Below are 132,127 nucleotides of genomic sequence, written 5' to 3' on the forward strand. Positions count from 1 at the left end.
GCTATCTCCAGGCATGCAGCTCTGGCTCTGGAGGAAAAAGTGAAGCTGATAACTCAGTACAGCCCCTCTTCACTCAAATTCAATTCATGTGTTTGTCATGGCATCACCTCCCTGTTGTCGAGGTCTTCTTTGAAAATGAAGCACAAAATTTCGTTACAGAGTCATACTACAATTTGTTCGGTCATCCCCAGTTGATGGGCATCTTATCAATTTCTAATTCTTTGTCACCAGGAAAAGAATTGCTTTAACTATTGTTGTACAAATAGGTTCCTTCCCCCCACCCCTCTTTAAAATTCTCTTTGGGATACAGAGTTAGTAGTGGTAGTGCTGGAGCAAAGGGTATGTTCAATTTTATAACCCTCTCTAGGCCTAGTTCCAAACTGACCTTCAGAATGGTGGAATCAATTCACAATTCCATCAATAGTGCATTAGTGTCCCAATTTTCCCATATCTCTTCCAACATTTATCATTTTCATTTTCTGTTATACTAGCCAATATGATAGATATAAAGTGGGTATCTCAAAGTTGTTTTAATTAACTTTTTTCAATCAAAAGTGATTTGGAGTATTATTATTTTCATATGACAATAGCTTTGATTTCTTCATCTGAAAACTGCCTGTTCATATCCTTTGACTATTATCATTTGGGGAATAATTTGTTTTCCTATAAATTTGATTGTTTTTTTTACATTTGAGAAAATGAGATCTTTATTTATTTTCTTTTAGGTTTTTGCAAGGCAAATGGGGTTAAGTGGCTTGACCAAGGCCACACAGCTAGGTAATTATTAAGTGTCTGAGACCAGATTTGAACCCAGGTACTCCTGACTCCAGGGCCAGTGTTTTATCCACTGTGCCACCTAGCCTCCCCAAATAAGATCTTTATTAAATACACTAACTATAAATATTTTCCCTAGTTTTTTGCTCTCCTTCTAATCTTGGTTGCATTGATTTTGTTTATGCAAAAACTTTTAAATTTAATATAAATCACAATTATCTTTTTTAAATTTCATAATGCTCTCTATCTCTTGTTTTGTCATAAGTTCTTCCCTTTTTCTAAGATCTAACAAGTAAGTTATTCCATGCTTCTCTAATTTGTTTTTGGTATCACCCTTTGTGTCTAAATCACATACCCATTTTGACCTTATCTTGGAATAGAATGTGAGATGTTGGTCAATGCCTAAGTTTTTGCCTTGTCATTTTCTAGTTTTCCTAGCAGTTTTTGTCCCAAAAGTTTGGATCTCTGGGTTTATCAAACCCTTAGATTGCTATGATCATATATTACAGTATATACTATATTTCTTAGACAGTTCCAGAATGTTTTTTATGATTACCATTGCTTGAGATCTGGTATGGCTAGGCCATTTTCCTTCATTTTTTTCCACTAATCCCCTTGATATTCTTGACTATTTATTCTTCTGGATTAATTCTGTTAACATTTCTTTTACTTCTATAAAATAATTATTTGGTAATTTTATTGACATTAAACTGAATAAGTAAATTAATTTAGGTAGAATTTTCATTTTTATTACAGTAGCTTAGATTACCTATGAGCAATTTATATTTTCCCAGTTGTTTAGCTCTATTCATTTTTTCACATTACTACAATAATCTTATTGTAAAAGTAAACGTAATCTACCCTCCCCCCACAAAGATAGAAAAACCTCAAGGAGAAATAAAGTGAGAGAGAAAAAAAACCCAGTCTACTTCTGTGTTCAGATACCATCAGCTTTGGGATGGATTGCATTACTTATCATAAGTCCTTCAGAAAAGTTGATTTAATATTTTTTTCTTGCAGTTGCTATTGCTAGCTGTATTTCCCTCCATTCTTTTCCTCCCCACCCCCATTTATTCTTTTCTCTCTCTCTCCTTTCACCCTATCCTTCCTCAAAAGTTTGAGTATGTTGTATCTGACTGATCTTCCCTCTCTTCTATGACCTACATCCTTCCTCTCCCCTTGTTCCCTTTCTCCCATCCCTTTCCTCTCTTTTTTCCTCTAGGGTAAGATAGGTGTCTATACCCAATTGAGTGTGTATATTACTTCCTGTCTGAATCACTTTTTTTTTTGCAAGGCAAATGGGGTTAAGTGGCTTGCACAAGGCCACACAGCTAGGTAATTATTAAGTGTCTGAGACTGGATTTGAACCCAGATACTCCTGACTCCAGGGCCGGTGCTTATCCACTGCACCACCTAGCCGCCCCTCTGAATCATTTCTGATGAGAATTAAAGTTCACTCATACCCCCCTCACCGCCTACCCCTCACTTCATTGCAAAAGTTTTTTCTTGTTTCTTTTATGTGAAATCTCTTAGCCCATTCTACCTCCCCTTTCCCTTTCTCCCAGTACATTCCTTTCTCATCCATTAACTACATCTTTAGTATGTTATACCCTCATATTCAGCTCCCTTCTCTGCCTTGTCCATATATGCTCCTTCTAACTGCCCTAATAAATGAGAAGTTCATATCAGAATGATATCAGTATCATCTTCTCATGCAGGAATATACACAGTTCAATATCATTAAATCCCTCATCATTTGACCTTCCTGCTCACCTTCTCTATGCTACACCTGAGTCCTATACTTGAAGATCAAACTTTTTGTTCAGCTCTGGCCATTTCAACAGGAAAGTTGAAAGTCCCCTATTTCGTTGAATGTCCATCTTTTCCCCTGAAAAGGATATTCAGTTTTGCTGGGTAGTTGATTATAGGTTGTAATCCAAGCTCTTTTACCTTCTGGAATATCATATTCTAAGCCCTACAAGCCCTTAATGTAGACACTGCTAAATCCTATTTAATCCTGACTGTAGCTCAGTGATATTTGACTTGCTGCTTTCTGACTGCTTGTAATATTTGCTCCTTGATTTGGGAGTTCTGGAATTTGGCTATAAATACTCCTGGGAGTTTTATTTTGGGATATCTTTCAGGAGGTGATTGGTGGATTCCCTCAATTTCTGATTTATCCTCTGCTTCTAGGATATCAGGGAAATTTTCCTGGAGAATTTCTTGAAAAATAAAGTCTAGACTCTTTTCCTGGCCAGGACTTTCAGATAGTCCAATAATTTTCTCTCCTGGTTCTGTTTTCTAGGTCAGTCGTTTTCCAATGAGATTTTTCACATTTTTCTCTAATTTTATTAATGTGAAAAATGTTTTGCAATTGTGTTCATTTAGTTCCTGAGTCCAAAGAACTCTTGAATGAAACTTGTTCTCCACCTCCAGATAGTGAGTTGATGGTCTCAGAGTGCAAATTGAAACATATTTCTTTTCTTTCTTTCTTTTTTGACATAGATAATACAAGAATTTATTTTTCATTACTAATATACATTTATAATAGGTTTGGGTTCTCTTGTTTCTCAATGGATGAGGGAAAGGAATGGGGTAGGAGAGATTTTGGAACTGAAAAATATAAAATTGAATTTTAAAAATAACAAATTAAAATAGTTAAACAAAAACAACTAATACAATGATTATCTGACAATGCAACATTTTACTCTAGTCTCCTGTCACTCTGCCCAAAGGAGATAACTTAGTATCTTTTCTTTTAGACCATTATTAATTTTTCAATTGCTCAAAGTTCAACCTCCTTTCAGTAACCTTTCTTTCATATGTATTATATATAATATTATATATATACCTTTATTTATGCATGCATTTATTTCCAATTACATGTAAAAACAATTTTAACATTTTTTTTATGTTTGAGTTCCACATTCCTTCTTTCCCTCTCTCCTCTCCCCCCTCACTAAGAAGGCAAGCAATTTGATAAAGGTTATACATGTGCAATAATGCGAAAAATATTTCCATATTAGTCATGTTGTGAAAAAAAACAGACCAAAAGAATCCAATAATCCAAGAATAATAAAGTTAAAAAGAACCCACAAATCAGTATGTTTTCATTTGCATTCAGAGTCCATCAGTTCTTTCTTTGGAGGTGGATAGCTTTTTTTCATCATAGGTCTTCCAAAATTGTCTTGGATATCAGTGATCTTTCATTTACATAGCTAAAGCAATTTTATACATATAACCTTTTATGTATATTGTGTGTGACCTTTGGGGTGCTCCAGTAGTGGCAGAAATCCAAATTGACTTTTTTGCTTGTTTGTTTTTTTGTTTTTGCAAGGCAATGGCATTGTGACTTGCCAAGGTCACACAGGTAATTATTAAATGTCTGAGGCTGGATTTGAACTCTGGTCCTCCTGATTTCAAGTCAAGTGCTCTATCTGCTGCACTACCTAATTGCCTCCATCCAAATTGATTTTTGAATTGGTTTCCTTAAGTTTACAGAAAGGTAGCATGCCACCATATTATCTATCCCTGTATTATAATACTTGAATTACTCACCAGGTAGTACCATCTATTTAAAGTTCTAGCATTATAGCTACCTCAATGTGTTTCAGGGATATGAGTGGCTAAAAGACTGTGGTATTACCAGAGGGTAACAACCTGAAACCACTTAAACCACTTCCACATCCCCATTCACTCCATCCCCACCCTCCCATCCCTCCCCCATCTATATGATCATAGTGGTTTCAAAGCAGTGACACTGCACTGAATAATTTAAATCCAAGGCAGCTGGGTTCATCTTTTTGCTAGGGGATCATCCTGATTGTTGTACAAAACATGGCTCTAAAAGTCTGCTGGTTCTAGAGACTTTCATCCTCTACTTCATATTTGGAACCTCCTCTCTTAGTCAACCCTCCCCCACATTTACAGGACACAAGTACTAAACTTCCCATGGTCACATAGCTTATTGAAAATAGCAAAAAGGAAAGGAGAGAGAGGTTAAATTCTCTTACATAATAATGATAGCCAAAGCTAACATATGGAGCTTTAAGGCTAGCAGAGAACTACATGGAGCAAACTACTTCTAGCCATCTCCTCAAATCTCCTTCAACTTGTCCTCTCAGTTGTTTGGGATGTGGGGAAGTTTCTGAAGCTCCTGGCCTATAAAGGTCATGGAAAAGGGAGATAAGGTATCAAGAGTATGTATCTTGGACCCAGCTCCAGATTTCAGATTATACCAAGGCAAAACAGAACTCAAGAAAGAGAGAGAAAGAGGGAGCACTGTGTTCTCTAGCTCATCAGTTAAATTTATTTTTAATAGTTTACTCCTGACCACTTTAATTTTATCTCAACTCTTGGCTATGTGATCTTTGCCACCCTGGTCCCTGGTCACTCATTTGAATTTCTGCCCATACCCATTGGCATGAGCTGCTAGAGTAACCCAGGTCATCCCCTCATCTCATGGAAATTTACAGTCCTAGTATGAGCAATGACTACAACTGTTGCTCCCTGTGCCTTGCATCTTGGGTAACAAGAGCAGCAGAAGAAAATGGAGGGAGCCAATTCTGGATGACAGTCTAAACCACATTTCCTTTATCCTGATGAATGACTTCCTGCCCATTACAGAATCACATCCCTTTTCCCCAATTTCCCTTTGAAGGAGTTAAGAGGTGAGATCTCTAGGCTTACTTTCTTCCCAAATCATCATGACCCCAGAATACACCTTAAGTTAAAAGAGATCAGTGTGGGCATATATATGAAATAAAGACTAGAAAGATAAAGAGATATAAGAAGATGAAAAAGGGTAAAAACATCACTTGCACAAAAATATTCATAGCAGCCCTGTTTGTGGTGGCAAAGAATTGGAAATCAAGGAAATGACCTTCAATTGGGGAATGGCTTAGCAAATTGTGGTATATGTATGTCATAGAGCACTATTGTTCTATTAGAAACCAGGAGGGTCGGTAATTCAGGGAAGCCTGGAGGGATTTGCATGAACTGATGCTGAGTGAGATGAGCAGAACCAGAAAAACACTGTTCACCCTAACAGCAACATGGAGGTAATAACCAACCTTGATGGCCTCGCTCATGCCATCAGTGCAACAACCAGGGACAATTTTGGGCTGTCTGCAATGGAGAATACCATCTGTATCCAGAGAAAGAACTGTGGAGTTTGAACAAAGTCCAAGGACTATTATTCCCTTTAATTTAGAAAAAAAAAATTGATATCTTATTGTCTGATCCTGCTATCTCTTATACACTGTTTCTTAAGGACATGATTTCTCTCTCATCACACTCAATTTGGATCAATGTACAACATGGAAACACTGTAAAGAATGACAAATTGCTTTCTGTGGGGAGTGGGGAGAGGGAAGTAAGATGGGGGGAAATTGTAAAACTCAAAATAAAGAAAATATTCAATAAAGAAAAAGATAAAGAGATATATGGCTATATATTTCACCATTCAGCATTTCCTATAAATCTTATGTTTCTCTGAATGATTCATTTCTGTCATTGATTATTGTAGGATAGAATTCTAAATTCTAAACCACAGTTTTTTAGCCATTTCCCCAATACATGGGCATCCTCTTTGCTTCTAGCTCTTTGCTACACAAAACATATAGTTGATATTTTGGAATACATATGGAAATTTGTTTCTGTCTTTAACCTCTGGGGTAGGAAGTGGGAAACATGCCCAGGAGTTCTTATTCACATTTATCATATCTGAATTTGTATTATGTTTGGGTAGGTATCCTGGTTTTCCTAATAGACTTTGAGTATCCCAAGGTTAAGGGTCACATCTTATTTCTCTTTGCATTTTTCTACCATGCCTACCATGGAGTAATAAATGTTTGTGTTTAATTCCTAGTTCCCCTCTAGGCATCCTTTGTAGGCTCATCAAAAAAACAAAAATATGAAAATAAAATCTATAGATGAACATTCCTGACAGGAGCTCTGATGTCAAAGTTTTATCTTTATCATTTCCTGGGAATATTATCTGAATTAGCCAATTAACTGGAGCTCAGCAGAAAAAATGGGGGGGGGTGAGAAGTGGAGCCAGACTTTGTCCCAAACTCACAGGGTGGCCTTAGATCTTTGTTGGGATCCCCAGTACCTAGGTCAGGCGCTTGGCACATATGCGTCATGGATTAGATGCTTGTTGACTGACTGGGACAAGACATTGTCAGGTCCTCTCTGGGCCTTCATTTCCTCCAATGTAAAATTAATGGGTTGATAGTTAACATTTCTTTGAGTACAAAGCACAGTGCTTGGTGATAGGTGCTTGATATTAAATGCTGTCATTCCTGGCATCAAAATGACAGATTTACAATTCCTGCACTAGGAAGAACCTCAGAGACCATCTTGTTAGTCATCCTCTCTTGGAGACCTCTCCCATCATAATCTCAAGTAGCCTATGTTTACAGCCCCCTAATCCCACCCCAGTCCACTTTTGGCAAACTCTAATCATAAGAAAATTTCCCCCAATCAGAACTAAATTTGCCCCTTTGCAATTGACACACATTACTCCAGATTTTTTAATCTTGGGGCAAGTTTACATGACAGGCCTTCAGTTATTTGGCCATACTTCTTTGTGAATTGCTGAAGAACCAAATCTTTGGTATTTTGGGTTTGCAATGTAAATTTTTCTCATCTAATTTGTGCTTATTTTGGGTTTACCTATTTGTTGATTTTTGAATTTTTTAAATGCATTTTTGGTTTGTCTAATTTGTTAATATATAGTTTGGAATAAGACTTTTCCCCTGAGAACTACTTTATTGCACAAGTAAGAGGATTGGGGCAGCTAGGTAGTGCAGTAGATAGAGCACTGACCCTGGAATCAGGAGGAACCTGAATTCAAATTTGGCCTCAGGCAGTTAATTACCTAGCTGTGTGACCTTGGGCAAGTCACTTAACCCCACTGCCTTGCCAAAAAAAACCCCCAAAACAAACAAAAAAAGTGAGAAGATCCAGAATATGAATTCAGGCAGCCAACAAACATATATTACTATTTATTCATCTGCAAGAGTCCAAGGTTTTTTGTTTGTTTTTGCAAGGTCACACAGTTCATAAGAGTCAAATGTCTGAGGCCCTATTTGAACTCAGGTCTTCCTGACTCCGGGGCCAGTCAGGGCTCTTTCCAATGTGTTACCAGATGGCATCTCCAGGCATCCTAATTCATGCCTGACCACTGGACCCAGCTGGCTCTGGAGGAGAAAGCGAGGCTGGGGGCTTTGCACAACACCCCTTCACTCCGATGCGATTCACGCGCTTATCATGGCATCGCCTCCCGGATGTCCTGGTCTTCTAAAATGAGGGACAAAAACATTATTGCATCGCCTCAGAAGTTCTGAAATGCATCCTTCTTCTCTTCCACGGGAATCGCTCCTTGGCTCTGCCGTTGGGCCGCGCATCAGTCGGGGTGTCATCCGGTCTCCATCAGGCTTCTCCCTGTGCCCCGCAGGCATTACTTTCCCTGCGTGACGCCGCTTTCCAGACTCTGGAGTGAAGCTTCCCTGCGCTTTGGTCCCCGCCCCGCTCCCGCTGCGCAGCTTACAGCGTCTGCCCTCGGCCTCCGCGCCGCTTCAGGACTGATCTGTCCGGCTTGGTCCTTCCAGGCCGGACCGCCCCCCGGGCGCCTCCGGGCCAGGCTGTCCCAACCGGACTCAGCCCGACTGCGGATGGGCGCCGGGGCGCCGGGCAGAGGGGCCTCCCCTCCCCGGCCGCTGGGCTTCCCCTCGCCTTCAGCTCCCGGGCCCTGGCCCTCCCTGCGCGGGGGACCTTCCTACCGGGGCGCCCCGAGTCTGGATGGGGGAGGGAGGGAGGAGCCCCGAGGGGGCGCCCGGCTGGGAGGGCCGCGCGCCGGGGCCCCTTGGGAGGCGGGCCCCTGCCCGGGGGGGCCCCCGCTCCCGTCCCCCCGGGACGCCCCCGAGGCGGAGGAGCGGGGTGCGCCGAGGGAGGGGCGGAGGGGCGGGGGCGCGCGGCCGGGGCGGAGCCGCCGGGAGGTCGCTGCCGCCCAGCTCCTGCCCCGCTTCGCCTCGGCTCCTGGGGACCAAGCCGGGGCTCGGGCCGGGGCTCGCGCCGCCGCCGGGGCCGCCTCTGCCGGCGTGGGAGCTCTCCGCGCACCGCCCGAAGGGCCCGCAGCCGGGTGAGGCGGCCCGGGGGAGCCGGAGGGAGGCGCGGGGCCGGGGCCCGGGGCCGGGGGGCCACAGCGCACGGAGCCCGGCCCGGCCCGGCCCCGGGAGCGAGTGGGGGGGCCGGGACCTTAAGAGCTGGGGGAGGGGGAGAGACGGAGGGACGGGGGGGGGGGGTCGGGACCTTAAGAGAGCTGGGAAAGTGAGGGGGGAGAAAGACAGTGACAGACAGAGAGACAGAGAGACAGAGACAGACAGGAGGGAGACACTGACCCACAGAACTGGCCCCGGCCGCTACCGGCCCGCAGGGATAGACCAGCCCTCGGTCCCGGAGCTCCACTCCTTCCAAGGCACGGGGAGACGGAGGCCCAGAGACGTAGACCCTCAATATTCATATATTGAGAGACATCTGTCAGAGCCGGGGGCCCCTTAGCACAGAGGGGCTAGGACCCCGAACCCAAAGACCGCCTTTTGTGGATGAGAAAGTGGAAAGCCAGAGCCAGGACGCTAGTTAATCCGACTGAGACTTTGGTCCAAGAGCCTTGGAGGAGCCACTCTCGGAAGTCTGGGTGAGCCGCTTGCCTGCCCCTAAGGGACCAGGAAAACGCAGAGAATGCTTACAGGAGAAAAAGCTCTCATGCTTCTAGAAGGCCCGGCCATCTTTTCCCTAAAATAAGAAGAACTTCTGGGTGGGTTGAGAAGTGTGGGGGCTGGGCTGGAGGATGGAAAATATTACTGGGGAGTGAATGTGGCTAGAGAAGAGATGATAGTCTTGAGGTTCTTAGTGTAGGACATGTTTCGCTTCCTTAAAACCTTGTTTCTTTGAGCCCTTTGTGGTTTGGCTCAGAACACTGTGTCCTGGCTCACAGAGATAGGGGACAGAGCATCCCTTCTTCCCTGGGACTGATGCCAACTTGATACCCTGGCCAAGGATGCTGCTTCTCTCTAGACCTCTATTTCTTTCATCTGTTTTCTCCTCTTTGGCTCTGTTGTGTATGTCTTGTGTCCCTACAGGAGACTGAATTTTGGGGAGCTCTTGTGAGCTAGTCAGGAACTCACTGGAGGAAAAGACTTGCTTCTGTTTTTGTCCCTCATGCTGTGGTGAACCTGAACAGTTCTGTCATCCTCCCCTATCTGAGCTTCCTTATCTTTGAAATGAGAGTAATTCACTTCCTGGAGCATTCTGTAATTAGGAATTGAATTATCTGACTTTCAGCTACTTGAATTATTAGAAGAGTAATATTTCACATTTATATGCATTCGTAACAGCAGGAATTTTTTTTAAAAAGTCATTTCTATTTGGTTTTAGAATACATTGTGGGATTTACTTTTTTTTTTGTTTTAGTTTTTGCCAGGCAAATGGGGTTAAGTGGCTTGCTCAAGGCCACACAGCTAGGTAATTATTATTAAGTGTCTGAGGTCAAATTTGAACTCAGGTACTCTTGACTTCAGGGCCGGTGCTGTATCCACTGCGCCACCTAGCTGCCCCCTGGGATTTACTTTTTTAAAAATAACAGACTAAAGTTCAGCATGGAGTTGAGCCAGATGTTAGGTAGCAGTAGAAAGCTAGATAGGCATCAAATTTTCTTTGCCATTTATAATCCACAGTGTCTAATCATAATGCAGATAATGGAGAATTGACTACATAACTAGTTCTTTTCTATCTCCCACAAAACACATCTTACCCATTAACCATAAATACCCTCACTGGAGCCTTGGACACCCCCTTCTATAGACTCTACCCTCTTATTGTATTCCCATGTGCAGAAGTCATATTTCCAACTGCCTCCTAAGGACTTTCCTCACCAGAAGCCTCTATTCGGGATCCTGGTGCCTTTTGCCAGTGCCTGGTGAATCTACATCAGAGGCCCCTTGTAGGCTCTAGGTAGACTGCAGACAGAGATTACAAGACAAGAGCAGGTGTTGGGATGAAGAAAAAAGACATGAGTCAGTTATAAAATTTATGAGGGACAGTTGGAAATCCAGAGATGTCAGTAGGAGAGCAGTGGTGGCTCAGTGAGTGGAGGCTCAGTGAGTGGAGGGAGGATTTGAAAGTAACTAAGAACAGAGAGTATGTCAACTTTTCCTCTTTGTTCTGGATGTGAGGAGGTATGACAGCAGCCAGCATTGGAGAGGGTGCCTAGAGATGGCATGTTTTCTGGAAATAACTAGGCCTTTGTGAGTGCCAGGAGATGAAAGGAATGTAAGAGGAAGGGGTTCTGTCTGAAGGGGAATTTGTTAACAATAGAGGATGATTCCATAGAGCATAGTTGAAAGGGAAGGGAGAGCAGTGGCTAGGTGGTACAATAGATAGAGTACTGGCCCTGGAGTCAGGAGGACCTGAGTTCAAACCTGACCTCAGACACTTACTAATTACTTAGCTGTGTGACCTTGGGCAAGTCACAACCCCATTGCTTTGCAAAGCCCCCCCCCCCCAAAGAAAGAAAAGGGCAGGGATTGTGGAAAGCTAGGATGGAGTTTACTATTAGGGATCCCCAGAACGGGTAATACATTTTGAGACAGCAGGTTCCACTTCTGGGAGAAGGACATGATGGCTGTTGAACTAGGGCCCAGTCAGGGGGCTGGGCTAGGGAGGGAGCGCAAGAGTTTCCTCTTCCATGTTTGCATGTGGGTCAAAGTTCTGGTTGCCCCATGCATATGTGCCCCATGTGTACCCATAATGCCAATATTGGAACCTTCCTATAGATAGCCACCCATTATCAGAATATGCTAATGTTATTGTTAAACTTTGATTTAAAGGATAGAACATTTGGGACCTTAAAAAACAACAAAAAGTTTTCCAGGGAGAGAAATAATTAACTCAAGGTAAGATAAGGTTTGTCTGTCTGCCCGAGTTGAACTGAAAGGTGCCCAGGACAAGGTCCTAGTCAGGTCACCTGACACTTCACTTGATAACTTGGGATGAACTTTAGCACAGTCCTCAAATCACAAAGTCAAAGGCATTTCCCCAGCTAGCCAAGTGAATAGAAATGATCTCCAAGAGTCTAGATTTTAGAGTTTGGAGAGAACTGAAGAGGCCATCAAAGTAAATCTTCCTTTTGTTTAGTTGTGTCCACCTGTGATCCCATTTGTTATTTTCTTGGCAGAGAGTGGTTTGCTGTTTCCTTCTCCAACTCATTTTATAGATGAAAAAACCAAGGCACATAGATTAAATGGTTTGCTCTTAAGAATCTTGAGGCTGGATTTAAACTCAGGTCTTCTTGACTCCAAGCCTGGTGCTCTGTTCATGGTACCCTTTATTTTACAGAACTAGCAAGTATCTGAGGGCAGTTTTGAAGCTGAGTCTTCCTGATTTCCAAGTCCCTGTGCTCTCTCTACTGTACCAAGCTGACCACCACCATATAAGAAATGGTGAGAGTATTAGATCTGGAGTCAAGGGACTTGCCTTTGAATCCTGGTTTTGCCATTTTATTGTAGTTATAGAATTACTTTATTGACAAATATTTGATTAAAAACAAAAACACTTTCCATCCTCAGGGTCGACAAGGGTGTGTGACACAGTGGTTAGAGTTCTATGAGGAGCTGAGTTTGCCACCTATGTTATTTTAGACAAAGTCACTTCCCTTCTCTGGATCTCTGTGTCTCCATTTGTAAAACAAAGGGGGCCAAACAAGATGACCTCTAAGTTCCCTTTTAACATCTAAGTCTATGGTTCTATAATTTATTCAGAGATGTTGACAAACATGATAGAAGCTTCAAACCCATTGGTCACAGTGTGTTTAGGTGATGCAGAATGAATTTTACATCAGCCCCTGCCCAACTGGAATGGTAAACTCTCATCTGGCAACTTTCCTATAACATCTTTGCCTATAAAATTTCTGCTGATTTTCAAGGCTGTAGGAATCTGATGGCTTTTTGAATAGACTCAGTGAGTTCTAGACAGTGAACAGTGTAATTATTTGCCAATTGAGAGATGCACTTAACTGTGTATTTAGGAAGTCCAAGCCTTGGCAACATATTGGGCAAACTTCTGCCCTTACCCTCCCCTATATCCCCAAGGGTTTCCATTGGACCAAGGTAAGGCTCTCCAAGAAATCAGTTGTTGGTATTCTTTGAGGCCACAAGACCCTAGGGAATCATTTGGTGCTCCAAGGATTACCAGTGACTAGAGTCCTCAGGGAGAATTGAATCCCTTAAGATAACTCCATCACAACACTCTCTAGGCTTTTGGTATTGATATTTGATTCCTATCCCATCCGGAAGACTATAGGGTCTAAGAGAAAAGATGCTCTGGTAATAAGCACAGGGCCCAAGTTCATATTATGGCTGAGCATGTCTGAAATGAGGTTAACACAATATGGAAAATAAGGGGTTTTGTTTGATTGAAAAAAAATTGGACAGGATCTCTTTAGTTCTGCTTTTGTTACATTTTTATTCTCATTTGCATTGAGTAGATTGGAGAACACTTGTTTTCCTAATATCCTGTGAAAAGAGTTTTGAACTGAGAACCTGGAGGTCTGAGACCTGAGATTGTCTTTGCTTTTGACTGCTGGGTGTTTTGGGGTAAGTACTTCTTTGGGCCTGAGTTTTTTTCTGCAGTACTTTAAGACAATGACTTCTGCCTATCCTGACCTCCCCGGATGTGAAGAGGGAACTTTTTAGGGAATCCCCAGAGATTAGTAGATTGGGGATAGGAACCCATAGGCTGATCCCTCCTAAAGATGAATGATGGTGGGCAGCTAGTAGAGCCATCCTCAGCCCCACCCTTCAGTGACATCACACAGGACATCTCCGATCCCTGGAAACCCTATTCCTAGCAGTCTTACCTGACTTGTAGAAGTGGAGCATACCGGGAAGTTGCCCATTCCCCTGGCAGAGATCGCTTTGCCCTGAGCTTGAGAGAACCCTCCCCTTATCCCCAGGTGACCTTAGCATGCTTTGGAAGTTTCATCCGGATCAAAGGGTAGGATATCCTGGGAAGGAAACCATTCCTCTGGCAGTGATTCCCTTGCCCTGGGTTTGAGAGTACCTTCCCCTTATCCCCAGGTGACCTTAGCATGCTTTGGAAGTTTTATTAGGATTGAAGGGTGGGACATTGGACTGGTATGTTTTAATATATTAATTGCATGGCCCAGATGGGCAAGGGCAGTCAGGACTCTGGTTAGACTTGTCAGAGCAGGTTCCAGAGACACATCCCCCATCACCCCATGCCAGGTGATCATCCCTTATGACTTCCTTTCTACTAAGTCAGTGTTTTATTCCACCGGCATCTAGAGGCATGATTTTGAAAAACAGATTCTGGTTGGAATGGGACATTCACTGTGAAATGGAGCCCCAATAAAGATCTGAAAGTTTTCCATGGGGGACTCTCCTTCCTGAACAGCCACTCTTTTGTTTTCTTGGGCTTTTTCCTGGGAGAGAAGAGGGGAGGGAGGAGATCCCAAATGTTTATTGGAAGCCCTGGGAGATGGGAGTCTAAGGAGGTGGGTGTGCCTTGAAAGGAAGGGCTGGTGGGGTAGAAGGCTGCCAGGAAATTGTATGATGGGAGGGAGATTCTGTAACTTGTAGTATAAATTCATAGTCTTGAGAGCTATAATCTAGCCTACCTACCTCATTTTACAGAAAAGAAAATCTAGGTCCCAAGGGTTCTGCTGCCCAAGGTTCCACATTTAGTAAGAATGTGTAAGTAGAGTTGAATTGAAAACAGGGTAGATGGAAAATAAATGATTTCAGAGAATAAATATACCAACATGCAATTATATTGCATCAGTAATAGGAACAGATAGTGTAGTTAAAGACAGGGCCTTGCTCTGGGGACTGAGCCCACCTTGGGGGTAAACAGAGGAATGAGCAAAATTCAGACCTTCATTGACTCTCTTGCTTGGGGATAGCCCGATGCTCCAGAAATGGCTTAATAAAGGAACAGCTGAAAGTCATCCAAAGTAGTAAGAGCAAACTAGGCCCTTCAGGGCTTAGAATGAAGAAGCCAAGTTTTCTAGAGGGAGGGACTAGAGCATGGAGAAGCAGGATGTTGAAATGCAAAGAAAAGGGTGTGGAGTCAGGGGATTTTTGGTTTTGCATTTTAGTTGTGACCCCTGCTGTCTGAGTCACCGGTAGGTTGGTAGCCTTAACCTGTTAATCAGTTTATTTGTAAAATAGGGGTCATTGTTTATAGTACTCATGCATCTCAGAATTGTAGTGAGGAAAAGACTTTGGTCATTTGGCAGGGCTTTAGAAATATAAGTTGTGGTTTTACCACCACCATCTTGATTCTGGGGTCTGCTTTGTCTTTGACTCTGCTGTCTTCTCTAGGATTTGGACCTCAGTTTCTTCAGTAAAATGAAAGGGTTAGCTAGATGATATTTTAGATAGCTGAAAAGAATGTTATCTCTGTAGACTATTTTTAATTTGTAAAAATGAAGGTTGGACTAGTTGGTTGCAAAGATTCCTTTCAGTTCCTACTTTCTGTTTTCTAACACTCCATGTCCCAAGATCCCTTCCAGGTCTGAATTGTTCCAAAGACCCTTATAGCTCTGTCTGCATTCTATGGCCCCTTTCATCTTTGACTTCCCCTTGTTCAAATGTTCTTTTCTGCTCAGACATTGTGTGCTCCAAGATCTATTCCAAATATATTTTCTATGGTCACTTCCAGTTCTGAGATTCTAAGGTCTGTTCCATCTCTGACATCCCATGATTTGAGGTCTCGTATAGTTCCAACACTTTTTCTGAAGGGCTGCCACACAATTAATTTTCTATGATTGGAGGAAAGTAGAAGGGATATTTCAGTGAAAGAATGAAACTGAGAAGACAAAGTGGTGGGTTGAGTTTGAGTTAGTAGGTAACAAATTGTAATACTTTTAGGAAATTAGTTGCTAGAAGGTCCTTTCCTAATGGCTGAATTAAAAGAATGGGGATGCATAATAACAGCCAAGAATAGTTTCTTTGATGTAAAATGACTCAATCCAAAGACAGTGTCCCCAGTTTTAAGTACCATATTATGGGCCTAAATTGAGAGAGGTTCTTAGTCTCGATGACTGCAAGACAGTATCTCAGTGATCTAAAATAGGAATGTGGGAGGGGGAATACACTGATTTGGAGAGGACCCTAATTTAATTTTGGACATATTACCTCTAAGGTTAATAGAAATAATGGAAGTGTTGTAGGGCTGGGATAGATTACTTCAGAGGTAGTGATAAAAAATTACTGGAGGGGCGGCTAGGTGGCACAGTGAATAGAACACCGGCCTTGGAGTCAGGAGTACCTGGGTTCAAATCCGGTCTCAGACACTTAATAATTACCTAGCTGTGTGGCCTTGGGCAAGCCACTTAACCCCGTTGCCTTGAAAAATCTAAAAAAAAACAAAACAAAAAACAAAACGAAACAAAAAAATTGCTGGAGACACAGAAGAGTGGAGGTCAGAGGAGTCTTGAAGAGAGTTCACGTGGGGGATGGGAGGAGGAGCAAAAAGGGAAGTCAAGGGGAGGAAGCAGAAGTGACAATAGAGAGGCAGCAGAAATAGGATAGTGTGAATTTAAGGAATGGTGATTATTGACAAGAGTCAGATGCAGAGGATGGATAGAGATGAGTTCTTCCTCCAAGCATTTGTGTTTGCTGGCTTTGTGTGCCCAGACCATTCTGCTTTCCTCATCTTTTGAGATCTCTAATTCCTTTCAAGTTCAGGTGTACTTTCTTTGAAACCTTTTCACCAAGTTCTTTTCCTAATCCCCAAAATGACATCATTGGAGTTAGAGGATCTCAGTTTGAAACATACCTTTGCTTACTACCCTTGTGACTTTTGATGTCTCTTAACCTCTTTGGCTTTTAACTCGCTTTGTAAGGTTGGATCAGATGGCCTCTTCAGGTCCCTTATTTGCTAGTTCTATGACCCATGCTGTATCATTCCTCCAATAGAATATCAGCTTTTTGAGGGCAGGAACTAATTCCTTTTTGTCTGTGTGTCCCGAGAATGTAGCATGTGTTTTTTGAATTGACTGTGTACTGGTTTTCAGATAGAATGGATTCTCCTCAAGGGCAGACTATTTCCCTTTTGTCTTTGTGTATACACCCCTGACTGGCAAGTACTAAGCACTCCTAAAATTTTATTGGCTAGGGCAGCTAGGTGGTACAGTGAATAGAACACTGGCCCTGGAGTCAGGACAATTACTTAGCTGTGTGACCTTGGGCAAGTCTATTGCCTTGTAAACAAAACAAAAAAAGTGCTTATTGGTCATTGGATTATTCATTGGGTTTGACCTTTGGAGCCTTGATCTTTGAAAGAGCTATTTGTCCAACAGATAAGCTTCTTTTTGTCTTTGAATCACCAAGACCAAGCAAGGTGTCTGGTGGACCTGACCAGTAATGGACATTTATCAAGTGTTTGTTGGCCATTTGAAGAAGCCTTAGGATTGGGAGATGAGAGATCCTTGGTATTTAAAAGACCCATTTCAGTAAAATGGTCAGGTTGACCTGACCTAAGGTATGACGAAGGGAATGACCAGAGAGGAAATGAACTTTTCTTCATTATAAACTTAGGTTAATGTTGACATTGAGCACTTCTGGTCTATTGTGAGTTATAAACCTTGAAGCCACAGAGAAACAAGAGGCTATTTTCATGATTATTCTGTCTGTTCATTTTCTACAGCTCTCTGCTCTCAGCCCCCACCATGGCCACAGCCGTAGCCCAGAAGCTCAGCCGCTTCTTCCCCAGTGTCCGGCAGCTGGGACAGATGCCCAGGCTCCTGGGGGAACTGGCATCTCCCCTGCCAGACAGCACTGTGGGTCGGGCTGAGGTACCTCGCCTCTTCTGGAAGCCATATATCTACTCAGGCTACCGGCCCCTGCACCGCACCTGGCGTTTCTACTTCCTGAGCCTTTTCCAAAAGCACAATGAGGCCGTTAATGTCTGGACCCACCTGGTGGCTGCGTTGGTGCTGCTGCTGCGCTTGGCCTGCTTTGCGGGCACTGTGGATTTTATGGGAGACCCGCATGCTCGGCCCCTCTTCCTTATTGTCCTTGCCTCCATCACCTACCTGCTCTTCAGCGCTCTGGCCCACCTCCTTCAGGCCAAGTCTGAGTTCTGGCATTATAGCTTCTTCTTCTTGGACTATGTGGGTGTGGCTGTGTATCAGTTTGGCAGTGCCCTGGCCCACTTCTACTATGCCATCGAGCCTGCTTGGCATGCTCAAGTGGCGGCCATCTTCCTGCCCGCTGCTGCCTTTCTCGCCTGGTTGTCTTGCGCCGGCTCCTGTTATACAAAATATCGCCAGCTGCCGGGGCTTATGGGTCGCGTCTGCCAGGAGATGCCCTCGGGCTTAGCCTATGCCTTGGACATCAGCCCGGTGGTGCACCGCATCTACGTGGCCCAGGTGCTGGGCCAGGAGGACCCGGCCGTGCTCTACCACAAGTGCCAAGTGGCATTCTTTCTTCTGGCGGCCGCCTTCTTCTCGGCCTGCTCCCCCGAGAGGTGGTTCCCCGGCAAGTGTCACATATTTGGACAAGGCCACCAGCTGTTCCACGTCTTCCTGGTGCTGTGCACGCTGGCCCAGCTTAAAGCTGTGGCCCTGGACTATGAGGCCCGGCGGTCCATCTATGAAGGCCTCCACCGCCATGCCCCCCACGATTTCTCTGCTTTCTTCCTCCTCACTGTAGTCTGTAGCGTCCTCACTGCCCTCTTCCTCAGCCACCGTGTGAGGCGGGAGCTGAGCTGCAAAGAGGATTGAAGGGCAGTGAGAAGGGTGCTGGGTTGGGAAGGAGGAAGGGCCGGAGCCCAGTGCCCGCTCGGGAAGGAGGGCAATCCAGCAACTGTAGAGACCCCAGTAAAGTTGTGTCTGACCGCGGTAACTCTAGTGCCCTCCCCTCCCCCATCCCCTTCTTTTCCAGTTCAGAGGTAGGAAGATGGAGCCTTGGGATGCTAGGATGTTTCTTGTCTCTAGCCTTGCTAGGCCTGGCAGACCCCTCACCCTCTGTACCTTGTTCTATCTACATTCCTGCTCATCTCACTTTCCATGGATCTGAAAGAAATAGATCTGTAGGAGAGGAGGTATGGTCGCCCCCCTTTCTTCTGTTGCTTTGGGTGAAATGGCTGTGCGAGCATCTGGGTGGCAAAGCCCAGGGCTCTGAGCTTGTCTGAGGGAGTCAGACAGATCTGAGAGTGCGAGAGGCACCTTCAGCAGCGGCCTGCAGTGGCAGAGCTTTCGGGAGACTCTTGGGAACCGAGTCTTATCCTCCTCGGGGCACTGTCGGCGCAGGCGCCCGGGGTAGTTTGAAGCTGCCCAGCTGGAGGGCCTCGTGTTGGCACATCCGGCTTCCTCCCTGCGGACTTTCTTCCCCAAGCTCCGCCATCTCAAAGGCTGTTTTCTGCCAGGACAGGGCATGGAACCTTCCGCAGCCTTCTTCCCCGTCCCACTCGGGGCCTCTCCTTTGGATGCCAGTGTTTTCCTTTGGGCTCTAGGCCAAAACCCAGATGGTCACCGTGGGGTAGGTCTGGCAGGCCTGGCCCCTCTCCCGGAGCCCCGGGTGACCTTGGGAAGGGCCGGAGAGAAGCCCCGGGGCCCCGAGGTTCTGCGCCCTTCCCCCCGCGCTGCCAGCCAGCTTCCTGCCCTCCGGAGGGCTGGGGGAGGAAGCCCAGGGCCCCCCCGAGGCGGCGCGGGGGCAGCCTGGGGGCAGGGCCGCGCTGCGGGCCGGGACGCCCCGGGCCTTAATAAATATTCACTGGATTTGAACTTGTGGCCCGGCTGACCGAGTCTTTGCCTGGGGGTCGGAGTTCAGGCCCAGCGCGGGGTCTGTGTTGGCGGCGGGGACTGGGGGGTCCTGCTCGGGCCGGGCCTGGGCCAGCCTCAGCCACAGGCCCGCGGGGTGCAGGCCCGAGGCTCGGGGCGGGGCTTGAGCTGGGGAGGCTGCGCGGGGGCGGGGCCCGGCGGGGGGCGGAGCCCGAGGGCGGGAGGCGGGGCCCGAGCTAGGGGGCGGGGCCCGGCGGGAGGCGGAGCCCGAGGGCGGGAGGCGGGGCCCGAGGGCGGGAGGCGGGGCCCGAGGGCGGGAGGCGGGGCCCGAGCGAGGGGGCGGGGCCGGCTGTCTGCGGCCGTCCAGCGCGCGCTCTTCCCATTGGGCGCTGGGCGCAGCCCCGCCCACCGCGCCGGCGCGAGATCCAAAGGGCCGTTGGCGCGCGGGTTGCGGTGGCTGGATCTGTCCGGATCTGTCCCTGCCCGGCCCGGGCGGCCTGCTCTCGGTGACCATGAGGAGAAGAGCCCCCGTCACGGCCGAGGCCTGCGGCGTGTGGCTGGACGCGGCGGCGCTGAAGAGACGGAAAGTTCAGGTGGGCGCAGTGGGCGGGAGCCGGGCGGGGAGGTGCTCGGATGTAGAGGTGAGTGTGAGGGGCGGGGTGTCGGGATGTAGGGCTGAGGAAACCGGGGCTCCGGAGGTGGGGGGAAGGCTGAGGGGACCGGGGTGAGAGGCAGGAGAGCCCGGATGTAGGGGTCAGACTGAGGGGACCGGGCTGAGAGGTAGGATTGCCTGGATGTGGGGGACAGGCTGAGGGGACGGGGTCCCCGGATGTAGGGGTCAGACTGAGGGGACCGGGGTGAGAGGTAGGAGTGCCCGGATGTAGGGGTCAGACTGAGGGGACCGGGGTGAGAGGTAGGATTGCCTGGATGTGGGGGACAGGCTGAGGGGACAGGGGTGAGAGGTAGGAGTGCCCGGATGTAGGGGTCAGACTGAGGGGACCGGGGTGAGAGGTAGGATTGCCTGGATGTGGGGGACAGGCTGAGGGGACAGGGGTGAGAGGTAGGAGTGCCCGGATGTAGGGGTCAGACTGAGGGGACCGAGGTGTGTAGAGACGAAGGGGACCCATTGCTGGAAATGATCCGTGGCTGAGACTTGACCAGGCCTAAGAGACGATAAAGAGGGATTCAGAAGGGAGGGCAGTAGAGAATTGGTTCATCAGATGCAGAAAAAAGAGTGTCTAGTGCAGAAGAGAATTGGGGGGTCAAGGGTTGAAGGTCGCAATGTAGACGAAGAGTAGGGTTTTGTAAAGGAAACAGGGAGAAGTGAAAAGATTATGGTGGGATAAGAAGTTTTGGGAATTCTGGAAGGGGGAGGTGGTGCATTGGTGGATGACAGGGTTTGAGCATCTTAAGGGCATGACTGACCTGGGGGGGGCAAGTCTGAGGTATTTGAGAATCGAAATATATGTTAAGTCCCCTAAGTGCAAGGGCAGGAATTGGGAAGAGGGAAAAATTGTGAGCAGGTGTCAGACTCCTTGAATGAGGTCCTGACCTGGGGAGTCTGTAGATCAGAATTTTGATGGGGGTGGGGGTGGGGAGATAGATAGGAATAGCAAGAGCCTCAAAAGAAGAGGTTAGCAGTGAGGAGGGAAGGGGGAAGAACCTGGTCATGGTAACGGGGATCACCTCCTCTGAACCCCTCCCCCACCTCCACCTGTGAATAATGATTTCCGCAGACCTTAGTGTGCCCCTTATCCTTGGTTCTTTTTTTTTTTTAAGGGTTTATTTTTGCAACGCAATGGGGTTGAGTGACAGCTAGGTAATTATTAAGTGTCTGAGGTTAGATTTGAACTCAGGTCCTCCTGACTCCAGGGCTGGTGCTTTATCCACTGCACTGCCTAGCTGCCCCTATCCTTGGTTCTTTGTGTCTTCTTGTTACTGCTGTGCACTTTGGGGAAAAGAAAATTGGGATTAGAGAGAATAAATAAGGGTAATATACATATACAGTAGAGAATAGGCATGTTTCTAGATGATGTGGGAGGATGTGACAATAACAGTTTATGCTTAGAGTACTGTAAAGATTATTATATATTTATTTGATTTGATTCTCACTCCATCCCTGTGAAGTCAGGTAGTTCATATATTAATGGGTATTATGTTTTGAAGAAAAATTGACTTTAAGTTTGACTTTTGGCTTTGTGGGAGGAATTTGGTAATAAAATTGAGATTTGAAACCGGTGTTTACTTCTACCAATTCATTGCTAAAACTTTCCCACTTTTAGAACAGTTTTATTTAAAAAGCTTTGTTTTCAAAGGAGTTAATCACCTTCAGGTTAGTAAAGTGCTTTCTTATAAATGACCCTGAGGTAGGTAGTGGTAAGCTTTATTATCCCTATTTTACAAATGAGAAAACTGAAACTTATTACAGCTTTTAGAGATCTTTTGTTGGTATAACAACAAAAAAATAGTACTTTAGTCTTCTCTGGAGAGATAGTATAATCAAATAAGTGTAAGAGCTAGAATTTTATTTTTTTATTAATATTTTGTTTTCCAATTATATGTAATAGTAGTCTCTACCTATCATTTTTTGCAAGGTTTTGAATTTTACAATTTCCCCCCACCCCCCCCAGAAGGCCATCTGATAATCTTTACATTGTTTCCATGCTATACATTGATTGAAATTGAATGTGTTGGGAGAGAACTCATATCCTTGAGGAGAAAATAAAATATTAGAGATAGCAAAATTATGTAGTACATAAGACACTTTTTAAAAAAAATTGAAGGTAATAGATTTCGGTCTTTGTTTAAACTTCACAATTCTTTCTCTGGATACAGATGGTATTCTCTGATGCAGGTACTCTAAAATTGTCCCTGATTATTGTATTGATGGAATGAGCAAGTCCATTAAGATTGGTCATCACCCCCATGTTGTTGTTAGGGTGTACAATGTTCTTCCTGGATCTGCTCATCTCACTCAGCATCAGTTCATGCAAGTCTTTCCAGGCTTCTCTGAAATCCCATCCTTGGTTTCTAATAGAACAATAGTGTTTCATAACAAACATATACCACAATTTGTTCAGCCATTCCTTAATTGATGGACATTCACTCCATTTTCAATTCTTTGCTACCTCAAACAGAGCTGCTATGAATATTTTTGTACAAGTGATGTTTTTACCCTTTTTCATCATCTCTTCAGGGTATAGACCCAGTAGTGGTATTGCTGAATCAAAGTATGCACATTTTTTTTGGAGGGCTACAATTTTAGTTCAGATCTTTTGACTAATTGTATCCTGAATTTTTCCCTATACTTTTCTGTTTTGGAGGCATTTTCTAAATTTATGTTAACATAACAAAAGGAAATTAACTACCCTCTTGGGCTGAAAAAGATATATACATATACATATACATATATCCATAGTATATTAGTTGAGAGGGAGATTACCAACTCACTCAAGCCACAGGCATAGACAGGTAAAACCTTTATTAAATGCCCATTTCATACTAGCATTGTGCTGTTTAGCACTGGATATATCCTCTATGACCTTATATTCCAATGGGGCAAAGTAACTCTTTGGAATGCTAAGGTGGGGAGGAGGGAATATCCAAAGGGTCCTTTTGAGTAGCTTGACTTCATGTGGAGTAAAGACCTCAGTTTTGACCAGATAAAGTAAAAAGCACATTCTCCACTCTTTGAACCATGGTAAGAAGATGAACAGGAAGTGGTGTAAGAAACCTGGATATTGGCACAAACTCACTTTTCAGAGCCAAGGGTTCTAGTGAGGAAATGATAGATTACAGATGGTGGTTGGAGTGGAGAAAGATGGTGTGGAAATGGTCAGGAATTGACTGGGATGTGGTTAGGGCAGTTCAGTACAGTCAGTTATAACTGTAAAACATGAGAGAATTGCTGGCTGGCCCTGGATCCTGTAGATAATAATTGTATTAGATAAAGCTCTATAGCCTATGGTCTGCTTGATGGCCTCAAAAAAGTACTTGCATTCTCTCCCTTGTTTGATCTTTGGGATCTGTTTTTTTAATGCATAGCCTCTTATCACCTTAACTAATGAAAGTCAAAGTGATATGAGGGAAAAGTACCTATCTGGTTAAAATTTAAATCTCTACTATAGTACTCACATGCTATTTCTTTCCTTTTTTTAATTTTTTTAATTTTTTGCAAGGCAGTGGGGTTAAGTGGCTTGCCCAAATTCACACAGCTAGATAATTATTAAGTGTCTGAGGCCGGAATTGAACTCAGCTACTCCTGACTACAGGGCTGGTGCTCTGTCCACTGAGCCAAGTAACTGCCACATACTGTTTCTTAAGGAGCATATTTATGACTTCCTCAGTGACCCTACCACTTAATAAATAGACCTTTCTATCCTTGGAGGTTCCTAATGTGCCAGAAGTATGGGTCAATGGTGTACTGTAAACCATCTTCTGAGTGACAAATACTGGACAGAACTCTTTGTTGACATTAAGGAAGTATCCTTGACAAACCCCAAAACATAAATTACTTTTTTCCTTTTTTTTTCTTTTATTAAAGATTTTATTTATTTTCAGTTTTACAATTTTTCTCCCAATTTTACTTCCCTCCCCCCACCCCTCTACAGAAAGCAATCTGTCAGTCTTTACTTTGTTTCCATGTTGTGCATTGATCCAAATTGAGTGTGATGAGAGAGAAATCATATCCTTAAGGAAGAAACAAGAAGTATAAGAGATAGCACAATCAGACAATAAGATATCAGGTTTTTTTTTCTCCCTAAATTGTTCAAACTCCATAGTTCTTTCTCTGGATACAGATGGTATTCTCCATTGCAGACAGCCCCAAATTGCCCCTGATTGTTGCACTGATGGAATGAGCAAGTCCATCAAGGTTGATCATCACCCCCATGTTGCTGTTAGGGTGTACAGTGTTTTTCTGGTTCTGCTCATCTCGCTAAGCATCAGTTCATGAAAATCCCTCCAGGCTTCCCTGAATTCCCAACCCTCCTGGTTTCTAATAGAACAGTAGTAAAACATAAATTACTTAAGAAAGAACTCCTTATTTGAAAAAAATTTCTGAGAAAACTGGAAAGCAATTTGGCAGAAATTAGATTGAGAGCATCATTATTCTCTGGGTCATCTAGGTTCTTAATCCTTTGCTCCAACCAATGTTCACTCTCACTCATTCCAAACATAGGAAGAAAATTGCATTTATCCAGCACTTACTAATTGCAAAGCATTGAGTTACTTTACAAATATTATCTCATTTGATCCTCACAACAACTTTGGAAGGTAGGGCTATTATTATTCCTATTTTATAGTTGGGGAAAGTGAGGTAGTTAGAGATTTAGAGATTTTTTAAATAACTTGCCCAAGGTCACATAGCTAGTAAATATCTGAGATTAGAGTTGAGCTCAGGTCTTCCTGCCTTCAGGCCCAGTGCTTTGTCCACTAAGCTAACTAGTAGCCAACTAGGTGGTGCAGCTGATGAAGCACCAGCCCTAAAGTCAGGGTGGACCTGAGTTCAAATCCAGCCTCAAAAACCGAGGTTTTTCTACAGCATAGATCTGCCTATGTCATTACTCTCTCCCCCTCCCCCCCAGTTCTCAGTTAGCTTTAGGATCAAATATAAAGTCCTTTATTAAGAATTTAAAGTCTAAAAAAAAAATTTAAAGCTCTTCACAACTGGACCCCATGTTTCAACTCTTCTTACATTTTACTCCTACATGTTCTGTGATCTAATCAAACTGACCTACTTGTTATTCCTCTCTTGATTCCATATCTCCTATCTCTGAGCCTTTATTTTGTCTCTCGATCATGTTTCAAATGGTCTGTTTTTCCATCTGCCTCTTAAAATCCCTGACTTCCTTAAAGGTATGCCATTTTCTATAGGTGGCCTTCCCCTCTTAAGATTACCTGCTATGGTCTCAGGCATATTCTGTATGGACCTAATTATTTATATGTTATCTCAATTAAAATGCTATTTTTGCCATTGTGTTCCCAGTTCTTAGAATGCCTGGCCCATGTTTAAAGGTTTAATAAATGCTTATTAATGATATTTCATAATAAATTAAATGGATTTGTGATCTATATATTAAAATTCATACCATAAAAAATTAGAAGCAAATCAGATCAGATACCTTTCACAACAATGGCTCAGGGATGAATTCTTAACCAAAGGAGAGAGATGATTACAAAAAATAAACTCATTAATTTCAGCTATATGAAACTGAAAAGCTTTTGCATTAATAAAATTTATGCAACTAAAAAGAGAAACTGTTGATTAGGAAAAAACTATGCATCAGGTATCTCTGATGAGAATCAAATATCTGAGATACATAAACAATAGAAATAAATGATCAGAAAAGGATATAAAAAATTTCTTTTTTTTTTTTTTGCAAGGCAATGGGGTTTAAGTGACTTGCTCAAGATCACACAATTGGGTAATTTAGTGTCTGAGGCTGGATTTGAATTCAGGCCCTCCTAACTCCAGGACCAATGCTCTATCCACTGCTCCACTTAGTTGCTCCATAAACAAAATTTTTTGAAAAGAATTGCAGACTATCAATAGCCATATGAAATACTATTGTGACATTAATAAGTACAAATCAAAAGAACTCATCAAATTGGCAAAGGTAACAAAATATGGGAATGGTTAATGTTGGAGGGGTTATGAAAGACAGGAACACTATTGCTTTATTTGTGAAGTCACCATTTGATCTATTTATTCTAGAAATCAATTTGGAATTGTGCTAAGAAATCACAAAAATTTCCATATCCTTTGACCCAGAGATCCCACTGGCTAAGCATATAATCTTAAGAGGTCAGTGATAAAAGGCCCCATACACAGTCACACATGCAAAATTATATATGTATGATATGTATATGTAAAACAGTACTTTTTTGTAATAGCTAAGAACTGGAGACAAAATGTATGCCCAGCATTTGGAGAAATGGATACAATTGTGGTATTTTAGGTAAGGGGATATTATAACTCTGTAAGAAGTGAGGACTTTGCTGAATATAGGGAGAAACTTGGGAAAATTTATATGCAGAATGAAGTAAGCAGAACCAGAAAAACTTTCTGCTCAGTGGGGATGAAGAGGTAGAAGGAAAGGAATATATAGCTGTGTACCAGATTTACAAATGTCTCATTTGATCCTCATAATGATTATGGAAGGTAGGTTCTATTCTTATTGAGGAAACTGAGGCATATAGCAATTAAATGACTTGGCCAGAGTCTGAAAAAGAATTTAAACTGAGGTTTCCCTGACTCTGGGCCCAGTGCTCTAACCATTGTACCATCTAGTTGCCTACAATAATGTAAATAAAAACAAAACAATTGAAACTTAATGTTGTAAAATTTTATGAATAAGCTTGAACCCAAAGAAGATAAATGAAAAGGCATATCCCTGTCTTCTTTTTTGAGGTAGAGGACTATGGGTGTGGAATACTTACGTCATTTCAGACTTTTTTTGCAAATGTTGGTTGCTTTTAATGAACTGGTTTCCTTTACTCCCCATCCCCTTATCCCCCCCCCCCCTTTTAAATTAAAGAATAGCTCTTTGGGAAGGGGAAAGGAGGTGGGAGGGCAAATATTGAGAAATATAATTGATGTAAAACAAAAGATGGAAATAATTTTTTTTTGGAAAAGTGTTCTTAAATATGATCTTATAGGTGATCACATAGCTAGTGGGTAGTGGAAAAGGGTGTGTAACCTAGATCTTTTCACTCCCTCTTTTTATTCCTTTTAAAAAATTATTAACACCAAATAAAATTTAAAAAAACACCAAATAAACCAAAATAAAAATTATACAAAACTATTAGGTGTACCTTTCTTTTCTTTTTAAGTATATAATAAATTCAGTGTGTAATTTTCAAAGTAGTACTGCTTGTCTGTTTTTCTTTCCGACTTTCCTTGTTTCTTGTTTTTTTTTTCCTTCTAGGAAAGTCTTTCTAATACATTATACCAACTTGGGAAGTGGAGGGATAAGATACTTTGTGGACCATGCAGGTGGTTAGATATTAGAACTAGGACCTTTAGTTCAGAAGTATTGCTTCAGTATTCAGCAAGTATGCTTGCTTTTCCTAGTAGTATTTTCAAGAACTCCAGCCAGCATCTTACAAATTCACTTTGCTAAGGATAAGCATTATTAGGTCAGAGGGAGTAGGTATTGACCCATCATTACTGTTGGAAAAATAACTCAAAACATGGTTTTTAATGAGAATTGTTTCATACCTAAAAATCCTTATAAAATCAGTGTGCTCTCTAGTAAACTTGCTGTGTATAAGGTTGTGCTTGAAGCAGAAAGCCCAGAGAATACAATAAAGTCAGCTAAGTCAGGAGGAACCATTTCACTAGACTGGAACAAAGTGATATCCTAATGAATGTCTCCTTTCCAGCTGATGTTTTATATCTTAAGTCTGATGAGCTTAATCTCCCTGTATTCCCCCTTTTCTTTTTAGACTCGATTATCCAATCCCATCATCAGAATGCTGCCTCCACCTCGAGATGAGAAAGAAACTAGTGTTGGTTTTACTCAAAGAAGAACTCAACCTGTGGGTACGAGGCAGACTGTCATTGCTTCATTTTTCACTTCAAAGTCAGGTACTGATCACTGGGGCGGGGGGGGGGAAGACCTCTTAGAGTTCACTTTATTAAGTTCTAGAATTTAAGAAATGAAAATGTATAGGTAACTGTTCTTTAATGGAAGGAACACATGCTTGAGTTCAGGAGCTGGCTCTTTACTTTTACTAGCTATGTGACCTTAAGTAAGCTACTAAAGATCTCTAAGCTTCGGTTTTTCCATCTGTAAAATAGCGGTAATTTCATACTGTCTTTTGCATTGATTTGTATTACCTTACATTGTGTTAGATATGGGAATCAAGATGTTTATAAAATCACTTTGTAACCATTATGAATTTTATAAATTAGTATTATTAACATTGTTATTAGTATTGTAATTAACACAATTCTTTTAAGAAATGTTTGAGAGCCATTAACCATTAGCATTAGCTGAATGAAGATGTCTAATATTTTGAAAAGACAACATCATAACAGTGGAAAAAAGGAAGTCAGGAAACCAGGGCTTTAGTCACTTGTGTCATTTTGATTAGTCACATTTCCTCTCTGAACACAATTTCTCCCTCTGTAAACTGTAGGGTTTAGCCTAGATGATGGCTAATGTTACTTTGAGCTATTAAATCATTATTTTTATCAATCATATCTAAATTATAATGTCACCAGAGGAGATGAAGTTTGGAAAAATTTGTAGTGGTGACTTTCCTAGCCAGAAAACCTGAGTATGTTATTAAACCCCTGGAGTCCAAGGCTCTTCCTGTTATGTATCCAAATGTAGGAGAATCTCAGACACCATCTTGGTCTATCTGGGGCAGCCTGAATATAGATCATTCATTGCCTTTTGTCATTGATTAGCTGTCTTAACACTTATAATACTTAGTTGGGCTGTATTTGAAGTCTCTTCCCATGAAGCCTTCAAGGACAAAGGGGAGTTGGTACTTTCCATGCAGGACTGCCCCAAATAGGAAAGTTAATATGATCTGTGAGACCTGATATCATGGTTGGGTGTGCTTGCCATTTCCTAAGAGCACTAAGTAAATATGTAGTCACATTCATCATTTAGCAAGTTTTTGACCAATAAAGTAATGTTTACATTTTTATTTTTATTTATTTTGATTTTGTGAGGCAATAGGATTAAGTGACTTGCCCTTGGAACTAGAAGAGATCATCTAGCTCAAAGAACCATGAAGCTTAAGAGGGGCTCTTGTGACTTGCCTAAGACCTCACAGTCAATAATAACAAAATCTGGACAAATAAATCAGTGTATAATAATGGCTTTTGGGGCAGAATCTGTTGTTTGAAGTTCATATGCATTCTTTGCAGAAATTTAGCTGTTTGCAGGCTGACCCTGAGTAGGCTTTAGGAATCCAAAGACTTCCTGTAAAATGACTTTTTTATGGTGACTTGTTTTCAAATGTCAGGCATCAGAGGCCATGAAGTGGTCTAAATATTCCTGCAATGATTAGTGATTAGGATGTGTAACTGCATTTCAGTTAGGTCACTAGATTTTTTTTCAGATATATTATCTTTCAGGAAAGGCAAATGATGGTGGGCAGGGAAGGCCTTCACCTGGTACAGCAAGTCAGAGAAAGGAGCAGAAAAGAGATGTGATGTGCTTGGATCCTCCTCCATTGGTCCCTGGGGATGAATATGCCCAATGTCCTGATGAAACTGCAGCTCCTTCCATCACTGAGGAACTTCAGGAGCTCATCTGCCCCTCTCAATTTCCCAAGGAGGAATCTGACTTCTGCAGAGAGTCCAGACCACCTGTACTCAGCAGCCAAGACCAGAAACCGCCTCTGCCTCAGTTGAACTCAGGTTCTACTGAGGTGGGTTTTGCCTTCACTCAGAACTCCAAAGTTCTTTGTGTGCTAGCCCATAGAAGAGAGGGTGAGAAAATACATTATAGACAAGAGCAAGAGACCAAGTGCCTAGCAGACAGGTCAGAGTGGGAAAGGACAGTATTTTCCAAAGAAAATAAACAAGGCCACCAAAATGGCAAAGCAAGGAAGGGAGACAATAGGGATCCCTGGAGGAAAGAGGACACGGAATTAGGGGAACAAAGTCCCTCCTCCAGTCAAGTCTTTTCTTGGGATAGTGAGAGACAGGACATGGATTTGAGAAGCTGGTTGTTCACAGAGGATTCCCAGGGCCAGAGGGTCATTGCTCACCCTTCTCGAGTTGCTCTCCAAGATGTAGCCAACCTTCCAAGAAAGCCCTTGCATACATCCCTCACTACTCAGTTTCATTGCCAGGGCAGGTCTGTCCTGGGCACCTCTCAGTTAAATTCCCAACCTGATATGCTCTTTACCCAGGACTCTCAAGGTAACAGAGTTATCAAGCACTGCTTTTGAATTTTTTGTTTTGGTGACGGTATTAGAAGACCCTCAAGGATCTAGAACACTATGAGCCATGTGTTGTGTAGTCATTTGGTGAAGGTGGGCGATGGTCTTGATATGGGCCTTAGTTCTAGATTTGAGGGAATGGAGGCAGTCTGGTGTTTTAGCTTTGTAAGAGACAGGTTAGCCCCACCATTTCTGAGAATTGTTGGTCTCACTTTTTCTTGAATTAAACCACTCTATTGATCTGAATAGAGGTCACATCTCCTAAATCTTGCTAATATTGATGTTATTTTTCAGGGTATGCCTATTTGCCATTTCATCTCAGAGATCTGTAGTGTGACCATGACAATTATTCAAAGCAAAACATTTCAGTGTAGATAGTTTTAGAAGTGCTTTATGTCCAGCTTGTGGCTTAGTTACCATTTGGCTTCACCTTTGTAATTCCATCAGTAGTTCCCTCATCCTAGTGTTTGAGGATGTTGAAACTCAGGTGGAAGTGGATTATGTTAGCCCTGGGGGGAGATTTCAGAAATGTGTACAAGACTTATCACTTATATTTCCTAGCCCCACTATCACATCTTCTGTTCTTCTAGAAGGTTGTTGTTCAATTCAATTCCATCTTGTTGAATGTTAAACTTGTAATAAAATTTAAAAAAAACCAAGTAGACTGCACTATTAACTCCATCTAAATGGATCCCCTTCTTTCTTGAGCTCTGTGCATGTGGGGAGAGGGTGCACTAGTGAGATGCAACTCCATTGGATATTTGGCTGCATGTCATTCTCCATTGTCCACAGTCAAGTCACCGCTACTGACTTGAGGTTAGATTGCTAGAGTTTAAATTTAAATTTCTCCAACCAAGAAGCTGAAGAGAACGGTATAACAATGTGCAGAATACACAGTAACCACTCTCAAACTTTCTTTAATGCCACGTAGTGCTTCAACCCAAACACCACACACAAGGGCACACACCTTTACTCAAGAGGTCCCAAGGAAGGCTGGGTCATGCATTAAGTGTGTTGGGTGAGGACTTTGGCATGACCTAACGGGTTCAGGTATGAGAAAAAGTGGCCCCAAGTAAAAGCACGGCCCCCTCCCCTCTTCCTCACCGAGATCCCTCAGTAGCATTAGATTAAGACATCAATGCCAGGAGGCCACAAGGATCCTGGGGGGTAATGAAAAGATTTGGTTTCTTTACAGTATTACAAAATGTTTTTAAGAAAAAAAAAAGCCCTGGCCTGCCAGCAACAGTCTATTTGTGAGTTGAAGCCACAGAACCTGCAGGAGACCTGAGCAAAGCTGGCTGCTGTTACATGAGGGTAGGGGGCAAGTGTTGGTTTATGATTGGTATTAAGAAGACCTCAGGGCCCCCAACACCCCGATCCCCTGCAAGGAAGCAGCTGAGTCTGAGAGACATATTGCATGTGCCCAGTGAGACCAGGTGCTGGGTAGATAGTGCAGTTTTAAAGCTAGCCATCAGTCTGGGGCCTATTTTCACATGAGGAGAAAACAAAAACTCCCATCTTGTTTCAATGTAAAAACAACCAAAGCACACAATGTGAATACCTGCAAACCCTCAACTCAAAACTATTTTTAGAGCACTGTCCTTAAAAGTTTGACTAGGGTTTGAAGTGTGGGGAAGCAGTTCAGCTTTTGTCTCTTCTCCCCATTTCTAGCCTGACAGTGTTTTCCATTGTGGAAGGACATTTTTAACTGCAAGGCAGAAGTATCTGTTGTGAGACAGCTGATAGAGAAAGGGCCATATATAGGGCAACACAGAAAGAGTCATCAGTTTCCTTTCATGCTGATATCCTCTTCCTTCAGAGCAAACTTTCTCCTCAACACCTCTGAAATGAGGACAGCAGGATCTTCTTCCTTCATTAAGCTTCGATTCCTAGAGATACAAAGAGTCACTGATTAGTCTGGATTAAGATTCATAGGCCCAACGGATGGAGGTGGCAGTAGGGTGTAAATCCATGCAGGGAGATACTGCTCACAAGGTTTGCTGGTCTTTTGTTAATTTTCTCAGCTTTTGGCTATCTCATTTGGTGAAGGTGGGTGGGTGATGGTCTTGCCTTCCTAGAGGGCAAACACAGGGCACTCCCCCCCCCCCCCCCTTCAAGGTATTATTTTACTTCTCAGCAATTCTGGGAATGGCTGGGCTGAGGGCTTATTCCAGGGGGAACCAGGGAGCTAAAAGGCTTGACAGAAAGGAGAATGCAGAGACAAATAAATTTCAGATCATGAGACCAAGGGAAACTAAGGGGCACTGCAGTGGAAAGAAAAAGAGTCCTAGTAATTAGAGTTGGCTGATTAGCAAGATCATCTAAGTCCAAACCATCAGTTTTACAGATGAGGATAAGGTGACTTGCCCAAGATAATGCAGAGAGTAAGTAGCAGAGATGGGACTGGAACTCAGGTCCTCTAAATTCAAATTATTAAAAGACCTGGGTTTAAATCCTGGCTCTACTGCCTATTAGGAGAGTTGTCTTGGTTAAGTCACTTCTTCCTCAACAGTCTCCAATTCACATGTGTATATATAAAATGAGGATAACAATAATAATACCATTTACATGAGATATGACATACGTGTTCGCTAAATGTGAGCTATTAACAAGCAGACATCCAGACCCCTATGAAATAGATACTTCAACTAAATATAACCTGCAGAAGTACAATACTCAGTTATAGCCTTAAACCTATTCTGTTGCCCATTGCAGAGTATTTAACAAATAAAATACAAAACAAAGCAAAAAATTTTAGAGCCTCAGCAATTGGCCTTTGTGGACATAAAAGAAAAACTGGGGGAAGCTCATTGTATTGAGTGTCTTAAGAGTTGGGCCATCAAGATAGGAAAGTAAACAGAATAAATACTGATAGAAGAAGTCTCAGAATAGAGCTACAGATCACAAGGTGTTCATATAGTCTAAGACATGGGAATGAAATGATCGAGGGAGAGGTATTAAGAATCAGAATCTGACTTTAGAGCTGGGAGGTCCCTTAGAGGTGAGGACAAGAGCTAAGAGAAGTGCTAAGGTTCAGATAATAGCAGAGCCTAGACTGGAACACCAGTTTCCTGACTCTCAGGCTAGTGATCTGGCTATCTTAGTCTTTCATGAAAATACATGAGGAGTAGTGATGTCACCCTAATTATAGTTTGTGGTAGTTATTTCCTGAATGTTAAATTGGAGAACTGAGGGAAGCAGGTGGCCCAGAATCTCAAAGCCGAAAACAGTCCAATTTATCAGGATCAAGAAGGCGAATTCTAGAGTAACAGTAAATCCAGTAATAGTTCTGGAGATCTCCCACCTCATAACAAAGAGGCAGGGAGACTGTAAAGGCACAATCTATTCAAGATGTGGTCACCAGAGCTGATAATTTTGGTTGAGTGTTTTTCTTTTGTTACAATCTGGATAGAGGACTGATAGAAATGAGTGATGGAAAAACAAAATGCATCAATGAAACATTGAAACATAAAGGCTATTAGAGTCAAATAAATGCTCTGGAAAATTACTCCCATTTGAAACTAGTTTGGTAAAGAAATAGAGACTGAAGACCCATAAACTGCTTACAGAATAGCAATCTCTTCAGAAAAGTTCTATTAAACAAAGTAAGAAGTGTCTCCCTTTTAGCCCCAAAACAAAGTTTTTAGCATAGGACATTCCACATAAGTAGGTATTACTGAACTAAAATAAAATAATTTTGAAATCTACTAATGATGGTGATTTCTTGAGGCTCCATGGCTCCTTGGTTAGGTGGCTACCCCTAGTTTCCTTTGCTTAAAGGTACAGTACCTTATAAACTTTTCTAGTCCAGAGGATCTACACTGCATTGTCCAAAGAATAGAATTTCCAACTTTGATTTTAAAGAATGATGGAGACTGGGATTGCCTAAATATGAAAGAGAAGGGGAGTGGGAGAGGGGAGGAGGGGAGGGAGGGATGGATGAAGAGATATATCTGTATATTCATGGATACATAATGTGTTAGATAAATGTGAGCAGAAATAGGATGGAGATGGAGAAAGAGAAACAAGGGGGGAACACAAGCATCTGAAAGGATAAGGAAGATGCAGAACAAGTTTCTCCATCAATGAATATTTAAGCATAGACTGGATAACTACCCGTCAGGAATGCCATTGAGGTTATGTAACAGCTCTTTAAAGCCTGAGCCTTCCAGGTCTGAGATTTGCTTCTATGGCTACTGCAATAAGAGGCAATTTTGTGCCAAGAAATCAATATCCTAGAGATTTCTGGAGCCTATGGGCACAGTAGGTAGCTGACAGTACCAACCTCTGGCTGCCAAATGATGGCTAAATGGCATCAAGGAGGACAAGCAAGATTGATTTTCCCACCAAAGCCACTTACAGGTCTTGGCTCTGCTTCATCCGGTGAATATCCTTCAGGATGCCCATCATGTCTGCAAAGCTGCTAGCCTTTGAGAGAGACACACAGTCCTCATCTTCAACCAAGCTGCAGGCAGCTTTGGAGTCAGTTTTGCAACATTCAGAGCTGGCAGAACAAAGCATGGGAACCGATGAAAGTTCAGGGCCTTCTAACTCAGCCTCCTCTGTGATGTCACTAATGACAAAGGAAGTTGTAGAGTGGAATGAGGATCCAAAACAAGGTAAAGGAGAAGAGACATTTGAGCTTCCTGAAGATAAGAAATCTGGCGTTAATGAAGCCGAAGCTGTAAAAGAAAACAATACGAATTGGTGGGCACTGGAGCCAAGACACAACAGCTTTTTATTACCACAGGAAAGTCAACTGAGCAATAGTTGGGTCGTCACCATGACAACAAGATGCCATGGATTCTTCCACAGCCCAGCAATCTATGGAAGCATTTTTCCCAGTTATTAAGATGTGATTTTTAACTAACACTCCTAGACTGTTCAAGGTGGAAGGGACTTCACAGATCACCACTTTAAAGAAGTGGTCCAGTGAGAGGAAGTAACTTGCCTAGGTGCAAAGTGGTAAAGCTTGAATGCATGCCTACAAGAAAAATTCAATATTATTTCAGTACTCTATGTTCCTTGTGGAGATGGCAAAGCCATTCCTTGCATACTTTCCTCAGACGTCTCTGCTTTCAAATTCTCTAAGCCCAGCCCAACATATTAATGGGCAAGTAGTCTTATTTTCAGGTCTGCTAGGGAGTTCCTGTCTTAAGGGCCAGATCATATCCTGGCCATTTCCCTCAAACTAATACTCCCTTCTCTTAATGATTGGAAATTCTTCCATTAGTTTCAATTTAGAGCTTAATCTCTTCTAATTTCTCAGAATAGAAATAACATGAGATTTGGAGAGTAAGAGAGGAGAATGTGACCAGGATAGGGGAAGGAAAAGGCAAAATATAGTGACTGGAGAGACTCCCAAAAGTGTTGCTGGCTATTGTGACTTCCTGATATCCATCCTTTCCTTTTTTGGGGGGGGTGCGCAAGGCAATGGGGTTAAGTGACTTGCCCAAGGTCACACAGCTAGGCAATTAATATTAAGTGTATGAGGCTGGATTTGAACTCAGGTCCTCCTAACTCCAGGGCCGGTGCTCTATCCACTGCACCACCTAGTTTCCCCCTTCCTTTCCTTTCTTGACCCAATTCTTGTGCCCAATCTCTCTATATGAACCCACCTCTTTAGGTGTGAAGCAACTACAGAAATGGTGTGATGGGGGAGAAGGAAAGAAGCAGTAATTCTTAGGAAAAATCTCATTCTTAAAGGGTAGGAAGAACCTTTATTTTTTAGAAAAAAAAATGAAAACTTAAGGGGGAGGACAGAGTTGAATATAGATATCTAAATGGCAGCACTGACAGAGCACTAGTCTCAAACCCCAGGTTTTGGGTTGGTTATTTAAGATTTCAGCTTTTATATATGTATTTCTGACTGGGACAAAAGTCTGCAAAGAATGAGATGCACTTCAAACTTGTTTGCTTGTCATTAGAGCTACAAAGATGGGTCCTACATCCAGGCTTCAAGAAATCCTTGAGACTATCTGTCCTGTTACTACTACTGCTGAAAGGCACTGGCTTCCTTTTGGAACTTAATAATCTGATTGTTCTTTGCTTCCTGGATTTGGTATTTGGGTTCTTGGCAGCTTTGGAGGTGCCTACCTGCATCTGCTGCCACAATCTTGGCAATCTGGCTGCGTAGGTGACTTAGCTCATCTTGTAGTTCAGTGGTTCGGCTCAGGGCTGGTAGACCTGGTTTCTTTAAGGCCAGGAGCTTCTCCTCTGGCCCTCGAAGGTTGGGCACTGAGGCATTGCGCTGCATGACAAACAGTGGGCTGGGCTTCCATTTATGCCGCAAGGGCCGGGTATCACTCCTGAAAATTGGGGAAAAGGGCCCATGTTAGCTAGATAATGATCAGCTTTTGGCAATGATAATAATGTGCTAGCACTGATGAAAATTTAGAAAAATGTTCTCTAAAATGTATTTATGATCCATGAAGGGCTACATTTATGTCTAAGCTGAAAATGAATTAAATTTCTCAAACATTGTTATTCCACCACTTAAAATTCTTCCAAGGTTCCTCACTGAAGACTGAAAAAAGTATGATCTTCACAAAAGTCTTTGTTTCAAACATCCCAATTCCAACTGCTGGTTCCAGATTTCTCATTTTACTCTTCACGTATTCAGTATCTCAGCCAAACTCTAATAATATTTTTCTCTATTCCTATGCTTTTGCTCACAAGCCCTGATGTGTGAAATGTCCCACCTCAATTTCTACTTGCTTGAGATGACTTCCAAGACTTCCTCCCTTCCCTACACCCAGTGAAAGTAATCTGGTCCTTTGTGGAAATGGAAGGTTCACAGATATTAAACATCAAACATGTTTTCAGACTTTTTCAATGAATAGATTAGTTATGTTTTTTTGCCCCTTTTAAATACTATTGTCATATGGGATGACTCTGTGGGAAGGGGTGGAGGGAAAGATGCTTGACATCACTATGATAATGTAAGAGACAAAAGACATCAGTAAATGTAAAAAAAATACATACAGCAGTTTCTTTCAAATTTCTCATAGCACTTTGCCCATGCCTTTTATGTATTTTTCATTCACTTCTGTATCAAAGTTGTGTGTGTGTGTGTGTATATATATATATACACATATATATGTATATATTTCCCCTATTTAAATGTAAACTCTTTTATTTCTAACAATGAGGGCCTAGATCTTTATATATGGCTCTAGAGCAGCAAATCTACAGTTCTCATACCTTTATCAAATTCTAGGCTCTGCTACACCTAGGCCTGGTTCCCATACTTTACCTGACTCGAGCATAGGTTTCCTCTTCATCCGCTGCTATCCAGGCAATATCAGCCAAAGTAGGGACAGGGGGCACATCGCTTAGATATAAGTCAGAAATGTTGGGCAGTGTCTATGGAAAGAAGCAAAGAAGCTCTTTGGAGGGGGCTTGACTAAATCATCTTATCACAGAAGAAACAATCAAGGTCATCCCAGTGACCTTTTAGCCAGGATAGAAATCTGGTGATAGCACACATGTTCAAAAGTACAACATTGTTATTTTCACCATTAATGAACAGCAACAGCTTGTCACCTCAACAAACACTTCAATCATTATGATGTTTGGTCAACTGAATCTACCTGCCACTGATGAATGTTTTTACTATTTCCTCCAATGATGCAGATCATAGCTCAATTGCGACTCTCTCCTGTCCCTGTGCTCATGTATCTTTTACAAAGGTCCACTTATGATACTCTGGAGCCACCTTTTACATATCTCAACATTGCCAGGACACCATGAGAACAGCCCAGTTTCCTATTCATTATACTTGGAGCTCATTACATAGCTGACCCACCTTCTTGGTCAAACATACTTTTCTCTGGGGCATCCATGAAATTCACCTGACAAAAAGTCACAAGATTCTTTAAAAATAAGAGATTTCTTGTTAATCACACTTTCTGTTCTATTCATAAACTATTCTCTGTAAATCATAGGATGCAGCCTATTTAGCAAAGACAGATGCACGAGTTCTACAGAATCATGGCAATGTTTGATAGTCACATCTCAGTGACTTTCAAACATCAGGTGGGCCCTGGACATTAAGAAACATACAACAGAACATGAGTTTTTCTAAAAGAGACAGACAGTACCCCATCCCTTAAGCAGCCCTCCAAGCTCTCATTGATTTCTCCAATCTTTCTTACCAACCCTCCAAAAACAAAGAATCTGCTCTCCATTCCATTTCTAAGGCTAAGGGGAGAATCCAAGTCACCTGACTCTGACCTAGGCTTTTCCCCTAGTCATATGAGGCAAGGAAAGTGGAACAGCAGACTGGATTAGTCAGCCTGGCTCCAGGGCCAAATGCTGTGGAGATTCGGGGTTTGGATAATTCTTCATTTGCTGAAAACACTACCCACCTCCCTGGTTTCCTTCCTAAGATCATTCTCTACTTAAAAGTTGTTAATGACTTCTAGAGAATTTGGGAATGGAGAAGAGTAAGAGCAGCTTTAGAACTAGCAAGATAGGAGCAGGGAACAGTTCAACAAAACCTAAATACTGCAGACCCAACTCAAATGAGCCTTTTACACCCTTACCCTTTGCACTTTTCAAAAACAATAAAAACAATCAGGTTCATTGAGTTATACAGACTCTTGTCCAGAGAAACCCCACTTCAGGGACGGGAGTTCAACAGCAGTTCATTTAATAACAAGTTCTAAAGCTTAGCTTAAAAATGAGCTCCTCCAAGGAATCTTTATTAGTCCATTCTTGAACAGTTAAGTTTATTTTGAGACCACATTTGAAGAAGTTCCTGATATTTGTCTTTCATGACTTCAAGGAAGGTGATGCCATAACAAGTACATGAATTGGATTTTAGTGAGAGGATGCAGTTAGAGTCACCAACTTCACTTTCTCCTCCAGAGCCAGCTGAGTTCAGCTGCCAGATATAAATCAGGATGACTGAAGATGACCCTGGATTTGAAGCAATCAGGGTGAAGTGACTTGCCCAAGGTCACATGGCTTGTAATGTCTGGGGCTGGATCTGAACTCCCATCCTCCTTAATCCAAAATCAGTGCTCTGGTCACTGCACCACCTAGTTGAATGGATCTAATCTTATCAGTAGGAGCAGAAACATCCCTGAGATGGGAGACTGAATAAGTTTTTCCCTAGTCCTGTCTTGTATAAGTCACTTACCCTTCTATAAAATGAAGATGCCTGCATCTCACAGGGTGTGAAGAAAATACTTTCTAAACCTCAAAGCATAATAATTCTCATTTCAGTTGCTTTTCAGTTGTATCTGATTCTTTTTTTTTTAGATTTTTTTGCAAGGCAATGGGGTTAAGTGGCTTGCTCAAGGCCACACAGCTAGGTAATTATTAAGTGTCTGAGACTGGATTTGAACTCAGGTACTCTTGACTCCAGGCCTGGTGCTTTATCCACTATGCCACCTAGCTGCCCCTGGGTGTCTGATTCTTAATGACACCATTTGGAGTTCTTTCTCCAGCTCATTTGACTGTCAGATGAGGAAACTGAGGCAAACAGGGCTAAGTGACTTGCCCAGTTCAAACAGTTACTAAGTATATGAGGCTGGATTTTAAGATAAGACCTTAAAGCTGCTGTCTCAGCATGGTTCCTTTATCACCAACTAACCTTGATCAGTCTCCTTAATTTCCAAACTGGGCTATCAGTAAAATGAATCAAGAAGTTTAAGCATAGGTTTAAAGGAAAGAGGGTCCTACAACAGCATAAAATACAAAGTTTAAGCTAATTAGGCTTCCACAAGCTATAAGTTTTCTAACCTTAACGCCATCAAAGAGGTCTGATCAAGTCTCCACTGACCCTTGCTTCTTCCAACCATGAGGGCATGGTGGTGATGGTGGTTGCCAATCTTTCTTCTCATTTGCTTTGTTATTGATGCCTTGTTTTACATTAGTAATTTTTAGATATACTGCTCTACCCTGCTCTCATTTTTATACTAAGCATTCTTTTGAAACAAAGAAAAACAGCTAAGCAAAACCAACCAAGACGGTGTCTACATCTGACATCATGGACAGCATGCCTCTCCCATGTTTACCCCCTGCTTAAATCTGAGAGGACACACTTTTCACATTTCTTAATGGTGCTTTGCCTGTATCACACTTTCTTTTGCATCATATTTATTTTTGTATCCCATCTCCCTGCCCCACTTAGGTCATGAACACATTTGGAGGATTGTGTCCTTTTTCACTTGTGCATCCCTTTGCAATGAGCACTGGGTCTTGTATGATGTTTGCCAAACTTAATTGTGAATCCTTCAATTCTTCGATTAAGTACATGTGTTCTTTAACTTCTCTGGGTTATGTGGGGACTGGCATAGCCAGCCCTAGTTATACTCCCTCATCTAGTCAGCAGGAAGGAGATGGAATGTCCTCCCTTGGTGGCTCCTCATTCTTATCTTCTCAGTGGGATGTCTGCTCTCTGAGAGCAAGAACTTTCTTTGCAGTCGTGCACTCCTATACTCGTGTATAGTAGTGACTTAATTAAGAGGTAGGTTGGAGTGGGATTCTGGGGGGCTTGAATACTGACTTGAGTTGTACCATCCCCAGAGGCCCTGAAGTTTCACAAAGGGTAGGAAATGGAAATACCCTATGGTCATTCCTGTAATTAGGAGGCAGAAATTTGGCAGCTGTGTGGATGAGGGATCAGAGAAGGAAGATAATGGAGTCTGGGAGACCAGGTAGGTCTCCACTTGTACAGCTTACTCATACTTCCCCCATAACCAAGGCAATATCAAAGCCTACTAATTTCACTTTTGTAGTCTCTGCAATTTGCCTTCTCTCCTTTGACCCTATCACCTCTCTGGTGCAGGCCCTTGATACCTCACACTTGGACTACTGCAGTAGCTTGCTGGTGGGCCAGTCTGTTCAGTTCTCTCCCCATCCAATCCAGCCTCCATTTGGCCACTAAAGTGATCGTCCTAGAGTGAAGGTTGGATCATGTCACCCCCCCCCCCAAATGCAAGGGTTCCCTATTCTCTCTAGAAGCAAATAAAAAATGCTCTGTATAATGTTCAAAGCTGTTCATAACCATGTCCCTACTAACTTTTCAATCTCCTTATACCTCACTCCCCAACATTTAAATTTTGCAATACCAGATTCCTGGCTGTGCCAGACTCTTTAACTCTAGGCTTGGGACTCTCCTCCATGCCTGCAACCCTTGACTTCTCAAGTCTCAACCAAAATCCTACCCTTTTCAGGAAGCTTTCCCCAATCCCTTTATTTCTTTTAATTATTTCTATTTATCCTATGTCTCGATGGATTTGTATATATTTATTTGCATGTTGTCTGCCTCACTGGATTATAAGCTCCTTGAGGCAAGGACTATCTTTCATCTCCTTCTGTATCTCTTCCCCTTGGCTTAGCAGAGCCTAGCATTCAGTAAGCACTTAATGTTTACTGAATTGAATGAAAGATTTCACTGGTTGTGAACAATGTTCTGGGGCTATGTAGGCCTGACCCAATTTGACAAATGGGGGATGGGGGGGGAGAAAAATTAAAAATGGCTCACTCATGGCTCCAACAAGGGATTGAAGGTAGTTTGGTGTCAGGAAGACCCAAGTTCCAATCTGACCCCCAAACTTGACTGTGTAGTCAAATCAATCTGTGCCTGGCACTACTTCCTCCCCCATTCCTTCAGAGTGTGTTTGTCTCCCATATGTTCTCTCCAACACAGACTATTTCAGTCTTTTTTCATCACTGGCCAGTCTGCTGTGTGAGTTACAACTTTATTTTCTGAATTTGTACTTTTCTTACTAGAATGATTTGGATTCTTGAGGACTGTCTGTCCACATCTTTTGACTACTTTTCTATTTAGGAAAAGGCCCTGGATCTTAAATATTCAGGTCAGAAGATCAGACCTTCATCAGAACTTTCTGACAAGATATTCTCCACAGTCTTTCAAAGATCACTGACAGTGGCTCAAAAATCTCACCTGCCAGTTCTTTCAAGACTAATAAGCAATAGTTCTGGGCATCTTCCTTATCTTAGGTGTGACTCCATACATTCTCTTTACCAGTCTGAAGATGACAGGCTGCAAGCTTGGCTAACTGTAAGGATCTTGGTGCCCATGATAGGAATAGGAATAGGGAAGTTTGGAAGGAGGGAAGGTTTTGAAGAAAAGAAAATAAATCCATGTTAAGCTTAGAGGTCTACAGGATTTCCAATTTGAGATGTCTATGGGCAAGTGCAAGTGCAACCCCAGAGGTCTGCATGGAACAAAATCATCACTGTTTTGCATTACATGGTGATCAGAATACCCTGAATTTCCTTCATGTATTCTGACTGTTCATGTTTTAGACAAATTTGCATTTTGAAAATTCCAGAGTCTTACCCTTCAACACATCAAAACCAGTCTGGCTGGGTTACAGAGCTGCAGAGGGGAAGATTAGCAGAGTGGTCCCTTTGTGGTAAGGGAGAATTGGCTATGTTCTTAAGTTAGATAGAGCAGAAATTCATTATTTTAGAAACAGGGAAAATGAGAGGCAGAAACAGTCTTTTCCAAGTCACACCTCATAAAGGACCAAGAACAAATAACAGCTGATGTTTGCACAGTCCCTTAAAATTTATAAAGTGCTTTATAAACATCACCCCTTAATTTTCATAATGCTGCTGTGAAGTAAGTTCTACAAGTATTCTCTGTTTTACAGAGGAAGAAACTAGGTCTTTGCTCATGATCAGGTAGCCCTAAATGAATGTAAGTTTCTCCAGGTTTCAAGTTACTTTTCCACTATACATGCTGCACTTCTCGGTTTAATGGACAGACACTGGAAGGAGATCAGATGGGAATCCATGGGTAAAAAAACACTAACCAAAAGAGATTTAAAAACTCTTTATCAATCAATCTTTCTAAATTTTTTTCTTATTTTTCTATTTTAAAAAATTGTTTTACTATTTTGACATAGGATGGAAAATTTTTTAAAAAATAGTTTCATCTCAGGGAGGGAGGAAATGTAGGTAATAAAAGGGAAAAATATCAATAAAAATAAATTTTTTAAAAAAATGAAAAGGGGCAGCTAGGTGGCGCAGTGGCCCTGGAGTCAGGAGGACCTGAGTTCAAATCCAGCCTTAGACGCTTATTAATTACCTAGCTGTGTGGCCTTGGGCAAGCCACTTAGCCCCACTGCCTTGCAAAAACCTAAAAAAAAAAAAAAAAAAGTGGTGAGATCATTTGGACTTTTCCCCTTAGACCCAAGGAAGTATGATGACTTGCCTGAAACTAATAGGCTAAATAACAGGCAGGGGCAGGACTAAGAGCCAGGCCTTTAGTTCCCTTGCCCACTGCTCTTTTTTATATTATGTTGCTTTACTCAGTTTTGAGACAAACTTGATTTCTTCCCAGCCTATCCCTGTCAGATTTCATGCCCCTTTACCTGAAAGGATGCCCGAGGACATGGCTTCAAGGGCAGGTTAGTCCCAATCCTTCTCACTACACTTCGAGCTGCTCCATGTGGTTTGTTCTGCCAGATTGGTATAGTCTACAGAAAAGGAAAACCACAACTTACTTACTCTCCACAGAGCCTGGCAGCAAGATCAATTTATAGGAGTCAATCCTATCTTTTTTTTAATATTTATTTTACTTTTTTCCCCAATTACATGTAAAGATAGTTTTCAACATTCATTTTCTGTAAGATTTTGAGTTCCACATTTTTCTATGTCCTTCTGATATAGATAATACATGTATAATCATATTAAACATATTTCCACATTAGTCATATTGTGAAAGAACAATCAGAAAAAAATACACGAGGAAGAAAAAAGGGAAACAAAATTTTAAAAAGTGAAAATATGTTTTGGTTTGTATTCAGAATTCAGAATTTTTTTTTGAATGAAGATGACATTTAGAAGTCAATTCTCATTCATGTTTGCATATGATTAAGCATAGACATATTGAACTTTAGCATTTGAAATCATTATTTTCTTATGCTTCAATTCTATCCTATAACACAATGTTTGTAGGTATAAGTAAGTCAGTTTGGCTAGAGTCTGTGAGGAGTATTTATGTAACCTTTCCTGCAGAAAGAGGTTATAAACAACTGTGAAAGCTTTTAAATGCCAGGTAAGAGATGCTTATATTCTATCTTAAGGGGAATAGGGAACTACTCAAAGTCCCATTCAGGAGAAGGGAAATGATATGGCCAGACCTGGCTTTAGAAATATCAGTTTGAAGGCTGTGAAAGATCCTAGGGAGATCCTAGGCAAGTTAAGATGCTGGGTAATGGGGGGAATGGTGATATCCTCAAGAGAAAGAAGAAAAAAGTTGAGAGTTAGGCTTAAGGAAGCTTAAATTTAAGCTAGGCTTTAGACATAGATGTTCAGTAGGCAGTTAGAAATGCAGTCTTAGAATTAGAACTTAGGGAAAAAAAGAGGTGTAAACTAAAGGACCTGGAATCTATCTTAAGAACAGAGGTGGGATATGGATGATTTTCTACAAAGAAAACCCAAGAGAGATCAGTAAAACATGTACAAAAGAATCAGAGCACAGAAATGTCAGTAAACCCAAGGAGAACTATTCAGAAGAAAAGGTTGGCCAACAGTGACAAAAATGCAGAGGTCAAAGAGGAAAAAAGGTTCAGGAAAAGTGATAGATTTTAGCAATAAAGATACATCACTGATCATTTTAGAATTATTTGAATGGGAGATAAAGTAGCAAAAATACTTAGTTTTTTTTTTTATGAGTTGGACTGTAAAAGGGAAGAGACCTGTAGGATGGACAATGAAGGTGTAAGGGAGAGAGAAAGGGTCTGAGCAGATTCTAAGGCGGCAGGAGGACAAGTCATTGGACAGGGGCAGTTGGCTGCTGGTGAAGACAAGAGAGACCAAAGACCGGTAAAGGAATTGATGTCAGCAATTAGGGCCACCTCTTCCTCTAAAAATTGGTGAAAAGGAGAGAAGGCTGGAATGTGCTGCTGCTGGGATGTGAAGTCTGGCATTAGGGGGCAGGGAGGGCTCAGTGTGGGGAGGTGCCCCGCGGACGTCCGCCCCACTTACGGAGTCCGCTTCCATCTCGGGTCTCACCGCCGGCTCCCGCCCCTGCGGCAGGGCTGCTTCGCGTTAGGCCATCCTGGGCCAGTCTCCGTCCCTGAAACGCAAGAGCCCCCGGAGGAGCTTAGTGGAGAGGAGCGGGGCCGGGCCGGGCCCCGGGGCCCCGCGGAGCCGCTAAGGCGAAGCCCTTCAGGCTGGCCCCGGCGGCGGCTCTGGGGCCCGCAGCCCCTCTCGGCCTTGCCTCGGATGTTGCTGGGGTGAGGAGAGCGGCCCCGGCCCCGCAGCCCGGGCCGGCCCGGGCCCCTCCTTGTCGGGCTGCCAGCCTCTCAGGCCCCGCCGGGGCCCTGCAGCCCACCCGCGGCCTCCGCCGCCCCCCGCCGCCTCGGGTCACTCCCCGCGCCGGGCCCCAGCCCGCAAGGTCGCGCAGCACCCGGGGGTCCCGGGGGTCGCGCGGGCCCCGGCCGAGCCGCGGAGGGGCGGCGCCGGGGGCGCGTCTGCGGGGGCTCCGGCCGGGTGGCCCCACTCACCTCGCGGCTCCTCCCCGACTCGCCCGGACGCGGCCGGCCCGGCCCAGCCGCCCGCTTCTCCCTCCGCGCGCCGCCGTCCCGCGGAAGTGGCCTGCGCGCCTGCGCACGGCGCCGTGCTGCCCCCGCTGCCGGGCGCTCCGCGGGGCCGGGCCCAGGCTCCCGCGCGCCGCCGCCGAGGGCCGCCCTCTGGGGAGCCGCGCCGCGCCCGGGCCCAGCCTCGGCTCCCGGGGCTTCGCGCCCCTTCCCGGACTTCGGGGACGAGCGGCGGCGCGTGAGGAGACGAGCCCGGGGAGCCCCGGGACCCCACGCCCCAGGCGGGGCCGCCGTGGCCCCGAGGGCGCGCACCCGCCCCTCGCGCTGCCCTCCCAGCCGCCCCCCCTGCCCTTTGCCCACCTAGGGTGTGCCACCCTCCCGGAGTGGGTTCTGCCCGAAGGAAGCCAGTATGGACCGGTGCGGCCTCCCGGGACATTTGGGGTTTTCCTCTAAGGACCGGGCCTTAAACCCAAATCACTCGGGCTCTCTTGGATTGGCCCCAAATAGGTCCCGGACCAATCCCCATTTGGTTTGGGTCCTGATTGGCTCAGAATGAATGTAAATAGGAGTTGTTTCTGTTTTGGCTAGAAACCGGGAGGGTCTTCTCCAGCCAGGTTGATTTTTTTTTGACTAAGCAAGAGGTCATGATTTGCTCCATTTCTTTCTTACCCGCCTTAATCACTGAATGAGCATTGTAAACAGAGTTGTAATAGACAGTAGATTTAAAAGGTCTCCCACAGCCTCGGGGCCATCTTTACTTGTTCTGACCCGGATCTGCTTACTGGACCCAGATGGCTCCAGAGGAGAAAGTGAGGTTGGTGATTTTGCATAGCCCTCCCTCACTTAAATCCAGTTCATTCACATGTCTTGGAGGAATGAAGAACAAAGAAGCAACAATAAATCAATAATTCTGATTTCAAAGAATGGCCAAAAATGATAGATCCCAATCCAAACTTCACTTGCCCAATTGTTTGAGAGTGGATGGCTCAGAGTGAGTGTAATAGCAATTGTTTCTGTTCCAATCAGAAACCAGGAGAGTCTTCCCTTTCCAGGTTGATTCTTTTGAGAAGGCAAACTAGGCCATCTTTTGCCTCAGTTCTCACCTAGCTTTTAATCACCAAATCGGTATTGCCTCAGACAAATTGAGACCTGGAAAAAATCGTAGCTTAAAAAGGCCAAGGCCTTCCACTACCTATTGCCAGTCATTTTGACCTCTTTCTTGACGCTGAACTTCAAATGATTCCAATGACTTTGTACAGTCCTGCCCTACTTAAAATCCAATTCAGTTGTAAGCCAAGACATCACTCCCAATCATTGGTCCTCTTAAGATAATGAAGTAGAACAATAGTTCTCTTTCTGTTATATCAATTCTCACTTCATTCTATTGTCACAATGAATCTTTTTTTTTTTTAGATTTCACAAGGCAGTGGGGTTAAGTGACTTGCCCAAGGCCACACAGCTAGGTGATGCTGAAGTGTCTGAGGTCGGATTTGAACTGGCGTCCCCCTGGCTCCAGGGCCGGGCTCTATCCGCTGAGCCACCTAGCTGCCCCTGTCACAATGAATCTTAATGGCCCAGTAGATAAATAGAACATTGGACGCCCAAGTTCTAATTTGATCTCAGACATTTAATAGTTATGTAACCCCAGGCAAATCAACCTGTTTGTCTCAATTTCCCTCATTGATAGAAATGTGGATGATACTTATTTTTTTCACAGGGATATAAGGAAAGAGTTTTGTAAGGCTCAAAAGAATCTTTGTGAGATCTTTTCAGGCCTACTCTTCACATACCTTAGAGAATGCTTTTTTTCAAATTGGCCCAGTTGGATTAAACCCAGAACAGTGCCATCTACATAGGGGGTGTTCAATAAATGATCCTTGTTGACTTAGATGAATCTGAATGAATTTTACTCCTCTTTGGTCCAAGATAAGAGGTCAGGGTTATGCTTTTACACCATATCTTGAGTTAAATATTTTAGATTCTACAACATAATTGTAAGCATATCCCTATCCTTTTACTTTTTTTTTTTTTTCCACTAGTCTAGAAGCTGTCAAAGCTCCCAGATTCTTTAACTCATTTCAGGTGTCCTAAATGCACTAAGACCTACTCTACCCAAAAACCTTTATGACTTAGCATCTCTTGTTCTTTTTTCACGAATGCCATCTTGTCCATTTTGTGCCCCAAGCATATTTTCCTGTCTCTTTCATTCTGACTCAGTGAACTTAGGTCTACTCCCTACTCCCAGGCATATCCTCAGCCTCTGAATTCCAAACCAACCTTAAGATTCAATCATGAATTGACTGAGTATAACCTCTTCATTTTACAGATGACATGGAAACCCAAAGAAAGGAATATTATTTATATGGCATTTTAAGGCTTGCAAAGTGCTTTAAATATTTCATTTTTATCCTTACAATAATCCTGTGAAGTAGCTGCTATTATTACTCCTATTAACCCATGAAGAAACTGAAGCTGAGAGAGGGCAAATACTTGCCTAGGGTCACTTAGGTAGTAAGGCCTGAGGCAAAATTAAAACTCAGGTCTTCTTGACTTCAGAGTTCAGTGCTCTATCCACTGGAGGATCCTAGCAGTCCAGGAAATACAGTGACTTTCCCGAGGTCACAATAAATCAGTGGCAAAGTCAGACCTGAAGTCTCCTGCTTCTCGATACATTCTCTATATTGAAGTTTCTGGGTTGTTGTGGTTTTGTTGTTGCTTTGTTTTAGAACCTAGAACAAGAACATGCCTGGAGAAGATTTAGCCCTATTTGGACTGGTGAGAAGTGGGCAGTGAATGCAGCCCAGAAGACTAAAAGTTGAAGACACAAAGGAAAATTTAGTTTTGAACATTTGAAGCAATGCTGAGGAAAAGGGGGAAGTTATGTCAAAAGAGTGGTGTGGAAAGTAGAAGAAATCTTAGATCCTAAGAGGAGAAAGCAGCAAGGTCAGAGAGCAGAGGGAGACTGTAGAAGGGTGACATGTAGGAATGTCTGGAGTACCAAAGTGAAAAAAAGGGAGCCAAGCAATGGGCCCATCCTCTGGATGGAGGGGAAGAGAGTTGATTATAACATTTATATAGCATTTCACATACATCATCTCATTTGAACTTCACAACTGTCCTGTCTTCAGGTGGGATGGTCATGCGTTTTCTAGATGAGAAATGTAAAACAGAGGTGAATTAACTCACCCATGGTCAACCGGTCAGTATCAGGGCTAGGTAAGGGCACTGGTTTTCCTGACTCTAATCACTACAGTGTGTTCAGAAGAAGATAATTAAATCAGTTTTTCTCATTTTGTCTCGTCTCTGCCAAGGAAAATTATAACTGGACTGGAAAAGGCAGAATAAAATGGTTAGGGAATTGAAACCCAAGATAAACAATGAGAAAAGACTCAGCAACTCTTGTCAGTTCAAATTGCCAGGGCCCAAGGGACTCCACTTTATTCTGGTTAGCCCTGAAGGGCCAGATGTAGGGTTAGATCTCAACTTGAGAGACTGAACAATTTGCAGCAATGAGAACTCTCCCAAATCTAGTTGTGGGTTCCAACTCCTTTGAGGGCTCTTGGTAAGGGCTGTATGGGCACATCAGGTGTTTTGTAGATATTAGGTAGAGGCTGGACTAGGTGACCTGTGAGTTCTGACAATAAATACATGGGAAAAGAGACCAGCTAATTAGCCCATTATTCTTCAGTACAATACCCTCCATGAATGCTATTTAAAATGTTTTATCTCCCTCCAGAAGTAAAATGTCCTGCCCTTCCTCTCCAAGGAGATGGAGTCACAACTGGTAAGAACTTAATGTTCTCTTGTTATAACAATAAAAATTTCAAGTCAGAAGACTTATGTCCCACCCTCCTTCATTTGTAAAATGAAAGGGGTCTGATTAGAGGATCTTGAAGGATCTTTTGAGCCTATCAAAGTTCCTCATTTCATAGGGTACAAAATTGAGACCCAAATAACTGGGCCAAGATCTAAAGGAAAAGATAGAATCCAAAGGAGTATTTTTGCTGTTGTAAACAAGTTACTTGTCAGAGGGTTTTTCTTTGAAAGTCCTTCCCCTTTCAAGAAATTCTCAAGGCATCTCTCCTGAAGGCTATGCTATCAATTGGTCTTTCAGGATGAGATGTGAAATATTCTTTTCCTTCTGACCTTTTTTTCTTTTACCAATTACAAGAGGCAGGAAACTGGCTCAGCATCAGAGGAATAGCATACTGACCTGTGAACATATCCATGACTTTATTAGAACACATAAGGACATCTTGGTATACAACAGAGGGAAAGGGCAAAAGGGGAAGATGAAATGGAAGCTCACCCACTGATCCTTCAGTTAAGGCTCCAGGCCCCATATGCAGTATTCAGTAACCACAGAGACTTGATTAAAAGTAGCAAGATTACTCAAAAGGCCAATACTTTAATCAAATGGAACTAATTTTTCAATTCATTGATATGTAAACCCTCTATGGTCAACTCTTAATTACTTCCAACAACACTGAATGGGGGCCTATACAGAGTTAATTCTATGTAATCTTTTTTTAGCACTAACACTTTGGACATCCTTCCAACTGTACTGAGATACAACTCAGGAAAAACTGGGAGGAGTACCTAGCTTCTGTTTCTTAGACTACATCCCATGCTGTTGAAAGCATCACCTCTCAAAACTGCAAAGCAAGAATCAGAGACCAGCTGTTTGGTCTCATACTTTTCCTAGAAGGGAGGTGTCAAGGAGGGATTCAACACTTTAGTGTACAAATAACCTTGCTTTTCAATTGTTGCTGGGTTGCAGACCATGAGTGAAGAGAATAAGTGTAACATTAATATTGATTAATGCCATAAAGGATTAGATGGGTTGATCCTGGTGACTTCAAGAATATAACTTGGCATCCAGTATCGTACTAACCCTTTCCTGGGGCCCTGGAGTCTGGGGAGAGCTTGGAGGACTTTTGTTAGTGTGTCCAAAGCAATTAAGGGAGTGTTCAGCTATTACCCCTAGTTAGGACTGCCTGCAGACCTCAAGGACTGGATACTAAGCATGTCCTCAGCTGGATGGGGGACCCTGAGGGAAAGGACATAGGAGGCAGATAGGTATTCTGTTCCCCCTAAAGGAATGTTTAAAAATATGAAGAGGGAGTTTTCTTTTCCCTTCCAGTTACTGTCAAGAAGACATCAAGCTTGACCCATCTGAGATTTAGGATCAAGCCATCATAAATAACAGCTGCAGGCAGAGAACAGAAGTCTCTCTTCTTACTCAATGGAGTTATCAAAAATATCTACAAACTGTGGACTAAAAAGTACAAATAGGAAAAATACTTTATGCATATAAAAAAGGTGCTCCAGCACCATGACCTTGACTAACAATTCAGGAGGTGATGGTCTGACTTGGATTTTGGGAAGGGGGCCCAAAGGGAGGTTGGGGGGTAAGGTGTGGCTCCAAGAGCAGAGGATAGCTTGCTTTCCTGTTTTCTCTAATAGTTATGGCTTTTTTAATACTCATTTTTCTATTGGTTTCCTAAAGTCAGATTTTTGGCTGGATTCTTTTTAAAAGACTGGTGCTGGGTTGATGGAGACTCCTTCACAAAGGCTTCCTGAACTGTGACTTAAAAATTCCACTGGAATCACTTGCAAAAAACCCTTCTGCTGCAAGATGGGGCCTAAGCTATAATTGAGAGGGTTTTGAGGGGCTAGTCAGCCCACTAGGACTAGCTAAATCCATTTTCCTGGTGTCTAGCAAGCCTTCTAACAGAATCATAAGAAATATCATAGATGATCTCATTTTTCAGATAGGCCTGAAGTGCTTGATGGCAGATTGCTTATCCTCAGTAAGCTCCAAATATCTGGCTGAGCTGTGTCAAATCCAATGCCTGAGGGGGATTAGATGATGGAAGAAGGATCAGATTTACCCTGCCTAGCCCCAAGAGGTAGAACTGGGAGCAGTAGGGAGAAACTGCAAAGAGCTGGGCCTGGCATAAGAAAAAACACCTTATTGTCCAGGATGAAAAGAGCAGGTAATGGGCTTTCCTCCATTAGGGGCTGGATGACTGCAAAGTGTACTGTACTTTTTTTGGTATGTGTGGGCCCAGGAGGCTAATGAGATCCTTTCCTACTCAGAAATCTGGATTCTGATTCATGCAAATCAAAATAGGAGACTCAGAATTTGAACCCAGATCTTTGGCCTTTACTTCGAGGCTCTTTTCACTTTACCAAGTGCCTTGAAGGTTGCATTCAGGTGAGCAACCAAGAACTGAACTGGAATGGAAAGGGAAGCATCCTGGTTTCCACTTCTCAAGGCTAGAGCCACAGTGCTTGGCTCTGCATGAACAGGTTAAAAGAGGTTAGTTCCTGCATACATGGTAGTGTGGTACGTGTGTGTGTGTGTGTGTGTGTGCATGTGCTGATTGTAAAGCAATGCTCTACTCGATGGGCTAGCCCAGGGCCAGCTCTCCTTGCTTTACCAGGCCATCAGGTCCTAAGTCTACAAAAGACTGCTGAACTCATTAGAGCATGAAACAAGCAGAGGAGGTCAATCAGTATCTCGGATGACAGCAATCTGTCCTTGAGATCCCCATCCTTTTAAGACCAAGGTGGGGGGGGGCTGGGATGGGGTCCAGCTGCCCACATCTTGGATTTGCTTCTACCTTGGTCCTCTTGTGATTTCTTCCCCCCAAATCTGGTTTCTTGTTGAAAAGCAGAGGCCAGACCATGTGAACCTTTAGGGATGTTCCTGGTGATATAGCTGTGTCTAGCTTCAATTTCCCTTTCTCTTCTGACCTGAACCAGAGGGCAGGCTGGCTTAGGTCAATTCCTCCAGATCTTGGAGAAGATGATGATAATACAGTCAGGGCAAACTTCGTGGAGCAGAAAAGCTGCTCAGGATGGACAACAGAGTCTCCCTTGGCCTAAGGGTGAGGCAGTTGTGCAATAAGTAGATAGCTTGGGGCCTTCCAGAACAAATTTCAGTTTTCTTTCCCCAGTGATGTTCTTCATCCCAAATGGAAAAGTAGATTCTTGTCTTGTTGGCTTTTGAAAAACTAGAGGCAACAGGATAGCCCTAATGGAGATAAAAGAAAAGGGTCCCAGGGTGCCAAGTCCTCAGGTGCCAGTGCTTCTTTCCCCACAGGAAACCCTGGAAGTCAATCCAATTTATTTTCTAAATTAACAATGAGAATTCAAAGCAGAAGCAGCTGAAGGAAACAGTGAAGAAATGGAACCTGCAACAGGGAGCCCTACACCCATCACTAGGGACTTCCAAAGAGGTCAAAGCCAGTAGCTTCATTTTGGGGAGACAGTTCTGTGGGCCTGAAACGCATGAAGGACAATTCTGGCTTTAGGATCAGATCCATCCTTTGGGCTGATGGGACATTTCAGTCACACTAGGTACTGAAAGAAGTCAGCCTGGAATATGAAAGTTCATCTAGCTCTGTGCTCCTTTGGTTGGGGGTCCTAGGGCTGAAGGAAGGGCTGGGCTCGGCGAAGTCCCTCCTTCAGGAATTGTGCATAGGTGGTTGTGGATGGATCTTCAAAAGTAGATGAGAAGCTGAAGACACCAGTCTCAATATCTTCTGGCTTCATAGAAGTGATGTCCAGGAAATAATTGGCATTAATATGATGGACCTGGGGAAGAAACAAGAGGCAAAAAAGGGTTCAGCAGAGGATCCACAAGTTTTTGTGTCTAGATCCTACACTTAGCCAATCAGAACAGGGGAAACCATGTTCTTGCTCTGGTCTGCCTGGCTAAAAAGAACAAAAAGCTACGGTTTTAGCCTAAGCCCTGCAGTGAAAGGTGCTCCTGGAGGACAGAGCCAAGATTGTGGAGAAAAGGCAGGAACATGACTGAGTCTTCCCCAATTTTCCTCCAAACAATTTTAAATAACATCTCAAAAGAAATTATGGAGCAGCAGAATCCACAAAAGGATGGGGTGAAACAATTTACCAGTCTAATTCAACTTAAAAAGTCAGTAGGACAAGTCTGCTGCACTGGGATGAAAATGGTGTATTCCAGTGCAGACCATGCCTTGGCATGCCAGCAGGTTTTGGGGGTAACTGAACTGGCAGCAGCAGCTTTTGGACCTCTTGGTCCACAGACAGTAAGGGGGTGAGACAACTGGTCAGAAGGAGATTTTACAGGTCCTTTTACTGCCACTGGGGTCAAGACTGCTGCATTACCCGTTCTCGATCAAGTTCACAGTCCTGTGCTGTAGTTTCAGGGTGACAACTAGCACACCAGAGCTTGTAGCTATGGGAGCAGGGACCCTGGTCACAGTTCCAAGACAGAGAAGAACACTTAGGGTCTCCCACTGAACAGATCACAGATAGGAAGGTACTAAACTTATGTCATACACCTTGGCAAAACGGAAAACTCAGACATCCCTAGAACTAGCTCTGAAAACAACTGCCCAAAAAAACTGAAGCTGGGGCAGTGGCCCCTCCCAGCCTGGGAGTCCAACTTTAACACAAAGTTAAAAGTCAAGAAATAGACTGAAAAAGTGAGCAAACAACAAAAAAGGACCTGACCATAACAAGTCACCATGATGACAAGAAACAATAAAATACACACTCATAATAAAAGAACAAAGTCAAAACTTCTACATCCAAAGCCTCTAAGAAAAATATGAATTGGTCTTACATTCAAAAAAGAATTCCTGAGAGAGCTCAAAATGGATTTTAAAAATCAAATAGGAGAGGTAGAAGGAAAAGTTGGAAAAGAAATGAGGGTAATTAAAGAAAATAGTTAAAAAGTCAACAGATTAGAAAGAGAAAAAAATACTGAAGAAAATAATACCTTAAAAAAACAAAATAGGGCAAAATGGTAAAAGCAGCATAAAAGAGAAGAACTCTTGGGGTGGCTAGGTGGTGCAGTGGATAGAGCACCAGCCCTGGAGTCAGGAATACCTGAGTTCAAATCTGGTCAGACACTTAATAATTACCTAGCTGTGTGGCCTTGGGCAAGCACTTAACCTGATTGCATTGCAAAAACTAAAAACAAAAAAAACCCTAAAAAAAAAGGGGGGAGAACTCCTTAAAAAGTAGGATTTCTCAAATGGAAAAGGAGGTACAAAAGCTCTCTGAGGGAAATAATTTCTGAAAAAATTAAAACTGGACAAGTGGAAGCAAATAAAAAAAGGAAGAAACTGAAATATCTCATTGGAAAAAACAACTGACCTGGAAGTTAGAACAAAGCAAAACATTCTCAAAAAATAAAACTGAGAGGAAAAGAGCTGTAGAATGGGATAAATTACCTCGCAAAAAAAGAGGCACAACAGAGTTATTATAGTGGAAGGGAAAATGGGGGAAGGAGGTGGGCTTAAAGCTTACTCTCATCAGAGCTGGCTCAAAGAGGGGATAACAGACTCAGTTGGGTATATAGAAATCTTTTATTCTAGAGGAAAGTAGGGAGAGAAGGAATAAGAGAAAGGAGAAGGAGTTGATAGAAGGGAAGGGAGTTGGGGAGGTGGTAGTAAGAAGGAAAACACTTTTGAGGATGGACAGGGTGAAAGAATTGAGAGTAGGATAAACAAGAAGAAAAACAGGATGCAGGGAAATATATAATGCAGCAAAAAGAGTACTGGGCCTGGAGTTAAGGAGACTCAAGTTCAAATACAGCCTCAGACACTTAAGAATTGTGTGACCCTACTCTCTGTTTGCTTATTTCCTCAGCTGTTGAAAGGGGGACAATAACAGCTCCAATCTCCCAAGGTTGTTGTGAAGATAAAATGAAATAACATTTTTAAAGTGCTTAGCACATTGTGCTCAGTGTGCAGTAAGCACTGTATCAAAGTTGGCTATTACTGTTGTTATTCTATGTAGTGCAAAGGCATGACTGAGGAACATGAAGCTCCTCCCAAGGTCTTCCGCTTGCTCTTTGAGCTCACCCAAGGTTAGTGTGTTTTGCCACAGTCACTTATGACAGTGCCCCAGCAGGCATCAACTGATGTTGGAGGCAGAGAGAATAGAGTGAGGAGGGGGCACGTACCACAGTCCCATTGGGTAAGCAGATCATCATCTCCACAGGGAAGCTGTACTTCTCCAGGTGCAGGTTGGCCAGCTGCTTGTGGAATTCATTTTCTTTGTTGTTCTAAGGAATTAACAGTTGGACAGTAAAGAGTTTGGCAGCTCATTCCTGAACCCCCATACTCCCACCCCTACTTCTATCCCCCCATGGAGAGCTATAGAGCTCAGGGGTAGAAAGAAGGGTTTCTTCTGGCCTTGCTCACCTGAAGCTCCTCCAACTCCTTTACAAGGGACCAGCTGCTGATGAAGTTGTCATTGAGGAGAGTGAGGATGGGCGAACTTTCCAGGACAGTTTCCCGGAGAGTCCGCCCTGAACCTGCTCCAGGAGAAAGTAGGACATTAGTCTATCACCATTCTACCCTGTAAATCTGTTGCCTTCTCTGATACCCCAAGGGTCCCTCTTCTTCCCCAAACCCCTCCCAATTCTCTCCTAGCCAAGCCCAGTACTTCACCTCAGCAGGACTGGTCATCTAGGGCCCCCCATAGCAGGATGGAGTGTACTAGTTTGTTTTCGGCCTTGGCTCGGTCAAATGCTTCGGTAAATGGTAGGTAGGTGACCTAGGAGAGGACATGGAGATTGGAAACCCTTTGTTGTTGGGGGAATGCTTGGCACCTCTCTTCCAAGAGCTCCCTGACCATAATCAGGATTATCCTCTCTTTTTATTTTTATTTTATATTTAATATTTATTCTCATTTTGTACAAATAATATTTATACATTAATATTCTTGTTTAAGAGTAAATGAAATACCCCCTCCCCCCAAAAGACTCGCTTGAGCAATAAAGGGAGAAAAATAAATTAAAATTAAAAAAATAATAGTAGTAATTGTAGGTATGGCCAGGTGGCGCAATGGATGGAGCACCAGCCCTGGAGCCAGGAGAACCCGAGCCCACATCTGGCCTTGTACTCCCAACAATCACCCAGCTTTGTGACATGCAAGCCACCCCAACCCCACTGCCCTGAGAAAACCAAAAAAAGAAAAAAAAGACCCAAAATAAAATAAAATAGTAATAATAGTAGGGGTGGCTGGGTGGCAAACAGAGCACTGGCCCTTGAGCCAGGAGCACCTGGGTCCAAATCAGGCCTCAGACACCTAATGATCACCCTGCTATGTGGCCCCAGGTGGGCCACCCAGCCCCATTTGCCCTGCACCCCCCCAAATAATAATAATAAAAAATGTGCTTGAGTCTTTGTTCCAACACCACCAACTCTGTCACGGGTGGATCACATTCTTTATGATAAGTCCATCACAAAAGTTACTTCCATATTTTTCCAACGTTGCCATTGCTGATCGCAACTCCCTCCTTTCTTATTTCTCCACTACCATGTACTATATTTTCTCTCTCCTTTCACTCTGACTCTGCTGTAGGGTAGCTGAGTGGCGCAGCAGACAGATCCCTGGCCCTGGGGCCTAGAGGCCCTAAGCCCCCCTACCATCCCTTAGGCCCAGCATCCACCTGGCCCTATGGTCCCAGACAGGCCTTCCAATCCCAGCCCCTTGCAAGAAGTAAAAAAGAAAATGTGTTATATCTGACCATTCTCCCCTCCATGGCCCATCATTTCCTCCATCACTCACATCCCCACCCCTTTCCCCTGTCCCCCCCTCTCCTTCTTACTCCAGATGCCTATACCCCATTGAGTATATATGCTGTTTCCTCTCCTAGGCACCTCTAATGAGAGCAAAGATTCCCTCATTCCCGCTTGCCTTCCCCCCTTCCATATCATTGGCCTATTCCCCCTCTCCTTTTTCTTTCTTCCTTTACATTTCCCTTTTTTCTATTGACTCCATTTTTACACCATATTTTATCTTCAAATTCAGCTTTCTCCTGTGCTTCATCTATAAAAGCTCCTACCTGCTCTATTAACTGAGAAGGTTCATATGAGTATTATCAGTATCATTTTTCTATACATGCAGTTCATCCTCATTAAGTCCCTCATATTTCCCCCCCTCCTCCAATCTCCATGCTTCACCTGAGTCCTGTATCTGAAGATCAAACCTTCTGTTCAGCTCTGGCCATTCTAACAGGAATATTTGAAATTCCCCTGGTTCACTGAAAGTCCATCTTTTTCCCTGGAAGAGGACATTCAGCTTTGCTGGGTAGTTGATTCTCGGTTGCATTCTAAGCTCTTTTGCCTGCCGGTATATTATATTCCAAGCCCTATGAGCTTCCAGTGTAGTTGCTGCTAAGCCCTGTGTGATCCTGACTGCAGCTCCACGATATTTGAATTGTGTCCTTCTGGCCTCTTGTAATATTTTCTCTTTGACTGGGGAGTTCTGGAACTTGGCTATAATATTCCTAGGGGTTGTTTTTTTGGGATCTCTTTCTCGGGGGGGATCAGTGGATTCTCTCCATTTCTATTTTGCCCTCTGCTTCTAGGATATCAGGGCAATTTTCCTGTAGTAATTCTTTGAAAATGATGTCAAGGCTCTTTTCCTGTTCATGACTTTCAGGTATTACAATAATCTTTAAATTATCTTTCCTAAATCTGTTTTCCATATCAGTTTTTTTCAGTGAGATGTTTCACATTTTCTTCTAATTTTTCATTTTTTTTGGTTTTGAAGTATTGAGTCCTGATTTCTCATAAATTCATCAATCTCCCTGAGTTCTATTCTTTGTTTGAAGGACTTATTTTCCTCAGAGAGTTTTATTATCTCTTTTTCCATCTAGCCAATTCTGCTTTTTAAAGCATTCTTCTCTTCAATAACTTTTTGAACGGTTTTATCCATTTGACCCAAGCTAGTTTTTAGCATGCTATTTTCTTCAGCGTTTTTTTGGATTTCCTTGACTAAGATGCTGACTTCATTTTCTTGTTTTTTCTGCACCTCTCTCATTTCTTTTCCCAGTTTTTCTTCTAACTCCCTCATTTGATTTCAAAGTCTTTTTTGAGCTCTGTCATAGCCTGAGCCCAATTTGTTTTTTCTTGGAGTCTTTAGATGCAGGAGCTTGTGCTTCCTCATCTTCAGACTGAGTGTTTTGATATTTTTTGGGCTCATATGCAAAATATTTCTCAATGGTGTTCCTCTTGTTTCTCTGCTTACTCATTTTCCCAGCCTAAGCCTGTTTTGGGGGTGCTTCCTGAGCTTTTGGGACACTCCCACAAGGGTCTCAGTGTGTGAGGCTCTGTCCTCCTTCCTGGTCTGTAAATGACCATAAGCACACCCTTCTGCCACAGGACTGAGGTAGGGGAAGCCCTGCTGTTCTATGGGGGGCCTAGACTGCGATCAGGATCTGAATGTGGTCAGAGCCCCAGAGTCCTGTTCCAGGGGTAGAGGACAGAGCTCCACAGTCTCTCTCTTCACTCCTCTCCTTAGGTTCAATGTGCTCATGCCCTGGGGGCTCCTGATTACCAGCTCTGCCTGCTTCTCTGTTTCCTAGATCTGGGCAGTGCTGGCCATGCTGCTCCTTGTGTGCCCTGAGGGCTGGACTTCAAGTGCTCGCTCTGGCAGAGGTCAGGAAACTCCCCCGCTGCTGTGAGCCATGGCTCCCAGCGCCCTGGGGCTGCCTCCAGGAGGCTGAAGTTCTTTCGCTTTGGCAGCCGCCCGTCCAACCCTGGGGAGCAGAGCCTTTCTACTCTTTTCCAGGTTACCTTGAGTAGGAGAACTGTCTCACTGGGTCCCTCTGTGGGTTCTGTCTCTCAAAAATTTAGAGTCCTTAGTTTTGAAGATTTTATGAGAGAGCGCCTAAGACACAATCCGTTCTTGTCACCATCTTGGCTCTACCCCTAGGATTATCTTCTCTTCACAGAGACCACATTCTTATTGAATGACTGACCAATGATAAATTGGGGACCAGAGTTGTTCTTTTTCTGGCAAAACTTCCTCTCATTAATCCATGGAACTTCAAATTCTTAGTGGGTAGGAGAAGGCCCAGTTGCTCAACCTCAAATAACAAATCCTCCTCCTCTGAAATAACCATTTCTTTCCAGTCTGTAAGCTCCCCAAACCCATTTGGTCCTATCCTCTCATCTTATTTCTTGTTCTTCCCAGTAAAACCTCCCAACAAAATGTGCTCTGAAGGGCCAAGTTAGGAAGAGGCTTTTGCTGATTCTGTCTTCCATCCCTTGGTCAGGCCTCACCTTCTTGAATGGGTACATGGCAATCTCCAGCTGCTGAGTGGCCTCCTCCCAACTGAGTTCCCGCTGCCACACAATATCCTCAAATACAAACTGAATGGGCTCCCCAGAAGGCAGGCGGCTGTCAATCACATTGCCATTCTCATCTTGGATCACTGATGGCACTGAGGGGCCCTGGGATTCAAGCTCCATCTGGGAGAAAAATGAAGTAGCCATTAAGGAATGAGAGATCCCCAAGGAGTCTATAGTTTGTGGGGAAAGGAGGGAGGCAGCAATGCTGGATCTCTATGGAAGTATGCATGGGCTTCTTTTAAGGAAGCAGCTTCCTGAGCCAGCCCTTTGGTTAGGACCTCAGCTCAAGCAATGTAGGGACACTGCAGAAGAAGCAAGTACCATGGCTTCTATATTCAGTTAGATTAATGGAAGAGAGCTGTGCCTGAAGACAGGGAAATCAGTCTGATTAGATAGCTGTATGGAAGGGGCTAGGTGGGTTAATCAGATTGACTGCGTCTTTGTGCCAAAACTCAGTTTCATATCCTAGACTGCCACTTCTTGCAGAAATGGTCAGTTATGAGAAATGTTGGCTCAGGGCAAACCTGTCCCCATTATAGAAGGAACTAATGAAAAGAGCTCATAGGACTCAAACTTACAGTAAGAAGGGCCCTTCCCATATAACACTGGTGTGCATCACAGAAGTAGGAGGTGCTAGGTGTGCAGTGAAGTATATCTGTCAGTCAGACATGGCCATATAGCAACATTTTAAAGAAGTATCAATAAAACATTACTGTTCTTCCTCAAATATCAGTGATAGTGTGGAAGAGACACTAATTGACCTCCTCTACACTTTTTCTTAAAACAAAGGTTTTATCTTGACACTCATAACTACATTTCAATATAATGTTTCATTTGTAATCCTATTTATTTATTCTTTTTCTTTTTGGAAGGGTTAGGCTTAGGGTTACAGTTAGGGTTTAGGGTTAGGGTTTGGGTTGGAACTAGGGTTAGGGTTATGGTTCCAGTTAGGCTTAGGGTTAGGGTAATCCTATTTATTTTATTTAAGGTATTTTACAACCTTATTCTGAGAAAGGATCCACAGGTTTCATAAGACTGCCCAAGGGGTCTGTTCATGTAACACAAAAGATGAAGAAAAAGATTCCCTTCCTTTCCTTCCTTCCTTTCCCCTGAACTAGAACATCCCTAACCCTGACCTTTGGGGCAGGTATCAAATGAATGATGTTGCCATATTAAAGTCCCCTTTGCCTTGGCCTAGGAATGGCCAGCAGGACACCTGCCTGCCCTCTGAGGAGACGGAGATGAGAAAAATCAGACCTTGGGCCTCCCTTGGACAATGCTTTCTTCAAGGCAAGTATTCATTTCAACCAATATGTATCAAGCATCTAGCGGCTAGATGCTGGGGATACAAAGACAAAATCTAAACAAGTTCCTGCCCTGGAGGAGCTGATTCTTAAAGAATTGGGAAAGTAATAGAAGAGGCAGAAAGCACTGATGAAGAGATGGGGATAGGGGTCAGGTAGGAGTAGGCTCAGGTACAGCTGGACTCTGAAGAAAGCCAGTGAGAGGCCAGTGATGGGGAAGTGGGAGTGCATTCCAGGTGTGTAAGGCCCTGATGCAGGAAATGGAAAATTGTGTGTGGCCCCCCAGATGTGGGCCAGTCTAAGTGGAATGTGGAATGTACTAAAGAGGGGGGGGACTAGAAGTTGAGAGAACAAGATGGTGTGGGTTTCAAATACTAGGCTGAGGAGTTTGTGTTTTATCCTAAAGGCAATAGGGAACCACTGACTAATTTTGAGAAGGGGACCAACCAAATCAGAACTCCCTCCAGCTCTGCCCCTGGGAGGGAAGAAGCATTTGGTCTCTAAAATCTACTGCCCTGGGTGGTCTACTTTTCTAGAAAAGGCTTCTATGGAGTGAAAGGCCTGAGGAACCTTGGGTGATTATTTTGGAATACAAAGGAATCTAAGAGAAAAAGTGTGATTGTAGAATTGCCAAATGGAAGAGAAAAATGCTGGTGAGCACAAAGTCAATAGGAGGTGGTAGAGGAGGCATTGCTCAGAAAGCCAGATATTCAACTTCAGTCACATCAGTATACATGACTACTGTCAAAAGGAGAAAGAGGAGAAACTACTCCTGGGCTGCAGACTGATGGGGGTGGGGGAGCAGAACCAAACAGATACCAAGGGTTGTTCCTTAATTGAGAAATGATCCAAAGATGAGGACAACCAGTTCTTAAAAAAGAATAGCAAGGAGAGTAGGTGGTGCATGGATAGAGCACCAGCCCTGGAGTCAGGAGTACCTGGGTTCAACTCTGGCCTCAGACACTTAATAATCTCCTAGCTGTGTGGCCTTGGGCAAGCCACTTAACCCCATTTGCCTTCAAAAACCTAAAAAAAAAAGAATAGCAAACTATTAATAACTCAGTGAAAAAATATTCCTCTAATAAGAAAAACACTTGGCAAATTGGCAAAGATGAATAGTAAATGTTGAAAGGACTATGGGAAGACATGCACTCCTGATGGTGCTGTGAAGTGACCTAATCACATCAGAAAAAAATTAGGGATTATGCTAAGAGTGACTGTAGGTGTCCATATTCTTTGATGTAGAATTCCCAAGCCTGGCATTAAATCCCATATACAAAGAAAGATTGTACATACACCAATATATTCCAAGAATTTTTTTGTCACAGCAAAGAACTGGAAACAAAGTAGGGACTTGGATATAATGGAATGGAATGTGATTGTGCTGTACACAAGAGGGTTACTAAGAAACATGGAGAAAACTAGGATGAAGCTAAGAAAAGTAAACAATGCACATAAGGATTTCAATAGTATAAACAAAGAGGCCATAAAACCTAAGGGAACCTCATTTAGCTGCACTGGTCAAGCTTGGCCTGGGAAAAGAGAACCTCCCTCTTACAGTTGGACAAGTAGGAGACAATGGGTAATTTCCTTAGACACAGATAGCACATGACTTGGTTGGTTTTGTTTAATGGGCTTTTACTTTGTTTCAAAAGAAAGCTTTCCAGGAAGAGAAAGGTATAGTTCTAAAATGACTGATGTGAATACAAAAGGCATCAAGGAAGCCAGAAGCTCTGGAAAAGAAGAGCTTCACAAATATCTCATTTAGTTTTACTAACAATTCGGTTGAGGAAATGGAGATAAAAAAAGCTTGAGTGACTTGCCCAGAGTCCTACAGCTAGGAAGTGTCTGAGGCTGGACGGGAGCTTGGGCCTTCCTGAGTCCATGCCCAATAGTCTGTCCACAGTGCCATCAGCTGCCTTTAAGATAACTGCGATGATAAAGGGGAAAGACAGAGATGAAGAGAAGGCAGCAGCCAAGTTGTGGCAAGTCAGGTGAAGGCAGCAGGTTTGAGCTCATAGTCAGATTACCTTTGGCAACTCGGAATGGATTCAGTGGCTATTACAGAGGTAGTACTGTATACCAAGGCTCCTTCTTACCAAAGAACCCCTTGCCATTTCTCTCAGAATGCTAATGCTAAGGATATAATTTATTAAGGGAACTGGTTTATACCTGTTCCTCAAACCTCTCCCCCCTATCCAAACCATATAAAATGGTTTTATTTACACAATAAAAGATACAGAGAATTTCCCCTTGCTGGTAGTGGCAATTACCACCTCTCAGGGGACAAGTACAATCCCCATGACTCTTGCATTCTAGTATAGGGGCATATTCCCATTATAGAATTACATTTAAGCTTTGTAAGGTAAGTTATTCATGGTTGTAAATCTCTATCTTTTGTCTTTATGAACTATTCTAAGATTTCCTCTTGTTTATGACAGCAACTGCCAGGTCTGGTATGATTCTCTACCTGTCATTTCTTGGTAACTGACCTTCTTCATGGCCGTTTTCAATATTCTCTGATGTGGAAGCTTTGGATTTTGACTAAGACATTCTTGGGACTTCTGTTAGGGTTTCTTTTAGGAGGTTATTAGTGGACTATTTTTACTTTGCCCTGGGAGTCCAGGAATTCTTAAATTATTGCTCTTTGACCTATTTTCCAGATCATTTGACTTTGCTATCATTTTTATTTTAAAAATCTTTTCATACTTTTCTAATTTTTTTTTTTTTTGCTATCTAATGGGGTCATTTATTTCTGTTGGTCTATTCTAGTTTTCTGGGAGTTTTTGGGTAAAGTTTACCACTTTTTGTTTTAAGTTTTTCTTCTCTTTCTAATTCTGTCCCCAGACGTTTCACCTCTTTATCTCTTACTGAATTTCTTTTAGGTATTAATGAAGTCCATTTACTGCTTTGAATGTCTGTTTTAATTATTATGAAATAACTCTCTCTTTGGTATGACTTTCAGGAGTCTCTGGATTAATGGTAACTTTTATTTTTATAGAGACCGGTATCTTCTTTTGACTCTTCCCTCTAGACTTTAGCTCCTGAATTATGGTTTCTGTGCTAGGGCCAGGCTTTGCCCTCTCTGGGGTATGGCTAAGCTAAGAGCAGTGGTAGCATTGAGGCTCCCAGGTCCAGAGCTCTTCATCTTCAGAACTTTCTATTCCCTCTCAAGACAGAATGCTAGCTACCTTGGAACTTGTGGGTCTAAGAGGCCTTGATGCACTGGTCACTACCATCTGTTTCCAAGGTCAATGCCACAGTTTACAACTATCTTGGAGCTTTCTTATGGAGCTCTTGCTGCCTCCAAGCAGGCTACAAGGATATCTGTTCTGTTTCTGGTCACACTGGGAAGCTTCTGGCTTATTTTTCTGCTTTGCTGGCAGGATACCCTCTCCTATTGCCTCTGGGATTTTGACCATTTGTGTAGTTCTAGGGTAGATGAAATCATTTTATAGAGTTAATTCATTTTTCAAACTGTTACTAAGTCTGTATTACTTTTAGGTTTTTCCTGGAATAACAGTAGGAGCTTGGTTGCCTAATCTCCTTTAGGCAGCTATCTTGGCTGAAAGTCCTTGTGATACTATCCTAGGGAGATGTCAAGGTTTGCTCTTTCAAGCTGTATCTGTACCCTGCACCTCAGTGGGAACCAGGCTTTTTTTTTTTTTTTTTTTTTTTTTTTAGGATTTTGCAAGGCAATGGGGTTAAGTGGCTTGCCCAAGGCCACACAGCTAGGTAATTATTAAGTGTCTGAGGTTGGATTTGAACTCAGGTATTCCTGACTCCAGGGCCGGTAGTCTATCCACTGTGCCACCTAGCCACCCCCAGGCTTACTCTTAAACAGAGAGTGAATATCTCCTCTCATAGCTTACAACACAGGTAAGTGTGTAAAACCCTATGTCTTCCTGATGTCTTTACTGTATAGCTAGGAGAGACATGGGTCAAAAGATGCTATAATCTCATCCTGTCAGACAAGATTTAGGTAGCAGAACTAACCCAAAAGGACAGAGTCAGGAACTGTGGAAATGCTGCAGATAGGTGTGGTCAAGGTAGCAGAGCCACGCATACCTGAGGGAGGTAACCAATGTCGACTTCCATGTTGCTCTTCTCATTAGCTCCATACAACCACTCCATGTCCACATTCAGAGACCTGGTGGGAAGTACATGATGACTAGGGAGTCTGCTAGGGGGAAGACAGAGAAGGGAACTTGTGCCTGACCATGGGCCAAGTCACTTATCTTCTCGGAGCACCACTGTCAGGTCAGCCATGTCACCTGATCGGTGGGGCCAAGACTAAAAAAGGTGGCTAGAAAACAGAACTCTAGGTTTTTGCAAAAGAGAACTAATGTGGGTACAAGGTCCGGCTCTTTGGGTTGACGGTCAGAAGACGTAAGCTATGGGGCAGGGGGTTGGCCAGAAACATCAAGGTCTAAGCAGGAACTCTTTTAATAAGGTGGGATTCCAAAGGGGGAGGAGGGGAAGGCTTCAGGGACCCAGCCTAGGGTTGTGTCTCTATACATAGCTTCAGTTTCCTAAGGATGGGCATCTCAAGGTTGTGCTGTACAGATACCATGGTGGGGAAGCTAACCTATCAATACCAGCTGGCAGTGGGTGACCTCCCTTTCCACACCCTCTCCAGGGTTTTTCCTTTTGTGCCTAAGGATTTCTCTGAGGTGGAAGGATTGGAAGATGCTGAGCTTCTCCTGACCTGAAGCAATTTTTGCATCTATCACTTGGGGGAGTTCTAGGACTTACTTTCTCCCTAAGTGAAGAACAAGCTCAGGTGGTGCCATCTGAGAGCTGGCAAGCCTTTATGGAAGAAATCAACAGAAGGTGCATGACTGCAAAGCTTTAAGATTTACAAGCACTTTCTCCATATCCTCAGGATATAGAGATAGTGAAATTATTTCCATTTCACAGATGAACAGACTGAGGTCATCACATTAGCAATTAAGAGTCATAGCGATACTGTTACCTTATTTTCAGGGCTTATATCAGGACCTAGTCCTTCTGCTGGCCTAGAATCATATTAACTGGAGCCCTGCTGAATACTTGGAAGCTCAGAGGACTTTTACAAATACCGAGCTCCTCTTCTCTCTCAGAATGGGACACCTAGCACAAGTGGGAAACTGGGCAGGATCTCTGAAGACAGTCTGATGGTAGCCCCTGGCACCCTCCCGTTCCCAGCTCCCAGTTTTCTCATTTGACCATAGCCACCTGTGGCCTTTCCTTCTTCCTTACTGGGGAGCAGGGGAGGTGGCCCAGAGGAGTCCCCTGCCCTGCCATGCTCCCTTCCAGGCCTTCCTCACCCTGGCATTGAGTTTCCCTCTCACTCCCTCCCCGGGAGGCAGGTAAGGTATTTTTCAGATGACTAGAGAGGGGAAGTGCCTTGCTGAGGTTACCAGGACAGTTGAGCTGAGACAGTTCCTGGTTTCTGGTTCAGGGTTCTCTCTAGTCCCTTCTCTGTCATAGCTGAGGTGCTCAATGAAAGCGGGTGAGCCAGGCTCAGGGCAGCTGTTTCTGGGCAATTTAGGGCCAGGTGCCAACTGTAAGGTTGAGGATGTGGATGAAGAGCCAGATACCAGAAGGTGGCTAATGTGTGGGGTGCATTTGGTACAATCTTTCCCTAAGCACCCACTCTTTCCTCCAGTTAAAGCAGGATCTTCCCTCCAGCGAGAGAGGAAGGGGAAGCTGAAAGTGATAATGGCAGCAGTACTAGCACATGGGTACAAGACGGAGCCCCAAGGACCTAGAAAATCCCAAAGTTTCCTCAGGATCCTACCTGTGGTTAGGCACAAAGAGCTTGAAATCCCGGACATGGGTGGCATCTTTGGTGAGGATGATGTGCCCAGTGAACTGTCCTGGAGAGAACCAGAAGGGAAAGTGGGGTGGCTCGTTGAGTTGGAACTCAGCGTGGATCCTGTGGCCGGAAGGGAAGGAGGCACAGCTAGGAGGAGGCACTAGTGGCTTTCCACAGTGGGGCTGAGGGAGGGGAGCAGGGTCTCAGCAGGGACGTCAAAATTCCTGTCTGGCTCCCCTCATAGATCCAACACCTTCCACCTGACTACCTTTCACACACAAGGGGTTTTACTGTGGAAAATTATACCTTATGGGACTGGAGAAAGCTATTTTCATATGCCCCCAGAGCTCAGACTCTGACTATGACTCAGACTCTCAGAGTTCTGGTTTGTAAGACCAGAGGGGGAAATGGGAGAGCCTGTTAATTTGGAATTAAGTAAAGATCCCATGGCTGGAGGGAAAGGAAACACAACTAAGATTGGGAACTACCTGAATCTTGGGGATGATTGGGAGAAAAAGCAGGTTTTAGCTACCAAATGTCCCCCTTTGTCCCCTACAAAGGCTGTCTGTCTAGGGGCTAAAACTCTTGACTCAGGTGAAGTTAAACATTCAGAAGAGGTTCAATCCAGTTATATGAGAGAAGAGAATAGAAAATAAACTATGATAACAGCTGGTATTTCTATAGGACTGACATAGCAAAGCACTTTTCATAAGTTATTATCTTAATTGATCCATAGAACAGTCTAGTCACTTGAACTATATCACATAATTAGTGTCCCTGCTGGTTGTGAATTCAGGTCTTCCTGACCCCAAGCACAGTATCCCATCTTCTCTATCAATGGTGTTGGAGGACACTTCATATAGAAGGATTCCTGTTCCTTTTGCATATTGACTTGGTTTTAATTTTTTGGGGGGGGTTGGCAAGGCAACGGGGTAAAGTGACTTGTCCAAGGTCACATAGCTAGGTAATTATTAAGTGTCTGAGGCCAGATTTGAACTCAGGTCCTCCTGACTCCAAGAATGGTGCTCTAACCACTGCGTCACCTACCGTTTAACTTGATTTTAAAATGTAATATTATCTTTGTTGTGTTGTACTTTTATTTTGTTAAATGTTTCCCATTTAATTATAATTTGATCTAGTTTCTGTACTCCATGTGCAGACCTCAGGTTGCCTTGGCACCTGCCTTTCATAGGTGAAGAGTCAAGGCAGAGAATACTCTGTGGAAAGAGGAGGTGGGGCAGGAATGGGGAGGAAAGAAGCAGCTTCCCTGCTGACTTCTACATGGCCAGAGCCTAACCCAGGCCAGCACAGAATGCATGCTTTATAAATGCTGCTTCCATCTACTTGGATGACAGAAGCACTGACCAACTTAGCCCAAAGCAATTCTTGGTGCAGGACCATCTTAAGAACTGAAATCCATGGATAATTTTTCCAGGAACAAGCATCTGAACCTCCTCTGACCTAATCATCACTCCAATTCAACTGATTACCAGAGCCACCTCTACAATGTAGAATGGATGATTTTCAATCCTTCCCCCGACCCTCAGACTCTGGAGGAAGGGCTATGTGAGGAGCAAGAGAATGAAGTCCCTGCAGTCCTTCCCTGTGCAGCTCTGACCCGGGGTGGTCTGATTCCCTGCCCTATAATCTTCTCCTTTTTCTCCTTTCTGCCCCTCTCACTCTACCCCCCATCCCAGAGCACCAGGGGGCTGTGCTCACCTGAAGGCCACAGTATAGTAGGAATCACTGATGGCTGTGAGGCAGGCCACTGCACCCTGAGGCCCAAAGCGGGTCTTCACAAAGGGCCTCGGGTGGAACATGCTCAGCAGTCGGTGGATGATGACCTGAGGGAGACAAGGGTGCAGACCCCTGAGAAGTTGGCTGGCAGAGGACTGGCTTCAATGCCAGTTCATGCTCAGTGGCAAGGCCTTTTTCTTCATTTCAGGTTGGGATAAGGTGTACTTTTTCTGGAAGACTTTGAAACATCTCTCCTTTTGTGCCTGTGCCTCCACCACTGATAACTATATGGAAGCCTACCAGTCTCCTTAGGGTGGCCCAACACCAACAACCCACCTACTGCCCCAGATTTGACCCCCAATCTGACCTTGCATCTGTCCCAGGACTCTCTGCTAACCTACACCTTTAGTTTTAGTTTTTACTTTACTTTTCTTCCTCCCATTCTCAGAGGCTTGGAATGAAATGGAATAGCTTTTAGCACCACTTAGGTTCAAGTTCTAAGCTAGGAGTCAGTAACAGAAATAGGAAATGGAGACAGTCCCTGCTGGAGCCCCCTTCCTTACCTCTTTGCCTTTAGGAGGAGGTGGGTAGAAACGATTGTTAGAGAGGTATCCAGTAAAGATGCTTAACTCACTGGGAATGATCCACCAGGGCTCACCCAGCTCCATGTTGCTTCTGGGGGGCAGGAAAGCCTTGAACTGGTGAGCAGAGAACTCCATGAGCTGGGAGGTGGGGGTCCTCCATTCTCGAAGACCAGACAAGGCAAGATGAGAAACCTAGGAGGCAGCAAAGGGTCAAGTGACTAGACTGTGAGATGGAAGACCTGGGACTAGTCAGTGGCAGGCCACCAGAGGGGTAGTGCCAGCCGAAGGTTCGGAAGCATAACCAGGGCATTCACCAAAGTATTGGGAATTAGCACGAGGGTGGGAGGCAGGAAGTGACTGGTCCTGAGCAGCTGTGTTCCAGCTGTGTATGAGTTCTGACCTCCCAGCCAGCTGACCTCTAACTGCCTGCCATCACCATTTTAGCTTTATCCTCACCCTTCTACTCAGCCTGTTCTGCTACAGCCCAATATTCTGGAGAGGGGAAGATTAAGCTGGGAGGAGAAGGGGAAGGACCATGTGAAGCAGCAAGAACTGCCGGAGGAGCTGACCGAGAGATGAATTTAAAGTTTATTTTTTCAAATCACAGACATACCCTCTTGTGGGGCTTCCTTCTCCTGAATGGCTGGGAGGACAACTGGATTCATTGGGGCTTTAGGGCGACTTGTGGGCTCTATATTAGCATCTTTTATACATGGTAAGTCAGCTCTCAATTCTCTGTATATCCACTTTACAGACAATTTTTAAATGTGGGCTTGGCTGACCCCAAACTCAGCAAAATCTTCAGCCCACCTCCTCAAAATTCTGGGTACTTAGGCTAAGTAAACATTATTATGTAAGTCTACAGTCAATAAAACCATACCATCAAAATACATCCCGGAGTCAGGATCACAAAGGCAGTCAAATGACAGAGGCAGGATTTGAATCTGGTCCTCTAACTCCAAATCCCACATGAAAAAAGTTAGCTTGGGTACAGGATTACTGGTCCATGCACTTCTGGGCAGGCAGCATGACCTTCTGCATATCCCCACTTACCAAGTTAGGCTCATGGGGTGAGAAAGCAAGTGATATCTCAGATCTTTTGGGATGCCCCTAATTACTCACCCCCAGAAAACCATCTTTGCTCTTTGTCATGGTCTCCAGGAGCAGGGGCTGGAATCGGGCTACTATGGACAGCTTCTCCTCTGAGGACACGTTTTCCTCTATGTACAGTGCCTCATTGGGATCGTGTGGCAACTTCTCTTCTTCCTCAAAGTCAATGACAGACATTGACCCTATGGGACACAAATGAAATCAATGTTCTGCTCTTCCCCTGGGAAATCTGTGTGTCTTTGTGCAAGATATTCCCCCCTCTGGGCCTCAAGTCCTATTCTGCTCCCTTCATTCTCCTGGGGAATATTCACATCTGTGAGGCAGTCTTTTAACAGGAACAATATGGTAAAGACTATAGGGAAAGTGCCAGAGTAAGTAAGTAAGTGTGTGTGTGTGTGTGTGTGTGTGTGTGTGTGTGTGAGAGAGAGAGAGAGAGAGAGAGAGAGAGAGAGAGAGAGAGAGAGAGAGTATCCAGACTAGTCCCATCAAAACTATTTTGAAAACAGAACTTTCTAACAACAGAAAACACTCAAATAAGCCAAGGAGGGAAAAAAGGTAATCCTGGCTACAGGTTGAAGAATCCTACAATACCAGAGTAGAGCAAAGCACCAAGAAGATGGAGAAACCATCTGCCAAGAAAGAGCAAAAAAGCCCAAAACTCTAAAAACTGAGGAAATACCAATAGATATGACAGAACAAATAAAAACCACTCTGAAAGAACTAAAGGCAATCACTACTTAAAGGAGTACCAAGAGGGCTAAAAGATGTCAAGAAACTGGTAAACATGATGAAAAGCCTCCTCCACAAAAGAATATACCAGAGCAGATAATCAGAAAATGGGACAGATGGAATACAGATGAGAACAGGATGGAACAGGCAATAAGGCAGAAAAGAAAAACTATAGCTGGAGAATAGTCAGTCTCTGATCAATGAGCATCCTAGGGCAGAAGGAGAGCAGCTCTGGGCCTGAGAAGCAGGATGGCAGCCTGGGATGGGGGTGGAGTGTGGACACAGTTCATTTGAGGTGAGAAGATTCAAGTCTCATTTCTATTACTTTGCTAGCTCTGTGACTGAAGACTTGCCATTTTGTTTGTCTGAACCTCAGTTTTTAATTTGTAAAATGGGAATAACAGCCTCCTTCCTAGGGTTGTAAGGAAAGTGATTTATATGAATGTGAGTGATAACATATGGAGAAAAAAATTGGAGTCAATTTCCTAAACTAAAAAGGATCTTAGTTAGCTTAGAAGGAATTCAGAGGACACTTAAGAACTTCCCTGCAAACAAGACTTCACAACCAAGGCTTGTGAAGCTAAGAATTTCAGGGCTAAGAAAGTTCAAAGATAGGTCACTATCCCCAGTGGGCTTAAAGAAAGTATGTGGAATTGCTGAAAGGAAACCTGTCCAAGCAGAAATGAGAAAGAACAAATCAAAGGGATATGTTCAGGGACTGACCTCAGATTGCTCCAAAAACAATGGAAAACAGGGAGGAAAAAGCTGCACTAAACTCAGTTTTGAAGGCACTTTAATGAATTCCTCCACAAAGGCTGATGGACAAATGCACTCAACCTGGAGACTGGGAATAGTAGCAAAGCAGCTGCAGTAGAAGATAGTAAAACTAGGGAGGACAAAAGCCCCATTTCACTCATCCAATGATTATTCCAGATAACCTTCCTTCATTGGGATATCTGATTGCACATTCATGGGTATCTTCAATCAAGAGAGGGTCAACATAAGTGACCCTGGTAGCCCCTTCTAGCTCCAGATCTATAAGAAGGCTGACCCTATTATTTAAAAAACAAAATTTAAGGCAATGGGGTTAAATGATTTGCCCAAGGCCACACAGCTAGGCAATTATTAATGTGTGAGGTCAATTTGAAGTCAGTTCCTCCCCACTCCAGGGCTGGTGCTCTATTCACTGAGTCACTTAGCTGCCTCCCTGTCAGTTTTCAGACAAGAGGTTAAGTAACTCTGAAGGGCACATATATAATAAGCCTGATTCAAACTCGGTTCCCAAAACTTGACATTTAACCCTCAAAGTTCAATGTTCTTTCCATTGTAACAAATAGTCTTCATGAGTTATTGGGGGTTTGCCTTCTGGCAGGATCCTGAACAAAGTTCAAATTCTTTTGTCTGGTATTCTAAGCCCTCCAAAATCTGTTGTCACCCTAAATTTCTAGTTTTATTTTTGGTTACACCCTCATCCCAAACTTATAGCCTATGCTTTCCTTCTGCTTCTATAGGTGGGGCAAAAAGATCTGTTAGGCTGCTACGATATTTAGGGGAGGGGGGAAATGGGGAATGATATCCTATTCTAGTCACCGGCAATGGAAGTTGTGAATTAAAAAAAAACAACTAGCTTTCAGATATTGCTTTAAGATTTGCAAAGCAATTTGTCTCATTTGATCCTCACCACAATCCTGGGAAATGCTTATTATCCCCCTTTTACAAATGAGAACACTGAGGCAGACCGGTCACATAATTAGTGTCTAAGGCAGGATTGGAACTCAGGATCTTAAGTCTTCCTGGTTCCCAAGTCTGAGACTTGGCCATTGCACTATCTGGTGACCTATTTGCAGAGATGTTGCTCTGTACAATAATTCCTCATCTCTCCCTTAAGCCTCCACCTTCACATCCTCCTCATCCATCCACATTCCTCAACTCCTGCTACCTGTGAATTTCTCAGCAATGGGTTTGAATTCTTCTGGGCTGATAGACAGGTCTTTGTCTAAATCCAGAGAGGAGAACAGGTACAGGCCTTCTGTCCCCAGGGACTTTAGTGCTGCCTCCTGCCAAAGAGCAAAATATGGAGATAATTAGGTTATACAGTTATAAAGGAAGATAATCCGACATTCAAAGAGCCAGCTAACTGGACACACAACCAGACAGACACTGGCAGACAGACCAGGCAGGAAGACGCTGACATTCAGACAGCTACTTGGGTAGGGAGACCCTCAAGAAAGGCAGGCAGCCCCTCAGACACAGAAACATTCGATACAGGCATGTGGAGAGGCGGACACTCCGAGAACTTGGCCCGCAGGTAGGTGGACAGTGAGATGATCCTCAGAGGGACGGGCAAGTGGACAGGCAAGACAAGCAGCCAGGTGGCCACTTCAGAGGCAGGCCAAGTAAGTAAATGGGTAAGACGTGAGAAAGAGAGGAGACAGAAGACAGGAGAGGGGGGAAGAGAAGAGAGGAGGAGATGAGAGGAAGAGGAGACAGAAGGAAAGATTGTGAGAGATGGAGAGATGGAGGGAAAGAGATATGGGGGAGGTGAGAAAGAGTGAGAGGAGATAGAAGACAGGAGAGAGGGGAAGAGAGGAGATGAGAGGAAGAGGAGACAGAAGGAAAGATTGTGAGAGATGGAGAGATGGAGGGAAAGAGATATGGGGGAGGTGAGAAAGAGTGAGAGGAGATAGAAGACATGAGGGGGGAAGAGAGGAGATGAGAGGAAGAGGAGACAGAAGGAAAGATTGTGAGAGATGGGGAGGTGAGAAAGAGTGAGAGGAGATAGAAGACAGGAGAGAGGGGAAGAGAGGAGATGAGAGGAAGAGGAGACAGAAGGAAAGATTGTGAGAGATGGAGAGATGGAGGGAAAGAGATATGGGGGAGGTGAGAAAGAGTGAGAGGAGATAGAAGACATGAGGGGGGAAGAGAGGAGATGAGAGGAAGAGGAGACAGAAGGAAAGATTGTGAGGGAGGGAAAGAGACACGGGGGGAGGTGAGAAAGGAGACATGGGGAGACAGAGGGGAAGAGACCGAGGACAAGGAGAACAGAGGTGCGGAGGGGGGGGGAGGTGCGGGGCGGGGCGCGGGGCACTGGAGCCGGGAGGCCCCGAGTTCGGATCTCACGGCAGCGGCCTCTGCGCCCCTGGTGCCACCTGAGCCCAGAGGGAGGGGAGGTGGAGGGGGTGGGGGGTGGGCAGGGGCCCCAGCCGGCCGCCCCTCCCCCGCCCGCGCCCGCGCCGGGCAGGGCCTGACCCTCAGCGCCGCGGCCTGGGCCTCCCGGTAGCCCGCGTATCCCCGGGCGGCGGCGGCGACGAGGGCTGCGAGGAGCGCCCCGAGCAGGACCAGGCTCCGGCGGCGCTGGCGGCCCGGGGGCTCCGGGGGGCTCCGGGCCCGGACCATGGCGGCGGCGGCGGCGGCGGCTCCCGGGCGCCGGCCCTGGGGCAGCAGGCGGGGCGGGCCCCTCGCAGCCCGGGCGGGGAGGCGGGGCGGGGGCGGGGCCTGGGCGCGCCGGGTCACGTGCTCTGCCATTCATCCCGGAGGCCCCGAGCCCGCGGCGGGGGCGCGCACAGCGCACGGGCCCCGCCCACGGCCGCGCTCCCGCCCGGCGGCTGCGCAGTCTGCGCCCCGGGGGCCGTGCCCGGCGCCCGCGCCAGCCGGGCACGCGCGAGGTGAGCCCGGGACAAAGGAAGGCGCGAGGGCCTGCCCAAGCTGGTCTCCGCGCGGCGCTCACTTGTTTGTTCAGAGTTTGACAGGAGGCAGCCCGGTAGGCCCTACAGGCGCTGAGAAATCTTAGCCGTAAGGAAGAAAAATAAAGTAGAAGCGATAGCAAAATGACATAATCAGAGAACGGGTTTTTGCTTGAAGGTAGGAGTCCTTGGCCTTTGTTTAACCTCCGCAGCTCTTTCTCTGGGTACAGATGGTTTTTTCCATCACAGACAGCCCCAAATTGTCCGATTCCAAACTGTTGTGTTTTAACTGTTTAAAGCAGTTCTTCCTTTCTTCAGGGTCCAGGCCACCCACCCTCCCCGGTCCCATAATTATTTTCCAAAAACGGTTATTGGGAATTCAGCCGCAAACACCAGCTTTGCTGGTTCTCTCCCCGGGGTATTCATCACTGGCCCGCGTCTCCGGCCGGGCCACATGGTGATAGATCTTTTGTATCAGATGGATCACAGTTTCTGGCCCCTCCAAGGCAAGTGTCCTGTGGGTTGTCCATCAGGTTTTCTGTAGATTTTTGCTAGGGTTGTACAGGTAAATATTTAACCACCAGTGTTCTGGGTGGGTAGTGGGCGGGGTGGGGAAGTACACAAAAAACACTTATAAGTTTAATTGGAATTAACATTTTCTTCATCACTTAAATCTAGAAAAAAACATAAAACAATAAATCAAGCTCTGATTTATAATTTTAGCTGGTTCAACACATGATTTTCCAAAACTAAAGAGCTGGGGATTCAGTGAAATCAGAATAGAGAGGATTGGGGTCTCAGATTCAGAAAAGAGACTCATCAACCCTACACTACTGAATGGACTGGATTTATATCCAGACTGTAATTGAAGGAAATTATAGAGGAAAAGGACTTTTTATGATGGCGAAGAATGGGAAAAATGAGATGTCCTTCAGTTCCAGGGAATAGTTAAATAAGTTATGGTTTATGAATGTGATGAAATATTAATGTGGTATAAGAAATAAAGTGAATGGTTTCAGAAAAACCTGGGAAGACTTGTATGACTTGATGCAAACTGAAGTGAACAGAACTAGGAAAACAAGTTATACAAGAACAACAATATTGTAAAGGTAATGAACTCTTATCTAGACATTGACCAACCACTTTTCTAAAAGACTCATGATAAAACATGCTATCCTCCCCAATACAAAGCTGATGAATTTACAAACTAAAACGTATTTTCTCTCTCTCTCTCTCTCTCTCTCTCTCTCTCTCTCATCATGTGTAGATTTGTTTTGCAGAACTATAAATATTTGTAATGGGTTTTTTTCCTTGCTTTAAGTGACTAAAAGTTACTTAAATGGGTGAAAATTTGGGATTGAAAATGAAATTGAAATTTAAAAAATATAGCAAGAGCTGTTGGACTAGTATTAAAGGACATAGGGAAAGACATCTGGTAGAAGGTAGGATTTTAACTGTGACTTGAAGACTTGAAGGAAGCCAGGAAACAGATGAGGAAGGCATGGTTTCCAGACATCCAGTGAAAGAGTGTTATGCCCAAGCAATATCAAAGAGTTACTATCATCTGATGGAAGAGTACATGAGGATGACTGGATGGTAATGCTAAGACTAGTAAGGGGAGGGCAATTGACTTTAGCAAAATATAAGAGCACTATTGGAAACTGTATTAGAAAAAGCTGAACTAAGAATTTCCATTCATAGGGGGTGGGGGGAGGGGTAGACTGTTAGGGCTCTAATTATAGATCATTATTGTATAAACTCTAAGCTGACTCTTCTGAAACAGAATCTGAGCATAAAGATGAGCCGAGTGACTGTTGAGAGAAGATGACAGGTAGAGCCAATATCACTGGGCAAGCAGGAGACACCCCATAGGGAGAGGTGAAAAAAAATCTTAGGGGTTACACGGACACTCTAGTAGAAACTCATTAATAAGCTCTATGCTGTGGAAACAATGTAGAGACTGACATTGCTTTTTGGGGGGGAGTAAGATGGGGGAATATTGTAAAATTATAAAAAAAATTATGTAAAACAAAATAAAATCTTTAATTAAAAAAATAAGCTCCATGCTGCTCTACGACCTGAACGATAACTGTTATAGCTTACTTGATAATATAGATTCTACAAAAATGACAAATATTGATGCTCAAAGTTCCATTACAGGTCTAGCCATTGCAGACTGACTTATAGATGAGTTGCCGGAGATGCTTTTCTTACAGATTCAGAGTCTAATACCACTTGTGTTAAAACAGGCTAGTCGTAATTACAGAGATTTATCCAAAGCTGAGTCTCAGAGCAAAGGACTCTGCCAAGAGAAAATGACTACAACCAAGAAAGCAATGGCAACAGAGGTGATGGAATCAGCTGCTTCTAAAGGAAAAGCATCATCTGCCTATGAATTTTTCCAGCAATGAAGCTTTTAAACTGCAATATAATTTGTGAAGAAGAAAAAAATAAGCATCTTATAAGAGGCTATTCCTGAAGAAGGCTTAGAATCTTGATCAGAAGAAATGATACTTTGATCAGTGGCATAGCCTTTCTCTCATCTGAAAGATGAATTAGAATTAATTGTTCTTTAAATATTTGGTAGGTTCATTTGTAAATCCATCTCATTCTGGGTTTCTTGCCCTTTGGGAATTTGTTTATGACTTTCCTGTTCTGTTAAGGTATGGGAATTTATATTTTTATAATTTTATATATATATTTACATAATTTTATAATCCATTTAATTTAGATTGTCAGTTTTATTTCTTCATTAGTTGTAGATTCACCTTTTTCACTTTTAATACTGGTAATTTTATTTTATTTTTCTTTTTAAAAATGAAATTAATTTCTTGTCTATTATGTCCCCTCCCCATGCAGTAGTTCTTAGTTTATTAGTATAATGGTTTTTAAAATTTAAATTTCATTTATCCTATTTTTAGGATTTCTATTTTGATATTTAATTAACATTTAATTTCATTTAATAATTTCATTTGGTTTTTAATTTGTTGCTTTCTAGTTTGCTTTTTAAAAAAGTTACATGTCTAGTTTGCTCATATGTTCTTTCTCTATTTTAGTGATAAATATCTAGAAATATAAATTTTCCATATTTTGGTATGTTGTTTTATTGTTGCCAATATCAATGATTGATTGTTTCTAAAGTTTGTTCTCTGGTCCATCATTCTTTAAGATTTAAGTTATTTAGCTTTTAATTAACTTTTAATCTTTACTTCAAAGTCCCTTTGCTGAGTAGAATTTTTTCATACACCATTATTAGTAAAAGATGCATTTAATATTTTTATTTTTTCTGTATTCATGAATTTTTATGCCCCCAAATTTGGTCAATTTTTGTGAAAGTACCATGAACAGTTGAGAAATAGACATATTCCTTTTTATTCTCATTCAATATTCTCTAGAGGTCTATCAGGTCTAACCTTTCCTGAAAATCCTATTCAACTCCTTAACTTCTTTACAATTTATTTTTTAAAATTTTTATTTATTTAAGGCACTGGGGTTAAGTGACTTGCCCAAGATCACACAGCTAGGCAATTAATTGAACTCAGGTCCTCCTGATTCCAGGGCTGGTGCTATATCTACTGCACCACCTAACTGGCCTCAATTTATTTTTAAGTTAGATTTATCTAGTCCTGAAAGAAGTAATTTGCAGTATCCCATTCTTTGTTTTATTGTCTGTTTTTCCCCCTATAATTCATTTAACTGTCCCTGTAAGAATTCAGATGACATTTGGTACACATATGTTTAGTATTTATATCCATTGCCTATAATACTGTTTTTTAGTAAAATATAACTCCCATGCTTATATCATTAATTGCTTCTATTTTTGCTTTTGCTGCATTTGAGATCGTGATTTGTACCTTTGCCTTTTTTTTAAACTTCAACTGAAGTATAATGGATTTTGTTCCAGCTTCCTATTTTAACTCTTTAGTCAGTCTTTCTGTTTCAAGCGTGTTTCTTGTAAACATCATAGTTGGATTCTGGTTTTTAAATCCATTCGTCCATTCTCTTCATTTTTATGGATGAATTCATCCTCTTCACATTCCTAGTTTTAGTCTTGTGTATTTACCTTCATCCTATTTTCTCATACTTTTCCTTTTTCCCCCACTGCCCTCTTTGTGATTTTGTTTAGATTCTGGATAATACTTTCCTTAATTTGTGGTCTCTCTTATCCTCACCCCCAATTCCTCTTTTTAACTTTCCCTCATATTTCCCTGGTGGGTAAGATATATTTCTATATTTGACTGTATATATGTATTCTTCCCTCCTTTAACCAGTCTACATGAGAGTGAAGTTCATGTTCACCCATTCCCATCCTCTACTGCCTTCTTCTTGTTATATAAACTCCTCTTTGTGTGCTCCATCTATATGAGCTAATTTTCCTCATTCTTCCTTTCCTGTAACTCTTCTTCCAATGTATTCCTCTTCTCCACCTTTCATTTTTCTTTTGAGATGATCCATACTAGAAGAAGGGTAGGGAAGAAGGATGAGCTACTGAGACAAGGAGTAATTACTAGCAAATTAGATATACTAGGCTAGGAAAAAACTGGAGGCCTTTGGGGACTTCAAAAGACCCCAGACCAGAATTGAATTGAATTGAATTGAATTGAATTTTTTTTATTTATTTTTATTAAAGATATATTTGAGTTTTACATTTTTCCCCCAATCTTGTTTCCCTCCCCCCTCTCCCCCACAGAAAGCACTCTCAGTCTTTACTTTGTTTCCATATTGTACCTTGTTCCAAATTGGGTGTGATGAGAGAGAGATCATATGCTTAGAAGAGAAGTCTAGGAGGTAACAAAATCAGACAATAAGCTATCTGGTTTTTTTTCTAAATTAAAGGGAATAGTCCTTGCACTTTGTTCAAACACCACAGCTCCTTATCTGGATACAGATGGTACTCTCCGTTGCAGACAGCCCGAAATTGTTCCCCATTGTTGCACTGATGGAATGAGCAAGTCCTTCAAGGTTGAACATCACTCCCATGTTGCTGTTAGGGTGTACAGTGTTTTTCTGGTTCTGCTCATTTCACTCAGCATCAGTTCATGCAAATTCCTCCAGGTTTCCCTGAAATCCCATCCCTCCTGGTTTCTAATAGAACAATAGTGTTCCATGACATACATATACCACAGTTTGCTAAACCATTCCCCAATTGAAGGACATTTACTGGATTTCCAATTCTTTGCCACCACAAACAGGGCTGCTATAAATATTTTTGTACAAGTAATGTTTTTACCCTTTTCCTCATCTCTTTAGGGTATAGACCCAATAGTGGCATTGTTGGGTCAAAGGGTATGCACATTTTTGTTGCCCTTTGGGCATAGTTCCAAATAGCTCTCCAGAAGAGTTGGATGAGTTCACAGCTCCACCAGCAGTGTAATAGTGTCCCAGATTTCCCACATCCCTTCCAACAATGATCATCATCCTTCCTGGTCATACTGGCCAATCTGAGAGGTGTGAGGTGGTACTTCAGAGAAGCTTTAATTTGCATTTCTCTAATAATGATTTAGAACATTTTTTCATATGGCTATGGATTGCTTTGATCTCCTCATCTGTGAATTGCCTTTGCATATACTTTGACCATTTGTCAATTGGGGAATGGCTTTTTGTTTTAAAAATATGTCTCAGTTCTCTGTATATTTTAGAAATGAGTCCTTTGTCAGAATCATTAGTTGCAAAGATTGTTTCCCAATTTACTACATTTCTTTTGATCTTGGTTACATTGGTTTTATCTGTGCAAAAGCTTTTTAATTTAATGTAATCGAAATCATCTAATTGGTTTTTGGCGATATTCCCCAACTCTTCCCTAGTCATAAACTGTTCCCCTTTCCATAGATCTGACAGGTAGACTAGTCCTTGATCTTCTAATTTGCTTATAGTATTGTTTTTTATGTCTATATCCTGTAACCATTTGGATCTTATCTTGGTAAAGGGTGTGAGGTGTTGGTCTAATAGGTGTTGGTCTAATCTAAGTTTCTTCCATACTAACTTCCAATTTTCCCAGCAATTTTTATCAAAGAGGGAGTTTTTATCCCAATGGCCTGACTCTTTGAGTTTATCAAACAGCAGATTACTGTAATCATCTCCTGCTTTTACCTAGTCTATTCCACTGGTCCACCACTCTATTTCTTAGCCAATACCAAACAGTTTTCATGACTGATGCTTTATAATATAATTTTAGATCGGGTAGGGCTAAGCCACCTTCTTTTGCACTTATTTTCATTAAGCTCCTGGCAATTCTTGACTTTTATTTCTCCATATGAATTTACTTACAATTTTTTCTAACTCATTAAAGTAGTTTTTTGGAATTTTGATTGGTAGGGTACTAAACAGATAGTTTAGTTTTGGTAGAATTGTCATTTTTATTATATTAGCTCTATCCATGAGCAGTTGATATTTGCCCAGTTATTTAAATCTAATTTAATTTGTGTGAGAAGTGTTTTATAATTGTTTTCAAAAAGATTGTCTGTCTTGGCAAACAGACTCCCAAATATTTTATGTTGTCTGAGGTTACTTTTAATGGGATTTCTCTTTCTAGCTCTTCCTGCTGTTTCTTGCTAGACATATATAGAAAAGTTGAGGATTTATGAGGGTTTATTTTATAACCTGCAACTTTGCTAAAATTGCTAATTGTTTCCAGTAGTTTTTTAGATGATTTTTTGGGATTTTCTAGGTAGAGCATCATGTCATCTGCAAAGAGTGAGAGTTTTGTCTCTTCCTTCCCAATTCTAATTCCTTTAATTTCTTTTTCTTCTCTAATTGCTGATGCTAACATTTCTAATACAATATTGAATAGTAGTGGTGATAATGGGCACCCTTGTTTGACCCCTGATCTTATTGGGAATGCCTCTAGCCTCTCCCCATTGAGTATAATGCTTATTGATGGTTTCAGATAGATACTGCTAATTATTTTAAGGAATAGTCCATTTATTCCTACACTCTCTAGTGTTTTTAATAGGAATGGATGCTGTATTTTGTCAAAAGCTTTTTCAGCATCTATTGATATGATCATATGATTTCTGATAAGTTTGTTGTTGATATAATTAAGTATACTAACACTTTTCCTAATATTGTACCAACCCTGCATTCCTGGAATAAATCCTACTTGATCATAATGTATTATCCTAGTGATGACTTGTTGTAATCGTTTTGCTAAGATTTTATTTAGGATTTTTGCATCTATATTCATCAGGGAGATAGGTCTATAATTTTCTTTCTCTGTTTTAACTCTTCCTGGTTTAGGTAACAGTACCATATTGGTTTCATAGAAAGAGTTAGGCAGAGTTCCATCTTTCCCTATTTTTCCAAAGAGTTTATATAGGATTGGAACCAATTGTTCCTTAAATGTTTGGTAGAATTCACTTGTGAATCCATCAGGCCCTGGAGATTTTTTTTTAGGGAGTTCAGTAATGGCTTGTTGAATTTCTTTCTCTGAGATAGGATTGTTTAGGTATTTAATCTCTTCTTCATTTAACCTGGGCAACTTATATTTTTGTAAATATTCATCCATTTCACTTAGATTATCATATTTATTGGTATAGAGTTGGGCAAAATAATTTCAAATTATTACTTTAATTTCCTCCTCATTGGTGGTGAGTTCACCTTTTTCATTTATGATATTAGCTATTTGGTTTTCTTCTTTCTTTTTTTTAATCAAATTGACCAGAGGTTTATCAATTTTATTGTTTTTTTTTAATAATACCAACTTTTGGTTTTATTTATTAATTCAATAGTTTTTTTACTTTCAATTTTATTAATTTCTCCTTTAATTTTTATAATTTCTAATTTGGTACTTAATTGGGGATTTTTGATTTGTTCTTTCTCTAATTTTTTTAGTTGTATATTTAGTTCATTGATTTCCTCTTTCTCCAATTTATTTATATAAGCATTTAGAGCTATGATATATCCCTTGAGAGTTGCTTTGAATGAATCCCATAGGTTTTGGTATGTTGTTTCATTATTATCATTATCTATGATAAAATGGTTAATTCTTTCTATAATTTGTTTTTTGGTCCACTCATTTTTTAAAATGAGGTTATTCAGTTTCCAATTTATTCTTGGTCTATATCTCCTTGGCCCAGTATTGCATATGACTTTTATTGCATTGTGATCTGAGAAAGATGTATTCACTATTTCTGCCTTTCTGCAGTTGATCATTAGGTTTTTATGTCCTAGTACATGGTCAATTTTTGTATAAGTTCCGTGTACTGCAGAGAAAAAGGTATATTCCTTTCTATCCCCATTCAGTTTCCTCCATAAATATACCATATCTAATTTTTCTAACAATCTATTTACCTCCTTAATTTCTTTCTTGTTTGTTTTATGATTTGATTTATCTAGATCTGATAGTGGGAGGTTGAGGTCTCCCACTAGTAGAGTTTTGCTATCTATGTCTTCCTGTAATTCTTTCAGCTTCTCCTCTAAGTATTTGGATGCTGTCCCACTGGGTGCATATATATTCAATATTGAAATGACTTTATTGTCTATGGTACCTTTTAGGAGGATATAGTTTCCTTCCTTATCTCTTTTAATGCTATCTATTTTTGCTGCTGCTTTGTCTGAGATAAGGAATGCTACCCCTGCTTTTTTTGACTTCAGCTGAAGCAAAATACATTTTGCTCCAACCTTTTACCTTTACTCTATATGTGTCTCTCTGCTTCAAATGAGTTTCTTGTAAGCAGCATATTGTAGGATTCTGGTGCTATTTGCTTACATTTTAAGGGAGAGTTCATCCCATTCACATTTAAGGTTATGATTACTAATTCTTTATTGCCCTCCATGCTATCTTCCCTCTGTTTGTATTTTTCCCCCCTTTCCCCCCTTTTATCCATATTCCCCAGTCTTTTGTTTCTGAAAACCACCCCTTCAGTGTGTTTGCCCTCCTATATCACACCCTCCCCTTTCTTTCCCCTTTCCCTTTTTCCCTTTTTCCCTTTTCCCTTCCCTTCCTTTTATTATTTCCCCTTATTTCCCCCACTCCCCTTCCCTTTCTCTGTCCCCCCTCCCCTTTTCCCCTTTTAATACTTGAAAGGTTAGATGTTTTATAAGTTAACTGAGTATGTGTAGATTGACTTTGAGCCAAGTCTGATGAGAAGAAGATTCAGGTGTTTCTCCTCTGCTCCCTTCTTCCCCACTATTACCATAGGTATTTTGTACCTCTTAGTGTAATGCGATTTACCCCATTCAATCCCCTCCCTCCTCCCATCTCTTTCCTGTCCCCCTTTTTAGGGCAGTAGTGGTTTTTTTTTTTAGATCATTCTAAGTCATAGATAATTCTGAGTGTCTGACCCTTCTAGTTCTGTATATTCTATCGAATAGAGTCTAAATTCCTGAGAGTTATTAGAGTCTTTCTCCCAAATGGGGTTAAAGCCAGTTATATCCCATTAGATAGTAGCCTCATGGATAGGTCATGAATGTCCATCATTTCTGGCAAGGTGTATTCTCTCTGTTAGGGTTACATTTGTTGCATTTTTTTTCTTTTACTGCCCCCCCCCTTTTTTTTACCTTTTCATGTGTCTCTTGAACCTTCTGTTTGATGTCCAAATTTTCTGTTTAGCTCTGGTCTTTTCATCAGAAATTTTTGGAATTCTTCCATTTCGTTAAATGTCCATCTTTTTCCCTGGAAGAGTAGGCTCAGCTTTGCAGGAAAGTAGATTCTTGGCTGCATTCCAAGCTCCCGTGCTCTTCGAAATATCTCGTTCCAGGCCCTTCTATCCCTTAATGTTGATGCAGCTAGGTCCTGCATGATCCTTACTGTGGCTCCTTGATATTTAAATTGTTTCTTTCTGGCTGCTTGCAGGATTTTCTCTTTTATCTGATAGTTCTGCAGTTTGGCCACAACATTCCTTGGTGTTTTCATTTTAGGATCTTTTTCTGGTGGGCATCGATGCACTCTTTCAATAACTACTTTGCCCTCTGATTCCATGATATCAATGCAGTTTTCCATCATTAGATCCTGTAATATTAAGTCCAGGCTTTTTTTTCTCTTCAATGTTTTCAGGAAGTCCTATAATTTTCAGGTTGCCCCTCCTCGATCTATTCTGGAGGTCAGTGGTTTTGTTGATGAGGTATTTTACATTTGCTTCTATTTTTTCTATTTTTTGATTTTGTTTAACTGACTCTTGCTGTCTCATGGAGTCATTAGTTTCTGTAGACTCCATTCTTTTTTAGGGGGGGAGGAGTTTTCTTCATTAACCTTTTGCAACTCCTTTTCCAATTGGTCAATTCTACTTTTGAAAGAGCTTTCCATTTGACCAATTGAGGTTTTGAGAGAATTAATTTCTTTTTGCATTTGCTCATTTGAGTATCTTAGAGAATTGTTCTCATTTTGTAATTGTCCAATTGATGATCTGAGAGATTTATTCTCCTTTTGTGTTTGTCCAATTGTACTTTCTAAGGTTTTGTTTTCTTGTTGCAAGGTATTGTCTCTCCCAAATTTTTGAGCTCCTTCCTTATTTCTTCGAGGAAGTCTTTCTGTGCTGGAGACCAGATTGTATTCTTCTCAGAGGTTCCAGGTCTCTCTGGGTTGGGGTCTTTCCCTTCCAGGAATTTTTCTATGGATCCACCTTTCCGCTGACCCTTCTTCATTATGCTAAGACCTTGAGTTGGGGGGTGGGGCTGGTTCACCTGGGCTTGGGATCGCTAAAGGCTTTACTGAGTGCAGTTTCTCTTGCTGGCCAGTAGGAGGTGCTGGTTGCCCTCTCTGGAGTGTCTGTGACCTTGGTTGGGAGGCCTTCTCCCTTTGCCTGAAGGCAGGAGTTGGAACTATTTAATTCTTTTGCCTTCAATCAGTAGTGGGCTTTACCCTGGACTGAGGTCATTCCTCAGCTGGGCTGGTTCTTCAGCTCACACACCTGGGCCTGAGGCAGAAGTAGTTTGCAATTGTTTGTTTTGGAGGAGGCGTCAGTGCAATGGAGGCGTGGGCTCAGAGTTTCTCAGACTGAAGGAGCCCAGCGATGGTGTCCGCAGCTCTCCTGCACCAGAACTCTCCCCCCCCACAGCCTGGTCCCCAAGCTCCAGGGGGACAGCACCAACACCAGTGCCTCTGCTTCCCCAAAGACCCAAGCCACTTTCGTCCAGCTCCACTGCTGATCCAGCAGGTCCCACTCTCCGACCCTCAGACTCCCAGTTCCAATTCAGCTGTTGCTCTGACTGATCCTGGTCTGATACTCACCCGCCTGAATTCTACCAAAGCTGCAGTGGGAGACACATCCTGAGGTAGATGCTCTTTCTCCTGGCTTTTCTCTCTGGGTTTCGTGAGTTGGACTTCCTCTAAGAGGTTTCTTTCATGTGATAGATGGGGAAGAGATTAGGAGACTCTAGAACGGCGCCTGTCTTCTCTCCGCCATCTTAGCCGGAAGTCGAATTGAATTTTTTTTTAACAGAACATAGTGACTTCATTGGTGAGATATAAGACTCTAGGCTTCTCCCCCTCCCTACACAAAGTGCTTTGGGACAAGGGTGTGATGGGATCCCCACGATAGGAACATAGGTTAGGGATGTGGGTTCTACAGTGATAGAACTCCTTTTTGTCAAAAAGATCCATCCATGGAACCCAGGGAGAGGAGTGAAAAGAGAGAGGGACTGCAGAGCTCTGTCCTCTACTTCTGGAACAGGACTCTGGGGTTCTGGCCTCATTCAAATCCTGATTGCAGACTAGGCCCCCCCATAGAACAGCAAGGCCCCCGCACCGCAGCCCCATGGCAGAGGGGGGCACATTCACAGACCAGGAGGGAGGACAGAGCCTCACACACTGAGACCCTTGTGGGAGTGTCCCAAAAGCTCAGGAAGCACCCCAAAATCAGGCTCAGGGTGGGAAAATGAGCAAGCAGAGAAAAAAGAGGAACACCATTGAGAAATATTTTGCATATGAGCCCAAGAAGGATCAAAACACTCAGTCTGAAGATGAGGAAGCACAAGCTCCTGCATCTAAAGCACTCCAAGAAAAACAGAAATTGGGCTTAGGCTATGACAGAGCTCAAAAAAAGACTTTGAAAATCAAATGAGGGAGTTAGTAGAAAAACTGGGAAAAGAAATGAGAGAGATGCAGGAAAAACATGAAAATGAAGTCAGCAGCCTAGTCAAGGAAATCCAAAAAAATACTGAAGAAAATAGCATGCTAAAAACCAGCTTAGGTCAAATGGATAAAACAGTTCAAAAAGTTAGGAGAAGAATGCTTTAAAAAGGAAAATGGGCCAGGTGGAAAAAGAGATAAGAAAACTCTCTGAGGAAAACAAATCCTTCAGACAAAGAATAGAACTCAGGGGGATTGATGAATTTATGAGAAACCAGGATTCAATACTTCAAAACCAAAAATATGAAAAATTAGAAGAAAATGTGAAACATCTCATTGAAAAAAACAACTGATATGGAAAACAGATTTAGGAAAGATAATTTAAAAATTATTAGAATACCTGAAAGTCATGATCAGGAAAAGAGCCTTGACATCATTTTCAAAGAATTACTACAGGAAAATTGCCCTGATATCCTAGAAGCAGAGGGCAAAATAGAAATGGAGAGAATCCATCGATCCCACCCAAGAAAGAGATCCCAAAAAACCGACCCCTAGGAATATTATAGCCAAATTCCAGAACTCCCAAGTCAAAGAGAAAATATTACAAGCATCCAGAAGGACACAGTTCAAATATCATGGAGTTGCAGTCAGGATCACACAGGATTTAGCAGCAACTACAATGGAAGATCGTAGGGTTTGGAATATAATATACCGGAAGGCAAAAGAGCTTAGAATGCCTCCAAGAATCAACTACCCAGCAAGGCTGAATGTCCTCTTCCAGGGGAAAAAGATGGACTTTCAATGATCCAGGGGAATTTCAAAATGTTCCTGTTGGAATGGCCAGAGCTGAACAGAAGGTTTGATCTTCAGATACAGGACTCAGGTGAAGCATAGAGATTGGAGGAGAAGGGGAAAATATGAGGGACTTGATGATGAACTGCATGTATTCCTGTATAGAAAAATGACACTGATAATACTCATATGAACCTTCTCAATTAATAGAGCAGGTAGAAGGAGCTTTTATAGTTGAACACAGGAGAAAGCTGAATTTAAAGATAAAATATGTTGTAAAAATGGAGTCAATAGAAAAATGGGAAATGTAATGGGAGAAAGAAAAAGGAGAGGGGGAATAGGCCAAGATATTTCATATAAGATTTTTCTTTATTACAATGAGCTATTGCAATGATATGGAAGGGGGGAAGGCAAGGGGGAATGAGGAAATCTTCGCTTTCATCAGAGGTGGCTAGGAGAGGAAACAGCATATATACTCAATGGGGTATAGACATCTGGAGTAAGAAGGAGGGGGGGGGGACAGGGTGAAGGGGGGTGATGTGAGTGATGGAGGAGAGGATGGACCATGGGGGGAGAGTAGTCAGATATAACACATTTTCTTTTTTACTTCTTGCAAGGGGCTGGGCTTGGAAGGCCTGTCCGGGACCATAGGGCCAGGTGGATGCTCGGCCTAAGGGGTGGTATGGTGGCTCAGGGCCTCTTGGCCCCAGGACCAGGGATCTGTCTGCTGTGCCACTCAGCTACCCTACAGCAGAGTCAGAGTGAAAGGAGAAAGAAAATATAGTACATGGTAGTGGAGAAATATGAAAGGAGGGAGTAGCGATCAGCAGTGGCAATAGTGGAAAAATATGGAAGTAACTTTTGTGATGGACTTATCATAAAGAATGTGATAAAAAAAAAAAGAATGTGATCCACCCACGACAGAGTTGTTGCTGTTGGAACAAAGACTGAAGCACATTTTTTATTATTTGGGGGGGGTTGTGCAGGGCAAATGGGGCTGGGTGGCCTGTCTGGGGCCGCATAGCAGGGTGATCATTGGGTGTCTGAGGCCAGATTTGGACCTGGGTGCTCCTGGCTCAAGGGCCAATGCTCTGTCCGCCACCCAGCCACCCCTACTATTATTACTATTTTATTTTATTTTGGGTCTTTTTTTTTCTTTTTTTGGTTTTGCAGGGCAGTGGGATTGGGGTGGCTTGCATGTCACACAGCTGGGTGATTGTTGGGTGTATGGGGCCGGATGTGGGCTTGGGTGCTCCTGGCTCCAGGGCTAGTGCTCTGTCCATTGCGCCACCTGGCCATACCTACAATTATTTTTTAATTTTAATTTTTTTCTCTCCCCTTTACTTTATCACTCAAGCGAGTCTATATGGGGGGAGGGGGTATTTCATTTACTCTTAAGAATATTTTATTAATGTATAAAAATATTATTTGTACAAAATGAGAATAAATATTAAAAAAAAACATAAAAAAGATCCATCCATGGCTTTCCTCTTTATTCCTTGAAGATCATATATCACTACACAGTTCTGTATACTTGTCATACCATGAAATGAATTTGACAAAATGGTGGTTGAGAACAATACCAGGGCCAGCATCAAAGGACACTGCTAAAGTCATAGGATACAAAGTGGTCCTCTTTGTAGCCCAAGATGCCCTTCAGAGGCAGATTTCTCCAGGCTGCAGGCAAATCTATAGCACATACACTGGGAGTAGGAACAAAGAAGGCCATGCCTGTGAACTTCCCATTCAGCTCAGGTATGACCTAACCTGCCTTAACAGCACTAGTGGAAGTAGGGATGATATTTTGGGCAGCACCATGCCCATCACACTACAGCTTGCCAGAGGTGTCATCTACTATCTTCTGCTTAATAGTAATGGCATGGACCATGGTCATAAGTTCTTCCACAATGCCAAGTTGCCATGAATGACCTTGACCAAAGAAACTAAGGAGTTAGTAGTGCAGGTAACATTACTGACAATCTTTTTTTTTAGGTTTTTTTGCAAGGCAAACGGGGTTAAGTGGCTTGCCCAAGGCCGCACAGCTAGGTAATTATGTGTCTGAGACTGGATTTGAACCCAGGTACTCCTGACTCTAGGGCTGGTACTTTATCCACTATGTCACCTAGCCGCCCCTCATTACTGACAATCTTAAGGGAATTATGTTTGTCATGGTTTACTCCTATCACAAACATTTGGACATTAGCAGAAGGGGCAGAAAAAAATGACCCCTATGACTCTACCCTTCAAGTGAGCCCAGCCTTTTTTTTCCCATGGTGGTAAAGACATTGGACTGTATAACATACTTGACTCCAGCAACTCCCCATTTAATGTTTGTGGGATCCAGCTCCTAAAAGATGGTAATAGCTTTTACTTTGATCACCAGATTTCCATTCTCAGTCTTGATTGTGCCCTTGAACTTGTTATGAGTGTAATCATATTGAAACATATAAATTATGTGGTTGAGATCAATGAAGAGGTCATTGATAGCCCCAATATCTATACTGCTTGAGTTGAATGCATCCCTGGTCACCAGGTACCCAATATGGTCAAATCTATTGCCTCTGACTTACACCATATTGTTTCAGGAATGCAACCTGACTGAAGGAGCAGCTCTTGGTAGTGAGCTTGGGAGAAGAGGTAAGAGCCCTAAGCTAGAATTAAAATTTTTTTTTCAAATTATATGTAAAATAATTTTTAATATTTTTTTAAAAAATTTGAGTTCTAAATTCTCTAAATCCATGATATAGAAAAATACATGTGTAATTATGCAAAATATATTTCCATATTAATCATGTTTTGAAAGGAAATAGATAAAACAAGCCCCAAAACAAGAACCATAAATCACCAAGAAAAAATTAAAAAATAAGTATACTTTGACCTGCTTTCAGATTCCATCAGTTCTTTTGATGTTTCACAGAATTATTAACTTCCACTGACCCAATTCTAATTTTTAGGGAATTACTTCCTTCAGTAAGCTTTTGTACCTCCTTTTCCATTGGACCAGTTCTAATTTTTAAGACATTTTCTTCAGAATATTTTCATGCCTCTTTTTCCAAGACATTGACTCTCTTTTCATTGTTTTCTTGCATCATTCTTATTTCTTTTCCCATTTTTTACTCAACCTCTTTTTTGGTTTTTAAAATCCTTTTTGAGGTCTTTCAGGAATTCTTTTGGGGGGGCCTGAAACCAGGTCATACTTTTTTGATGCTTTGTATATGGTCATTTTGAAATTTTCCTCTTCTGAATTTATATTTTGATTTTCCCTATTACTATATTAACTTTCTGTGGTAATGTTCTTCCCTCCCACTCCCTCATTTTTCCAGCTTATTTTTTTACTTTATATTAAAATTTGACTCTGCTCTCAGCTTGGAGGGGACATTATCCTAAGCTTCAGGTTTTTTATGCTATTGTTTTCTGGGGTGTCTATAAGTGTTCATTTCTTCCAAGGAGGTATGATCTAGGAAAGGTGTGGTCACTGCTCTCCTGGTGTGCTTTTGATCTTTTATCATCCTGGAACTGTGACCATGATCCCTGTTCCTATTTTCTGCTGGCTTGCTGGGGGCAACCTACACTCCACTCATCCTAGTTAGTGGGACCTATCCTGGGGACCTCCTTAGTAGTCTTGGGTTGGAAATTTATTTTACCTCAATATTTTGTTGGTCCTGCCATTCCAGAATTTGTTTTGGGGGTTATTTTGGAGTTGTTTAGAGAGGAATTTGAGAGAACTCAGGTGAGTCCTTATCTTTACTCTGCTATCTTGGCTCCATGCAGACTAGAATTTTGAAATTATCAGTAATATTTGGGGCTTCCTTGAGATGTACAGCTCCCTATTGATTCTTTCTTTCTACTATAAGTACCAAATTTCACCAATGGAGAGGAGGTTGTCAATAGGTTAAGTCCTTGATCTGGCACCCAGTTTATTTTTAAGATCTGTGGCCAGTCAGAGACATCGGGAAAGTTAATGAATTCAGATGCTGGTATAACATATAAAATAATGGGAGTCAGTTCAATGCAAAGCTTTATTAAAAGAAGTTGAGGAGAAAGGGAAAGAGGAAAAGGGGAACTGATATGATTCAGGCATATCCATTCACAGAGTATAGCTTCCATAAGCATAGTGTTATGTTTGACCTTTTTTTTTAATAGAACTTTTTTTTTGTAAGGCAAGTGGGGTCAAGTGGCTTGCCCAAGGCTACACAGCTAGGTAATTATTAAGTGTCTGTGACCAGATTTGAACCCAGGTACTCCTGACTCCAGGGCCGGTGCTTTATCCACTGTGCCACCTAGCTGCCCCCATAGTGTTATGTTTGGGAGCATAGAGACATAGGTCCATTCAGCAGAAAGAGGGTGGGATTCTTATATTCTCATTTATGTGGCTCCCTGTCGCTGATTGACTTACATATCAGGGGTCAGAGAAAACAATGATTATTTTGGAGTTTTGCATATCAGGGAGAAAAATAGACTGGTGAAAACAAAATGTCATTTGGGTGATGCAGCTATACTAACCTTCAAAAAATGTTATTGTCAGCATTTTTCCATGAGTGTGTTCCATAAGCTTATGACCTCCTTTAAGAGGGATTCATGTGGGAAGGGGGGGGGGAGTCAAGATGGCAGAGAGGGTAGAAATTTCCAGAAACTCTTCTCCAAAAAGGTCCAAAAACTGTAAAATTTTGACTCTAAACAAATTTCAGAGGGGAAGAATGCACAGAAAGATTTAGTAAAACAATTTCTCAGTCTAAGACAACTTGGTAGATAGGTGGGAAAGGTCTGTTCCACTGGAATCAGAGGTTGGAAAAAGTCATGCAGTGCCAGAGCAAACCAACTCCAGTCTTCCAGGAACAGCCTGTGGTGTGCCTGGGTTCATGGGGGTGCCTAGGTTATGGCAGTGGGAGCAGTTTCCAGAACTCTTGGCCCAGAGATCGCTGGGGATGGCTTAAAGGGTCAATGGGAAGAACTCTGCCACATCAGAGTGAGTGTGGATCCCAGGCCAGTGTTGACCTCAGGGCAGTCTTGGGAATCTATGGAGTCACTCAGCAGTTGCTTCCAGACAGCTCAGGTCACAGATGGTAAGGGGTTGGGGAGACTGTTGAGGTCTTTCTATCCCTGGGGCAGGACTCTGCTGCTTTGCCCAAACCCAGATCCAGGAGCCAGTGTGGGGCCCCATACTGCCATAGCAGAGCAGGTACCCTCCTCACAGCTCCAGGGCAGAGGGGAGGGCCTGTGGTCATCCATAGACCAGAGCATTGGCCAGGAGAGCAGTCAGAGCCTCTTATAAAACATTGGAGGAATTAAGGACCCTAGGGGTGTCCCCAAAACCTCCCACAGCTTTGGAAGTATGGTAAATCAGTCATAGGCTGAGGTAATGAGCAAACAACAGAAAAAGAAGAATCTGACCATGGATAATTACTTTGGTTCCATGGAGGATCAACATAGACTCTCAGAAGATGAGAAAGTCAAAGCTTCTGTATCCAAAACCTCTGAGAGAAATAGGAATTGGTCTTAGGCTATGAAAGAGCTCAAAAAAGACTTTGAAAAGCAAGTAAGGGAGGTAGACAAAAATGGAGAAGAGAAATGAGAACAATGCAGGAAAATCATGAAAACCAAGTCAACAGCTTGGTGAAGGAGATATCAAAAATACTGTAGAAAATAACATGTTAAAAACCAGTTTATGTCAAATGGAAAAAACCAGTACAAAAAGCAAATGAGAAGAATGCCTTAAAAAGTAGAATTGGCTAGTTGGAAAAGGAGATAAAAGAGCTCTTTGAAGAAAATAACTCCTTCAAATTTAGAATTGAGCTAAGGGAAGCTTATGACTTTGTGAGAAATCAAGAAACAATAAAACCAAAAGAACAAAAAATTAGAAGTGATGTGAAATACCTTATTGGAAAAAGAACTGACCTGGAAAACACATCCAGGAGAGATAATTTAAAAATTATTGGGCTACCTAAAAGTCATGACCAGAAAAAGAACCTAGTCTTATTTTTTCAAGAAATAATTGAATGGGGGTGGCTAGGTGGTGCAGTAGGGGCGGCTAGGTGGCACAGTGGATAAAGCACCAGCCCTGGAGTCAAGAGTACCTGAGTTCAAATCCGGTCTCAGACACCTAATAAGTACCTAGCTGTGTGGCCTTGGGAAAGCCACTTAACCCCATTTGCCTTGCAAAAACCTAAAAAAAAAAAATAATTGGGCAAAATTGCCCTGAGATCCTAGTACCAGAGTACAAAACAGAAATTGAAGAAATCCTCCAATCCTGAAAAAGATGCCCACCCCCAAATTAAATTCAAAAGAATATTAAACCAAATTCCAGAACTTCCAAATCAAGGAGAAAATATTACAAGTAATCAGAAAGAAACAAATTAAATATTGTGGAGCCACAGTCAGAATTACACAGGATTCAGTTGCTTCTACATTAAATGCTCATAGGGTTTGAAATATGCTATTAAGGAAGGCAAAAGGGCTTGGATTACAATTGAGAATCAACTACCCAGCAAAACTGAGTATCCTCTTTCAGGGGAAAAGATGGATTTTTTTTTTACTTTTTTTTTTTTTTTGGCAAGGCAATGGGATTAAGTGGCTTGCCTAAGGCCACACAGCTAGGTAATTAAGTGTCTGAGACCGGATTTGCACTCAGGTACTCCTGACTCCAGGGCCAGTGCTCTATCCACTGCGCCACCTAGCTGCTCCAAAAGATGGATTTTCAATGAAACAGGGGACCTTCAAACTTTCCTGTTGAAACAATCAGAACTGGACAGAAAGTTTGATCTTCAAGTACAAGTCTCAGGTGAAGCATAGAGAGGGAGAACAGGAAAGATAAATTATGAGGGACGTAATGATGTTGAACTGTGTGTATTCCTGCAAGGGAAGATGGTACTGATAACTTATACAAACCTCCTCATTTATAAGAGCATTTAGAAGAAGCACATATAAACAAAGCACAGGAGGGAATTGAATATAATGGCATAATATAATATAAAGATGGAGTCAATGGGTGATAAAGGAAAGTCCTGGGAGAGAGGAAAGGAGAGTAGAATGGGCTAAGATACTTCACATAAAAAAAGTCAAGAAAAAGCTTTTACAATAGAGTAGAACGGGGGAAGGTGAAGGGGAATGCCTGAGCTTTCAAATGACTCAGAGAGGAAATAACATACACTCTTAATAGGATATAGAAATCTATCTTCCCCTAGAGGAAAAATGAGAGGAAAGGGATGGTAGAAGGGGGGACAGGGTGAAAGGAGAGAAAGAATAGAATGAATGGGAGTGGGGAGGAATAGAAGTAAATACCATGAATATTAGCAACTGTAATATTGAAACAACTTCTCTGATGGACTTATGCAACCCACCCCAGAGACTGAGGTGATGATATCTGGACACAGACTGAAGTACATTTTCACAATAAGATGATTGTAATAATGTGAAAATAAATAATTAAAAAAATTTTTTTAAAAGAGAAACTTCTGATGGCTTCATTTTCATCAAGCCTGATCTTAACAATGTTTTCTATGCATACATTCTATAAACTACAGCCTCTTCTAAGGAAAGACTGTCCTGGTGGCTTCAAGGTCATCTGGCCCAAAATTCACTCCACCTAGAAGTAAAACTAAGGGAAGATCAGCAGATTAGAAAGAGGATGGTTGATGATTAAGTCCCAGGAAAATAAAGAGAAGTTTTCTTTACCAAATCACTTTATTAAAGGATGTTTATTTTTAAAGAACAATTTTGTAACAAGCATGTGCTGCAATTAAATGAACCCCAGAAACACAGAATACGAAACTAAGGAAGGGAGTGAAAGGCAGGCATTGGGTGGAAGACCTAGGTCTACTAGAGAGTTATGGGGGAAAATATGATTTGGGAGAGTGTAGAAGATAATAAGTGGGAGTCAACTCAGCAAAGCTCCTCCTGGGCTTCCTTTGAGGTTTGTAACTTTTATCTACTTTGGACTTGACCTGTGAGTGAATTCTCTTCTCAGCCCATAATTCCTCTAAAATAAATCTCCCACCTTTTTGTGAAGAAAAGGCTGAGCACGGAAAAGTCCTTCCTGTAGGAACTGTTCATACACCATTACTGGGTGCAGGAATCTGTTATTGCTTTCCACTGAAACCTTGTACAGATCATCAGCACTTATGTCATGGACCTGAAATTCAATTGAACAAACATTTGTATTCCCAGACTTTGGTCCATCTGTACAGATAGATGCTTGATAAATGTTAATTTGTGATTGAGATGATTGCCAGTGGATCTGGAAGAGGGATCAGATTTGAGAGAATTATGACTCATCAATGGCTCATCTATGGTTTATCACACTTGGGGGCTTTCCCAACCTCCTCTTTAGCTCCCACTTTTTCACTTCCTCTTTTCTTGGGTAGGAACTGACACTTCCAATGAGGCATTAGAGGGTAGAGGAAAGGGATAGAACTAGAGATGTCATCTGGGCAATCTGCCAACAATGACACTCTCTAGATCAAGAACCTACAATTAGAATCAAGCTCCTTTCCTTGATTTTCAGAGTCTCACCCAAGCTGGCACTAAAGCCAGATTTCTCTTTTACTACCTTTTACATATACTCCTTTCATGTTTTCTGTCTAGAATATAGTTCCTATTCCCCTATATTTTAATAAATTCTACCCATCCTTTAAAATCTTGGCACCTATGATATCAGAAAAAGTATATCCTGTTTCCTTTGCAAATAGTAGGTGCAAAATCAATACCAGTGCTTACTGAATCATCAGAGACACTATGGAAAGTGAGTAGATAGAGGGTCAGGAGTAAGGCACAAACCACAGTCCCATTTGGCAGGCAGAGAAGCATCTTCACATGAGATGTATATTTCTCCAGGAGAAGAGCAGCCAACTTTTTATGAGATTCCTTATCTGGGTTGTTCTGGAGGCAAACAAGAGGACGTGAACCTCTTTTCTCAGTTCCTTGTACTGATGGACTTCCCAAAAGCTGGCTCTGGCCAGGTGGTCAAAGACTCTACCCTTGCTCACCTGAATCTCAATCAGCTCATGCACCTGAGACCAGCTGCTGATAAAATTGTTCTTGAGAAGCGTGAGGATGAGAGAATTTCCCAATATCATGTTTCTCAGATCCTGCCCAGGACCTGTTCCCAACAGCAGGATGTTGCTTATACTTGAGAGGATGCTAGAGGATAGTGAAGCCTGGACTTCTCCAAGGAGAATCCAGCTTGACCACAGAGTCTCTCACAGATCCCTCTAGAGTGTCTATTCTCAGAGATCTCATTGAGATGCCACTCCCTACTCCTCCCTGTGCCCTCCTCTCCCCACTTGCACCCCCAATCCTTCTCACCAAAACAGGATTGATCATCCAGGGATCCCCAGAGCACAATGGAGTGCACCAGCTTTTTTGCTGTCTTGGCTTTTTCAAAAGCTTGGATAAGAGGCAAGTAGGGAACCTGGGAAATAGAAGGGAAATGCTAAACTCTGGCTTCAGAGTCCAAGAGTATTATGAGGAAAAGATGGATAAGTGTGGGTTGGATGAACATGGAACTGGTTAATGGTTGGAACCAAAGAAAGTTAAAAAACAAACAAACAGGACTTTACATTTTATATTTGATCCTAAAGGGAACAGGGAGCCCCTGGAGTTATAAAAAGTATGGAGATGACATAGTCAAACCTGTACTTTTTGGTATTGAAGTGGAGGATCAGCTGGACTGGGGAGAGCTTGAGGCAGGCAGACCAATCAGAAAGCTAATTCAATAGTCCAGGTGTGAAGTAAGAAGGGCCTGCACCAGGGTGGGGTGATGTGGTATCAAAAGAAAGAAGGGGGTTGCACAGCTCTAATAGCCTATTTGACATATCCAACTGGAAATCCTCTAGGCATCTTAAACCTAATTATGTCCAAACCTGAATTCATTATCTTTCCCCCAAAACCTTCTCTTCCTAACTTCCTTTTTACTACTGAGGGCACCACCATCCTCCCAGTCACTCAGGTTTACAAACCTAGGTGGTCATTTCTGAGGAAACTTGATGAATGAAAAAGGTAATATGGGGCAGCTAGGTGGTGTAGTGGATAAAGCACCAGCCTTGGAGTCAGGAGTACCTGGGTTCAAATCTGGTCTCAGACACTTAATAATTACCTAGCTGTGTGGCCTTGGGCAAGCCACTTAACCCCATTTGCCTTGCCAAAAACCTAAAAAAAAAAAGTAATAAAAAAATTCAAAACCACCTGTCTAGGTTTTTAATGAGAGAAAGAAGATAGGTTCTGCAAACTACACATAAACTTGGCATTAACTTGAGGTAAAATTCTCAAACATATTATAAGAAACAGTTGGCAAGAATTGAGAAAGCAAAGTACCCATCACAAGTTGACTGCTGCTCACCAAGAACAAATTATGTCAGTATTACTTCATTTTCCTTTAATAAGAAGTATCCTAGACCAGAGGCCCAGGGGAATGCTATACACTTAATGTATTGAGATTTTAGCAAGTCATTTGATAGTGTTTTATGATGGTCATTGGGACCAGTTAGGAAAGATTTGTGCAGCTAAATGAGGTCTGATTTTCAGCTTTGCAAGTGACACAAATATGGAAGGGACAGGAGAACTAAAAAGGTCTCATTTGGTAAAAAGGATGGATCAAATTTGACAATTAAATTTGCTAGAGACAAAGTACAATGTCAGATGCTTAGATTTTAAAAAATAAACTATACAAATAGAGGATAGAGGAAACATTAGTCAGTAATTCATGTGAAAAAAAGATGGGTTTAGTTGACTTAAACTCAAAAAATCAAGAGAATTGTGTTGGTGTAATAAAAGTTAAAGCCATTAAAACTACATTAAGAAGTACAGTATTTTAAAGGAAGGGATAGTTCCTATATATTCTTGGGTCTGGGAGTCACATTTTAAATGAGACATTGACAAATTGGAATAATTAAAAGGATGGTAGTCATAATGACAAGGGAATAGAAACAGTGCCATATGAGAAATGACTGAAGAAATTTAGGATATTTTACCTATAAGAGAGACTATTGAATGGGAACTTTGATAGATGCCTAGAAGTTTATTTGGAGAGCTGTCATGTGGAAAGGGACTAGGTCTATTTCTGTAAGCCAGCACTAGGATCAATGATAGTAATTAGAAGCAGGCTTGGACTCAATAAAAAAGACTTGCATAAAATGGAATGAATTACTTCAGTAAAAGTGAAATGCCACAGAGAACCACTTGTAGAAGGGTGTTATTTAGGTGATTCGTGGATTAGGCAGAGACAATATAACCTTTAAAGTTGATTCCAAGTCTTATGTTCTATCATTTTATTATTTTAGGTAATTTGTTACAGAGAGATTAAGGATTCCCCTCATTATATATTCTGACTTAGACTCCAATTTCCTTACCTGAGGGAGCCCCCACATCCCAAAGAATATGGTAGCTGGTGAGGAAATGAGAGCTATTGATAGGGCCAAATTTTCTATTCTAGTGACTGGTCTTGAGAGTAACAGAAAGACACAAGGTTCCTTTTGCATACTTTTCTTCCAAGTCAAAAAACATCTCTTCCATTATTCCCTCTTAGAATTTTAAAAACCTTGAATCAAACTTTTCCCCCCAGCTTCTGTCCTTGCCAACATCCCTAGCAATTCTTACCTAGAAGGGCATACCTGCAGAGCTCCTCCTGATTCAGTCCTCTTAATCATTCTGTATGACCTTACCTTCAAGAAGGGGTACATGGCAACTTCTAGCTGTTGTGCTGCCTTCTCCCAGCTTATCTCCTGTTGCCATACAATGTCCTCAAAGACAAATTGGCTGGACTCCTTGGAAGGTCTTCTGTAGGTTATTTTGCCCTTCTTGTGAATCTCAGTTAATACTGAGGGTCCCCAGGACTCCAGCTCCATCTGAGAGGAGAAGTGATCAGTGATGACTCTAGAAATCCCAAATGAATTTCCTGGTTATGGTCTAGGGATAGACCTACAACATCCCTCTCTTAGTCTAATAAATCCAAATTAAAAAAAAATTATATTAGTCTGACCTTACTAGTCATATGGTCACTTAGTGGTCACTACTCTGTTTTCTACAAACTCATAAATATCTTCTAATACTTTTCCAGGAATCGAAGTCAAACTCATAGGCCAAGGTTTATACTTGCTGCAAGAAGGCAGCATTTTTCTGGAATTGATGCTTTGCATACTATCCTGACAAGTTTCTATGAGCTGAGCTCTCTTTGAGAGGATGCAGGAGAGGTTCTCAGACTATCAGATTAAAGGAGAGCAGAAATGTGAGGGAATAGGTCATGTTGACCGAAAGTCAGTCCGACACATTCAAGGAGAGAAAAGGATCCAAACGTGTCTGAATAGTTGCAGTGACTACAGGTGTAAGAACCCAGATTAGTTAACTTTGGATGGTTAAATGAAAATGGTACTACACTCCCAAGTTGGTTCCCCATACAAAGTTTTGAATAGAGAAACAATTAGTTTTGAACAGAGAAAACTTAGTTCTTTAACCCCAAATCATATTTCTCACTGCCTCTAGCAATGCATCAAGAACTTGTATGCTTTCTTCTATAGGAAACTTATACCATTCACCCTTAATTCTAAGACTTTCCCCTTTTCATTACCACCAGTTATCCTGTTAATATTTTGTATGTACATAGTTGTTTGCATGCTTTCTTCCCCATTAGACTGTGGGCTTTTGGAGAGCAGAACCGGTCCTTTTGTCTTTCTCATTGTCCCCAGTAGTTAGAATACTAGAAACTTTGAGTTTATTAATTGACTGATCGATGAATTGCATGTTATAGGAAAGTGAAATAGAGAGGACTCAGAGCAAACTTTTTCTTGTTCATATATGAACATTTTATCCTATTTTTTACTTAATTGTCAAATTTGATTCATTTTTTTCCAGATGAGACCTTTCTCCTAAACCTTCCATACTTGTGTCACCTGCAAATCTGAAAATCAGACCTCATTCAACTGCACAAACTTTCCTAATTGGTCCCAAAACCATCATAAAATATCTCATATCTAAAACAACTGACTTGGAAAACAGATAAAAGATCAGTACTTTAAGAACCTTTGATAGAGCACCAGCCCTGGAGTCAGGAGTACCTGAATTCAAATCCGGCCTCAGACAATAATTACCTAGCTGTGTGGCCTTGGGCAAGCCACTTAATCCCATTTGCCTTACCAAAAAACCTAAGGAAAAAAAAGAACCTTTGGATCAACTGAAAACTATGACTATAAAAAGAGCCTGGACATCATATTTTTTTTTTAGGTTTTTACAATGCAAATGGGGTTAAGTGGCTTGCCCAAGGCCACATAGCTAGGTTATGATTTCAGTGTCTGAGGTCAGATTTGAACTCAGGTACTCCTGACTCCAGGGCCGGTGCTCTATCCACTGGGCCACCTAGCTGCCCCTGGACATCATATTTTGAGAAATCATAAAAGTGAACCATCTCCCAAGGGCACCAGAGGTGGGAAGAACACCCAGGAAAAGGACACCCACTAAGTTCAAAGTATTCCTCTCTCCCAGAGTCCTTCTGAACCTATGACCCCAAAGGCCCAGAGTCTGACCTTGTGGAGTAAGAAATACAATGGAGAAGTTCAAGTGAAAGTCAAGTCTCATTGGCTATCATCTCCAGGATCGAATGTAGAACCCTCTGTGGGTAATCATAAGCTGACCCCTCCTCCCTTTTTAGTTTTCTTTATCTTTACTTTTTCCCATGTGCTCTGTGACACTGTCTCCTTGATCATCTCCATCTCCCTAGTTTGGGCATTTTTCTCAGGCTGGAAACTAGGCCTGGAATACTCTCTTTCCTCATCTGTGTCTCTTAGCTTTCCCGATCTCCTTCAAGTTCCAGTTAAAATTCCCCCTTTTATAAGCAATCTCTTCCAATGCTCCTTAATGCTAAATTTTCTCTCTGTTGATTTTCTCCAATTTATATAGTTTACATAAAATCATTTGCATGTTGTCTCTTCTATTAGACTGTGAGCTCCTCAAGAACAGGATTATTTTACCTCTCTTTGTACCCACAAGACTTAGCACATAGTAGGTGTTAATACTTCCTGACTCACTGAAATCAAGAAGAATGCATAAAATGAGATTAAGAGTAACAATTACCTAGATTACATAGAACAGGAGCAGCACACAGCTAGAGAAAAACAAATGTTCTAATCTGAAAAGGGAAGAGAATGGAACCTATAAACCTTGGCCTATGAGCTTGACTTCAGTTCCTGGAAAAGTATTAGAAGATGTTTGTGAATTTGTAGAAAACAGAGTAGTGACCACTAAGTGACCACATGACCAATAAGGTCAGACTAATCTAATTTTTTTTTAAAAGAGAGAGTTGATGCAGGTACAGTTTATCTAGATTTCAGCTTAACATTTGACAAAGTCTCTCATATCCTATGAACAAGATGAGGAGATATGGGCTAAACAAATATTTTGTAAGGTAGATTCATAACTAATTGATAGACCAGATTAAAAGGGTAAATTATTAATAAATGAATTGATATTAGTGGAAAGGGAAGTCTGCCCTAGAGATACTGAGTCCTTGCTGTTTAACACATTTCATCAATCACTTAAATTAAGGCATAGATGGCATACTAATTAAATTTGCAGATGCCACAAAACTGGGAAAGATAGTTAATATTTTGGATGACAGATCCAATTTTCAAAAAGACCTCAAAAGGAAAGATTGTTGGGCTGAATCTATATTAAAAAATTTATTGGGGAAAATATATTTTGGTTAAAAATATCTCTACAAATCCAAGATAGGAAGGCCTACATTTAAAGCACTCAGACCCAAACCAGAGTCAGGAGTTTGTAAAGCTCAGAACAGGAGGGTAGACTTTGTCCTAGATCATACCATTTAGGTACACTAAAAGTTTGTAGGTCCCTAACTGGAGTTGTCCCAGCTTGAAGAGCATAGCATTCCATATCCAGAGGAAAAAAGTAGTAAGATTCCCAGAGAATGCAAATCAAGATCAAAAAAGGCCCAGACAGGGCAGCTAGGTGGCACAGTAGATAGAGCACTGGCCCTGGAGTCAGGAGGACCTGAGTTTAAATCTGATCTCAGACACTTAATAATTACCTAGCTGTGGCCTTGGGCAAGCCACCTAACTCCACTGCCTTGCAAAAACTTTAAAAAAAAAAAGGCCCAGATAGTCCTTCTTGAAAGGCTTAGAAATCTGACTTTAACTTGTAGTCCCAATAAAGGAATTTCAGCTGGAAGAGGGAGTAAACTAAAGACAAAACAAAACAAAAGACCCTTCTACTTTAAGGAAGAAAGGAAACAAACATTTATTAGAATCTATTACGAACAGGTACTGTGATAGGCTTCAAAGAAAAATACAACCTGGACATAAGGTCAACCAGAATTCCTGGAGTATACAAAATAGGAGTTAAAAAAGTGAAAATTATTTTATAAATGAAATAGAATGCTAGAGAAAATAATTGGAATATAAATGAATACATTGGAAGAGTGGAGAACTGACAGGTTAGCCCAAGAGATACAAAACCTAACCCAAGTCTACTACTTGAAAACTAGAATGGATCAAACAGAATTTAATGACTCCATGAGACAACAAAAATAGTAAAATAAAATCAAACAATTGAAAAAAGAGTAGTAAATATAAAATATCTCATAGCTAAAACAACTGACTTGGAAAACAGATTAAAAAGAACAGTACTTTAAGCACCATTGGACCATCTGCAAACCATTACTATAAAAAGAGCCTGGACTTCTTATTTTGAGAAATCATAAAAGAATACTGCCCGGATGTATTAGAAAACTTTTTGCCACCTCCTGAAAAGTTCAAATCCAGAACTTTTAGGTCATAGACAATATGTTGAAGGCATCCAGAAAGAAAGAGTTCAAGTACTGAGGAGTCACAGTCAAGATCATATAAGTAAAAAAAAATAAAAAAATAAAAAAAGATCATATAAGTTTTGGCAACTGTATACAAGAGAAGAGACATCTTAAGTATAGGAAATTATCTTGGAATATTTAGGAGAAAATGCCTGTGGTTAGACTCTGGAGAATGGAGCTGTGTCACTGAAGAGTAGAAGAATGGGGGTGGCTAGGTGGTGCAGTGGATAGAGTACTGGCCCTGGAGTCAGGAGGACCTGAGTTCGAATCTGGCCTCAGACACTTAAAAATTACCTAGCTGTGTGGCCTTGGGCAAGCCACTTAACCCCATTGCCTTGTAAAAAAAAAAGAGTAGAATGGGAATAGAACAAGCTTTGATCTGTCATGTCTAAGGAATTAATCTGTTCACATTCTCCCCATTTTAGGATGAGAATTCTGGTTAAGTAAAAATAAAGGTCTATGTAAGTCTTTAACTATGTAAGTCTAAAGTATGAAGACTTTAAAAGTTTTCTCCAAGTTTAATGCTAGTAAGCTAGGAATTCCTCATTTCCCATAATGATGCTATTTAGGATTTTTCTGACTTTTACATCATGCTGGTCCAAGAAACTCATCATTGGGAAAACCTCATCATCCTGTTAGAATCAGCCTTTCTACAGATTTCTCCTCATTACTCTCTGGCCTTCTTTTTTGAGGGTGGAGCCACAATAAATAAATGAATAAGTAACCTCCATTTAAGGATAAATAACCTCTATTCAGACCCCTTTTCAGTCTCCTTTTGTCACTTTTCTTTTCCAATTAGATTCTAAGCTCCTATCTTTTTCTAAATTTGTATCCCAGTGATTAGCACAGTGCCTGATACAGAGTAGTCACTTAGTAAATATTTATTGACTATTATTGAAGTACTAGGATTGTCATTGCCCAGAAACAGAATGACTCCTGGGTCCAAAGCTACATTTCTCCAGAAGAACAGGAATGAATACCAGTGAATACCTTAAATACCAGCCCCCCCTGGTATTTCTCTTAGATTGGAGTAACTTACTGATACCAAAGCTATGATTTAAAAAAAAATTTTTTTTTAATTTATGGCAATGGGGTTAAGTGATTTGCCCAAGGTCACACAGCTAGGCAATTAAGTGTATGAGGTCAAATTTGAACTCAGGTCCTTCTGATTCCAGAGCTGGTGCTCTATCCACTGTCCCACCTAGCTGCCCCCAAAGCTGTGACTTTTCAAAGGAAACAGGTCTTAAGCAGATTTTTCAGGGTGACCATCTGTCACTCATTTTCACACAAAGTATTTTTGTAGAGTCCTTCATTAGGGCAGCTGGAAGGCACAGTGGATAGAGTACAGGCCTAAAGTCAGAAAGAATGAGATCAAATTTGGACTCACATACTTACTAGTTGTGTGAACCTGGGCAAGTCACAAACCCTATTTACCTCAGTTCCTCATCTATAAAATGGGGACACACTGGAAAAGGAAATGACAAACCATTCCAGTATCTCTGCCAAGAACACCACAACTGAATGACTAAACAACAAAAATAACATTCAGGCTTTCTTTTCCTCTACAGTGAGCTAGAAGTTGTGAATTTGATGGCATCAACTTCTTGTCTGTAACCTTGTTCCCAGTTCAGTATAATGAAAGAAATCCCCTGGACTGAAGGGCAGGGTAGAACCAAACTACAGAAAAAGCCTAAGTAAGGCACCTAGTCACACTCACCTGAGGGAGGTAGCCAATATCCATGTCCAATTCAATACTGGATTTGCCATTTTCTTCATACCGGTGAAGCCATTCCATTTCCACGTTCAGAGGCCTTATGAGACAAGTGTATATGAGGTTCTGAAGAGTGCAGACCAAAGGGACTGACTTACATCAATGAGTCCCTGTTGCCAGGCTGAAGACTGTGGCTGAGGATAAACTATTGAATGAATGGCTTCAAGATGAATAGAAAACTGGAAAGGAAGTTGAGGAGGACAAATAGAGACTTCCAAGTCTGATAAACTAGAATGATTATCCAAAGATTTTATCATGGAAGATAGAGGGTTGTTGATGGAAAGGAAGGCTGGGTTTTAGATAAGTAAAATTCCTTCAACTAGAGTAAAAGGGTGAGTACAGAGGTTGTTCTAAAACACTTCCAGGGTCTGACCTATCTCTTTCTCCCTTTTCTAATTCCACTTCCCTCCCAAAAGAATCCTGAAATCTGTAATATACAAATATGAGGGGGGTCTGTCTGCAACTCTGTCGCTGCTCTTCAGGACTTCTTTATATGAGTGGAGACCCTCAGAACTGATAGCTGAGAGAATGTAATAGGGAGAGCCCACTTTCAGAAGTAATTTTCAGATCTCCTACTTTGGGGAGCTTTTGACCTCTCAAAGTAAGGAGCAGCTATCTTTCCTATCATATTAGAAAAATAGATGGTCTTCCAAGATTGTGCCTGTGAGCTCCTTTTACTTTGTTTCCTCTTGCCAAAACAGTTGGTTCCAGATCCCTTCCAGGATCTCTGAGAAATGAGGAAGGGAACCTTGAAAGGGACAGTGACAGCATGTTGCTGTCTAGGACAAGTCAGGGTCTTGCTATACACTAAAGAAGGGGATCTGATGGGGGGGCCCTCACTTGACTGAATTGTCTCAGAGAGGCTAATAAACCTACTTGTGATTGGGTACAAAGAGCTTGAAGTCACGAACATGGGAGCAATCTTTAGAGAGAATGACGTGACCAGTGAACTGTCCTGGAGAAAACCAGAATGGGAAGAGGGGTGGTTCGTTGAGCTGGAACTCAGCATGGATCCTAATGCCAGAAAAAAAAGAAAGAGGATCTTAAGAGTTGGAAAGGCTCTCTGAAGTCATCAAATTCAAGCCGTCCCTGAATCCATTTCCTTCTACCTCATCCCTGAGAAGTAGTCACTCAATCTCCATTTGAAGAATCAATAAAAGGATTAGAAGATAACCCACTCTATAGAATAGCAGAACTAAAAGGGACCCTGGAGTTCATTTAAAAGCAGCTATAAATTGTTAAGAAATTTTTCCTAATATCAAGTAAAAATTACATGTCTGCAATTTACACCCATTGTTTCTAGTTTTGTTTTTTATAAGTCTAATCCTCTAACTACCACACAGTCATCATGTCCTCACTAATCTTTAGGTTAAACAGTTGAAGTTCTTTTAGCTGATCCTATGGAACAGTTTCCAATCCACTCACCATTTTGGTGGCTTATCTCTGAATAAATTCCAGAAGAGGCCTTGGCTAAGAATTATGCCTGCAGATTGGAGAAACTTTTCCTTTCTTTTCTTCCTTAAAAAGGCTGACTGGGAGTGATTTAACCATGTGTTAAGAGAATCTGCTGATTCTAACTATTAAGAAAGGTTGTTTAATACAAGGAGAGTAAAGGTCCTTTTTGTCCCAAGGGGAGGAATGCAAAACAAAAAGATACGGAGATATTAAGAATACACTATCTGCCCTCAACAAATTCAATTCACCAGGCACATCTGAGGAAGCTAAAAGAACTGAGAGATGTGATTTTTTTTAGGTTTTTTTTTCCAAGGCAAATGGGGTTAAGTGGCTTGCCCAAGGCCACACAGCTAGGTAATTATTAAGTGTCTGAGACCGGATTTGAACCCAGGTACTCCTGACTCCAAGGCAGGTGCTTTATCCACTACGCCACCTAGCTGCCCCTGAGATGTGATTCTTGAGTCACCATCTGTAATCTTTGAAGAATTATGGAGGTGCATCAGGAAGAATAAAGAAGAACAAATTTAAACATGGAAAAGGGTAGATCCTTCAGGTGAGCCAGAGAGTTTGACTTTTAATTCCTGGAGAAATGCTAAAATATATTTTTATTTCAAAGTATTAGTTATTAAACATCTTGAAAAAAAGCAGTAATCACTGAGAGACAGTATAGCTTCAAGCATGGCCACACCAAGTAACCTCATTTCATTTACTGACAGATTTAGTAAGTAGTGACAATGTTGTCTAACAACAATTTGCTTATAACAAATATAAATCTCCCCATTGTGTCAACAATCATAGAATGCCACAGACATCCCAGATGGAGAGAAAGATTCCCATACTTTGTGGAGATCTTTAGTATAAATGTTAACACAGAAAAATCTTGAGTCAGGATCCCTGATAGTTCTTTACTCCTAGGCCCCCTAACAAACAGTGACATGAAGGAACATCCTGAGTTAAGGCCATTACTGTAAAAGAATTATCAATACTGATCAACACTGATCATGGTTTATACTTTGTTTCAGTCTCTTAAGAATGCTTCTCCAAAATTCTTCTTTGGGTCTGGGTTCCTACCTAGGTCCCACATATGTATAACCACAAGCCTAGAGAACTAATAAACACCTATGTTAATCTAATTGTTTGTTTTTTTGTAAGATCAAACTCTAGAGGCTAACACATGTTAGCCTAATTCCATTTGTTCCTTAAGACAAACTCTGGAAGTTACCATGTGCTAGTTTAATTCTGTTTATCTTTATTCAGGTCAAATTAATTTAATTATCTTAACAGATTGTCTAGATTTCCCCCCACCCCAGCATTTTGAATATGCTCAGATTGTCTCACATGGAGATGGTCTCAGGTAGGTGGTTGGGGGAGGGGTAGCCTCTTTGTCCAGCACAGGCAGCATTTCTAAAACTGGTGAAATTATCTGCTGGTTGCTGCTGATAGCTCTCTTTCACTTTCTGACTTGGCTTTTTCCTATGCTCTTTCCTATGCTCATAATGGGGGGAAGCACATGTGGGCACCATGAAGTGAATGGTGAGAGAGGAAGAACTGCTGAGAAATGGGCCTGGGGATGTTTTGTTCTGTTTCTGTTTCATCTGTCCATAGTTTCAGGTGCCGGCAATGATCCTTATGGAATCTGAAGTTCAAGTCTGGTTTCTCTGGGCTTCCCTGCCTGGTTGGCTGCTATATTCTACCCTGCCTCCTGACTCCACAGCTGCCATGGCTTGAACTTCCAGGTTTTTGGGAATGCCCTCTGGTACCTGAAACTAAAAAAGGACAAATGAAACAGAACAAAAACAAATCTACCCAAGCTCATTTCTCAGCGCTCAGGTCAAAAGAGAGGCTGAGCAAGGGAAGGAAATTCTTCCTTCTTTTCCACTCAGTTCCTGGTGCCCATACTGTGGGTAAACTCTAATCTCTACCCTCTGATTGTAGCAGGCAAATTTACAAACCAGAAAGACAATATTGACAGTTTCAATCCTTGTTCTGGGTAGTCTGTAAAAGGAAGCTACTCCATCCCAACCCCATGTGGTAGAGAACACAGAGCAACCTCCATACTAAGCAATCTGGTAGCACCTAGGCAAACTCTCTTGAAGTGCTTTCACGTTAGATTTGAGTGTGTCCCAAAAGGCCCCATTACATCTTCAAAGCAGTAGACAGAGTCAGATATTCTGTGCTTGAAAACTCCTTAAATACTGTACAAAGCTATGGGATTGCAAGAACAAAAGTAAAGAGATTCTTGCTCTCAGGGAGCTTAGATTCGAACAGTGGGAATGGAAGCTACAGTTGGATGTTGTGGTTTCATGTTTAGAAAGATACATTTTGGGGAATATATTAATACACCTTCAAGTAGACATTCTTAACCTGGGACTATTTTTTTTTAAATTATTTTTTTTTAAATTTAAGTGGCAATGAGGTTAAGTGACTCATCCAAGGTCACATAGCTAGGCAATCATTAAGTGTCTTGAGGCTGAATTTGAACTCAAGTCCTCCTGTCTCCAGGGCCGGTGCTCTATCCACTGTACCACCTAGCTGTCCCTGTAAACTTATTTTTTAAAAAAAATATTTTGAGGGGTGGCTAGGTGCCACAGTGAATAGAGCACTGGCCCTGGAGTCAGGAACACCTGAGTTCAAATATGGCCTCAGACACTTAATAATTATCTAGCTGTGTGGCCTTGAGTAGGCCACTAAACCCCATTCCCTTGCAAAAAAATTTAAAAAATATTTTTCTAACTATATTTCAGCAAAATTGGTTTCCTCTGTTTTATGAATTTAGGAGTCTAGAGGTTTACCTAGATTGCCTAAAGTGTTTATGACATAGAAAAAGTTAAGAACCATTATTTAAAAGAGTATGGAGGGGAGGTAGGATTGGGGATGTCTTGACTGCTGGAATGACTGAGGTATTGAAAAGTTCAACTATTGTAAACATTTGAGGTGGGACCAGGAAGGCTTGGGAAATTGCAAACTGTAGGAAATCCTGAACCTCTACAGGGACTTAAATTCCTTTTGAGACAATTACTATAACTTCATATCCAATCTCTTAAGAGAGAAGCCATTTGCATGAGATACAAATGTTTCTGGTTCCTGTTCTTGTACAGGTCACTAAGGGTCTCTGAATAGCAAGAAAAATGAAGGATGTCCTTGGCTTCTTCCCGGACAACCTAAAATTTGTCTAGTGCTCAGTGGTCTGTCTTATGGTCCTGTCCCTTTGTTCTTTACCATCTCTCTAGACCCTAATTCCCTCAATCTACCATGCTGGAGGTAGGAGTACTCACCTGAAGGCCACTTTGTAGTAGAAGTTGCTGGTGGCCAGAAGGCAGGCCACTGTACCCTGAGGGCCAAAGCGGGTTTTCACAAACAGCCTTGGGTGGAACATGCTCAAGAGTTTATAGATCAAGTCCTGTGGGAGGCAATGGCCCAACTACCTTGGGAGCCTTCTTGAGGTCATCTTCTCTCCTGGGGTTGAAATAGGTTACTGGGCCAAAATGACACCTGTGCATTAGATGATGGGGACTCTTTTCCTTCAGAATGATGGGGTTAATATTTCTTCTCCTGAAAAGCCTTGAGGCTTCTTTCTTTTCTCTTGGTCCCTGGGGTGGAATCTGGCAGACTCAAAGTCAAGGGGGCAGGTTCAAGGGAATATAAAAGGAGTTGGGGTAGATAACCAGAGATGCTCATAGCCACAGATTCTGGATTTCTGGTATAGATGAGGCCTGGAGCATCAGATCAGTGCTAGCTATCCAGGTCTGAGGCATTTGGGTTAGATCTGAAGAGGACTGGGTCAAACTCTGATTATTTGGTGAGATTTGAGGGGGTGGAAGAGGGATGGACTTAGGGACTTAAGATCTTTTCTAACCTCTTTTACTTTGGTCCTTGGTGGATAGAAGCGATTGGAAGGAAGATGTTCTTTCATCTCATTAGGGACAATCCACCAGGGCTCACCCAACTTCATATCCTCCTTGGGTGGCAGGAAGATGAAGAACTGTCGGGCTGAGAACAGGCGGAGCACTACATCAGGGACAGTCCAATTTCGAAGTCCAGACAGGGTAAGATGAGAAACCTGGGGAAAAGTGAGAGCAAGAAGTGTAGAAGAGGAGGCAGTGAAGACTAGAGACAGACTTGGGAAGGAATATTTAGATTATTGGGGAGATTTGACCCTAAAAATGGTTTAGGAAATCAACTAAGATTTTTTTATCTAAGAGCCCAAATTAGACCTAGATTTCCTGTTCCCAAAGGCCCTTGTGAGAGGGCCTCACTGCTGTCTTATCCAGTGAGGTCTGACCACTTGGTTCTCTGCCTTTGATGTCACTGGTTTTTCACCTAGTATAGAGTCCCTACCTATTTCAGATGTACCTCCAAATTCTATACTAGAGAAATTCTATAATGTAGCCCAATTGGCTTACTGACTTTCTCAAGGAAATTTGAGTCTCAGTATTTTTATCATGCTCTTATTGTCTGGAATAAGCTTCTCTCTCTCTCTCTTCTTCTTCTATATGTCCTACCCAACTTTCAAGTCCCAAGATATGTAATATTCTGAAACATTTTCACATCCATCTCTCCTTTCTCTGAACACCTATAGTGATTACTAATTTAATTCAATAAATCTTTTTGGGGCAGCTGGGTGGTGCAGTGGCTAGAGCACTGGTCCTGGAGTCAGGGGGACCTGAGTTTGAATCTGACATCAGACAGTGATTACCTGGCTGTGTGACCTTGGGCAAGTCATTTAACTTCATTGACTTGACATAAAACAAACAAACAAAACCCCAGAAAAAAAAATCTTTTTAAAAGATTCATCTCCTATAATGAAACTATATGAAGAGACAAATATGATAGAGGTTTTACTCTCTTGGTGCTTATAATCTAATACAGATGCTATAATTTTATGTTTAAGAAGAGAAGTATCAGAGAGGAATAAATAAGGTGCTATGGGAATAAAGAAGTAATAATTAGTTTCATAAAAATAGAATGGGAAAGATATGGTTAGGTAGTTGAGAATTTTGTCCAAAAATGCTCTGGGGGTCTTAATGGACTGAAAACTCAATGAGTAAGCATTCAGATGTGATAGATAAAAAGTTCAGGAGACCTTGGTTATAGCTTCCAGGAATAAGTAGGTGATAGCCATTCTATTCTCTGCTATGATCAAACCATATCTGAAGTATTCTGTTCAATTCTGGGAACCAATTTTTCAAAATCTGATTTGTAGTGATGTTTTCTCATTGCCTTCTTTTTCCTTTTTCAAATATATCCTTCAAATCCTTCTCTTTCTCTCTCTCTCTCTCTCTCCTCCTCTCCCCCTCAGCCATGGAGGCTGAGAAAGGGGCCTGAATTTTTCCCTTTCTTGACATGAGATATGTTTTAGAATGAGCTTCCATATATCAGCATGCACTGAACAAATCATATTCCTTTCCTTACATTTAGATTTGCCCCTGGTCCAATCTGCTTGCATAGCTACAAATTACCATTATAAAGTTATAGTTGGAAGAAAGTATATACTGAAAATTCAGACTTTCATAATATGTCATCGTCATTCTCCTTCTCATAGAGACAAGGTATCCTGTAAGATATTATAAACCCTTATCTGAAAACTGTACACTCCATTTATCTCCCCCTGTGTTGTAATGATATAACCTTGTACTTGGCAACAGTTCATAATTCAGCATAACTATCCTTGATATTTAATATATTCATTTTCTTCTATGTATGTTGTTTAGAGATTTGATGTCTCTATCATAGCTCATAATATCAATAAAGTCTCTTTTTCCTGACTTGTACTCTACCTTTGAGCCATGTCTTTGTTTATCCCATGATTATTAATTGATACATTGGCCAGGGACCCAAGGATGTTTAGCAAGTCCATGTGTTTTTGAGGTACAGGATTTACCCTATTTGTTTTTTCTTCAGGTAGATAAAAAAAACCCCTATTTCCTTTTGATTCTCTTTGAACTGACTTGTATTTGTTCTGTTTTGCATTTGGCTGATCTTATTTTGTTCTATGCTAGTAGATTTTTATAAAGAGGATGCTGTTATAGGAGAGAATCAGTTCTTATTTTCACCAAACCATTGCCTAAATTATCTATGATGTCTGTGTGTTTACTTTGCTTTTAAGCTTTGAAAAGCCTTTACAGAACCTCAGCAAAAGAGTCTGTTGTTTGTTCCTTTCCTTATGCTTTTTGGGTTTGGGTTTTGATGCCTGTTAAGACTGACTGCCATCATTGCAGAGTTTTAATGAGATGAAGAGGCTATGGGATAGGAGGGACAGGGGATGACTTGAATAAGCATCAAAGGATTAAACAGGGAAATAAGATGCTCTCTTTGACTGGCACATAGAGGCTTGCAAAGATTTTGACTTTGCTATCTAGTGGGGAGGGAAGATATTCCTGGCAAAAGGGACCTTGTTGAGCAAGGGTACGGAGTTGAGATAGTTTGGAATAAGTCAAGGACAGAGGGCATGAGGAACTGGAAGAGGTTAACACTGCAATGGCCAGCTGAGGCCTCTTTCACAGGGTGCTTGCACCTCACAATCAGACTCCTGGTGACATCATCCAGCTACTCCCAACTGAATGAGATAAGAAAGGGATTCTTTCCTTACCCTTTAGTAGCATTGTTGTTAATTCATTTTTATGTCTAAGTATTGGTGTGAATATTTAAAGAGTCAGAGGATCTGGGTTGGAATTTCTTCTACTTCTACTACTGTGTCCTTGAGCAAAACCTCAATCTCTGTGGGCCTCAGTTTCTTCATTTATAAAATGAGGATGTTGGACTAGTTGCCTTTTTAATCCCTTCCAGTTCTAAAGCCATGATTTTATGAATTTTTTAAAGTCATATCTTCTGTACTCCCCTTTGTTACCCCTATGAGTAAGTTCTCTGTGTCACCCTGCTGAGGGGAAGAAGAGACACTGGAGGATGTCTATGTTACCAAGGTTTCATTTCCTATCTGACTCTCTGGTCTTCTCCACCATGACTTAGCTAGAATTTTCATCAACACCCTAGAATTTTCACTTGAAACCTTCTCACCCTAGAACTTCCCTAACACCTGGAACTTTCTGACACTGGAATAACCCTCCACCATTCTGGGCTTCCTTCCCCTTCTGCCCTACCCCCACTGTTGAATTCCTCCCAAGCTGACATTATGGGGATGGACCCAGGCTAACCCAATATTATAAGGATGGACCCAAGCTAGTCCAACATTATGGAATGGACCCAGGTCAAGGACTGAAAGGGAAAGATATAGCCTGACATTATATTGATGGACCTAGGCTAGTCTAACATTATAGGGATGGACCCAGGCTAGCCATGCTTTATGCTGTGCTTGGCTATCTTGCCTCCTCACTTGGCACTTGGCTTTCTGCTGCTTCTCATTTTTCTTTTCTCTTCTAAGCTCCTTAATGGCAGCAAATGTCCTTTATGCTTGCACAAAGTAAGTACCAATTAATGCTTGCCACCTGACTGCGCTCCCAAGGCTAGAACCCTAGAATGAAGCTCGAATTCTCAGCTTGTTCCTATGAACATGATTCAAAATCCTCTTCATATCTCAGCTATTTTTATAGGTGCCCAATTACTCCAGAGTCTTTGGTTTCTTGGCCTCTGGGTCTTCTTTCTTTCCCTTTTCTTGAGAAGAAAGATAAGTGTTCTCTCCTTTCTCACTAAGAAGACTGGAGAAACTTCATCTGAGGCTAGAGGCCAGGAAGCGAGTAGGGGAAATGAACTATGAATGAACTATGAAATGAACTGAATATCATGGGTTTTTAATGTCATCTATAAGGAATTGTGTCTTATAAAGAGCTTATGGAAATCAATCCAGGATTGTTTTTTGTTAACCATAAACAGCCTTCAGAATTTATGGCTAACAAGAGGTTGGATTTGAACCTTATGTGGGCATTCTGTCTGAAAATGAATTTATTTCATTGTTAATCTGAATTAAATAGTACAAAGAAGGGAATTCTTTCTGTTTTTTTTTTTTAATTTGTGCTCAGGAAATATTATTTCATTGAAATGTTGTTTTTGGTTTTTTTTAGGCTTTTTCAAGGCAAATGGGGTTAAGTGGCTTGCCCAAGGCCACACAGCTAGGTAATTATTAAGTGTCTGAGGCCAGATTTGAACCCAGGTACTCCTGACTCCAGGGCTGGTGCTTTATCTACTGCACAACCTAGCCACCCCCATTGAAATGTTGTTTTACTGGACCTGTATGACTCTGGAAGAGAAAGTGAGATTAGAGATTTTGCACAGCTCTTCTTTAAGTGAGAGACAGAGAGACATCCTCCCTGATGTCATTGGTCTAATTTGAGAATGAAGGACCACTACTACCAGCAGCTCAGGAAATGTTATTTCATTCAATGATTATTTGAGAAAGTATTTTGTGTCCTTCCTGATTTTCTCCCTTTAAAATCACATAATGCGTCTCCAAACCAGCTTAAAAGACTTACAGATTAATCATTTCTATAGCTATAGATAACTAAGAATTGCACATTTATATTTAGATCTTCTAAAATAAGGATGGGGAACTTTTATTCTGCCAAGAGCATTCCTAGACTATCTTTGGTCAAACATTTAATTAATTCATCCCTAACAGCTCCCAGATTTATTGAATTTCAAGTACTGTCTGCGGTTGCCTTGGCAACACCAGATCAATATGAGGTTTCCCATCCCTGTTCTAAAGGGAGAATGAAGGGGATAAGCTAAGGAAAACAGAGTACAGAGCATTTTTTCCATATGCTTTGGAGTGAAAATACAGAGAACTCTTCACTGAGGGAACTTTATGACTCCAGTTCAGGCTAGACCAGATTGGCATTGAGATGGGAAATCACAATAGATAGATCTCTAAAACCTTACAAAGCCTGCAGCATGAGCCCTTCAGCTCATTACCACCTAGTCCTTCCTTCATACTTACCCCCAGGAATCCATTTTTGCTCTTGGACATAGTTTCTGGGATCAGAGGCTGGAATCTGGCCATCATAGACAATTTCTCCTCACTGAGGTCCAGTGGAAATATCTGAGATACTTCCTCCTCCAGGATGCTGATGGATGTGGCTGCTATGGAAAATAGATATGTAAACAGAATCAATTTTGTCCCTGGGAAAGTTGTGAGGTTTTCTCTGGTACTAGGGAGCAAAGTATTCCTGTTCTCCTCTCCATTATTCAATGGAGAATTCAGGTCCCCCTAACCCCAGGGCTGGTTCTCTATGCTGTATCACCTAGCTGCCCCAATAGATCTCTTTAAATAAACTGTTGACATTAAAATATAGTAACTACTGATCTTTATGCCTATTTTCTGATGTCTACAAAATCTTCCTGAGAATAATCTACAGACATACTGAGGGCATCCTTCATGAAAATATGAGAAGGGAACAGACATGCTTTTGCTAACAAAATTTGAAGGCAGACCATAGCTTTATTGTTATACAATTGCCTGGCTGAAAGAGAGAGAGAATAAAAGCTCTCATCAAAATGCTGTCTGAAAGATTATCCTCCAATTAGAAAATGAGAACAATTTTCCTGCCTGGCAAGGACATTAGGAATAAGTAAAAGATAATTTTGTTCAAAGACCAAGTAATTTGTACCTGTAATTTCACTGGTATAGGAAATTACCAAATGAGGAATCTACCAATGCAAACTGGCAGCTCCTTTGCAACTTATAGGAGGTAACAGTATATTGAGAGATTGATCTGACCAAGATCACACAGTATTTGTTTTGAACATTTGACTCCAAGGACAGTTCTCTTATCACTACACCACAATGTTTCTCTGAAAAAAATCAAATGGGACATAAAACAAGAAGTATGTTCACAAAGTGTTTGCCATTTTCATGAAAGTTGTTAAATTCAAGAGTCCAAAAGGTAGAGCAAGGCATCTAGACAGTAAATGGGTCCTAGGTGCTCCTGTTTATAGATAACATTGTGCTGATTGCATCCTGTTCCCAAGAACTGCAGTATTATGAAATTCATAATTATTTAAGGCTCCAGTCCAATGATTTACACCATAAAAACCAAGTAGAAGAAGGAATATTGTTCACACTCTGATAGAGATATGTCATAGAACTGAGCTTTCAACATGTATAATTTGACCAGACTCTTCTAATGAACCCAGAGTTGAACAGGAAGAAAGCAGGCTGGATAGTATTAGGAAATTGCTCAATGCTTTTAAAGATCCCAAGTTTTTTTCCTGAAGCAAAGATCATCTTTTGAATACCAATTTTTTTCCCAACTGACTTTGAAGCATAGAATAGGACAATCTCAAGAATTTTTAATCTGTCAACTATTTCCAGGGCAATGGAGAGAAGCATTGTAGGGTCAAGTGCCAGGCGTGTAGGAGAAACAGCATAAATATAGGATCAAAACAATGGACAAGAAGAGATGCTGCGATCACACAGTAGGATAACTATAGAGAGAATACTTGTTTCCTATGGGTTCCAAGTAAGGTCAAGAGATTTAAAGCTGGGATTCATAAAGCAGGCAGTTGGGTGTGGACAAAGAGCTGGGCTAGGAGTCAGGATGATCTGAATTCAAATCCAGCCCCGGACATTTACTTTCTATGTGACCCTTGGTGAATCACTTAACCTCTGTAAAATGGGGATAATAACAGCCACTGCTTCCCCAGGTTATTATATCAAATGAGAGAAAATCTGTAAATGTTAAAAGTGTTATATCAATGCTAGCTATTATTTATGACTGGGAATCTGTAACTTATTAAAAATATTTATAACTGTACTTTGATATTGTTGGTTTTCTTTGTAATACTATAAATTTCATTTTATACACTTAACAATATTCTGAAAAGGGGACCATAGGTTTAAACAGATTACTAGAGGTTCAAAACATAACATATTAAGAATCTCTTATCTTAAAGGAATGGTTCCAGTGAGTTGAACAGACCCAAAGGACTTCAGTTGAGAACCCACCCATCTGATACTGTCTCTTCTTAAGCAATCATTTAACCTTCTTCTGCCTCATCTGTTAAATGAGGGCATTGACCAAACTGGCATCTGAGATTCCTTCTTGCTCTAAATTATGATCTTGTAAAGGATTTTCAGAACATGAACATGAGTCACACAAGATAAGGGAGAGATGAGTTGTGACATATAGTGGCAAGAAAGCACAAAGGAACATATTCGAAACATTAACCTGTGAGAAAAACTAAGATCAGAATAATGTCTGGGAAGAAAGAGGCTCTGGGAATTTGAGGGGTCATTAGTTTGGTCTGTTATTTAATTATTGCCACTGTCATCACTGATAATGATCATTAATAATGCCTATTGTTTGTATAGCCCTTAAATGAGAAAATCTTTTCTAATGAATTATCTCTTTTCTTCTCACTTGGACCTGTGAGGTAGAATGGGATTTTTCTTTTCAGGTGGAGAAATGAATAAGTCACTCCAATTTTCCCACAGGGTTGTCCTCATCAGCCCCCATACACTCCCAAGTACCTATCAATTTCTTAGCATCAGGCTTGAACTCTTCAGGGCTGATGTACATGTCTCTGTCTGCATCCAGAGAGGAGAAGAGAGTAAATCCATCTGATCCCAAAAGCTTCTCTGCTGCCTCCTATATCAGAATATGGGGATAGAGAGATGGCCTGAGGATACAAGAAAAGGACTCCCAGGGGCTTTTTGCTGTATTTTCTGTCTTGGGACCAGACACAATTAAGACAGTTTACATTTCAGGCTGACTGAATTTATTATGGGGGAAGGGAAGAAGAGAGGGAGGCAGAAGAAAGGGGTTAGACAAGGTGTGGACATTTCATTTTGGGGGGCATTTGACTGGAGAGATAGCTTATGGGAAGTGAGGGGTTTTAAGAAATTATAACTTTTTTTAGGTTTGTTTTTTTTTTTTTTTTTTTTTGGTAAGGCAAACGGAGTTAAGTGGCTTGCCCAAGGCCACACAGCTAGGTAATTCTTAAGTGTCTGAGACTGGATTTGAACCCAGGTTCTCCTGACTCCAGGGCTGGTGCTTTATCCACTACGCCACCTAGCTGCCCACAAGAAATTATAACCTAAAGTATTGGAAGGAGACAGGTGTAAGGGTGGATAAGAAGATGAAAGGAGAAGGAGGAGAATGGAGGTCCCACAGATAACAGCATCAATGTTCTGGATAAATTGGGAGCAAAGATGTTGCTAACTGATGATGATCAGAAAGCAGTCGTGGAGAATATGGAATATGTGGGTTTCTTCTCCAGGTCTCATGTGGCAGGGGTAGGAGAAAAGAAGATGTGGGTCTTCAGGAGAAAGCTAGGCTTCAATAGGCACCAAAGGGTGGAAGGGAGGTGAGAAGGCATCTAAGAGGAAGGGTCATCTGTGACTACTGGAAGGGGCATGGTTCAGAGGGCAAAAGAAGTTAGGGATTGGATTAAGACTGAGCTGAAGAGGCACCAGAGTTGGGAGGAGGCTTTTGGAGCATCAGAGGGAAAAGGCAAGGGGATGCAGGAGAGGCGGAGAAAGTCAAAGAGGCCGGAAGGGGATGGGGGAGGGAGCAGGTAAGAGGAAGGGGAGAGGGGCTGGGGAGGAGGAAAAGGAGGAGGAAGAGGATGAGAAAGAAGGTAAAGGGGATGGGGGGAAAGAAACAGGGGAGGGGGCGGAGAAAGGTGATAAGGGGAAGGGGGATTGGGGAGAAGGAAGAGGATGAGAAGGGGAAAAGGGGTAAGAAAGGGAAGGTGATCAGAGAGGAGGGGATGAGAGGTAAAGGGAATGGGGAGGAGAAAGCAGATGGGGGAGGGGATGGGAAGAGAAAGGGGATGAGAAGAAGGGAATGGGAGGGGGAGGAGAAGGGGCGGGGACGGGCCAGGGGATGGGCCTGACCCGCGCCCCCTCGGCCCGGGCCTCCCAGAAGCCCGGGTAGCTCCGGGCGGCGGCGGCCAGCAGCGCCCCCAGCAGCGCCCCCAGCAGCGCCCCCAGCAGCGCCCCCAGCGGCGCCCCCCGCGGCGCCCCCCGCGGCGCCCCCCGCGGCCCCCGCAGCCCCAGCGCCCCCCGCAGCGCCAGGTCTCGGAGGCCGCGGCGGGGCTGCGGGCGGCCCGGGGCCCGCGGGGCCGGGCTGGGCTCTCCGGGGCCGGGGATCCTGGAGAGGTCCATGACAGGAGGCTGCGGCTCCGGCTCCGCCTCCTCCTCAACGGCCGGCCAATGGCGGGGCGGGGGCGGGGCCATCCTTTCCGAAGTGACCAGTTAACGGACGGCGGGGGGTGTGGCCAGAGCCGCTGACTGACAGGCGGGAGGGAAGGGGCTGGAGTCTGACACCTCCTAGGCCGGCCCGCTCAGGGGACGGTTCTGGAGCCGGAGCCCGGGCCTGGGCGCCAGGGCTGCGGCGGTGTGTGGAATTGGCTATGAGGGTAGAGTCAAGAGAAGACTCTCCTTTTAAAAAATACGTTATGTTTTCCCAACGAACCTATCTCAAAGAAAAACAAAACCCTGCAACATCTCTGAATAGTCGAGCAAAATCAATTCAAAATTCCTAAATTTTGTACTTTGTCTAAAAATGTGTGTCTCATTCCGCATTTTTAGTGTCCTCTCTCTGTTAGAAGGTGTGTAGCATTCTTCGTCTAGCCTCTGGGATCATTGCATTGATCAGAATATCAAGTTTTTCATTTTTACGACATTGTTGATAAACCTAACCCAGGTCCTTAATTAAGGGTCTCTAAGCAACAAGGAGAGGTGGTCGAGCTTCTCCCAGGCACTCAAGGCTGGCTTCAAACAATTAGTATAAAATAATCTCTTAATTCCCACAATTGTATAAAGTTTTCTCACAAGATAAAAATTGGACTAGACCCATAATTGAAGAGAAGGGGAACTGAACTAACTCCAGAACTGAGTCACAAGATGGAGTCAATGGGATTCAACCTGATTTCTACAATTAACCATTTGATAACCCCTTAATTCCTTGAATATTTTTAATTTTCTCTTATTTCCCTAATAATTACATTTCATTTATCCTTCACTTATAGATTAAAACTAACTCCGGGGGGTTTTAAGCATACACTGCTATCATCTTGATGTACTGAAGTTGCATCTTTCACCTGCCACAAAAACCATGGATGGGACAAAAACTGCATACTTAGAGGTGTCTGCTTCCTTCCTGGGTATTGAAGAGCAGGGGCCCTAGGGAAAGGCTCAGGTAACCCAGGCACCCGTTGTGGTTTCTTCATTTCAGTGCAGTCTGAGACAAATCACTTAAGCATTCCAAGAATTGAACGGGCACCAGAGACAGAGGAAGGTGTGGGGCTGTGCCAGCTAGATAGCATGTAGAATATAGTGCTAGACTAGGAGTCAGGAAATCTGCCTCAAATGTCAAATACAGTTAGATCAAGAAGCATTTATCGAACATCTACTTTTCCCAGACACTGATTGTACTTACCACTGAGGATACAAAGAAAGATGGGTAACTCTCAGACAAGGTATTTAATCTCTCATCCTCACTCTCTTCATCTGTCAGATGGGTAGAACAATAGTAGCTTTATCATAACAGCCTTGTTGTTAGTGTGATTATTCCAGTTCTGAGACTGTTCTGATTCTGGGACTCCTTGGAGAGTACCTTCAGTGGCTGAGCAAGCTTTCAGGACCTTGGGATATACCTGGACTGGGTCAGTTGGCCTGAACTCCACTAGAACACCTGGGTGTATTCTTATTAAGTCCTTCCTTATCTTGGGCTTTAATTTCCTCTGAAACCTCTTGATCCTTCCCCTTGTCAGGCTGCTGATTTTCCTTCTTGATAGAGAAGAGGATAAGATAGGAGCTGAGTGATTCAGATTTGTTTCTCATAAGTCATCCTTTGCCATGTTATTGGGAGGAAAGTACACAGAAGATGGTCATTAATCTGAGAGCCAGTGAAGCTTTCCAAAGGACTAGGAAATGGTTGATATGGCGTTTGCTACCCAATAATTCCAGGACAAATGTCAGGAGCTGAACAGAGATTTGTAAGTAAGGTTTGTCAATCTGACCAAGGCTTTTGATACTGCTTATCTAACTGAAGGTCTACAGAGTCATTGTGTAGACCTCACTGCTGTATGCCTGTGAAACCTGGGCAGCCTATCAGAATCATGCTAGGAAACTGAATTGCTTTTATTTATATTGTCTTCCTTTTTTTGGTAAGGCAATGAGGTTAAATGACTTGCCCAAAGTCACACAGCTAAGTATCAAGTGTCTCATGCTGGATTTGAACTCAGGTTGGTGCTCTATCCACTATGCCACCTAGTTGCCCTATTTAAATTAAATTCTAAAGATCACCTGGCAGAAGAAGATATAGACACTTGAGGTCCTTTCTCATGTCGAACTGCCAAAGATTCAAACTCTACCACAGAGAGCGATGTATGACTCTTTCAATGGGCTAGTCATGTTGTTCGAATGCCAACCATTGTTCCAAAAAAGATTATTTTAAGCAGAACCCACACAAAACTCCCTCAGAGGTTAGGAGAATACAAAATCATTCAAATTGCCCCTGAAAAGCTTTGGAATTGATTGTGAGACATGGGAAACACTGACGAAGGACCACCTAAACATGGCTTTCCAGTATCAAAGAAGGTGCTGTGTTCCAGGAACAAGGCAGAATTACAGTAGCTCAAAGGATAGAAGAAATGCACAAATACAGAGACGTTTCCACTTCACTATTTGTATCCGACCTGTGGTATAGCCTTCTGAGCTCATAATGGTCTGATCTGCCACAGTCGGACACACTGTTCCTTGACCCCAACACATTGATGTCATTTTGGTCCTCTTTGAGAACAAAACAAACCAACCAATCATTTTTTAAATGGGTATAGGATTTAAACATAGTGATACCATAGATAAATTAATAGACCAAAAAATACTCTATCTGGTCTATGGAAAAGGGATAAATTTGTGACCAAACAAGAATTAGAGAACATTATAAATTGCAAAAGGAAAGATTTTGCACTAATTAGAAGGAAATTAGAAGGGAAGCAGAAAGCTCAGAAACAATCTTTACAACTAGGAGTTCCGATAAATTCTCATTTCTAAAATATATAGTGAATTGTATCAAATTTATAAGATCACAAGTCATTCCCCGATTAATAAATGGTCAAAGAATATGAACAGTTTTCAAATGAAGAAATTAAAGCTATATATATTCATATGAAAAAATGTTCTAAATCACTATTCATTAGAGAAATGCAAATTAAAACAACAATGAGGTATAATCTTACACCTATTAGATTAGCCAAGCTGAGAAAAAGGGAAGATGATCAATGTTGGAGAGGTTGTGGGAAGATGAGGGACATTGAGCATTGTTGGTGGAGTTGTGAACAGATTCAATCGTTCTGGAGAGCAATATGGAACTATGCCCAAAGAGCAACAAAACTGTTTATACCCTTTGACCCAGCAATTCCAATTCTAGGCCTATATATTCAGAAGAAATTATAAAAAATGGGAAAAGTCCTGCATATTCCAAAATATTCATAGCAGCTATTTTTGTAGTAGCAAAGAATTGGAAATTGAGGGGATGCCATAAATTGGGGAATGGATAAACAAGTTACGGTCCATGAATATTATGGAATACTATTGTTCTATAAGAAACCATAAATGGTCAGACTCCAGAGAAGCATGGAATGACATATGAGATCTGATGCTGAGCGAAGGGAGTGGGACCAAGAGAACAATGTACACATCAACAACAAAATTATGAGATGAACAACAAAGTGTCTGAGGCCGTATTTGAACTCAGGTACTCCTGACTCCAGGACCAGTGTTCTATCCACTGCACCACCTAGCTCCCCCATATTCATTTTTTTTAACACCTAAAGAGACTGAGGCTCAGAGGGGTTAAATCTCTGACTTGTTTAAGGTCACACAACTGGTGTTCTTGCTGTGATGTGACTCCAGGTCTTCTGGAGGCAGGAGTCAGGTGACACTTCTCCTCAGGAAACTCATCATTGGGAAAGCTTCATCATCCTTTAAGATTGAATCAGTCTTGTTACTCATACCTCATAGAGACCTGCCCAGAACTCCAAAGCCTCCATTGAAAGGAGGGCTTTGGACACAAATCTCACTTCCCACTTGGCTACATCACTTGGGACACTTTTAACTTCTCTACCGTGCTCTCCATCGAGTAGGGTGCCTTAACCACTCCTTCCCCCTCCAGTTTTCTTTTGGGTGTCCTCTTCACCTTTAAGATTGTAAGTTCCTTAAGGACAAGAAGTGAGTTTCTTTTTTCCACATTTCTATCTCCAACACTTGGAAGGGACTGGCACATAGCAGGAGCTTAATATTTATTGATTATTAACTATCAGATAATGATGCTCAGTTTTCTGAAATTCTCTGATTCTATGCGTTTAAAATATTTTTTAAGACAGGAAACTCATCAACCTACAAGACTGCATCAGCTTTGCTGCTCACTCCTTACCCACAATACTCTTGGTTTCTCTCCCTGGAGGACTGGAGGGTAGAGTAAGTGCTTTTCCCAAAGCCTCCATTTAAAGGAGGCTCCCAAATCAGTCATCTCTTCATTTCCCACCAGCTGGACTCTACCAGACCCCTACATTGAGTATTTTCTTCCCTGGCCCCTCCCTCCTTTTCAATTTCCTTTGTTGTGTTGACCCTGGAAGCCAAGAATTACCTCTCTTTTTCATTTGTAACCCCAGTTTAGCATTGTGCTTGGCTGTTAAATGTTTATTGACTAACTGAATGACTATGGGATTGGATGGGGGGTATAATTATCAATATTTTAAAAAAATTTCAATGTAGTCTAGTATAGGCTCTGCCATTAATTTGGTATAAGTTCTTGGTTGTACTTTTTACATTTCTGCATCAGTTTCCTCAGCTATAAAATGTGAGGTTTGGATCCTCTAGAACTCTAATAAGTCTCCTTCTTGCTCTAGGATTCTAGATTTTCCTTTGTGTTGTTCTCAAAGCATGATTGTGAGGAAGAATAAGGATGAGGGCTGATTTATACTTATCTTCACATGAAAATTTTATTATTTACACATTTGTGAACTGCAACCATAACAGTATCTGAAATTCCGTTTTGTGAGAGCAGCTGAGAGCATACTAAAACCAAGCCAAAAGGAGCTTTGGGAATCTGAGGAGACATTAGCTTTCCTTGGTTATTCAATAAATATTACTCTCAGTGATAGTGATCATTAATAATGGTTTCTGGCATGTATGGAGTATTTTTCCAGGAGTGGTGATCTTCTCAAGAGACCTCTCATTTGTCCTCACCCTTCTGTGAAGAAGATGGGCTATTTCAAGGATAGGAAAATGAAGTTTTAAATTAAGGTGAGGTGACAATGTTGCCTCTTCTCTTATGTTCATCATCTATCCACCTCTAATCTCTGTTGATTTCCCTTAGATGCTCCACAGAGGTCTGAACTCCTTGGGGCTGATGGACAGGTCCCTGTCGATGTCCAAAGAGGAGAACAGGAGTTGGGCCTTCTGGCCTCAGAGACTTCAGTGCTGCCTCCTGTGAGGCAGTCACAGCAGGGGGACAGACAATAATAACATTTTACATTATAACAAAAGCTAGCATTTATGTAATGTTTTAAGGTTTGCAAAGTATTTTACAAATATCTCATTTTATCTCCAAGAGAATCCTGGGAGGTAAGTGCTATTATGTCCATTTTACATATTTACAAATGAGGAAACTGAGGTAGATAGTGGTAGAGTGACTTATAGATAATGTAACTGAGGCTCAAACAAGTTGCCTGGGATTACTGAGCCTCATTAAGTGTTCAAGGCAGGACTTAAGTTGCTCAGGAGCTTCCTGTTTCTTAGACAGTTGTACCCTAGGGGGCAAGGACAAGGGTACTGGCAGTGAGCCAGTTAGGTAGGGGTGGGAGTTGGTGGGGGAAGAGATGTGGGAAGTGCTTTTCCTTCCTGGACTCTGGAGCTGGAAACTGGTCCCACCCAATGCCTAAGTCTGGTCCCTATTGTCAAAGCATAATAAGATTCTCAAAACCATAATCCTGGTACAAGATTGATTTCTAGAGAATACTCAGCCTTCAAATCAGGCTCTGGATTCATATCAGTCATCTTGCCAAACTTAGAAATTAAGATTTCTAAGTATCGCTCCCTATGTTCATTTCAAACTCAGGAGGACAATGATCAGGAAGCTTGAAAACTTTCCCTGCCTTGATGTTTTGTCTTTCAATCTCAAAGAATACTATGACATCATATGATGCCATGATAGGCAAATGGATGGGAATCGAGTGAGGGGTGCTTAGCTATGCTGTCACCAACCTCATTTTCTCCTCCAGAGTCATCTGGGTCCAGTGGTCTGATATGAATCAGGACGACTGAAGATGGCCCTGGATATGAGACAATCAGAGTGACTGGCCCAAGGTCACACAGCTAGTAAGGGTCAAGTGTCTGAGGTTAGATTTGAATTTAGGTCCTATCTACTTCATCACCTAGCTGTGCTGCCAGAAAAGAGACAACAAGAGATCAAATAGTTTTGTACAAAGATTATAGTCTTTGAGGAGCAGTTTTGGGCAGAGATATTGTGCAACTTTTATTGTCAGGTCACCTAAAGGAGATCAATAATTTTTCCTATTCTCTGTTTTTTGCATAAAAGATCAACTCTTTTCTAGTTGAAGGGTATCATTTTCATAGTGACCTCCACTTTAAGGTTTAGATGGTAAATATCAGAGAATAAAACTTCATGTCTAATCTATAATTTTTGTCAATTTTGTTTTAAGCCTATATTTTAAAGATTTTTACAGTTTTAGGGTTCACATCAGTTTCCCTTGGGGATCTGAGAGGACACAGCCCACAATGAGACCCACTTGACCTCAGTGAGGGCTCCCCCACTTACCCCACCCACTGCTGATTCTCACTCTCTGTGCCCTAATCTGAGTTTTTATGAAACCTGTTTAGCCACAGGGGCAGAAGTAACTCTCAGGAGGCCCAGGAGATGGCATCAATTTCCAAAATGAACTGACTGGGTGGACTGCAGACTCTGGGTTGGGGACTGTGGCATGGGTGAGCCAAGGATGGGATGTGTGCTCAGCCAATAGAAGGCCCTGGTGGACACCAATGGACCCTGGATTGTGGTTGGGGTGTGTATAGACTCGATGTGAGGCAGGGATGGAAAGTAATGGAAATCAATGGGGAGAGTTGGAATTATGGGGGACCTGAGAGGGGGAAACAGAATGAAGAACAAAGGGAGGTGAGAGGGACGGAAAGGAGACTGAGGAAATGTGGGACACTGGAATGAAAAATGATAGAATGACCACTGAGACAGGGGAATGAAACAGGAGAGAGACCATGGCATGGAATTGAGACCCAAGTGGAGACTTTGGAAGGTAGATCCACAGGACATGAAAAGGTGATCGAGAGAATGGGGTTAGGGACTGGAAGGAGGGAATGGAACAGAGACCAGGTTGGTGGGTTAAGAGAGACTGCAGGAGTGTGGGGACATAAATGAAGGAGAGAAGAGGGTTGGGGAAAGAGGGAGTTTATAGATCTAGGGTGACCAATCAGAGAAAGGGGAAGGAGGAGGGAAGAAACTGGGGCTAGAGGATATGGTGGAGTGATTAGATTTCAGGAACACTCCTCCCCTGAGGAATATTTTTTGGAGCCACTTGGTTTGGCAGATCCTCATAGTTACTGTGATGCCTCCTTGCTTTGATTCTAGTTCTAAGTATCAACAAATTTTCCCAAAACAATGGGTACTACTGGAAGGTCCCAGGTATAGACAAAAGAGAAAGAGAAAGTGAAGGGAAGGAAATGAGAAAAAGAGATCGAGGTATTGCCATCAGATGGATGAAAATTGAAATCTGATCCCTATTTTTATCTATTATTTCTATGATTTTTCAACTTCCCCTGCTCCCCTTCTTTAACTTCCACTGGCACTCCACAGGACTGCTGCTACCCTGGGCTAAGGGTATACCCCTTATGGGTAACTTGCTTCATAACAATATGGCCTACAAGACCCTACCAGAATTTCTCTTAACAATCAGCAAACAGACTAATTAGTCCTTAATCAAATAACAGAGGCAGAAGAGTAGTCACCAGATACTGAACCCCAAACCTGGGGCTCACTCTCCCACTGATAAAGCACTTGAGGGATAATATGGGATGAATTTTAAGTACAAAGCTGTGAACATGTCTAGGGAACAAGCAAAGCCCAAGGTTCCCAGGAACAGTTGAGTCTTGACAGTCTTCCTTTCTATGGAATATTCTCCCAAGTTGACTGCAGGATGAAGTTTTCCCAGATACTCTGCTAGTAGGTTGGACTGCATGGAATCTCTGTTGGACAGGGCTGGGCAGATCATTTGGGTGCTGACAATATGGTTCTTTACAGAAGATAGCTACTGTTTGAGTGGTTTTGAGACAGGTTACTTGTCCATTGGATGGCTGTCAGGATGAGTTGGACAGTTCACTTTTCTACTGAGAAGCTGATGCTACTCAAAGTCAGGCAGGTTGCCTAGCTGCTCACTTCAGTGGGATCACAGCTTCCATCTTCATAACTTCTAATCTTGGGCTTAGCTGATTATTGCAATACTCTTTTCTGCAAGTCCAATGACCTTTGGTCTCAGACTGGCTGAAGTCTCTCTTCTTTGATTTCTTCAGCTCTGAGGATCAGACAGTCTCACTTCCAGGATTCATCTTGGTGTCTTATTCAAGGATTCTGGAGGATAAGAATCTTGAAGCAATCTTTCTTCTAGGCAAGTGAATTCTTTTGACCTTTTCATCTTCACAGATGTAGAATGCTTCCTTCATGAGAACCCTTTATCCACATTGGACATTAGTTTTCTCATTTGTATGTTGGGCATTGGTTAGAGGAATTCCTTGATCAGCTTGATGGGCTCACAGGCTCCATATTTACTATTTTGATTATATTTCTTTAACTGGGGATGAACTGATTGACTTGGATTGTTGTAGATTGGAGTCACATCCCTTTGTGCTGGCCTGGAAAAGTAGATTATTTGAACAGTTGTTTTCTCCTTAATTCATTCTCCTTTTTTTTCTTCCCAAAAGACAGACCCTTCAGAACAGACTAAGGCTACAGCTCCACTAAAGGAGCTGCAAATGTCTACAGAAATGATATGGAAAATGAAAAAAAATCTGGGTTTTGTCCTCTTCTTTTATCATGAATTGGTTGGCCTATGTAAGCTCAAAGGGAAAGTGGGTTGTCTCTTCATCAATCCCCAAGTATATCTCCCTTTCATGGAAATTTACTCAGGATAGTATCATAGAACTTTGGGATAAGGTGAATCTCAAAAGTATTTTGGGTAGTTACATATATAACAACTCCAATTGTGTTTCATCTCTGATCAAATCCAAACCCTCCAGATAGTATCATATGGCTGTCCAAATTGGTTTCTGGGATGACAAGGGAACTCCTTGAAGTATTGGTGGACACATTTCTCTTCTGAAGGGAACCCACTCTATTTTTTTAAATTAATTTTTATTAAAGATATTGAGTTTTACAATTTCCCCCCCAATCTTACTTCCCTCCCCCCACTCCCTCATGGAAAGCAATCTGTCAGTCTTTACTTTGTTTCCATGTTGTACCTTGATCTAAATTGGGTGTGATGAGAGAGAAATCACATCCTTAGAGATCAGACAATAATATATCTGTGTTTTTCTAAATTGCATGGGATAGTCCTTGCACTTTGTTCAAACTCCACAGCTCCTTATCTGGATACAGATGGCACTCTCGTTTGCAGACAGCCCAAATTGCTCCCGATTGTTGCACTGATGGAATGAGCAAGTCCTTCAAGGTTGATCATCACCCCCATGTTGCTGTTAGGGTGTACAGTGTTTTTCTGGTTCTGCTCATCTCACTCAGCATCAGTTCATGCAAATCCCTCCAGGCTTCCCTGAAATCCCATCCATCCTGGTTTCTAATAGAACAATAGTGTTCCATGACGTACATATAGGGAACCCACTCTAAAGAGTGGTGATCTGTTTAAAAGTATGGTAAAAAGTAGAGATTCAACAGAGAGGAAAAGGATTGTATATGTTTCATTTGAGTTCAAGTACAATACTTGATGTTTCTAACATAGGACTGTGTGAGTAAAGGATGGATGGGACATACACTGTGGAAGTAAATGAATAAGATTTGACAACTGATAGGATATAAAAGTTGAGATAAAGAAAAGTGTAAAGAATGACCACAGTGTTTGTGAACTTAGGTATCTGGAAGGATGGTAGTGACATGATGTCTACCTCTGAACTTTTGGTGCAGAAAGAACTTTCCCATTATAAGTTATTGCTTGAGAGACCTGAGGAGGGAGTGAATATATATATTACCTGATGAAGGGAAGCAATGACTTGAACCCCTAGGTATCTTAGAATATCAGAGGTTGAAAGATCTTAGTAAACATAAACTCCCCTCCCCCCAAGATCTAATCCAATCTCTTTTTTTTAATCGATATAATTTTTCCAATTACATGTAATGAAATATTTTCAACATTCATCCACATGCATATGCCTATTTTTAAGTTACACAAACCCTCTCTTCTCACCCCCTTCCCTTCAGCAGCAACAGTCTGGTGAATATTGTACATACACATTTGTGTTTAACATGTTTAATGTTGAGTCATTTTCTGTATGAGGAATTAGAATTAAGAGATAATAAAGTAAACCATGAGATAGGAAAGAAAGAAATAAGAGAAATTTAAAAAATGGATGTAGTCTTTATTCAGATTCTGTAGGGGTTTTTTTTTGTTTTGGTTTGGTTTTCTTCCTCTGGATGTGGATAGCATTGTCCATAGCAATTCTCTGAGCTCTCTGAACTTCTGAGAGGAGCTGTATCCATCAAGGTTGATCAAGTCACATTATTGTTGGTAATGTGTACATTATTCTCTTGGTTCTGCTCCCTTCACTCAGCATCAGTTCCTGTAATTTGCTCCATACTACTCTAGAATCCGACCATTCGTGGTTTCTTTTTTTTTGTGCATTCTTTTACCCTTTTTTGAGATCTTTTTGAGATACAGTACTAGGAATGGTATTACTGGATCAAGGGATATGCATAGTTTTATTGTCCTTTGATCATAATTCCAAATTGCTCTCTAGAAAGGTTGGATCAATTCACAACTCCATCAAAAAATCATCTACAAAACTACTTAGTATGGAACAGGATAAGAATTTGATTTAGATGGAATTGCCATTTTTATTATATTGACTCAGTCTACCTATGACCAATTGACATTTGCCTAGTTATTTAGATCTGATTTTATTTATGTGAAAAGTGTTTTATAGTTTTTAATATATAGTTTCTGAGTCTACCTTGGCAGGTAGACTCCCATGTACTTTATATAGTCTGCACTTACTTTCTTTTCTCTTTTTTGGTTTATTTATTTTATATTATTACAATAATCTTGTTATGAGAATAAACACAACCCCCCCCCTCCCCCAAGAAGATGAGAAACCTCAAGAATAGTGAGAGAGGAAAAAAATGTACTTCAGTCTGTGTTCAGATTCCAAGCGCTGTCTCTGGGATGAGTTGCCTTCTTTATCATAAGTCCACCAAAGATGTTGCTTCAATATTTTTCCCACAGTTGCTATTACTAGCTGTATTTCCCTGTCCCTGTTCAAAAGTGTGTTGTATCTGAGTACCTTCTCCCACAATCTTCCCTCTCTTCTATCACCTATTCCCCCTTCGCTCCCCTCATTCCCCCTTATCCCATCTCTTCATTCTCATTTTTCTCTAGGGTAAGATAGATTTCTATACCCTATTAAGTGTGTATGTTATTTCCACTCTGAGCCATTTCTGATGAGAATGAAGGTTCACTTATTCCCCCTCTCCTCATCCTATTCCACTGAAAAAACTTTTTTTGAATCTTATGTGAAATATCTTAGCCTTTTCTTCCTTTCCTTTCTCTTCCTCCCAGTACTTTCCTTTATCACCCATTGACTCCATCTTTTTACTATATTATACTATTATGTTTAGCTCCTTCCTGTGCTTTGTCTATATATGCTCCTTCTAACTGCTCTTATGAATGAGAAAGTTCATATGAGTTAACATATCATCTTCCCATGCAGGAACACAAATAATTTAACATCATGAAGTTCCTCATAGTTAGTCCTTGTCCACCCCCTCTATGGTTCACCTGAGTCCTGTACATGGAAATCAAACTTTCTTTTCAGCTCTGGTTGTTTCAATAGGAAAGTTTGAAAGTCCCCTGTTTCATTGAAAGTCCATCTTTTCCCTTGAAAGAGGGTGTTCAGTTCTGTTGGGTAGTTGATTCTTGGTTGTAAAACAAGATCCTTTGCCTTCTGGATTATCATATTCTAAGCCCTATG

The 132,127-nt window shown here is 42.1% G+C and overlaps 5 protein-coding genes across 19 annotated transcripts; 2 read left to right on the forward strand and 3 right to left on the reverse strand.

Annotated features, from left to right (window-relative positions):
* Window positions 1–7,959: 7,959 nt before the first annotated feature.
* On the forward strand, window positions 7,960–19,592 carry PAQR7 (progestin and adipoQ receptor family member 7). 10 transcript variants are annotated; one of them, XM_074218067.1, is made up of 3 exons: window positions 8,831–8,920; window positions 12,175–13,430; window positions 17,509–19,592. In XM_074218067.1, exon 3 carries the CDS (start codon window positions 17,531–17,533, stop codon window positions 18,584–18,586), a length of 1,056 nt encoding a protein of 351 aa, XP_074074168.1. In that variant the 5' UTR covers window positions 8,831–8,920; window positions 12,175–13,430; window positions 17,509–17,530; the 3' UTR covers window positions 18,587–19,592. The 10 variants fall into 10 exon arrangements, with proteins under 10 accessions (XP_074074163.1, XP_074074168.1, XP_074074171.1 ...); XM_074218070.1 differs by having other exon boundaries at window positions 8,832–8,920; window positions 13,322–13,430; XM_074218064.1 differs by lacking the exon at window positions 8,831–8,920 and having other exon boundaries at window positions 9,386–12,278; window positions 13,322–13,430.
* A 340-nt stretch (window positions 19,593–19,932) lies between these two features.
* On the forward strand, window positions 19,933–70,922 carry AUNIP (aurora kinase A and ninein interacting protein). Of its 6 annotated transcripts, XR_012474549.1 has the most exons (6): window positions 19,933–20,226; window positions 28,034–28,175; window positions 49,760–49,807; window positions 61,369–63,056; window positions 70,203–70,310; window positions 70,757–70,922. XR_012474549.1 is itself a non-coding variant. In XM_074218076.1 (4 exons), exons 1-4 carry the CDS (start codon window positions 20,098–20,100, stop codon window positions 51,223–51,225), a joined length of 378 nt encoding a protein of 125 aa, XP_074074177.1. In that variant the 5' UTR covers window positions 19,933–20,097; the 3' UTR covers window positions 51,226–51,390. The 6 variants fall into 6 exon arrangements, 3 of the variants coding, with proteins under 3 accessions (XP_074074177.1, XP_074074174.1, XP_074074175.1); XR_012474550.1 differs by lacking the exon at window positions 70,203–70,310; XR_012474551.1 differs by lacking the exon at window positions 49,760–49,807.
* On the reverse strand, window positions 28,564–46,080 carry MTFR1L (mitochondrial fission regulator 1 like). Its single transcript, XM_074218077.1, has 7 exons — window positions 45,991–46,080; window positions 45,470–45,560; window positions 43,852–43,956; window positions 37,749–37,858; window positions 36,590–36,801; window positions 34,854–35,175; window positions 28,564–32,382 (listed from the first exon to the last, which is right to left on the reverse strand). Exons 2-7 carry the CDS (start codon window positions 45,482–45,484, stop codon window positions 32,277–32,279), a joined length of 870 nt encoding a protein of 289 aa, XP_074074178.1. The 5' UTR covers window positions 45,485–45,560; window positions 45,991–46,080; the 3' UTR covers window positions 28,564–32,276.
* On the reverse strand, window positions 50,233–74,851 carry LOC141508951 (selenoprotein N-like). Its single transcript, XM_074218072.1, has 12 exons — window positions 74,684–74,851; window positions 73,374–73,491; window positions 70,718–70,887; window positions 69,575–69,787; window positions 68,994–69,118; window positions 67,257–67,394; window positions 65,543–65,624; window positions 60,102–60,290; window positions 56,478–56,583; window positions 56,229–56,341; window positions 55,988–56,089; window positions 50,233–53,628 (listed from the first exon to the last, which is right to left on the reverse strand). Exons 1-12 carry the CDS (start codon window positions 74,828–74,830, stop codon window positions 53,458–53,460), a joined length of 1,674 nt encoding a protein of 557 aa, XP_074074173.1. The 5' UTR covers window positions 74,831–74,851; the 3' UTR covers window positions 50,233–53,457.
* Window positions 74,852–95,610: 20,759 nt separating this feature from the next.
* LOC141508954 (selenoprotein N-like) lies at window positions 95,611–120,063 on the reverse strand. The gene is made up of 13 exons (XM_074218078.1): window positions 119,913–120,063; window positions 119,735–119,825; window positions 118,367–118,484; window positions 115,835–115,977; window positions 110,804–111,007; window positions 110,223–110,347; window positions 106,369–106,506; window positions 105,439–105,532; window positions 99,571–99,753; window positions 97,217–97,322; window positions 96,898–97,010; window positions 96,689–96,790; window positions 95,611–96,044 (listed from the first exon to the last, which is right to left on the reverse strand). Exons 1-13 carry the CDS (start codon window positions 120,002–120,004, stop codon window positions 95,892–95,894), a joined length of 1,662 nt encoding a protein of 553 aa, XP_074074179.1. The 5' UTR covers window positions 120,005–120,063; the 3' UTR covers window positions 95,611–95,891.
* Window positions 120,064–132,127: the final 12,064 nt, after the last annotated feature.

Source organism: Macrotis lagotis, chromosome 1 (assembly GCF_037893015.1).
Source record: "Macrotis lagotis isolate mMagLag1 chromosome 1, bilby.v1.9.chrom.fasta, whole genome shotgun sequence".
Classification (NCBI taxonomy): Eukaryota; Metazoa; Chordata; class Mammalia; order Peramelemorphia; family Peramelidae; genus Macrotis; species Macrotis lagotis.

Coding starts and splice junctions, on each gene's coding strand:
- PAQR7 (XM_074218062.1), top strand. CDS start 8,454: ATGGGCGCCGGGGCGCCGGGCAGAGGGGCCTCCCCTCCCCGGCCGCTG. Junction 8,921..17,508: donor CCCGAAGGGCCCGCAGCCGG/GTGAGGCGGCCC, acceptor CATTTTCTACAG/CTCTCTGCTCTCAGCCCCCA.
- AUNIP (XM_074218073.1), top strand. CDS start 20,098: ATGAGGAGAAGAGCCCCCGTCACGGCCGAGGCCTGCGGCGTGTGGCTG. Junction 20,227..28,033: donor GGAGGTGCTCGGATGTAGAG/GTGAGTGTGAGG, acceptor TTTTCTTTTTAG/ACTCGATTATCCAATCCCAT. Junction 28,176..29,681: donor ATTTTTCACTTCAAAGTCAG/GTACTGATCACT, acceptor ATTATCTTTCAG/GAAAGGCAAATGATGGTGGG.
- MTFR1L (XM_074218077.1), bottom strand. Junction 35,176..36,589: donor GATTGTGGCAGCAGATGCAG/GTAGGCACCTCC, acceptor TTTCTTTTACAG/CTTCGGCTTCATTAACGCCA. Junction 32,383..34,853: donor ATGAAGCAGAGCCAAGACCT/GTAAGTGGCTTT, acceptor TTGTATCTCTAG/GAATCGAAGCTTAATGAAGG.
- LOC141508954 (XM_074218078.1), bottom strand. CDS start 120,004: ATGGACCTCTCCAGGATCCCCGGCCCCGGAGAGCCCAGCCCGGCCCCG. Junction 118,485..119,734: donor CCCGGGCCGAGGGGGCGCGG/GTCAGGCCCATC, acceptor ATTCTGATATAG/GAGGCAGCAGAGAAGCTTTT. Junction 96,791..96,897: donor ATGAGCTGATTGAGATTCAG/GTGAGCAAGGGT, acceptor GTTTGCCTCCAG/AACAACCCAGATAAGGAATC.